The sequence below is a fragment of the Phaethon lepturus genome, unplaced genomic scaffold (assembly GCF_000687285.1).
Source record: "Phaethon lepturus isolate BGI_N335 unplaced genomic scaffold, ASM68728v1 scaffold5615, whole genome shotgun sequence".
NCBI classification, from domain to species: Eukaryota; Metazoa; Chordata; class Aves; order Phaethontiformes; family Phaethontidae; genus Phaethon; species Phaethon lepturus.
This window is the reverse complement of record NW_010538268.1, coordinates 20,627-164,805: the sequence shown is the minus strand read 5'-3', so window position 1 is coordinate 164,805 and position 144,179 is coordinate 20,627. Positions and strand designations below refer to the sequence as shown.

Sequence of the window (144,179 nt, the reverse complement as noted above, 5' to 3'; positions counted from 1 at the left end):
TCCAAATACCTGCCTATGCTACACTGTAATAGTCACATATCATTATAAACTGGCTGCACTGATGAAAGGGTAATTTTACTTTGCTAATTCAGTCATTTATTGTGCTCCTTCAAGTGTTAATTTTTATAGCACTCAGAAATGTGCTAGATACTTCACAGAGATATATGGGATTAAGTGATAATATAGATAACCCAAAGCACTTGCGTATAAAAAATTATGCTATGTAAGCACAAAGTTCACAAGAACAGTTTCTACAGCTAACAGAAAATGAGAAAAACAAAGAGTTTTTTATCTTGCAGTGCTTCATTTTGGGCAATTTGTAAAGTTCAGATTATTTTTTCTGGGGAAAGTAGCTGAAATTGATGATTTTTGCTACAAAAGTGCGACATTTCGTATTTTCTGTTCATTACTCGTTACTGTAACGAATTGACTTGAATTTAACAAAAAATGAGTTGATACTATTAAATACAGAAGTGTAAAAAATATAGGAACTGCATAAAATGCAGTAAAATAAAAGCTGCTGTATTTCAGAGGCAACATAGTACATTGATAGGCTGTTGGAGCATGAGACTTTTGTACCCCTTAAAAATTTACGGTTTGGGTGAAGTCTTTTAGAATCATATGGGCTAACATAAAGAGGAAAAGTGCAGTATGACCTTTGCAGGAGGATACATAAATTTGTTGCTTATATATCTTGTATTACTCATGGAGACGTGGTGCTTACTGATGGGCATCACTAAGCCTGAAAGTCAAGATGGGGCATCAGAAAAAGATCTTGCACTAGTTGTGCTGTGACCTTTACTCGGAATACAGCAAAATAAGGCCCAGACTCCTTTTTTTTTTTTTTTTGTTTATGCAGTATGTAAAAAGTTATGTTTGGAAATAAATAGACTTTGTAATAAAAAATTACTGCTTTAAATGGAAATAATTCCATCAAGAATTATGAGAGCGTCCATTTTTCCCTCCTAAATGGGCCAATAACCATTTATTCCCTTTGTTAGAGAAATAATGTGATTTAAATACCTCTCAGGTGAGTTAGAGACCCAGACTAGATTTCCTCTTTGTCTGTAAGGGTTTTAGCCACTCAACTAATGAATAAGAAGGCACAAATCATCAAAACTTTCTAAAATAAAGTTAGTCCTAGAATCCTGAAGAAAAGCATGGTTTATTGCACCAAAATGCCTTCTCAGCTTTTCTTCATAGCTATCTGAAGTCACCTGCCTCAGCCTGGTAGCTGTAGTGACCTAGTAGATGACACCGTTGTTCTCTTCACTGTTACGCATGAAAATCAGGAGTATCCCGTGAATGTTACAAATGCCACCACTAGCAAGGCCCTGCTAGCAAACCACGCCAAAGAACAACGCCCTGCGATACCTCTATCTCCCATGAAGCCGTCTGTGTAACCTTAAGTTCCAACTTACGTAGACAGAAGGTTTAAATGCTTCTGTGAAACTGTGTTCATATAGCTTGAGAAACAGATTGTTCATCAGTTCCGCTAAACAGGGTTCTGCTAAGCAGAATTAAAGAATTCCATATGCCTAGTTTTCCCTATGTTTCTTTGTTCTACACAGGAACAAAAAAATAGCTACTCATTTCCGACTGAGCTGACAAGTGACGTGACGCTTTCTTTCAGTCAGTATATATTTTGTTTTTTCTGTGAGAAGTTAAGTATTAGGCAAGATTTTTCTCTGTTACACTATCTAACTTCAGAGTTACTTAAACTTAACATGACAGCATCATTTTGTCCTCAGCTCAGTGCACTCTTGCTTTGTTTCTATGTTGAAGACACCCAATTTTCTTTTCTAGGAATACTAGTGTGTCTTTTGGTATTAACAAGGTTATAGTGTTTGGCATCATTAATTGAGCTGCATCACTGCTCGTCACCGGTATCAATTGTATGTATCTGTGATAATGTATTATTGGTAGGACCCATTAATTAAGTATGCTAATTTGTTTATAATTAACTGAAGAAATTTAGAAGAACTATTCCAGTAGCTAATATAAACACATTCAGTAATGATAGCAATGCCAAGTTTTAAGTACTTCCAAGAAGAATTACTGGTATTAAGACCACAGTGATCACTACTCATGTTTGGCAGCACTATGTACATGTGGCAATTACTAGTTTTATGCTCTAACTTTTCAGTCTACTTTAAATATCAACTTGCACACTATTAGTATCTTTTCAAAAACATTGAAGAAAATCATTCCAAGGCTATAAAACTTTGTATCACAAAATATAGACATTGTATGCTGCATAATAAAGAAAACTTCTGAAATCTCGCCACACTCAAATCACCTGGATTTATCTTGCCTGTGCATGTTCTGAAATTATTATGCATGTAAAGATAAGGTGAGTAATTGTGCTTGTGAAATAACTTATCCTATTAAATGCTAAATACAAGAAAAAAAAGATATCTTGGTTTAAAAAGTGTGAAAAATGGCTCTTGCATTTGAACGTATAGGTTGGATTTTTTTCTTTATAATTTGCTCATTAGGCAAGTATTTCTGTTTTATCTCAAAGCTAGCAAGAAAGTGATCTTTCACTGTGCAGCTGCAAAAAAGCAGAAATTTCAGAAAAGAGAATTACTGCTTTGCCTATGTCTTAACAATACTAGAAATATTTTCCCCACCTTAATCTCAATTTACTAATAACCTTAGGTTTGTTGCATCACCTCAAGAATTTCAAGCTATTCTGTCATGATTAGTACTTTTTAATTGTCTTTTGCAAGGACCACTGTCTAGTTGATGATTTAAACTTTACAGTTCACAGTGATGATAACTGTTAAATGTTAATGTAAAATAGTTAAAAAATTAAATAAATTATAGAATACAAATTTTCCTGAATTCTAGAAATACTGGGACTGAGAGGAAAAAAAATCAGCATATAAATTAGCAAGATATCTGTTCTGTTGGTCTTCATAGGTGGGAGAATGCATGATGTAACAATACAAAGATGAATGTGGATTTACTGCTGTCTTGAAATACATTTGGTTACTGGTAGCTAGTTTGCAGGCAGATTGCAGAGTTTACACACTTGGTTAATTTTGGCCTGAATTTCTCAAAGGTGTAAGTGCTGCTAATCCTACTGATTTCGAAGGGATGTGTTCATAATCGGTTTTGAATGTAAAGTCATTTAAATCACAGTTAACACAGCCTACAGAAAAGGCTGATATTTTCTTTTTTTTTGTGACCAGGCATTTGGAGCTTTTTAGTGTTATGAACTAGAACAGGCAGTGTTGGACATAGGTTTTTAAACAGAATCTTTTTTTTTGGGGAAAAAAACAGGTATAAATGGATATGAACAAGATGGGAGAGATTTCCTTTCCAGTGAATCAGTACTAAATAGAAAGCAGATGTCTGAGCTTCGAGAATGTATTTCTGTTTCTATAATTGCATGGATAAGACTAATTATGCCTGTTATACTGAGACAAATATGCTGTCTATGTGCAACTTCAGTGCTTCAGCGTCTAGCTTGGAATTCTGTTCACACAAAATGAGAAAGGTAATTTCAAAGGCTTGCCTAAAAATATGTCAACAATTAAATGTGCAGTTCTCAAGGTTAAGTAATATCTCTTTCTCTCTCTGCTATGTGTAGAGACAGTGATGAAAAAGGGAATCTTCTCAGTGTTTCTAATACAGGCTGATTTGGCTGTGACATTTTTTTCTGGATTATAAAATGAAACCCATGTGGAGTTCACTGCCTGGAAAAGGAAAAGTGGTTATTGGATGCAGTAGTGACAGTGCTCAAGAGCAAAAAAAGCCATTGCCTGTTTTTCCATTCCCTAACAGCAATAATAGTTTCTTAGAGGGACTTGTTAAAGTTAACACAGCAAAGCAGAAAAATGGTAAAAGAAAAAAAAAATTTATGCATGAGACTCATGTAAAAATGCATTCAATTGTTGTGAACTGGAAAAACAAATTATGTAAATTACAAACTTATATTTACATTATTTTTATTTCCTCATTTATTCCATAGTTACAGGAGATTATTAACAGTTGTCCAGTTGAAGAAGGAAGCATTTGTTGTATTTTTAGTCCTTGGCCACGCTATCTTCCCTTGCCACATGAAAGGAAAGCTGTTGAAAAAAAAATTACCAGAAAATTCCTGTTTCACAAGATATTTCTCATCTGCCTTGCCAAAATGTGTATGCAGTTGGAACCCAGGAATCAGATTTAACTCACTGGAGAGAAGTTCATGGGAAATGTCTGATTAAACTACAGTGAATCACAGAGGTGAAGGCATCTCTGTTCCTAGGCCTGGGCATACTTGGACTGTAAACCTTCACAGACATGTCACAAGAAATTAAAAAATGGAAAAGAACTGTGCTGCACCTCACTTAGACCAAGGAAGCCTTCAATTCTGATGGTTCATATCCTTTGTATTCCCCTAAGTACTCAGTTTTCTTACTCAGAACTCTGTTAAGGACTGTGACTGCTGTTGGATGTCCCCAGCTGAAGTTTTAGTCTTTCAAGACATTCAGAAGCCAGCTACACTTAGTTGCTCTTGGAGAATGGTCTCACACTTTGTAGCCTCACACTCATGATGGAGCAGAGGAGAGGTTTTAGTCTATGTTTTCTACCTTCTTTTCCATCTGTCTTCAGTGTCTCACTTTACCTGAGAGGACTTCTCTGATGTAATTTTCCAGCCTCTTTGCAGTGATTCAGCAGCTCACAGCAACCTGAAGAAAATCTAAGGGTGTGTCACACATCATCTTCCAGGGTCATACCTTAAATAACAACTTGAAGGTACACTGCCTCTATGATCAGAACATCCTATTGTGTCCCTATGCTGATGGGGAGGCTGCTTTGTATCTTTACCTCTGTTTAGATTTTTGCTGTGTGGAGAAGGCAACAGGCAGAAAGAGAAAGTAATTTTATTCTCTGGAGTGCAATTAGTGAATATACTGTGATCAAAGACCTTGCAAAGCTGAACAGAAGGCTTAAGAAGAAATTCCGTTTATGCATCCACAATCCAATAACCCATACAGAGGGCATTTTCAGTATTCTGCTGTGGACAAGAGTCACACCATCTTGCTATGTCCCTCAATATCTTAAAGACTAAATCTGGTAGAAGCAAAATCCTGTGCCCTTTCTTCTGAAAGTTAGTTAAAAGGGAAGGAGATGTATATCCAGTAAGAGAGCAAAAATAGGAAGATACACTCTGGAACCACTATACAGCTGTACACAAACTTATGTGACATCTCACATTGCTTCTTCCCCAGATGTCTGATAGTAAGATCTTGTTTGCTTTGATTTCTGAAGTAAGAAATTTCATCAGATGTTAAGAATTTCTGCTCTCCTACTCTCCTATCCTACTGTTACTCCAGGGACTGAGTGTTGATACAGCGAACTGTCCTCTGGTTCTTAAGCACAAAGATCAACCAATCTACAATTAAAACCACAAACAACACCATGATAGATAATGGCCAGTATTTAATTTAGTTCAGTATATCAATTCTGAGATATTATATATTTTAATATTCATTTACAAGTAATACATAGTGCAACGCATAGACATAACTTGCTAAGCAGGTTATTTCAAGCTCAAGTTACTTCTTACCTGTGGAGCTCATTGTCATTGCTGCTATCTTTAAGCAAAGCCTAATATGTGACATCACTTACCATACCTAAATAAACAAATCATGAAGCAAGTTCAAGGGGGAACATCAGAGTCATAGAGAAGCTGAACATATGCTGGAGCAGTAATACATGATTCTTATTTATACCACACTGCGAGTGGAGATAAGCGAGTTCTGACTATATCTTATGCATAACAGTTACAGATGTTTTATTGCTGCAATCACAGGATATTGACATACAACTACTGAAAAAGATTCTGTCAGTAGAAATGAAATTAATCAACTAATTAGCATCAACTTAACTTTGCCAAATTGGTACTGAATTACTTTTATAATGAAGTTATATAAGTAGGATCATAGAATCATCTAGGCTGGAAAATACCCTTAAGATCATTGAGTCCAACTATAAACCTAACACTGCCAAATCCACCCCGAAAGCATGTCCCCAAGTGCCACGTCTGCATGTCTTTTAAATAATCTCCAGGGATGTGACTCAACCACTTCCCTGGGCAGCCTGTTCCAGTGCTTGACAACCCTGTCGGTGAAGAAATTTTTCCTAATATGCAATCTAAACCTCCCCTGGTGCGACCTGAGGCCATTTCCTCTCATCCTATCACTTGTTACTTGGGGAAAAGGAGCCAACACCTGCCTCACTACAACCTCCTTTTGGGTAGTTGGAGAGAGTCATTAAACTCATAGGTCCACTTTCTTTCTTCAGCCAAGTACTTCTAACTTAGAATCCTAAACCTACAGTCTTGGAAACATATGCATAACACTGATTGCTTTAGAAAGCTTCTGTGCATGTTAGTGGGATATCCTTGTTAAGTGAGTAAACTTGCTTAGTAGCCCTTTACAACTCAGTCTGAAAATTGCCTTCTATAGAGATAGAAGGTGAAAGCTGGGTTAAATGACTTTTTAAAAGGTAATCCTTTTGGTCTCTGCTTATCTCTAAGTAGTCTGTGACCAAATTGTGAAATTTGCCAGGTGCATTTTCCATAAGCTTTTTAAGAAATAGTTGCAATGTGAACATTGGGTAGTTGAGAAGACTTTTAATACATAGGATATGAACACAGTCCCATATCAATTTCGTTTCATAGGTCAAGGTAACTAGTAAGCTAGGTGTTGGCAAATGATGCATACATTGGCTACCATTTCCTGACTATGTTTCCTAAAGAAGTAGCATAATGTTCTTTTGAAGATGCAGTCAGAGCAGTATTATGTTCATAGTTAGGCTTTGTGTATCTATGCATAATCAAGCAAAATGGTAATTTGGATATAGTATCCATAGTAGTATTTTTTTACGAAGTGAGCGAGACACATTAACCAGCATTAAAATTTCCAAAGAAAATCATAGTTGAGAATGTGTAAAACTAGACACCTAGCTGTTGGAGGAAAACATCCTGATTTCCCTTTGAAACTGGATAAAATATGTAAAAACTGCATCAACCAAAAAAAAAAAAAAAAAAAGGAAAAAAATTTATGCTTGTGGCTATTACTGTACAAATACTAGAATGCTGAGGAGTCCAGTTAATTTCAGAGTAAAATTAGCTACAGAGGTTATCAAGCAGCTACCATTAACATTCAGGTTTGAAATAGTAACATGTTTATAATACTTTGCCATAAATTGCTTATACAAATACTGTTTTTGATAACATAGCACAATCTTAAAGTTCCTTGCAATTTCATAGATTTTTAATGGCATTTTATAGCCATACACTTCCCAAATTTACTGAAAGGGGACTGAAGTTAAAGAGCTAATACATTGTCATCTGTGTGTTGTCCACATAACTGAATATAATAGAATATGAAAAAAAAAATCTTAATGATGAAAGTTGGGGAACTAATACCATGGTATTTGCAACATATCAAATTATGTATCTTAATTCATTGGATAAAAATTGCATCATGCTTCACATACAAAGGATGCCCTGAAAACTTTAAAGTTTTATCTCTGAGAAAGCAAGTCAGTGTAGCCACAAAGACTGAATGATCACACGCAAGAATATTCACATAGTTAAAAATAAGATGCCACCATCTAAAGAGACACATTTTGCACTCCCAAGTAAGTGTTTTGCATGTAGTATAGGGATATTTATATTTTTATGTTCCTTATATACAAATTATAAGCTCACATTTTTGGCCTGTATACCCATAGCTCTCCATTCTATGCATGCAGAAGTTCAAGAAACAGTTAGCTCATTTTAACCAAAATAGCTGCAGGTCCCATGTATGCCTGAATGAAATCCAGCAGCTGTGCTCAAGTTTCTTTTGCTTAAGTCCCCTGCAGGGTCTGCTGTAGTATAGATTCTCAGAGCAGACCACAGCATCAGGTTCTTCACAGGCTGTTGTGTTTGGGTTTTTGTTTTTGGGTTTTTTTTCTTTTAAAAGAAGTTTCCAGAAGGGACTAACAGCCAGATTGTTCGAATCTTTTTGCAAGATGTGTAACATCTTGTACTCGCTCCTAGTGAATGTGCTTTCTTGCTCGATATTGACTGTGCTCATTGTGAACACAACTGAAGAAAAAAAGAAAGAAAAAGAAGAAGAAAAAAGCACTCAACTTCAAATTAAAGCTGCTTCAGGCCTGGAAAAGAATAGTGATCTTAGAGTCTAAATAAATTTTAGTTGGAATGTGTTTTCTGTGTTTGAAATTCATTTGCTCTAAGCATTTAAAGGAAGTCATTCTACTGCTCTGTATTATAGTTAGCTTGAAAACCCATATAAATGCTGCAAAGCATTTAATTTGTCAGAACATACAGGAAAAAGATGACATCATGGCAACGAAATGTCAAAACACTATAAAACATTAAGTTTTTGTTGCAGCCTGAGAATGCTAGTGATACTGAGTTTATTACCAAAATTGTCATCATATTCCCCACCCTTAGTTCCTCCTGCTTCAATGATTCCTTGTGGTGTATTCAGTCTTGAAAGCAAATAAAAAACCAGTACAGGCCTGATGATTTTATATCAGCAGCAAAGCTTATCTAAACTAGTATTTACTGTAGTCAAAGGCAATCACGGGGTACTTTTTTGCTTGTGGACAACTTTATTTCGTGGAAAATGGCCTGAGGAAGAAAATGGTTCATTGTAAACATCTTATTACAAGAGAAAAGAAACAACATATACATCTCTCTGTATATAAAGATCTAAATATAGTATACAAACAACTTTCCCAAAGCCAGCAGCATTGTCTAACAAGTCAGTGTAACATCTCTGTGATTGTTCTGAGACATTTAAAAAAGCATAACAGTAAATAAACTAAAAAAATTAAAAGGACCTGTAGTTAGCCGCCTTAGAAAGCAATTTTCTGCTGATGAACATGGTGAAGAACTGTTAGGTAGCAAGCTTCGCACTTGAGTAATTTCAGTAGTATCAACAGAATTTTATTTGCTTATAACTGGGTTGATTTTGGCCCTCTAGTTTGTAATATACACAGATTAACTGCCAATGGAGAACTTGCTGTATTAGACACAAAAATAAAGTGACTCAGGAGCTTACATTCAGCAAAAGAATTCACAGTGGATAGTGAAGCTCTTCAGCTTCTACAGTGAATGAAGAGAAGTTATGCTAAAATCAACATATCCAGCACCCTCTTAATTTCTTCTGAAGAGATTAGTCACAAAGTACTGAATGTCTTTTTTTTCCTTTGTTTCTTACCAAGCTAATATTTTTTTGTAAATGCAGTCTAGCAGGAGGACTGACACTGGATTCTACCTGCAAAACAGAGAACACATCTTGCATATGGACATAACAAACACTTCTATTATTACAAGCAACAGACATAATGGTTTTCCCAAAATACTGGAAGACCACAAATATAAAACAGTAATGAAAAAAAAACAAACTGAGCTCTAGTTTTTGCTCTTCTGTATTGTTCATCCCTCTTTCTCAGGGAGTCTTACAGTTTAATAACGGTGTTCGACCCACTGTCTGCCCTCTCAGTGAGCATTTATATTCTGTTAATGTTGGTTTTCCAGGTAATGTTTTATGCGACTTACAATGCACATTCCCTCCTTGACTTGCTTTTCATGCATCTGTTGAACTAGGAAATATATGCACATAAACTGAGGTGGTCATACAGAAGCTTTAGCCCCTACATTAATTTATTGTTGTGTCATCAAAATGAACAATGAGAAAATACATTACTCAATCAGGAAATTATGTCATTAGTGCTAATACATCTCTTCAAGTTTGTTGTATGAATAGATTTAACAGTTAATCTTTGTATTCCCTTATTCTTAGATATTTTTCAAAGTTTCTGTCCAACTAAGATTAAAATACACATGTACGGAAACTTTCATCCTCTTTCCAGTCCACATGTAATTGCCTTTCATCTTTTGAACTTCTTGAAACTCTGATAAAAACATATGACAGGTATAGAATGTTTTCATTTTGAAAATCATTGATCAGTCTTACAGTGACAAACAGCATATGTCTGGCTAAATACTGTTACACATTAATCTTGCCTTAACCTTACATTCCACTAAGCCTTTGTTGGCCTGCACACTGAATTCACACCAATAGATCATCATTTGGTCATTTTGTCAGCCAAACACTGCTTTGTCTCTTTACTCCCTTGTCAGCCTGAATGTTAATTACACTATTGTAGTGTGTTGTCACATTTTCGGTATTTGTGCCTCATAAAAATTTAGAGGCAAAAGCAAAGCAGCAGTTTCTGTTCTGAAAGAAGAGACTTCACACGTTTAACCATGCTCAAGTCTGTTTAATTCTATGAGAATCCTGACACAAGTAACACCTGTAACCAGTGCAAGTACCTGAACAAATACAGCTAAAATGTCACATATAAGTCGGTGCCTCCTCCTGATTTTTTTTTAACTGTGGATATCAGAAATACTTAAATAATCTTGAAAAAAATATTTTCCCAGGAAATTCATCATCTATAGACTGACAAAGAAAAAAGGCTCTGTTCAACAGTATTTTATAGTCAGCTTTGCCATTATCTTTTGACTGCAGTCTGAAATTATTTTTTTAATGTAGAGATTTCAGTCTTCTATGATTTTTTTGAAGGTTTCAGGGAAAGCAATAGTAATTAACTTTAAACACCAAAACAATTCTATCCATGTACAACACATTCTTGCTTTACATCCCCTTGTAGCTTTAGACTGTAATGAGTCTGACCTTCATACTTATATTTTTTCTTTTCAGTAAAGTCTAACAAAAGCAAACTTAAATCACTAATGGGCTTCTTGTACTGACCTACCCACTTAAATTCAGAAGTCATGAGATTCCATAAAAGCAGCGAGCTCTTTGTTATAGCAGACACATAAAAAAGTTTTCAGTCCTAAGTCTCCCCAAAGAACGAGTTTTGTAAGGTATCTCACACTCCTGTGTCTGAACACAGGAAACTTGCCCTCTACAAGGGAACAATACAGATCAACAACATGGATTGCAAATTGCAGAGACCTCCAAAAGTAAGTTATGAAGCAGGGGGCAAGGAGGAGTGTTGAGAGTGCCCCAGGTGTAAGGAGTTGGACATGATGGCACACAGCTGCAGGAGGCAGGGTGCTGTCAGGGCAGCTGGAGAACAGTGCTGGTGTGGTGGATCTTTAAAGGAAAGGGTGTAGTATGAGAAGGAAAAATGAGGTATGGACCAATATTTGTTGAAGGATTTGTCATTATCCCTACTGCTGTGACATAGTAGCAAGTGTCTTCTAGTCTTGTGTTATTCTCAATCCTAGCTGTTCTGGAAAGGAGATAGGGGATTGAGTGACTCTGCACTGGTGCTCGTGACTACAGCTAAGCTCTCCTGCTCTCCTGGGAACCAGGCAGCAGAATTGGCTTAATCATAAATGCTCTCCAGTTCAGCCTGCTCCTGCACTGAGACATGTATAAAAGGTAAGTGTTAGTAGGGTGATGGACTAGTTACTACTTAGGAGTCCTTGTCTTAAGTTTCTTATGACTATGTGTACTCTTCCTCTTCTGTTTGTAGTAATTTTCTTTCTTATTCTCCTTGGTCTAGCCTTTAAAAGTGGTATTTTTGTTAAGTACTGAGTGATGACCATTTTGGTTTTAGGAGCTGTTGGTTGCATTGGGGTTTTTGCCATTCTTGCAAGTTGAGAGCCTGCTAAGTAACTGAGAAGGCATCACTTTGTGAGGAGATTGGAGAGAGATAATAAGGTTAGTGATTTTGATCAATATCTATTTTTTGCCTGTGTTTGACTGTGTTTTTCAGGCACTGCTTGTGTAATTCTAGGAGTTTCAGAGTGCACAATGACTGAAGTTTGTTTCTTAAGTAATGTCACAACTGATATTATCTAAAAACATGCTGAGGTAATGTTGGAAAACCTATGAGTATGCGATAAAGTAGCTATTATATCAGCCTTTAAAAAACTTGTCTGTTATGGGCACAAAAAGACCAAAAAATTATCACAAGTTTTCATTTTGGTTTTTTTTTTTTTTAATTCGTGGTCCTTTACACCTGGTAAACTTCTGAAACTCTAATCTACTGAATTGCTGCCCTGACAGCAAGCTGTACAGACCTGTGCTGCAGACTTTAATAGGGTGATGACCCACTTATTTGTGGTTCTAGTTGTCTCATCCTAGGTAGGAGAAATAGGAGATGTTGGCCCACAGCCATTCAGACTTTTTCCTGAGTTTCTGATGAATACAGAAGTACCAGATGAATTTAAGTATTGAAGTACTTGAAGATAAATAAGTACATCCAATCTGCTACCTTATTGTGGGAGAGGACCTTATCATTTCCTGCCTTTTTTTTTTCCCCAGAAGGCTTTTTTTTTTTCTCTCTTTTTTTTAAGCTCTCTGAAGTTGTTGTATTTGTCTTCAAAGTCTGTGGTTATGACTACTTCCAAGGAAAAGGCTGAAGGAGGGTAAAGATTCTTTAATCTTTGCAGGTGCACCGCTGCTTTTCACTAGTGGGCTTGTCGTGTTATTTTGTATTTGTCATGAAAGCTTAGTTTAGGATCTGTGACTTCCTGGTTGGACAATTAATTTAGAAGTAACGAAATACTGCTGCAGTACAACATGCTGTGTAAAATGTAATATGTATATAAAACTATGACACAATTCTATACTGCTGCTTTGGCATTGGTGCTTTTATGATCTAATAAATTGTGAAAACAGCTGTTATTCAGGTGAAATAAATCAGATAGGAACCTTTTTTTGAGATAATGGTTTAGTACTGCTGCTACATGTTAAATTAACCACTTACTAAGTTGCCCATGGGTGTCTGCTTCAGGTTTTCAAGTGACAAAAAGAAAGTGGAGGTTACCTCAAGCTGTGTTTTAATGGCCATGTACATGACTTAATCAGATGAATCAAAATGTAGAAGAAGGTCAAACATGTCACTACCATATTTTTGTGTTTTTAACCTACTTCACGTAACACCTGTTCGTGACATGCTCTAACTCCTTTACTCTGTGTTTTATCTCCACTGAATAACAGTCATGTACATGGCCATGAAAAGGTGTAAGAAGGAAAAATTTTTTTTTAGGTTGCTCTGGAGATGGGTTAAGAAATCACAGTAATAATTTTGCTGAAATAGGATTAAAAAACTCCAAACTTATTAGTCTGACTTATTAGCCCAATGAGAGAAGCCTAAAAAGTTATTATTGTTTCAGTTTACGATAATTAGTATATGGGAACTATACAGCAGTTACTTGTTTGAAATCTATATTTTTGTGAAAGCCAAGAGGTATTATAAACATAGTGTCTCTTTGAAATAACCCAGCATTGATATCTGGACAAAACAAGCATAGAAAATTTTCAAAACTTCTGGCCTTGGTAAAGCCATGGTGTTACAGTATGGTGGGATGGTTCTGATACCAAAGGTACAGAGATAGCGATGCAAACAGGCATGATTTGGCCCATGTCTTATGCCACGGTCTCCTAATGTCACAGCTCATGAAGCTGTTCCTTGGCTTCTCATTGACCCTGGTCATGTATGAAGGTGCTGGTTTCAGTAGTAATTTTTTTCTAATCGGGCAGTCATTGCTTTCTGGAGACAAAGACTGTGAATTTGGCAGCCTCTCTCTAGGTGGCTGTTATGATTCGCTATTTATTGGTGGTTTCAGGATGTCTCTTTTATCTACTTCTTTCTCTTCTCTCACAGGCTTCCCTTGTCTTTTGTGCACTAAACTATATACGCTTTTTTGTATTTTCTGGGTGATATAATATGTAGGTGTGTGATGAAATGAATTGATATTCAGTTGTGTGAGAATTTTCATTTCATTCTTGAGTACTGCTTTCACATGAACCTAAAAGCTTACTTGCTGTAAGAATTAAAACATGAAGTTATAGTAAAACATCCTGGGTGTTGAGTTAGGGTCTCTAATCTTCTGTGTATCAGAGTTAAATAATGTACAACACTTACCTAGATATCTAGGTTTCCCCAAGACAGAGTTAAAGTATCAAATAATATGTAACAACCTTCTTGCAGTAATAAATTCAATGACCAGCTTCAGCAATTCAGGGATTATTTGAGGAGTACTGTGAGGCTCATTAAGACTGAGTCCTTTACATAGCTTTTTGTAGCAGATTGCAGTCCTCATATAGAGAACTGTTTACATTCTACAGATGCTAGCTAAGGCAGAAGGTGATAATGGACCCAGAGAATTGGCATGCACAGACACTCATGTATAGTCTGGCCTGTGAAACTAAGGAGTTTTGAGTCCTATGAGAGCAAATCTAATATATGCACACAGAGTTACTGTTGAACAAGGGATGATACCTTTGTAATTTTCTGACCCTTGAATAGTTTGCATCCTAAACTACCCTTTCATATAACTTCGGCATAGAAAACTATCTTTTTAATGTATCTAGTAAAAAAAAAAAAAAATCTTTTTTCACATACAAAAGTTGACACATGAATCCTGTAATGTGAAATGATTCATGCGATGACAGCGGTATTCCACACTTGGAGTAGTACTTGAATTCTGAGAGAGAGATGCCCTTGCATTATTTCAGGCACAAATCCGTTTCTTAAATATAACGCTGAACAGCTGTGAGACACACTTGTTGGTCTGCCAGTTTCTGGGGAGAAGTTTTGCCTGACCAAGTAATGCAGGACTCAGCCTAGAATTGCTGCCAAAATAGAGTATAGAATACAAACAACAGATGTAAAATTCCAGTCTTGGTGGTCTTATACTGCCTTGTCAGCCTCAAGAAAAAACTTATTAATAAGTGCGTTGAATTTTTCTATTGCCTCTTGTTTTGGTTACAGATTTTTGAGTGCAAAACTGTTAAATCTACTTTTTGTCACCCAGCTTTTAGAATGACAAAGAAAGGTTCATGTGCTCCAGTTTGGAAAACTACTTTGTGACTTAATGTATCTTTTCCCCTTTCTCAGTCAGAAACTGTATTATATTTTGACAATGAATGTGTTTATTTTTTAAAAAATTCAATATTAACTCATATTAAATGGTAACACTTAAACTCTGAGTAAAATCATTAAATGAATCAAACATATGAACTGTGAGCGCTCTTCCAGATTCACATATCCTTTAGCTTAATTTTAAAAGAAAACAACACTCTTCCAATGTCGGACAATACTGGTGTCCTTTTTAATTCATCGTTATCTCAGTAAAGTCTTTCAAAGCCTCACTGAGATAGACTTCATAAGGGATCTCACTTCAAGTTTAAAAAAACTACATAAATTACAAATTTTTCTGCCCAGAAATTATCCTTGTGAATGCAAAACATTTCTACTAAACCTGTAATGTATTTTCTAAAACAAAAATATGGCTAATCACTGGGGTGGCTTTCACTGTTGGAATACTACAGTTTATGCAGTACTTAAAAGATGTTGCAAAACTCACTTTATTCGATGTAAGTTACAGTTCTCTCGGTAATTGCAAGAAAACTTCCGTACTTATATCTCATGTGGCTTCAGTTCTCCTTCCCTGGATATTTGGGAAGGACATATCTGGGATTTTTGTTTGGGATATGCACAAGGGACTTCCTTTAGGGGATTTCTCATTATCCTTGTATCTGAAAGTAAGTAGTTACATAAATCTGCAGACCAGAGTTCAAGCAGACCGCTTGGAAAATATGCTGACTCAGTTTCTTTTAAATTCTTGATTTGTCTTTTTATGTGCCTGGGAAAATAATTCGGATGCAAAATTTGTTTCCCATGAGGGATGTATTTTTTGCTTGGTTTTCAAGTGAAGTGGGTGAAGTAGGAAGCCAGAAAGTGACTGTTGTGTGCTCATGCAAGTCAGTAACTCATTGCAGATTGGCATTGTGTTTTTTCTTAAGCATTAAGAAAACAAAATTTTCTGGAAGACATGCTTTTGTTTGCCTGGAAGTTATGGATTGGATATCATCTGGAGAAACTCTGTAGTCTACATCCTGTTTAGCAGAACAGCTACTTAGGCACTTTCTGGCATCAAAGTCTTAATTTGTGTTGCTGTAAAGAGGATTAAATCTTTCAATGGGGAAAACAAAACCTCAAAAGAAATTTTCATAGATGAATTTAAAGTAACTTCTAGCTCTATATAGTAGAAGATAAAGAATGTCATTACTCACGGTATGTAACTGCAAAGGGAAGGAGTTCTGCGATAGCACAGTAGAAGTAATCAAAATTAATGTGGATGAGGAAATGAGATTAGTCCTCCTAGAAGAGTAAAAGAAAAAAAAAAAGGATCAATTTGAAGCTAGGAAGGGAATATAGAAAAGTTCTGTGTTTCACCTGATGTGGTATTCCTGGAGAAAGTGAAAAATCTCTCAGAAGAAGTGTATTTTTTACTTAATAGTTAGACCTCTGTCTTACAGGATTGAGGCACTCTCATTCTTATATAGCTCAGCAAATCTCTGTTCCTGTATGCTGTTAGTATCAGTAAGTGGCAGTGAAAGAGCCACCCAAGAACTATATCAAAAAAGTGTATCTTTTAACTGAATTAAGCTCTGGATCTAAATTTGGAGGATGGCGTACTTGTTTCAATGGAGAAATGAGCATTTAGTGCCAAATTCACTTGAACTTCAGGGAAGTTCAGTTCTTTCTCTCCTTTAAGTTGTGTAGTTGTAAAATGTTATGAGTAATAATATAAGAAGGATGAATAGTATAAGAGTGTGGAGCTTACAAGAATGATAAAAGATACTATTCTTGCTTCTTAGAGTCTGCAGTCCAAATTAAACTGGCACAAATCATTGATAATACCTCCAGTCTAGGTTTGCGCACAGAAGTGGTTGGTGGAGGTGTGTGTGTTTGTTGGTTTGGGGTTTTATTTGTTTTGGTTTTGTGATCTTTGTTGTTGATGTTTTGTTTTTAAATAGCTGGGGGGAAAGTGAAGGTAAAAACGGTGAAGGGAAAAACACTCTAGGCTCATTGATTTAGTAAGTGCTTCAGATGATAAGCCCACCCCTGGGTATTTTGACAGGCTGACTTCTATGTACTTCCCTTTCTATTTTTAATGCTCATGCTGCAAAGAAGCTTCATTATCATGATGTAGATGCCATCATAATCCTAGAAGGTCCTGTCAGTGCTAGTGAATTGTTAGCTTAGAGTGGAAAGACTGAAATATCTTTAGCGGCTATTGCTTCAGCTACTTCTCCTTCCACTGCACTATGGCTCTAAGCTAAAGTTCTCTATTGGTGAATAAATTTGATGTCTGTTGTACTGCTGAAATTACAAAGCTCTCTATAACATCTCCTTTGATGACTACTCTTACTCTGTCACAACAGCTGTATGGTACACTTGACAGAAGAATTGCAACTGTGCATCCTTGTAATGGTCCTCCAGTGGCTGTGGAGCGGATGGCTAATTGCCACCTTACTTTCCTGGGTTTTAGCAAGGCAGAGCCTGAGCATTCCACTTTCTTCCTAGTGTTCCACATAGCAAATAAAAAAGCTCCAATGGCCTGTATTTCTGGGTTTTGGAGGACAATAATTCCTCTTTTGGTGTTACTATACTTGACCTTTGAACTAAAAACTCAGTATTTCCTCTCTCCCTCTTTTTTCTTTTTTTTTTGGGGGGGGGGGAGTGGTGGTGGTGGGGAAAGCTGTGATCTTTTTGGGAAGGAAAAAAGTGAGGAGCAGAAGTATTAGGAAAAAGAAGATTGTTGGCTTATCACAGGGAAAAATATAAGTGCTTGGGAAATAGTTGAAAATACAACATCTGTACTTCAGCTTCTTAGAAAAATGAACATCTTCATAAAAAAATTTCTTGTGGGGGGAAGTAATTCAGACTTGCGCTGCACATCTTTGCAGCTCAGCTCTAACTGTCTAGCATTAATTATGATTAGAATATCTCTAACGTTTGGAGGGATGATTATAGACAGACTTGAAATTAAAATCTTAGGTGGAGTATTTTCGGTGCTAAAATCAATAACTGACCATTTGTAGTTCTCTCATTCTTTCCAGAACTGCAGCAGGTTATTGAAGTAATTCTCTATTAGAAGTATGTAAAATGTCTGAGAATAAGGGTAGGTATTACTGTGCAGTGAAGGCAGGCAGATGGAAGACTGACAAAGCAAGTGTTGAGAACAGGCTGGTTGCTCTCTCTGAAAGAAAAACTTAAATACTTTGAGGTAGTGCTGACTATCTCCCTAAATCAAATAGGTCCACAGATTAAGTGGCACACATTTCCCTAGAATACTTAAAAACTCAATTGAGTAACAGAAGTGACATGGTTACAGTAATGATGACAAGAATTACAGCTCTGTACAGCCAGTCAAATAAATGAAATATTTCATAGTGAAAAGTATCGGTAACAGTAGTTGATCTGTGCATAAAGAACTGCAGTTGTCTAGTGCAAATGTTTGAGAAGGACTCTATTTCTATACATTTTCTGCTTGCAAAATTTGACATCTGTATAACTTTTTTTCTCATGTATGCCCTTGTGTTTTGTATTGCTAGGGAATCTGTGTAAAAGGAAAACCTGGATTTCTGAATCAATGTCTTCCTTTTTCTGTTGAAATCCTTATTCTTTTGTTATAGAACAATTTGAAGTGATTAAAACAAAATATTTTGGATGGAAATGTAACAGCCCAATGACTGAATGCTATCTCTTTCTTTTAATTCAGTGAGTCAGACTCTTCATCCTGCAGAACAGCATCTCAGATTATTTCTGAAAGAACGTATCCTTGGTAGGCCGCTGTTTAGAGCATAGCTTAAAATGTTTTAGTTAATGTGTGCAGATACCATACTAAGTCTTATAAAGACAAGACATACTGCTTTAATTTTGTACTCATATTCTTGTTTTAAAGACTAATGAGGAGCTTGTATTTTTCCTTTCCTTTTAATTTTGTATTAGAAGCTTTTACAGCGGAAATGGTGGCAAGACTCTATGCTTCTCTTAGCTGTTTCATAAATATGAACTTTCACAATTGTAATATGCTTAGTAATGGTCAAATAGTTCTTTCTCTTGGGTAAACTAGTTGTCAGGTTGACTCTTGACTATTGAAGAGTCTATTGACTCTTCCAACAGTAATGCTTGTGTCTAGTTGCAAACACAGTAGAGCTAAAATAATCCTGGAAGCAATTACATTGCTTTTCTTCACCCAACTGTTTCATTGCTTAGGTGATTTAGTCTCAGTTGTTTCAGTTTTAGGAAGTTTGTTTGTCACTGCTTTTATTGACAGTAGTATCTCGTATCTGAGGGGTTTTTTTAAAAAACTTTAAGTGAATATGCTTTCATTTTTAAAAAGAATGCTCTGCTTTTCCGAGCTTTACTAGACGTGTTTTTCAGCTTCTGTGTCAAGAGCTGAGGATTGTGAGGCCATTAGTATAAGCCAGCCCAGTTGAACCCTCATGAGAATGTGCAAAGAGTAATTAAGCACAACGAGTAGGTTAAGAGAATCATCTTTCCTTTCGGTTTGATTGACAGTGCAGATACTGGGACCTGACTTTTCTTAGTTTCCCTTTGAGACATCATCAGAAAACTCTGAAAAAGCGACAGCGGCAGGGGTTTTGCTCCAAGCAGCTGAGAGATTGGCATTGTCTGATGTGAGAACATAAAAAGGAAGGGGGGGTGGGGAGGGAAACCTGAAAGCTGCTTCATCTCTCCACGTTCTCTTTGCTTTCATTAGTTTCTAAATAATGCTTATAGTATAGTCTCTCAGTCACTTAAAAAAGGTGCAGACTGAATTTTGCTGGAAGTGAATGAAAGCTCCGGCTTAGTAGTTTCCCAATGACATCTAGATGTGACTGATATAGTCCATAGGTTTTAGTGCTGTCACAGGGATTTTCATTTTTTTATGTTGGCTATGGCCAATTTGGCTGGTCTGTTGCAGTTCTGAATTTGACAGTATATTCAGGGAAGCAAATGATGCTCCCACTATCAGCAGTAACAGGAGTTTTTAAGTGAATAAAACCAAAAACTGCTAGAGACAGCATTAAACTTGAGGCTTTTCTCCTTGGAACCTCTTTCCGCAATGATGTAAGCCAACAAATAGATCTAAATCGCTAAGCAAGGCTCAGGTGAGGCAGCCTGGAATATGGCATATCTATTTCATTAACTATTTGAAGGTGCCTTCGAACAAAACCAAGACTTTCAGAATTCTGTGTCAAACAACATTGACTCTTCATAGATAACTGGTTCTTTGATCTCATTTTGTCTAGAAATGCTATGCTAAAGCTGAAATACTTTGTGTATACTATTTTTCTTTAAATCAGAGCTTCTAGAAACACTAAGGTTCTTCTGAAGCAATATTATTTGGGTGTGTCTTTTTGCGGGGTAGGAAGCTAGTGAGAATGTCTGTGAATGCCTTTGAGCAGCTGTTGATCAACCCCTGTAAACTACTTATCACAGAGTCCTTAACGCCCTGACTAGGAAGAACTAGTCTGTCGAATCTACAGCTCTCCTGATATACAGAAAGAAGAGGAAATAAATATATTGAATGAATAGACTGTTCTTTTCTCCATTGTCAAGAAGGTAACAGGAAATTAGCAATTGTGACTACTTTATAACCTGTCTAAAACCACACATCTTTTAGAATCTAAGTATAAGCAATTTTGTTTTTTTGGTTATTTTCTGAGATCAGTTAAGTGTATGTTGGTATTTGCAAAGACAATATAAATCTTCGTCTCTTAACCCTTTGCAGCGTCATGCACTTAAATAAAATCCTGTTCAGTCATGATCTTTCAGGGGTGCCAGCAAGAGATGAGACGGCATCAGGCACTGCTGTTTATATGGCTGGTGCTTTGGGTCCAGTTTGAAGAGTTAGAAGAAAGGGGAAGGAGGTGGATTCTCAAGAGTTCCAACTCTGTTTTGTCTACCAAAACTTACCTTTTGTGTCAAGGTTTTCTGTTTGCCATTTAACTTAAAGGAGTTAAATTTTCAACCTCTTGTAAACTCTGCATGCAGTCCCACTGACTTGCTGACACATGTAGTTGTAGCTAGGAAAGAAGCTACCTGAGATGAACCTACAACACACAAAGTTTTTTATAACACAGGGCCCTCTCTGATAGGGAGAAAAGTCTTTTGTAATTTCTTTACACACAAACAGTCTGAATTAGTATTTTCTGGCTGGAGCACTTCCTAAATTTTTTGTTCTTGATTTGGAATATTATTCTTGCTTTAGTAGTGTTGGGTTTTTTTGCTGGTTTTGTTAATGATTAGATAGAATTTTGTAAGTCCAATTCAGTGTATGTAGTCAAAGACAGTAGAAGCTGATGGAGTGAGCTCTGAGAAAACAGATGCTCAGCCTGTAGGTTAAAGTCGAAAAATTGAAGATTAGATTAGTTTTGGGGCTTGTTTTACGGGTTATTTTGGGGTTTTGTTTGGTTTTGGTTTGTGTGTGTGTGTGTTTGTTTTTTTTTATTAAATGCAAGACATTCAGAATGCATGAAAGTGTAACTAGGAGACCGACTGACTTGGACTTTCAAAAGCCTTTACAATTTTTTTTTCCCTCCTAATGCTTATTTTAAAAGAATGTCAAGAATGTATCATATAGTCATACTGTACTTACTAAAGATGGCACCTGTTATCAAAGTAGCAGGATAGTAGTCAGGTCAGAACGAGGAAATGAAATATATAAAAATGTGGGGCAAAAACACATGGATCAAAAAGCTTGTTACAGTCTTTTCTCTCCCTTCCAACCATGATCTCTCTCTGTTCTAGCTTCAGTAACGACATGTAACTCAGTGATTATTATTGATAACTTTAGAGAGATAGGTTGTTGGTAGGTGCATTTTCAAAAGCACAGATGCAATCTATCTCTTCTTTCTTAATTTCATCTTTTTGTAAGTCTAGCAAGAAAGCATAATTAAATATGAATCATGATACCAATCAGAGCTAAGAAAAATGAATTGTAAATACTAAGGGAAGAGTTTGGGGTCTGGTTGCTTTTGGGTTTTTTCTTTTTTTTTTAAATCTGAACCACAGAGTTGGTGTGGTCCAGTAAACTGCAAAAGTCAGAGTGAGATGATGATGGTAGTTCTAGGGGAGGAAGGATATGGGCTCATGCATTGGTATGTGCTCACTAATTTGGGCCGTGTCACAGGAGCTGCTAGGAGTTAATATACTGCTTATGTCAGACATGCTCAGGTCCTTGGGTGTAAAACTATGGAGTATATGCGAAGGTGTGCTGAGTTGAGCTCTGTTTTCTCTGCTATTGGTTGTACCATTTGTGTGATAGCTTTCTCAGTCTCTGATATGAGCATAGTTGTTACCCTTGTGAAACGTTATTTAGATTAATTTCGTAAAGTCTTAAAATAAGTGCTAAATACTATTAATTTTTAGTTTTCTTGTTTTAGTATGCTGAATGTAGGCTGATATTCCCCAAGTTTGTCAGTATCGTTTCTCTGACTACCCTGCATGGCATTTCCAAACAGATTACTATTCTACCTATTTAACAACAACCAAAAAATACTGGAATGACTTTACTGCACTCAAATGGAAATAAACTGCTGCTATATAGCACTTGGAATATTCTAGAAGAGCATTTGATACCTAGATTTTGAAGCTTCATCGGAAGTAATATGCACTTAAAATCAAACATAGTATGAATTCAAATGAATGAAGGCAACAGTTGAATACGATATGTAGCTCAACATGAGCATGTTCTTCTCTAACTTGAAAGTGTTTTAATAGAAATACTAGGAGAGCAAAATCCTGTATTGGATATGAAATATTTCTTCATTATGATTCAGTTCTGCTAAAGAAAGTTGTCAGCATCATGAAAAAAACATAGTTCCACTACATATATGTAAGTGTGTGTATATATAATATAGCATGAGCTTGTTGGAGTAGTTCATTTATGTTGAGGAAGAGCATGCCTTTTAAAAAAAAAAGTCCCCAAAATGGAATTTTTGTCTCCTGTGTCTGTTTAGTACCAGAGTGCATACATCCCAGTCTGTTCCTTATTTACTGTGGGCTTGTAGGCTCTTGCCAAAAGCTCAGTTTGTGATTTGCTCTGTGGAGATCTTCACCCTCTGTACAATACAGAGAAGTACATACCCAAATGCAGCGAGAACATCTTTTTGTTGATAAGATCTTAATCTCCAGTGGGAAATAGCTGACTGGACAGAGATGTAGTTGAGGAGTAAAGATTTGCATGTAGGTCAGCTTACTCTGGGGTGCTTCAGAACTGCAAGGGAAAGCAGGGTCAACTGGACACACGTAAGTCCTGAGGGAGCCAAGAAAATGCTGTTGCTGTATAGACAACCTTTCATTCTGATGTGCCCTGAATTTGGAGGATCTACAGTGTCAGCATTTTTGTGCTTAACAAATAGAATTATTTAAAAAAAAAAAAGAAAAAGAAACAAACACTCCTAAAATGTCACATGAGTTCAAATAAATTTTTGAGCTGTGGTGGCAAACTTTAGGCTAGCTATATTGATCTCTGCATTGAGAATTGAGTTATCTTCTCTTTAGATTGTCACATAACTGGAATTAGACTCTCTTTTCTACTCCAACAGTGTCTTTTGCCCCAGGGCCCCATACCTATAAGTGCAAAGTTGTTGGGCCCAGCTGTCACAGTGATGGATCAGTATGTGGAACTGATTTCTCAGAACCCTTGTCTATTCAGCTTTTATGAGAAATTGAGTTAATGATACATCAGCACTACAGAACTGAGGGCCTGTATAAGCCACTGACAAGAGAAGAAAATTAAACTGTCAATGAAACTGAGATACATTACTTGTTTATTTTTTATAGTGAAACTCTGGACAGATGATATCGTTTTTTATATCTGGTCTTTTCTTGTACTATGCAGAGTTGAAAAGCTATTCTTGAGCTATGGACTACTGCAAGCTCCTTGTCAATGGTGTTCGTTGGTTCACGTGTAGTCACTTAACTAGTTTTCTTGACTCCCTTGCTGTATGTATTTCCTCTCTATTGACAGGAAAGGGTAGTTTGTTTCACTCTAAGGTGTGTTTCTAACATAAAGCAGATGGGTTCCCTTCTAGAAGTGCATGTAGAAAGCTAAGTGAGATTATTAATGTCCTGTTTATAAATTGTTAAAATACACATTGTTTTCACCTCGGCCAGTCAACATTTTCTACTTGTCAAACACAGCTGTCAAGAGCAGTGTTTTGTTTTTCTTCAGTAGAAGCATTACCAACTCAATAGAAGTGTCCAGATCGCAACTGCTTTTAGTGAATTTTGGCTCAACTCCTACCTGAGTAGCAAGTCTTTTAGATTCCTTAAAGACGTTCAGTAATATCCAGTGAGAAAGTTTGAACGTGGCATGTTCGTAGTGTTATTCCTGCATCTAATCCTCTGCTGTAATAGCATTTGGCACTTACTGTATTACTAGTGAAGTAGTCTACAACCGACAAATGGGAAGCAATGTTCTTCCTGTAGTCGTCAATGGCCAGTTTTGGCAATGAACCTGTTCGCTTTCTGTGAACTTTAGGCACTTCTAGGGATTTCATTTACACATCTTTATTTTTCTTATTCTTGTTTAAATAAATAACAGATTTTAGCACTCTTGTGGGTGATATTCTTAGTATAGCAGCATACAAGACAACTGCAGTGTTGCAGCAGCTTGGCTTATTAAGCTAACTGGTTAGCAAGATGGGGTCCTGGTTTTATTTGACTCTTGCAGTAAGCCTATGAGTAACAATTCCTGAACCATTACAAAAAAAAAAAATCAAACCCCAGCCAATTGATCAAAAAATACACACACACCCTGCCCCCAACTAAAACAACACACTTCTGTGTGAAGATATTAGTATTCCAAGCTACTTCAGAAGGAAATTGCTCTTTTCCTTCTGTGATCTTCATGGTGTAAGGCACATCCAGTGGCAGAAGCACCACAGGTCTCTCCTGAAGTCTCCAGCTTTGTGATGTGGAGTTATATTGCTGATGGCAAAGATTAAACAACTTCTGTGGGTTGTCATGTTCCAGTAGAACACAGCCTCCTGCCAAGCTGGCTTTCAGTTACAGCTTGGGAAAACAGCTTGGTGCCTGTTCTATTTTTACAGCTTTGAAATTTTGTCTTGGTTTACATGGCAGTGTATGCTTAGAGGTTTTTTTTTTGTTTTGTGTTGTTTTATTTTTTTTACAAAAAGTTGTGATGAGACACAAGAAAATATTCTGGAGATGCTTTTAGTTTGACTCCCTATCCTAATGGAACCTCTAGTTTTAATGTGAAAAAGCACTGCTTAGATACCCTGTGATGATATCTTAAAACTGTGTCATTGCCTAAATACTTAACAAATTAAAAAGACAGAAACGGTTATGGTGGGAAGTATCAGAGGAGAAATGTGAATTACATATATGGCAGAGGGCTGTTTTTTCTGAAGCACAGAATCAATTTCAATAAATACACTGAAACAGGATTTACACCTTGATATGGCACAAGTGATATTGTGCCATTTTGTGACTTAATAGAATATAAGAAACTGGTTTTGTAAAACATGAACCGTGTATGTTGGATTTATTAAAGCAGGTACTCCTCTACATCCCCATATCCATGCTGACAGTGACCATTTACACATTTTGGAAAAGACGTTATTCTAGGAGTATTGTTGAGTTTTCTGAGCAGGTTGATTCCAAGCAACCTTAGAGTTTGAGTCCAGAGATTTGTACTCAAGTGAATAGTTTGGTTTATATTCAAGGCTTTTACTTACTAATTTTAATGGAGTAATAGATTTCGTATCTAACAAGGCTAAAAATGATGTCAAACAACAGAAAAAAAAATTTGAGCTAGGTGCAAGCTTGGCACAGGGGTATTCAGAATACAGTCTATGGATTCTGCAGTCTGACTTTCTGCAGCCAGCTATTCTAGACTGATGTAATGCTCCCTGTATCTATCAAATACCTTATCTAACAAATACATTCTTAAACCAAGAAGATTCCTTAACAGAAAAACAACAGCAATGCGTTCTTCCCTACTACTGTAGTGTCAAAATCTGTTGTAAGCTGTAGCTTATGTTTTAAGGTTAAGAGTAACTGTTATGATTTATTGCAGGAGCAGATGTGCCCAGCTCTCTCCAAGTAATTGTGTTGTATACTGAGGTCCCTGTAGGCTGTGGTCAAAACGTTTACCTAAACAAACTTAGGTATTTCATTTTCAGTTCTTGGAAAGCTTTTATTAGACACTACATATTTCTGGGCAAATAGCATCTCAATGAAACCTTGAAAAAGATTTTAAAGGGTATCTTAGATGTAGGTTTATATTCTGCTGTGATAAATCGGAGGATTTGTATTTGGAGATTACAGACTGTTCCTCTGTGAGCTGGCTGATGCTGAAGTCTTGCAGTCATAAGCAGCTAGACTCTTGCCTACTCTTCAACTCTGGCTCTTCTACAAGGAGCTGACTCTGTACTTTAACTTACTGTGTGTTTTATTTGTTTGGTTTGGTTATTTTGGTTTGCTTGTTTGTGGTCATTTTTGGGGGTTGGGGGGGTGTCTTTGGTTTTTTTTTGTTATTGTTGTTGGTTGGTTTTTTGGGGGGTTTTTTTGTTTGTTGTTTTTTAACCTGAAAGACGGTCTGTCCAGGCATGAATAAGGAAGAGTCCTAGCAGTGTAATTTGTCACATGGAAACTTTGCATTATATTTTCATTGCGAATATCTACTTTTTTTGTCAGTGTTTTCCAGTCATTCAGTGAGATAGAAGGGATCCCACAGAACCCCCATGTCCTGGATCTCTCTGACATTTCTTAGTTGTGATGCAAAACAATTAGATTTTCACTGTAGTGATTATGTGTGAACAAGGCACAAGAATAAAAAATGTTGGCATGTGGTAGAATTAAGTTCACTCTTTCTAAAACATAACAGTGGGCACTGATTTGTCTAATTTCCTCAATCAGTGTAACACTGATTGTCCTATTATTTGATGGCTATGTCATGGAAATTGGAGCTAGATGACTTTTTATAATGCTTCAGGGTAAAATAAAGCAACTTAAGAATGGTGTCATTATTCTCTCTCATGCTGCTGAAGCTCTAGTAAGACTATAACAACTGAACCTTGATTGAAGATTTTGACAGGCCCATCATCTGTAAGAGGAAAATGGACACACTTTAAATTCTGATAGTATAATAAAACTGCCAACTTAAGTAATGAAGAGGGTCAAGCTTTGTCAATGTTGCAATAGCGTTCATATTCTGTGGCAGTTGACTCAGTGTCTATGGTAGTTTAGATACAGTTTTCTTATGGAGCTATGGGGTTTTGGTATTTAATTTTATGATACCTCAAGGGAAATGAGGCAGGTAAGAAGGTCTTTCTGTATATAAGAAGTGGAGATTGTCTTACCTTGATTTTTCTTGGGCCAATGCCTACTGTCCCAGAAACTGCTCTGAGGTGAAGAGCACAAATAATCTATAACCTACTTATCTGCTTGTACATATAGCTGGGAAGAAAATGGTCTTCCCTTTTCAGGACAGACAAATGAAACTTTTTTTTCCTTCCCCCTCTTTTAAACAGTGACAAAAATGCTGGAAGCTTGAAAATTCACAGCTGGATCCATAGTATTTCTTACCAAAATTGAAAGGCTTTTTTTGTTAATAATTTGTCTGACACTAAAAGCTGTACTGAGCTCAGCAACAACAGACAGAAGCAACTGTAGTTCACATCTGTTTTGTCGCTCCTTATCTCTGAACACCAGTAGAATAAATGAGCAGATTCTTGTTCTGATTGTTAAAACTGGACTTTTTGTACTACTGTTATTCAGAAAAGGGCAACCACAAAAAACTGTCCATATCTGATCTTTGAGGCAAGGGTATCCACAGTTGATGCCTTTAACTGGGAAAAGTTTTAGGAAATGAGAAATTTCTCTCAGCCCCTTGCCTCTGAAATGCACTTAATTCCATAGTTTCTCATTTTCTTTGTCTAAGGAACTAGTAGTATTATAAAATAAGAAAACCAAAGAAAATCCCTGGAGCGTTACAGAGGGAGCTGTTTCCGTTATGTGTAATACAGAGGGTTATGCTATGAAGTCGCAATGACTGCCTTTGGCTGTACACTTCATACGCTTTCTGTGTTCTGTATATTTTGGTTTTGATTGCAATATTGATTGCCATCTGATCAGCCACACTGTTAATTAACCCCATCACCACTGAAACAGTAAATTAAACAGAAAATCTGCCAACGGCTTACAAAAGCCTTTTACCACTCTTGTTAAGAAGTGTAGCTAAATGTGCAGCTAAATTTACCTGTTTATAGTGCGTATTGAATTTGCTTATCTCGTTTGCTACATACTATTCAGTCTATTCAAAGATGAGTGGGTGTGAGGATGTGTTTTTTAGTTTAATCTTTATGGAGTGTGGTTCGGCTTTTTTGTAAGAAGGAAGGGACTGTCAGGAAAATTTGGTGACAGGGTCTATTTGATAAAAGATGAAAATGGGGAGGAGGAAAGAGTAACTGGCATGGCTGATCAAAGTGTATAGATTCATAAATAAGGAATGTAGCAGGTTCTGAAGATTTGAGCTTGTAGCTCGAAGCCCTGGGAAGACTGGGCTTCAATGATTGGCAGAACATCTCAGATAACAAGCTGGCATGGTAAAGACCCTGTTTTATAACAAATTAAATACTCCGTACTACCTTGTAGCAGAATTAACTTCTGTATTTTTGGGACTTCATTTCAAAAGATGCATTATACGTCATTTGTCTCTGCCTATGAGCTCTCTGACATATATTTAAGTTATCATTGTTTTCTCCCCTTCTAATACAGGAAGATAGATTTGGAAGAAAATTCTGTACTGAATCACAGAATCATTAAGGTTGGAAAAGACCTTTAAGATCGTCAAGTCCAACTGTTAACCCAACACCATCATGTCCCCTAAACCATGTCCTGAAGTGCCACATCCACATGTTTTTTGAACACTTCTAGTGATGGTGATTCCACCATCTCCCTGGGCAGCCTGATCCAATGCTTGACCACTCTCTCAGCAAAGAAATTTTTCCTAATATCCAGTCTAAACCTCCGCTGGCACAACTTAAGGCCATTTCCTCTTATCCTATTGCTGGTTACTTGGGAGATTAGACCAACACCCACCTCTCCACAACCCCCTTTCAGGCAGTTGTAGAGAGCGATAAGGTCTCCCCTCAGCCTCCTCTTCTCCAGACTAAAAAACCCCAGTTCCCTCAGCCACTCCTCATAAGACTTGTGCTCCAGGCCCCTCACCAGCTTCGTTGCCCTTCTCTGGACACGCTCCAGCAACTCAGTGTCCTTCTTGTAGTGAGGGGCCCAAAACTGAACACAGTATTTGAGGTGCAGCCTCACCAGTGCCGAGTACAGGGGCACAATCACTTCCCTACTCCTGCTGGCCACACTATTTCTGATACAGGCCAGGATGCTGTTGGCCTTCCTGGCCACCTGGGCACACTGCCGGCTCATGTTCAGCCGGCTGTCAGCCAGCACCCCCAGGTCCTTTTCCACCGGGCAGCTCTCCAGCCACTCCTCCCCAAGCCTGTAGCGTTACATGGGCTTGTTGTGACCGAAGTGCAGGACCCGGCACTTGGCCTTATTAAACCTTATACAATTGACCTCAGCCCATCGATCCAGCCTGTCCAGACCCCTCTGCGGAGCTCATCACAGTGATGAACTGTAAGCTTTAGGTTGTGTTTTTGTGTGTGTGTGTTTTTTTTGTTGCTGTTAATACAACAGTAGAGATATTATGTTGAACTGTTAAGGCTATTGGGCAGCTACCAATATTCTTCCTAAAAACTACTGCATTGGAAAAATATGCTTTCCTGTCTTTCAGTGTTTGCATATCCCATTTCAATCTCCTCATTGTGGGAGCAGGGACACTGGAGGCAATCGTTTAATGAACCCAGGCTGTTGATCTGATGTCCCTGTATTGTTCATAAAGACCTGTCACCCCACCTTGGTTTTATTTTCTGTGCTTTGGAGTTTTTTTTTCTAAGTGGTGTTGATAGGATTAATATAGTTTGCAACAGGAATGTTATAAAATTATCTCAGTAAGCATGGATTTTTAAAAAAATTATTCTCAGCATTTTTCCAGAGAAGCCTTTTATTTGCTTTAAGATCCACAGCAATAAAGAAGGAAATGGTGGTTAGCAGTTGTGGAGGCAAGGCTCTTAACAATTCTATACTTGTAATGTCTTCCTTGATTTTTAGAGTATAGCCATATTTTATTTCATTTTTCAACATGTTGAAGCATTTCAGTGCTGCAGTGGAACATAGAAACAGAGCTAGTTTTGAACAACATACCACAGGTATAAGAATAAGTCAAACTTGGGTTTGGGATGTCCTCGTAGAGTAAGCTAAACCTGGATGGCTGTCGTGTGCACTGTTTCTTTTAATGTAACTCAGACTCAAACGTCCTACCCGTTTTCCCCACTTCTTTCTGTAGCCATATTGTGTGTTAAAATTCTATCCTTGTCACCAGAATGTGTTCATAGGTTTTCCATTAGTCATTGAGCATGGGGATTCAGAATTGGGTGTGTTTGGTTTGGGTTGGTTTATTTTGTTTTGGTTTTGTGTGAAGTCACCATCACTGGAAGCGTTCAAAAAACGTGTGGACCTGGCACTTCAGGACATGGTTTAGTGGGCATGGTGGTGTTGGGTTGATAGTTGGACTTGATGATCTTAAAGGTCTTCTCCAACCTTAATGATTCTATGATTAATGGCTTGTGTTTTGTTCTTTCAAATAAAATATAAGCAGTGTATTACTTTTCGGGGCTTAATCTCTAAGAACAAAACGGTTGCTCTTCTTTGAATACTGGGAGAGTGATAAAATTAAGATGCTGAGCACAGAAAATAAGAGGTTTAACATAATACTGGTTCAGCTAGCCTATTTCAAGGACTTCAGGAGGTGAGGAGGAAGGATGAAGAGAAGGGATGCATCTTTTAGCATTTTAGGAAATTGTAATTGAGAGTCCTGCACGGGCCGTTTTATTTATTTGAAGGCTGTGGTTAAAATTTTCGGTAATTGCTAATGACTTAAGATCTTCTTTTGAAAATAGGTCACTTTGATTTCCAGGTTCAGGATAGGTTGTAAGTTCTGAAGTTTTAGGGAAAAACTACTCCTACCTGATTTGAGTATGTGGGGAAACTTGCAAGTATGGTCTGTAACAGCTTGGTGCAGACTGTCGTGCATTTTCTCTAAAACAGGTTAGTTTTCACCATTGGAGGTGGTATAGACAGTTACTAGTATTTCTCTTAGTTTTATAGTTCTTAAAATTAAGCAATTTCGGAGCCTTAACTTCACTTACATCAAGAAAGAACTACTGAAGAAAAGGCTTCCCCAGCCTGCAGTTCATCTGCCAGACTTTTGGAGCTGTTTAAAATTGTGCATAACTCCACCCAACAGCACTCTATAGATACCAATTAGTGCTTGCTGAAGCGGCACAGATTTCTTCAGGACTCTTAAAAAGTCAGTGTTAATTTAGAGCACAGAATCACCCTGAATAGTAGCTTTCCGTTAGGATGAGTTTTCTACCAATTTCTGTATGAAGTTCCAAAGTTCAAACTGTTCTTTTCTCATTTCCTATCAGACTATGCATGACTTACTTAAATCAGCTATAGAATTTTGCAGTTCATCAGAAAGAAGAGTTGAATTGCTTTCAACTGAAGATCAAACAAAAATTCTGCTTGAAAGATTGTGAGGTTTTTTCCTTTTTAGTAGTCTATAGAAAGTTCTTGTGTTCCACACTCAACATTGGAGATATTTGAGTGCCCTAATACTGATCTCATCTGTGTGCTTTTCAGAATCTTTATCATTTTCCGTGTAAAATATTTTTGCTTCTGAAGTTCTGATGTAGAAGTATGACTGTTAATACATTGACAAATGTAAACATCAACAAGGCAGGCTGGCCTGTAGCATGTAGAGTATCGTGACTATTATTTGACAAGGAAAACTATTAATAGGCAGATTCCTCGAATATGCATTATAAAAGTTTGCTTAGTATGTACCCACTGCTATGAAATCAGAGTCTTGAGGATAACAGGCTCTTTTCAGGGTCTAAGAATAAAAGAGGACAAATGAGTCTTATGTGTCAGTATGAAAAACAATTCCTGTAAGATACAAGTTTTCTAAAACATGTGTCAGTAACTTTGCATTCTTCACACTTCATAGACTGATGCACAATCCCAAATGTAATTATCAAACAAAAGTCTTATAATGCTCAGTACTTTCTAGGCTCTGTGTTTAGTAGGTGGGAAAGAAAGATTTCTGGGGGTTTTTCTTCTTCGGGTACTTGTTCATTCAGAGCTGGAAGAGATTGGCTGCTGTGCCATGCATCTATATCCCAACTTAGACAGACATGTCATTGATCAGGGGCTCACAGAAAGATGATGAGTATTTTAATTTGCTATCCAGGCAACGTGCAGTGCTGAACAGGGACCAATTATTGGTTGGATTCTGAAATAGATGGGAAAACAATAGGTTTCAAAGGTATTTCTAAATCTGAACTCTAAAGTTTGCACCTTGTGTATTTTGCATCCACTATATTGAGCCACCTGGAATTGCTCAAAATGGTGGTCTCCCATCTGTGCCATGTGGCAAACAGCAGCACTAACTTCACAAACAGATTATTAAAGGTTAAGGAGGAGAGGAAGTTTTGTGGCTGGCTGGAGTTCAAACTGAATCTGATTTTTGTTATCGTTACAGACCCGATGACTTTAGGCAAGTTATTTCCCCAATACGTGCTTTGTTGTTTTGGGTGGTTTTTTGTGGGTTTTTTGGTTGTGTGTTTGTCAAGTTGATAATTGTCAGCCTGACAGGTATATTGGAGATTAGGTCACTGTAGTTTGTAGAGGAAAGTGAAATTTTCCAGTTGAAGGCATCACAGGAGCACAGAACTAGATCCTCAAATTAAATGCTGCAGGACAGGGACCCTGGGTTTTAATCATCATTACTTGAGGGTGTTTTTCTGAGGGCCTGGTAGTCAGAGCAGTAAACAGAGTATAAGTAACTTTTCTCAACTGGGAGTCATGCACTGTTAATCTTCTCCACTTCCTAGAAGGTGCTTCTCTCCTGTCTTTTATAAATTATCAAAAAGAAAATGAAATGACTAGCCAGAAGAAACAGAAATGCTAAAAAAAGCAATGTGTTTACTCTGTGGATCAAACTGTTTCTTATCACAGGTAGACTCAGTGCTGTCTGTATAACTGTCTGTACCCATCAAAAGTCAAGTTCTCTTGCAGCGAGCGCTGGCAGATAACAAATGGCTTGCTTTTGCTGCTGTAAAGAATACTCTTTCCACAGATCATGTTGGATGCCAAAAAGCTTCATAGCTGAAGGAGGAACTAGTGTTTTGCAGCTGCTCAAGGGTGCATGAGATTCTCAAGACTTGTAGTTTAGAAGTCATGATCCTTGTACAGTTTGCATTATTGTTATTAAATTGTCTCCCAAGAGTATAATATAATGCATTTCCCTTGATGCCATTCCAGCACGTTTATTTGTTTAACTTTATGCTCCTTGGATGAAGAAAGCTTTTCCCACAGTTTCGTTGGGGTTTTTTTTCCCATTTTTTTCCTTCCTTCTTTAAACGTACAGTCTCCACCCATGTGGCTCAGAATTCATTTTTAAAATTCATAGAATCATAGAATGGTTTGTGTTGGAAGGGACCTTAAAGACATCTAGTTTGAACCCCCTGCCATGGGCAGGGACACCTTCCACTAGGTCAGACTGCTCAAAGCTCCATCCAACTGGGGACCACTTGCAGGCATGGGGCATCCACAACTTCTGTGGGCAACCTGTTCCAGTGCCTCACCACCCTCATACTGAAAAATTCCTTACATCTAATCTTAAGTCTACCCTCTTTCAGTTTAAGGCCATTACCCCTTGTCCTATCACTACATGCCCTTGGAAAAAGTCCTTCTCCATCTCTCTTGTAGGCCCCCTTCAGGTACTGGAAGGTTGCTATAAGGTCTCCTTCCTCTCTTCTGTAGGCTGAACAACCCCAGTTCTCTCAGCTGTCTTCATAGGAGAGATGCTCCAACCCTGAGCCCTCTGATCATCTTCATGGCCCTCCTCTGGACTCGCTCCAAGAGGTCCATGTCTTTCTTACATTTGGGGCCTCAGAGCTGAACGCAGTAGTCCCGGTGGGGTCTCATGAGAGCAGAGCAGAGGGGGAGAATCACCTCCCTTGACCTGCTGGTCACACTTCTTTTGATGCAGCCCATGATACTGTTGGGATTGCTCCGACCCATGTGCAGGACCTTGCACTTGGCCTTGTTGATCTTCATGAGGTTCACAGAGGCCCACCTCTCAAGCCTGTCAAGGTCCTTCTGGATGGCATCCTTTCCCACCAGCATGTTGACCACAAAATACAGCTTGGTGTCATCAGCAAACTTGCTGAGGGTCCACTGACTTCCAGTGTCCATGTCACTGACAAAGATGTTAAACACTGCCAGTCCCAGTACAGACCCCTGAGGAACGCTAGTCATCACTGAGATGGACATTGAGCCATTGACTGCAACTCTTTGAGTGTGACCATCCAGCCAATTCCTTATCCGCTGAGTGGTCCATCCATCAAATCCATGTCTTTTCAATTTAGAGACAAGGATGTCATGCAGGACCGTGTCAAATGTTTTGCACGAGTCCAGGTAGAATTTTCAAATTCTTTTGTTGTAACTGTACCATTCTTAAATTCTTTAAGAACACTTCTTGGAATAAATTGTGAAAATATGCATCAGGAACACAGAGGAAGAAAGCTGATGCCTTCAGAACTTAGAGTGTTATATGGAGGGTGATTGTCTTCAACTGTTTTTTGTTTGTCTTTTTCCTTTTTGGACTCCTGTCAGCCTCCCTTCTGAGTGTTTCTCGCTAAGAATAGTAAAGTTGTATTTACATCTTGCTTTAATACCAAAGGCAAGTAAAATCCTGCATTTCTAGCCTGTCCTGTTCAGATCCTATTAATTTAGGGAATGAATTGCATAGGAAATCCATCATAAACTTCCAGGTATGAACACAGTGGTTTAAAAAGGGGGGACGACACACACTATTTATGAAGAGAGTAAATTGGAGGGGAATAGGCTATTTATTTTGTTCCATGTCTCAGATGAAAATAATTGGCTCATTAATCACATATCAGCTTGGTCATTTTAGGAAGGTCAGGCTGAAGAATGAATATAAACAAGGCACATCATTTTAAAATTTAAAAGGCAGGCATTAAGGGTGTCAGTGAAAGAAACTTCGGTAAAAAGCCCTTGACATCTTGTTACTTTACATAAGCAAAGTTTTAGGATTAAGTGTATTTCATGCTCCCTGTCCCCCAACTCATTTGGAAGTATACACTGAAAACATAGATGTATGGATATATACACACATATACATTGAGAAAATTAATACTGATTTCTTACCTTAAAGTTTTTCTGGATGAGTAAATGTTCTTTTGGCTTTGCTACCTTTCCATGCATCCACTATTTCTTTCCCAAGCTATCTTCTATTACCTTTGAATGCAAGTAGCTGTTGCTAAAGTATGGAGAAGACAGAACAGAAACTCTGAAAACTTTCCACTCTGTAGGTTTCCCTTAATGCTTCAGATGACATAATTTCCTGTGGTGAGGAAACTTTCATAAGAATATTGTCTTATTTATTATTTTTATATTGTTACTAAATAAAAAAATAAAGTACTTTGGAAAATCTCATCTGAATATATAGAAGCCAGAGAATTTACACAAGGGAGTAGCTTTTCATATAATGTTTAAACCTAATATTGTGATTTAGAAAGCTTTCAGGTGGAGATGGTAGTATTGTCTGTCTATGTCTCCTTTACTGGGTCTAATTTCTCTGTGTTTTCTGTTGGCATCTACACCACAGTATTATTCTCTGATACCATAGTCTCCAGAGCAACGTAAATCCAGGAGCTGCAGCACCACACATTTCTAACTCTGTGTGGTTACTCATTTCTGCTTACTGCTTTTTGGGTAAGCTCAATACCTCTCTATTCAGTGGCATTTAATTTCAAAGGATGATATAGACATACACAATACACTAGCATGCAATAAGCCACCATGATGGATGCCAAGGTGATATCCTAGTTCTGCTATAGCCAGTAGGATTTTCGGCAGACAGAATTTTCCAGTTGATCAGTACACAGTGGAAGAGGTATTTTCCTTTTGTAATAACTTAATAGACAGTCTGGAAACACTTGTGCCATAACCAAATATTGTCTTGAGGTATAGACAGCAAAGAGGTTTTCTTTTAAATTACTGCATATGTACAATTATCTGTTGTGAGAACAGATACTTGTCATTAGAAACCTAAAATTTTGGTATTCATTGGATTATGAGCACTTCTGAAAGGTTCTGGAACTCCCTCAATTAACTCTGGTTAAGTCAATCATCTGTTTCTTCTTAAGCCATGTGTAGCTTCATAAATCAAGTCCCAACCCTTAGTTTTATCTGCATAAAAGATTATTAACTAATGTTTTAAGGCTAGGTAAGTCTCAGTTCCCAGTGGATGCATGCTTAAATATATGATGTAACCTTCAGTGAGGTACACCAGAGTGTGTGGTTAAATCTAATGCATACTGATATATTCACAACTTTTAACTTGACTGGGAACAAGCACAACCTAAACTGGCAATTTTTTATAGAGATTCCCTGAAAGAAAGGCCTGGTATTTCAAAGGTGGAGTGAGGAGTTGTATTCTGTTTATAAAGCAGCAGTACCTATACACCACTGTAAAAATACCGTGTTCCTTAAGATTCCCCCAGCAAAATCTCAATGAAGTCCAAGGCTGTCCTATTTGATACATTCCTCTTAAATTGGTCATTTATAGGAAAAACTACCAAAAAGCTATGTATGCTCTATATGAAATAGGATTGTTATTGATGATTCCTGTCAAATTAGTTTATGGCACTATCAGTGCTATACTTTATCTGAAAACTAAAGAGAAAACAATTGATAACCTATTTTTTTTAATATAGAAATAATAACATTTTATTATTTCTATATAAATATAGAATAATTGTTTACTCTGTATTTGAAATTAGTGAGTCCAGTCATGGATGAAAGTGGCTAATTGCTGCCATATTTATACTAACTGAGGAGCTAAGAAAGTGTTATGGTATAGCAGAAGAGAGGTACGAGACCTTCCTATGGTTGATCCATTGATTTTAACGGTCATTAGTCTAGCTGCAGGGTTTTGAACATGGTAAAATAGCAAGTTGAAAATTAGGCGGATGTGGGAAAGGCCTACTTCTGTACTAAGGGCACAGAACATCAATGCACGAATCGGGATCTTCGTATTCTGAGGCGTCAAACAGCTTTGCAGGTGAGCCATATTTTGCAAAAGATAAAAGGCCGTTTTTAGTATCTGATTTATAGGTGAATTGAGAGAGAATCATGGAGTTAGATGAAAAGAAGTGAGAATTTTGCAAACAATAGTAATAATGATGTTAGAATTCCTGGGTGAAGTGGAAGATAACCTATAGAGCCTGTGATGAAGAGTTCTGCTTTAAGCTCTGCTATATTGCAAGAGAAAAACGTTCACCTTTTGGTATTCTCTTTTCTCTGAGAGGAAGGGAAATACCTAAAGTAGGACATATGGCATGATTTACCCTCTCCCTGCAAGTGTGGGTACCGAATCCTCCTTTGAGAAAGGACAAGAAACGGGCTGATTCTCTATCAGCTGCTGAAAGCAGCTCTAGCAATGAGCTAACTTCTCTGCTGTGTAACACTTTTCTCCCTTCCTCCACCCATGTCCAGGTGGAGGACTCGCATCTCGTGATGTGAGAATTGCTCTGCTCTTCACCGGTTGGAATGTCAGACTTCATCTTTTTGTTAATGAACCAAGCTTAATATGTGATAGGGTGAATCAGCCAGTAGTAATTTTTTCTACAGCTGCAAGGACTGTAACTTGGTTTCATTATTCCTCTCTTGCTTTCATTTTTGTTTTCATGTTTTCCACTTTTCTATTGTCTTCCTTTCAAACATATCTCAAACCTGGTGAGGGTTTTGTGTATCCGAAAGTTCATCTGCTCTTGCCTATGGTATCATTTAGTCAAGAAGACATCACCTTTTCCTTTACTAACCTTGCTTGAAATAAAGTCATTGAGACAAAACTATGTTTAACGGAACCTTTATTTTACTCAGAAAAATAAACCAAAACAAAAAGCAGACAGGAGATTGGGGACTATATATCAGGGCCGTTTACCCTTTACTTGAGAAATCTAAGTTAGACGCCTGTTTTTGAAATTTCTGAGTATGTCTTGTCTCTCACCTGGCAATGCCTAGGACTTTAAATGCTGCCTGGACTTCCTGATATCAAGGAAGGTTTTCTGTCAAACTAATTTGACAGGAATCATCAATAACAATGCTATTTCATATAGAGCATACATAGCTTCTTTTGTAGTTTTTCCTATAAATGACCAATTTAAGAGGAACATATCAAATAGGTCAACCTTGGACTTAATTGATATTTTGCTAGGGGAATCTTAAGGAATACAATATTTTTAGAGTGGTGTATAGGTACTGCTGCTCCATAAACAGAAGGTTGGTTTGTTTTTTGAACACTTTTAGCTTATTCTGGTTACCTAACTTGGGACACTTCCAGCACATGGACCTCAATTAACCACTGTCATCTGGTCTTCAATTTAGAACCTACATAAGGACAAAATCTTGCATGATGGAGAAATACTGGTTTTGTTTTCCTCCTTTCTTCTCCTTTTAAAAGGAACTTGGAAGTCTGGAAATTTGAGGTATTTTGAGCACATGGATGAAGGCTAGGGACTTTTGACAATTCTCTTTGCAGGTCCCCTATCAGCACATCACTGTTGACAAGTTACTCCAAAATAAGACAAGTGTGCGTTTTATTTTATCCTCTGATTCACCACTGTACTGTAAATCTAAACTAAAGAATTCTTTCTTGAGAATTGACTCTAAGACATGTAAATAATAAATTGCTGCAAGTTACTTTAAAGCCTTTCCTATCACATTCCTCATGTCTGGTTGGAATATAAACCCATTGAAAAGTAAGTGTGTCTCAAATTAGCTCATTACAGTAAAGACTCTAGGGCACCTTTCAATTCTTTATTAATAATGTCTGTTACTTTTGGTGAAGGAAATCCTGTCTAATGACAGGAAGCTTCATATTAACCAACCAGCTGCTTTCTGATTATTTTTTTTTTAATTATTATTTCAAGATGACTGTAGAGGACAGGACTGTATTTAGCAGGAGACGTTTACGCACATAAAGCCTTCAAAGAAGCATCTGAAAATTTTCAGATCAAAGTGTTCCAGCAAAGGTTTAGCCAGTTTCCATGTAAACATCGTATTAGTGCATTTTGCCATTGCTCATTATAATGAAACGAAGAGGAGATTATTAGAGAAATACTTTACTGTTTCATATTCATTCTGAATTGTCACTTCTATTGATTGACTGAGCATTCAAAGGTGGGTCCTTAATACTGATTTCAAAGTAGCTTTTCTAAGTCTCTGATTTGACAACCTTTATCTGATTATTTCTTTGGTGAAGATCATGAGACTAATCTTTCCGTGCACCTAGTTTCTCAGGCACAAAAGTTTGAGTATTTAGAAAACTTCATGCTGAGAGGATTTACTTCAAGTTCTTTAGCAACTTGGCAGTTTTTCGGTAATAATATGGCTAACGTTATATGGATTCTCCTTAAAGCCACAAAGTTAATGTTTTTAGATTGGGATTTTGAAAGGACTTTGAATATGTCAGGTGTCCAGACAGCAGCCCCAAGTTTTATGTTACCTGGCTGTGCTCAGACTAGCTATGATTTTGAACTTAAAAATTTATTGTCAACTCATAGCTTGCCTGCATCAGTGTGTTATGTTGCTCACAATTTCCCTAACACAAGATAGCTAAGGTAACCTATAATATTTTCTCCTCAAACCAAGTTGCTGGTGTTTTATAATGAGGTTTGTTTTCCAAGTAGGTGTTGGAGTTGATTAGGTTTGCATTGTCCCACTTGTTATGATTTTGCTTGTTAGCAAAATTACCCAAAGAATACATATTAACGCTGAAAGCTATTTCTGAAGTGGAATGAGAAAGTTCACCATTTCATGCTACAGAGCTGTATTCTGCATTGTTCTACCGTCATTTTATCTCAAAGGGAAAAGAAATCTGATTATTTTCTTCCATGGAACTGGAATAGCTTTCAAAGAACTGTTAATGCTGCTGGGTTCATCAAGCATATCCAAATCTTTCCTATTTGAAACTTCACTTAAAGAAAAAACAACAAAAAAAGAAAAATCAGTCACTGGTATTTGTGTTTAAAAAGCACATGAAAGTGCTACTGGAGATTACACTCCAAGTGCACAGCTATAAATGGAGAAACTAGCTTTGAAGAGTGGTTTTCTGTAGTTGCTTCAAATAGAAGTGCTTTCTGAGATTATTACAGTGGGAACCCCAGAACTGACACCTACCTTTCATCCTGTACCTGCCTTTTCTCAGCTCTAGAAGATTCAAATGACTGCTTGTGAACTCTGCAATATGCATATGGAGTTCTACAGCATTTCTGGTTCGCAGCATTTAAAAATGTGTGAAGAAGGAGGCTTTCGCAAGAGGGCAAAAATAAGATGACGAAGTAAACCTGTATTTTTAAAGATTTTTCCCTAGCTGGTAACGTAAGCAAGACTGGCAGAGAGCCAATATAGATACAGAGCGTGGATCCCGTGCTTTTGTACTTAGGTGAATAATCTTGTAGACATCAGTCAGATGTGTCCTGCTCCTCTAGTCTTGATTACTTCTGAAATTCCAGAGATGTTCCTTGGCTGTAGTGTGACAGATTTTCCTGCATATAATAAATAAATACATTCTCAGAGGAACTGTTTTGATAGAACCCTTAGCAGGCGCAGTCATGGTAGGGCAGACAGACGACTTCCAGTTGCTTTGTATTGCAAGTAGCCGTTTATACCTACTATTTAACAGCAGTTGTGGATTCTATTTGTCCTCTTACCCCACTAGCATATGTCCCAGGTTTCACAAAAAACATAGCAACTCCTTGGAGGTAAAAGGTACATGTAAAAAAACTTGTATGTGCTGAGAAATAGTCTGAACAGAATAACCTAGTGCAGCACACTGGATGAATTTTGGGGTGCTTCAGCCTTGCTTCATCAAAATATGACAGCTGGCATTTACAGTACCTATTCCTAAATAGCTCTCGGCATTTTCATTCAGTTTTGGTTCCTGGTCTGTATTTGAAATTCAAGTTTTTTAATGAGGCAACTGTAAAATCTTTGTTCACATGAGCATTCTCTATCTGGAATTAAGTAAAGTAGGTAAAGTCTACCTGTGCCAAAAGTTTCTGAATCAACCCTCTTTCCTCAAAATATATAAATCTCTGTACTGTGACACAGTTGATGTATCCAATGGCACTTCAGTACTAGTAATTTTCTGGGGTTTAAGTGCTCCATTTCTCAGCCTTCATTCTGCCCTTTTTTTGCGTGGAACATTAAATCAGGTGTCCTTGGTTTATATCCTCAAAAGGTCTGACTACAAATAGGAAACTGTTGCTGAGGTAAACTATTGAGCATTCACTTTTAAGATTTTTTTTTTTTTTTTTGTATATGTGTTCTGTGTTGTTTTTGTGGGTTTGGTTTTTTTTCTTTAAATATGCAGTTTGTCAGGTACAGGCAAGCTTTATCCAAATTCATATGCATTGTCCATATACTGCACTGTAGTTCAGAGATGTTCATCTTTTGATCCTTTTTAGTCAGGGAGTTCGATGGCTAGTGTAGTCTCTTTAACTGTATTTGTTTTTATATAGCTCAGCAAGCCAAGACTTTAAGTATTGCTACTGAAAGTACATCTACAGGAGATATTACTTAAGCAAAACTTGCATTCTACTTTTCAAGTGTGTATTTATCTAAACAAGACTGTTGTATTTTTTTTTGTCAGAGTTATAGTTTGAGTGTGTATCTTCAGATTGTGTTCTGTCTCCCTTCATTCCTGCAATTACCATTCCTAAGCAAAACAAGATATGTCTAATGCCAAATTATTCACGATACGAAAGTTGAGAGGGGGAGCTTGCTCTCCCACCTTTATTTAATTCGGAATTCCTTTTAGCTGACCTCTGTTAGAGGGACAATTTCCATTTGTGCCCTACTGACAAGCTGATAGTTCTTCGTGAGCTATTTTAAGCTGGAGAAAGAAGCCAGATAGAGTTCTCAAAGTTGCAATTTATGTTGTGTTCCTTACTGTTACTTCTTCTTCTAGCTGGTGTATCTTTGAATGGACTTACTCTCTATTCTTTGTTTGGATTGCTTGCTTGTTTAGCATAGTGAACCACTGGAAATACTTAGGATTATTTACTCTGTTATGTTGTATTAGAGGTCAAATTGGAACGCTACTGTTCTGGGCATTCATAGCTTAACAAGACGTCGCAGATGGAGGAGGCATTTTGACAGCACATAGCAGTGGGGGTAGCAAGATGTTTAAGTGCTGGATGAAGTTGTTTATGACCAGTCTTAGATTAAACAAGACAATTCCCTCATATCACATCTGTAATTCATACTACTGTATTCTTTGGAGGTTTGTAATGGTTTACAGGTTTGTGTTGTCTGTTTTGTTGACACGTGTCCTAGTTAGGATTGCATTGAGTGACAAAAATTGAGTTTTTCAGGGGAGAAAAAAACCTGTGGCTTATCTTCTCAGTCCAGGGAGCTGTGAAAAGGTGCAGTTCACAGATCAATAGCTCTAATTATGAACGAGATTCCCGTTTCCCTCAACAGTGGAGGGCAGCAAGTGTAAATGATTTCTTTGCAAAAAGTTCCTTGCAAATCCAGACAGACCAACTTGGGTTTGAATAGACTGAGTCAGACTGACAAGTGCTGATAACGATGATTCTTTGAAGACTTTAGGTCTTGCAGATAGAGGGAATGTATATTTCTACGTGTAAAAAGAATACTTCGAAGAAGCCAGTAGTGGTGATAACTGGAAGATCATGCTACTTGGAAGATGGCACACACAGCAGAGAACAGAATTAGTTCCACAGGGAGATTGTCATCATCCCATAACAATAAAAAAACAAAATCAGACAGACAGTGTACATTCACTATCAATTTCTCTGTCCCTGCCTTATTAACATTCCTTTGCAGTTACTAGCCAGAATAAAGCATAAGAGCTGCAGTTTGTACTGATATATAGGGTTCGGTCATGGATTATGGATCTGTTAAAGAACCTAGCAATAGAAAATGTCCTTTAGTTCAGTCAGTAAAGTCTCATTCTGTTCTGAAGGTCCCCTGTTTAGTCCCTGGAGGTGTTCAAAATAGTGGTGATCAGTCATCCACTAACCCTATATGAATTTTAATGAATTAGTTTTCAAACACCATGAGGGAAATCTTTTTAATATCTCTTTTTAAGATGTGAGAACTGAGGGTAAGATAAGCCATGTACCTTGCTTAAGCTCACGTGTAGTCTTTGGCAAGAAATTTTGGCAGCATATTTTCTCCTGCTCTTGGCATAAGATGGCAACTGTGCTGCTGCTGTAGCAAAAAGGCACACTGGGCACGCTCTAGGGTTTGTTAGAGGCGGGGTATAAGCAATAACATGTTTTGGCAAAAGTCTATTAATGTTCTTGCCTATGTTATACTAGGCTGAGAAATGACTGAATTTTCTGTTTATTTCTCCATTCTGTCCCTTTAATCTTCAAATGATACCCATTTCTGATCCCAGAGGGCTTGGCAGACTTTTCCAGAAGAAAAAGCAATTGACTGACAGTACAGTTTTAATGTGGAATCCCTATCTTGTAGATGTTTTATGGCTGTGTGGAACAGCATAACAAATGAGAATGCACGGTACTTGTAAACCCTGCTTCTCTGCCTTCCTGGGGTAGGCAACAACAGAAAATATGAAAAAGAATATTGAAACCCATTTTAGCTTTGTATTTTCTAATTATTAGTGGTGGGATTCAACGTTTAGCTTATGGAAATTAAATTGCATGAAAGCTATGAAAGCTGGTGGTTTGGGGTTTTTTGTTTGTTTGTTTGTTTGTTTACAGAGTTCAGACTATGCACCCCACTCAGTGTTATTTGAAACAACTAAGCAAAAAAAATCCACCAGAAAAAAATCACTGTGGTGTTTGAACTAGTTCTCATTGGACTCCTAATGATACTGTATGATTTAAGGAAAATTGTAGTCGTACATTTTTACCTCAGCAGACATTCGATGGTGACGAGGACATTGTATTGTGCCATGCTACATTTATGTGTTGGAACGTGCTGTTGCTTAGTTGCACCTGATAAGCTCTGCATGTTTTATTATTTAGGATGATACTGCCTTCATGACACAATAAAAGTAGAACATTCAAGATCGTAGACCAGTAGGTTTTCAAATTCTGTATGCTTGGGTTTTTTTGATAGTGACTTACTAAGAAACCATGCGTATGGGGGAAAATAAAGGCGAGTGGAGCATGGCACTCTGGTTATGCTTTTGCTTCATTTTTTCCCTTCAATCCTATCATCTTTGTGTGTCGGTGACAGTGTACAGTCAAAAAAAATCAGTGAGATACTTCTTTTTGCTTGGGAAGCACCAAGTTATCCGTTCCACCTCTGAGAACGGTACAAAGTGGTGTAAACTAGATTTTGGACTATATTTTTCTAGTTAATTATTTTCTTATGAGCATTTTAAAGTCTTGTTTATTATGTTCCCTGTACACAGGACAGCCATTCTCTGCCTCAGAACCTTGTTCTTTTTCCTAGAAGTCAACACCCTCAGCTCTTTTCTTTCACTATCTTCTGTGTCTGATCCCTCACCTTGTCCTTCTCTTCCAGCTTTGGAACAAACAATCCATGTGTTCCTGTAGTGGCTCCAACTCTGCTCCCCTCTCTTTTCTTTAGATTTTTGTCTTTTTTTTTGTGCATTCTTGGCCAGCATTTTTAAAATCAGGGGTTCTTCAGCTCATTTGTGAGACCAGTACCAGTGCAAGTAGATGAATTGGGGCCAGAGGCACAGAATTGTGGTAGTCTTGGTGCAAGTTTGGGATTTTCATATATAAAGGAACTTGATGGCCGGTATTTAACCAGGGGGAAATCAGAATCTTTTGTTTTTAGAACCATTTGCCTCTCATCAGTAGTCTGTGGGGTTTTTTGTGGTGGTGTTTTTTTTTTCTTTTAACTAACAAAACCTCAAAAAATAACAATCAACAACAAAAACAGTCTGGAACTAATGAATTTTTTCTTTCTCTGTCTTTCAACTTTTTATTCCCCTGTCTTTCTCCTGTGCCCCTAGACACCAGAGAACTTTTTATCTAAGTTCTCTTTCACCTCATTCTCTGTCCTGTCCTGCTATTTCAACAGATACAAATAACCTTCTCTTCGAAGGGCTTGCCCTGAGCAAAAGCATTTCCTCTCGATCATGCAGATGCCTGAATTGCTCATCCTGGTTTAATGCTGGGTAGTGTCTTTGTATCTGGGCGTAGGTTTCTGAGAGTAAAGGCTCATGCATTACAAATACTTCTAGACTCTGTCAGACTGGTGCTGTCGGCTTTTTCTGCAGCAAGTCCTGCTTGCATTCAGTAGCACCACTGCTCTTTGCTTTTTGACAGAGATCTTGGCAGGCTACTACAGTCATCATTCGCTTTCTTTTGAACCTGAAGCGTCTTCCCAAAGGTTCATATGCCATTTCTGTCTTTGCTACCATCTTGGCTGGATATACCTTTCTGTTTTTATTTCATTGCCCAAGTGATAACACTTAGAAATGTAAGTGCGGGGGTGGTCTGTGCCTGCGTATGTGTATGCCGGCCTGCATGCAAGGAACACCTGAGACTGCACGTACCAGCCAGCGCCCTTCATTACTTGCGCATGTGGTATTCTTTCCCTCTGATGTTATCAGTCCTTCAAACTGTGAATTCTTCACCGCAAGGATGGTGACTCCTTATGTGTTTGTAGAGCAGCGGGCATTCTGTAAGTGCTATTGCAGTAATACGTATTAGAAGCATTCCTCCTCAGATTGAGCGCCCTGAGAGGAAGGCAGGCAATGAAAAACGCACTATTTGTCATCCCTGGAAGGTACCAGAACTCTCCAGTTTTGGATTTCTTGCTGAAATACTACTGGCAGCCCTTTCCCAGCAGGCCTGTGCAGTCCATTGTGTGCAGCTGCTCTGTGACAAAGCAGCGCGTGCTTGTAGTGCCGTAAACGCACCGGGTGAGGTACGAGCGTCGCAGGCTTCGAGCTGTCTGCAGTAATAACCCAGTACAAGTTTCCGTAGACTTCTTAGGTAATCGTAAGAGCTTCAATCTATGATGTTAGCTCTAGGAGAGGGGAAAAAAGATGATCACAAGCGCCATACAAGAAACAGATTATCATGTAACTTTTGTATCTTTTTCTTTCTAATCCCTCACTCCTAGGCCCGCCCCCTCCAAACAAATTGGTGTAAAATTGCAGCTGTCTGCTGATGTGTCAGGGGTGAGAAACTAGTGCTTTTTTCCCCGGGGTTTATTTTCAAAGTCACAAGTTTAGGGTACATATTTCTATGTTCTCGAGGAGGAAGTTGACAAGTTTTAGTGCTGTACACCTGTCTGACTCTAATTTCCATTAATAGTGAAGTATAAAATCATTCTGTACTGCTTCACTTTTTTTTTTCCACCAGTGAAATATATTTGGATGAGCTTGTCTGTCTCTTATCCTAGCAAAGTGTAATTTTACTTATGTTTCTATCTGCATAATACAGCATGCATGTATTTCATTACTCAGATGCATTATCTGACAAGTTTTTTCTTAAAATTCTGTTTCACTGCTTGTAGATGAAACTCAGCATCTATCTATTTGGAGGGAATATTAAAATATAAGAATAGGGTCTGTATGGTGATGTAAACTGAACGTACACTTCAAAAATCACAGTCTACTCATTTCTTACTCTGGATTAGTTCATAGATTGCTGAATGGTCTGGACAAAGTACTTAACTTCTCTATGCCTCATTTTAACTTGTTGTACAGTAGAGATAAATTAGTTACCTATTTCATGGGGATGTTATAAAGACTAATAAATTATTTAGGCAGCACTTTCAAGCACTAGTATAAGTAGGTGATGAGTATTAATGGTGAAGATATTCAGGTGCACAAATGGCATTTGGACACTTAACAGCCATTTCTGCCTCTGAAAAATTTCCCCTGGCTGTTGGTGGTAGTGATTTGCTATAGCATGTGACCTGGGGGAAGCTACTTAACTTCTCTGCCAACTGGGAAGACTAATGATGTACCTTAAAGGCATTTAATCTGCAAAGAGCTTTGAAATACTCAGATGAGAAGGGGCATTATCAGTGAGCTTATTAGAGTTGTCGTAAGTCATCTGAGATTTTTTGGAAAATGTTTCAGCCTGTGCTTCATCTTGCATGAGAAGGATGCTTTCTATTCCAAATATCAGGTTTATTAATTAATTAACATATCCTATGCTATACTGTGAAGTTACTTGGCAGAAAACTGGACGTGAGCTGAGGATCTGATCCACACTTGCCCTAGAAGTGACATTGGTTTATTCTTCATCACCTTCTTATGTGACAGATACCTACTGTAATGGTAAAGAAACTGCAAAGTCAAACATTCTGGTACTATTGTTTCAGGATGTTCAGATGAGAAAACCAAGCCAAACATCTTGCTGGAATGGGAGGGGAAAAAGAATTTATTAAATGCTCATTTAACATGCATCTTGTACACAACATAGTAGCCACTTGAATGTTGACTGGCTGCCAATCATGACTAAAGTTAAATACGATGGTTGACAAACACTGTAACGTCAGTTGTTCAAAATGTCTTAGAAGATGTCCAGATGATCAGAATTGAAAAGACTTGGAGTCAGTAGAAAGGGGCCAAATTAGCAGCGTGTAACTAAGAGGAGAACTTTCCTCAGTGTGGATTTTTGTTTTTCTGGCTAAAACTATACTTTGAAAAAAGGTGGAAAGTTCTCTGATCATATCTCTAGCACAGTGCTCCACCTGCTGGCTCCACAGCCTCTATTAGCTAGCAGTGTTATTCAGAGAATATCAATAATGTTGATGAACAGATGTTTGGGCATGGTAACAATAGGAACCTGCTGCCAGTATTCTTAAAAAGTAGGTCCCCTGAAACTTCTGGCTTGTGATAAAGTGCTGCACCAAACATCTGTGAGTTAGCAGAGATGGTGGCAGCAGTAGCTTTAATTTTTCTTCATGAAGTATGGTTCTACTGCAATAACTTGGAAACAGCATGATAGAGTACACTGAAGAGGAGAAAACCCTTGTAAGATTGCTTTATAAAATGTGGTGTTAGGAAAGTCACTCCCCTGAAAATTGGGGAAAATGGACTTTTGTTCCTCCGGAAAGTAGGCTTTTTAATATAGCTGCCACTTTAGCATGAATGATCTTAACTGCTGATAAAAAGGGAAAACAGGTGCACCTTCTTGTCCTCCTGTGACTTTTGAGTAGTGACTATACCTTTACGAGGGTTCAGAGAACATACCCAGTCGTGTGTTCAGCAATTACATCCCATAGTCCCGTACATTGAGAAAGGAAGGAGCTGCAGCAGAGCATTTTTCTTTCGAAGAAGATGGGCATGTACTAAGCAAAACCTGGGTCGGGGCAGGATTCAGTGTTTAATCATCTCTTTACTGAAACTAAGTGCTTTATCTCTTTTGAACTAGTCCAGAAATGTTCCTTTCCTAATGTTTTAACATAAATTTTCACTGAGTTTTTCTTTACAAATTTCCCCTAAAGTCCTTGTAGACTGACAATTTCTTCATACCAAAACCTGCAGGTGTTCAAAGTCGGGTTTCACAGGAAGTCTGCAAAGCAAAGTTGGCCAATAGACAACAGTGACTACAATCTCAATGAGAAAATATTTTGCTCAGGCTTGACCAGCTGTATGTGTTAAGGTCTTAGAAGCAATTCAGAATAATGAAGTTTGACACTCAGATGTACTTTGACTGTGTTTTTTTATTTTTTTTTTTAAATTGTGAGGCCTGTTTAGTACTCTCCAGAAATATTTTAAACCATGTAATGTCATATAATACTGCTGATTATCACCAACCTAAATTTCAGAAAAAAAGACAAAAAGCTTTTCGTATTTTCTTTTTTTCCTGACTAATTATATCGGGTCTCTTGACTTCAAGGTTGAAACATTGCTATGTGTCCTTTTATTCTTCAACCTATGGTAAGCGTAAATACTTCATTATAATAATAAAAACTTAAGTTCAGTATTTCTGTGGAATTGCTGCTGTACCAAAAAGGTCAACAATTACAAAGTATCATGTCTGAAAAGGTAAATGATCGCAAAGTTCAAATAGGTATAGTGCTTAGTCTTCTAATTATGTAACATCATTAGAGACGTAATGATAAGACATTGTTAGAGACTGAATTGTCATGTCTGTCCTGGGTTCTTGCCAGGACAGTCTTTAGGAAAACTCTGAATAACTATTTGTGTATTGCTTATTTGCAAAAATGTGGTGTTCTGTAACTAATTCTAAGTAACTGGAATTAGGTGTGTTGACTTAACTGGTCTGAATGCGTCACTACAGAAGAGTGTTTAGCAGCAGATAATTTTGCATGTTTAGTAGATACAGCTCACAGAAGAGCATTTATGAAGTGCTCTTGATGTAGAAGGCAGTAGTATACGTAATTTGGCCTGTCAGTGTGCAATGGGCAGCATACAGGGTAAATACAGACAAGCTAAGGAACCTTTTATTAGATTATCAGTGTCCATTGGCTACTGGGAAAAGGGGATTGTAGGAAACAATAGTCTATGCGTATTGTATTGCTGTCTCTTCAAATGCATTTGCAAATGCTTCCCTCTAGACAGCAGTTGCTAATTGCTATATGTAAATATCTGTAGTGATGAGAAATAAAATAGCCCAAAAAACAATTCCTTGGGATAATTTGGTGGGGAGTTTCTCCCAGAGGAAGTCATACGTGAATGCATAGGCTGTGTTAAATTACCAGTTTGCAGAACACATTAAAAAACTAAAGTATTCTGTTCGGTTGCGTAAGACGTGACAGTACTGTTGTGAAGTTGTCCGAGTACCTGCAGGAGTGAGGAACGCAGCGCTGGCCCTGAATTACCGAGTTGTCAGAATGGTTATTTGCAGAACTGTGATGTTAGCTACTTCCAGTACCAGCTATAAAAACCACCTAGATCCCCACTGTACAGCTAGTGGCTGTGGTGCTTGCAGTTTTCTGAAGGACGTGGCATTATGTGTTAGAATTCTAAGGTGCTACAAGTAGAGTGCAGCACTAAAAAGAATCTGCAAGATTTACAGGAAACTGCCTTTGGGCCTTTAAGCAAAGCAATAAATAACCAGAAGGCTGTGCTAGCTAGTTTTCTCTGTGACCAGCTATTAAACATGTTATTCTTCCAACATTTTGCAAAAATCTGTGTGCAGTGCCTCTCTCTACCATACACATGCCCGCATACTGGAAGTTTTTCAGCCACCTTAAAGTGGGCTTTGTCTCTTACACACTTTGCATCCGCTGCTTACACCTAACGCTTCGTCCTCGGCACCCTGTCTTACGTGCGGCAGAGCCTCTGTTAGGCAAGAGGTAAGGCTGAACAATTTGAGAATCCCTCCTACCATCAAGAACTCTGAATCCTTCTGTATTTTGTGATCTATGAAGCTGTCACTCCCATGTTCCTCCTGCAAGATGATGTACTTCTGACGACAGATTTGTTACCCGTCTGTCTTGCACCCTTTGCCAACAAACCTGCTTCTCTTCTCAGTGCCCCCCCCGCCCCCGACCCTTTCCAAGGAGTGGGTGCCGCCAGAACCGCACGTCCTTCTCTCTTCCTGGTCTGTAGCAACTGTCTCGGGCCAAACCAGCTGCTGCGGTAGCATTCCCGGTTCGTGTTGAGTGGATTGGGAACGAATGAATCTCTGCGAAGTGCAGTCTTCAAAAATGACAAAGTAAAAGCAAAATTCAGCCCCTGCTCCATTTTTATAGTCTGTTGGATTAAAGAGATAAAGGGAAGTATTTTGAGCTCTGTGATGGTCAGTGTTGCCTTGTGCTCTTGCTGATCGGTGGAACTTAGGTAGACGACAAAAATGGACTCAAGCTACCTGTGAAGTACAAGCAGTGTTTTCTTACTAACAAGCTGATGGATGTTATCTCTGTTTAATTTAATTTGATGAAAATTTATTTTAATTTAATGAAAATTAAATTTGATGAAAAATTCCTGTGTTTTATGTATCTATGTGGGCTGGAAGTTGGAGAACTATATACCATGACAGAAGGTATTATTAGTAAAATTGTTATTTTTCTGAACAGCAAAAGGCACCCCTGTTTTAATCTTGCAGATTTAAAATACATGCTCGAGAGTAACAGAAGAATTCAGCTCTTTACAAAGGTCTACTTTTCAATAATAAAGATATCGTTTGTCTGTGGACAAAAAAGAAATTGTATTCCTTACTACAATTACAAGTTAAAAGCAGTTGTTATGGCAACTATTCCAGTATCTTTATCGGTATTTCTACTGTACTGGTTGGGAGAGCCACAATCTCTTTTGCTGAACTGCATGTGACTGATGGAATGGGAGACAGAGATGCTCCTTGTTGCCAAGGAGTGAGACGAGGATTCTGGTAATGTATTTTAAGTTAACCTCCCCCTTCCCTAGAGGATAGGGAAGCAAGGGCTGCCCATAAATGCAGACAGATTGCACACAGATAGACGTAGGATCACAACGCTATTTCCAAAGCTCTCGGTACCCAGAAGGCTGGGCTGAAAGTACAGCTGGGCTGAAAGTACAGCCAGACTGTTTCGCATGTCAAACTTGGTAGCCAGATCTCTGTGCTGCTCCCAGGGAGGTGTGATGTGTGTCTTTTATTAAGTGGCTGGAGGTCCTAGCCAAATAGCTGACAAGAGTCAGACAGAAACTGTTGCCTGTGTGCTTAATGAGTATTTAAGAGTACTCTGCAGCAATGTTTGTATTACCTCTGTGGACAGTCCCTCAAGTGCAGTACCTCCCGGTTGGGAAATCTGGTTTGCATTTGGACATTTGTCTGCAATTTACCTGCAAACTTGCATGTGCTTGTTCGGCTTCAAGCTTTGACTTGGACTAATTTTTTTTCACCAGTTGTTTTTTTTCAGTTGGTTGTTTCCTTTTATAGTTTTCAACTTTTGTTTTAAACTATTTTTGTAGTGGTTATTACTGTAACAGTAGAGCACCTGGAGAGGTCAGGAAGGTGGTTATACGTTGTTCTTTCACAGGCAACTGTTGGCACATACCATGCCAGAGGGGTTTCTACTCAGTTTTTAAAAGCAAAGGTAATGCAGATGCTCTCTGACTTAAGCACAGGACACCTGTAAGGTGCAATGTGGAAAATCAGCTAGGGTCAGCATCTGCTTTGTGGTGGATTTCTACCTTTAGCATCAGGAGTTCAGCACTTGATGACTGGAGGAAGGATGAAAAATGCCTGTGTTGCAGAGGTTCTACAGCGATACGACTATCAGCACATGCCTGTCTCACCATACATGGCTTTGTGCTGTCTTCTGTGTCAGGAAATAAACTAGCTTTAGGCAAGTGAAGCTGTCTGATCAGCCTCTTGTTTCTCTTCTTTCCCATGTTGTTCTTCTGCACCTTCATTCTAACTGGGTAACTGCCTTTCTGCTAGGGTAAATACTAAGTCATCAATATCTACAATTGTGCTTTGCTTCTTCAGCTGTGAGCTCCCAGAGACATCTGTGATAGCAGAAGAAAGTAATTCTTGTTTGCTCTCTGACTTCCAAGCCTTATATTCTGTCTTTAAATACATGAGAAGTTGTAGACCACTTTGAAGACACATCCATTCATGTTAGGACCACTTTTATAAAGATGATAAAACATTGACCGTGTGTTTCTTTTGCCGTATGCTGTGTACTATTCGAAGTCTTCTGTTGGATCAAAGTACTAGGGAGCGGTCTCGGATAATATACGTTAGTTTAGGAGCCAAATGCAAAGTTTTTTCACAAATTGGCACTCATTAAACCCATTTTCTTGAATGTTTTAGAAGGCAAAAGTGAGCTCCGGACTGCAAGCAAACCTCCATGTTCATTCCCTGGTAAAAACATCTCTTTGATGAAAAGGAGAAAAGCTATGGCCAGATGCAGAACCCATAAGTAACGTACTGAAGAAGCTGGAGAACTTAGACAAGTCAGTCACGTATGTGAATGGCTTCTGGGGCATAGTGGGGAGGAGGGGGAAGCAAAGTGCGTCCTGAACTGTAAAGTTTGGCATTGTGAGTAGCCTATAATTTTGAGCAGACTTTAATTCTGTTGTTCTTCAGTGTTTGAATAAAAATAACTGTTAAGCACAAACTGATGTTCCTTTAACACAAGAGGCAGGACACAATTAACGAATTAAGGCTAGTATGCTCCTACTTTGATCTGGAAAGATCAATTGATAAAGAAAATTAGAGAGCAAAATGTGCAGCATTATGTAAATGCACGAGGAGGGAGCTGTAGTTCCATCCAGGGATTCCTAGGAGTTGCACCGTGGAGCAACCCGAGTCTGTGTCCCCATACCCTGTCCTGTGCCCTCTTCGTGCAGTCCCAGCCATGCCTGGATACAGAGGGAATTGCTGGCAGGTTACACTCCTGCAGCTTCCTTCCAGCAGTCTCCCTATCAGAAAGGCAAATTAGCAGCTGATAATTTTTAAAAATCTTCACTAATACATATGTGTCATGAAGTGCTCTGTGGGGAAGTGTGAGGTGTGACTTGTCAGCAAATCTGCTGGAAAATTCAATTTTCCTGTACCTCTGACTCATGTAGTAATCTTTAACAGTCTGTTGATTCTACAGTGCTCTTAACAGTGCCAGACATTGTATTGAGGTAAAAGAAAGGTATGGATCAATAGGCCATAATTCAATTACTAATCAAGAGTCAGGTTTTAATAACCATGTTGCTGCTGGAAAGCACGTGACTCTTCATGTGATCCTACAGAAGCTGACACACAGGAAAAGATGACAGCTGTCTAGCTAATTGATTATCTGACAATAATTCATCTTTCATGAGAGGGCACGAGAATGTTTTCCATAAGGTAAATGATAGCTTCTGCAGACAATCTAAAGTCTAAGTGAATAAACAGGCTTCTGAAACTACATCAGTAAACCTTGACTTGTGTGAGCTTAGATATGATACACGATGTTGTTTTCAGATCTTTTCAGATTATGAAAGCTCCATGTGATTTAATCTCTCCCAGGAAACTTCAGTCAAGGATTTAATACCTGAAAGCATCACTTTCAAGAAGCAGAATTATTTAAATTTGCCATTCTTGACAGAAGTTATTGATTGTGAGACCAAGTAGACGAAGTCATGCTGTGGAACAATACAGTGGTTTAAAATGAACTATTGTAAGTCTGAAGTGTCATCTTCAATATTTCTGTGTCTGCTGTCAAATTTGAGAGTAGAGAGGCTTTTTCTTTAGCTTTTTTGACTACTAAATACACAGAAATCATAAAAGTAAGATGCCTAAGCACAATAGACACAGCTTGGAAAAATGGAGGAGGCATGCATTGCATTCAGCTGAAGGCAGAAGGGTTAGGTATGTAGTATGTAGCTAGCCAAGGTGGCTTCAAAGTAATTCAGTTTAAGTTTGGACTCTACTTTTTTAGAATAGGAAAGGAAGATCACTTCGAAAAGGGATACCTGCTAGAAATTTAAAGTTACAACTGATACTGTTTTTGTGGTTTGGTATTTCTTCTTTTGTGATGTGCACCTAGGTAAAATGTGCTCAATAGTAAAGCATGTGAGGAACAATAAAAATCAAGGTGATTTACTTATCTTGCATGATGATGATGTTTCTTCATCTCTTAATAAAAGAAGCTCTCTCCAAATGGCTGCCAAATCTGACTAGATCTGTTCAGCATAAACACTTACAGCACAGAATCTGTTTTGGAAAGTTGCTGTGCATAGGATGACTTTTAATTCTTGTCTTTGCAGTGCTTGTGTTGTACTTTAACTGTTTAAAAATGTATTCTCAGCATCTGATTTGGCTGGTAAGATATTTTTTTGTATAGGTTTACAGTGCATGCATGAGTTCTGAACACCACTTACCCGCATGTATAAATGGAGGTCACTTGTGGAATTCAGCGTGAGTCTTGCTTGAGGCGTACTCTGGGAATCCAAGCCAATTCCTCACAATACAGAATTGATGCTGTTCCCCAAAGTCAATGTATGTGTGCTGACTTACATAGGTGAGGATTCATGCCTGTTACTAGCAGGTATTGGCTCAGCAGGTTGCACAGCATTTCAGTATTTTCATGCTAATGTTTGGCTCTGGATTTGAGTAAGTCTGAAGATCACCGAGCAGTTCTGTGGGAAGTGGCAGGAGCTTGCAGTCTGTGATTTGTCACTGGTTATTCAAGGTGATCTGTAGACACGCTTGGGGCAGAAGTTTGGGAGAATTTCCAGAGCATTTGGAACTTGAGTGATAAAAGACCTACTTTTCACTATATAGCTGAATAGTATCTAGGAGAATATAGAAAATCATAAAATAATGGTAAATAACAAAAAAGCAATGCATAGAAAACCCTTATTAACAGAGGCTGAAGATAAGAATGTATCCTTTGGTGGTTTGTTCTGAATTGAAATGAGTGCTCTTTTGTCAATGTCATCTTCAGCAAAATGTTTACAACTGGTATAAGAATCAGTGTCACATATGGGCACTTGAAATACAGGTATATTCATTTCCTATCTGTGTTTTCAGAAAATGAACAGATCTTCCCCAGGTTAACTGCTAGTATGTCAGTTCTAGGGCAAGTGTTAAAGATGGGGAAATAAAACACCAAGATACAAGAGGTTTTAACAATGAGAGAAGTTAAAGGAACTTTATCGGCCAAAATGCAAGCCGAGGCTTATGGTATTCTTTGTGTGTGCTAACAAGAGCTTTCCCTTCATTCTGTGGCCTAGCTGAGAGGTGGCAAACCTCTGCAGCCAGTGCGCTCTGTGCTGTGCTTGATGTTTGAGGACTGGATTCACTCTACTACAGACTTACCAAGTTGCTGCCTTTGGCCAAGGAGGTGCATTTTTCTGTTCCCAAAAGCTGAGGGGTGAGAAGGGCCCTGGATTTAGCTGGACAATCTGACTTTGTGGATAAATGAATGAGCAAGAGATTGCTGGGAAGCCATGGACTTGGGTTATGGGACATGCAAGTTTAGCTTCTAGAAGAGGTAGAATTTTGTAGAGCTTTCCCATAGTAAGAAAGCATCAGTATTTTAAAAACTTTGTATGCTATTGTTCTTAAAAAATCCATAGTACCCACACAGGACCGCTGATCAGGACAGCAGCAGAATTTAATGGATGGACTTAACCTCTTTAATAGTTTTTTAGATCTGAGCACTCTTACCTTCTAAACTGTGGTTCAGAGTTTCCTCTAGAATTCCATTTAAAAGCCAAGTGAAAATTGTATTTACCTCTGGCCTTTTTTAAGTAATATGTATTTGTTGTTTTCATATCATAAGATGGAAATATATATATTCTTTGAATTGGAAAATTCTGTCCTATCGTATATACACTTCAAATGAGGCTACTTCACTGGAAATATTATGATGACAAGTATATTTCTGTGGTGTTACAAGAAGTTTTCAGATGGTTTATCACAAATGTCCCCTTCTGAGACTATGCCTAACGAAACGGAATTCAGGTAAAATAGTCACTTCTACCTGACAATGCAAAGCTAATATTAGTCAATAAACAAAAATACATTGCTTTGCTGTTTCAGAATATAGCTGTGAGTGACATTGCTGAGCATCATGTTCTGCACTTTTAAGTACCTTCATTATAAAAGCAAGGGGTGTGTGGGGGACTGTAATGGAAGAAATACTACAGCAAATCAGAAGAGAACACACTGTTATTAAAAAAACGTAATGATTGCCTCCTGAGCCTCTGTATTAGCACAACTGTTTTGTATTCTGGTTTTGGGAAGTTATTCTGGCTTAACCCTGTGGAAAACCATTAACGCTTATTAGACCAAAAGTTGAAATATGATGATGATGATGTGTTCTGCTTTTTTGTCAGTGTTAAAAACAGAAGTAGTGCTGAAGGTATTCTGGGTAGCACAGTGATAAAATTGTGATCCAGACCTTTCATTTTCTTGTCCTGTTTCCATGTCTTTAAGACTGTGGTTAGATGAAGTGCACTTTAATGTGATTGGGGTTTTTTTTCTTTTTTTGCTAGTAAACAGTCAGTATATGAGTGTGTACATGCACACTTACGTTTTTTTATATAGATATTTGGTGCTGTAGATATATACCGCACACACAAATATATGTAATTTGGGGTATAAACAAATCTGTGGTGCATTCTATTAATGTGTGACCTTGAAATCTCAGTGTTACCCTTTCTCTCTATCTCCAGCTAAGTATTCAGTGCTACCCAGTATAGAATGACATGTGACACCTACTTGCTTAATTATCGCTTTTGCAACTGCCTCTTGATCAACATCTATGAAAAGGCTCAGTGATGGGTCTTAACTGATTAACTTCTTTTCAGCAAAGACACAGAAGGTCGTACAACTAAGGCCTCATGTTGGTGGATTAAATTTTGGTCTTTCAAAAAGATGAAATAGATCTTTCTGGTCATCTTCATCTCTGACCATGAACTCTGACCTCACTCGGGTGAGGAGGTGTATGACTTTTGGAATGGTGTTTTTACCCTTAAGTGCTAGCTTTCCCTCTTTAAAGCATTTTTTTAAAAACTGTCATGGATTTGGGAATGTTTTTGATCATTTGAGGTGACTGATTGAAGTTTATTGAATTGACTGATTGACTGATGGAATATTATTCTATAATTTTCCAGAAAGTAAAGATGAGTTTTATTCTTCACTTTAGTATGGTGATTATTTGTCTCTTACAGTGTGAGGCACTGATGCTAGATCTATGCAATTCCTGTGTATCTGAAAAGCAAAGTGGTGAGGCAATTCATGACAAGAGTGAGCGCGTGTCTAGCAAAAGATGGCTATGTCCTTCCATCCTGCTCGTTCCGCTCTGTTTTTCTCTCTCTTCCAAGAGAGGAGGCATGCCAAAGAAAATCTGTTCTGAGACCCTAGGTCTCAAAAAGTGCACAATAATGGTGCTGCTTATGTACGTTCACAATTTCTACAATGCTATTTTAGTAGGCTTAGTCACAGATTTAAACCTCTCTCCCTTTTTCTATAAGTTATCACATAAGTTTACTCTATGATGCAAAACAAAGGCAAAAGCATATTATAATGCATGTATTTTACATCTAGCTGAGTTGTTGTAGCATAAAGTAATGTTTCAAGTCTGAATTTGTTTGTTTTGTTTTGTTTTTTAGCCCAATGTGTATTTTGGTAATTCCACTGTAGTTACTAGAATTGCTGTGCGCTCAAATTTAAACCCACAGTTGCCACTGCAGGATTCCCAGTAATGTTGTGCTGTTGTAGAGAAGCTGAAGAAAACTGTTCCTCAGTGCAGGCCCCGAGGGAATTGAGGGCGGCAGCAGCCTTGGAACTGGTGCGTGGCAGGGAGAAATGGCTGGAGAGCACCAAACGTGGCTTGGTGAGACTACATGGCTCCCTTAAGCAGTTGTTTGTGGTTTTTTCCCCACTTAATAGTGAACATCACTGCTGCAATGTAATCAGGAATACCTACAGTTTTCTTTGGGCAAATGCTAGACATACAATATTCATTTTGGTATGAAATAAAACAGTTCAGAGCTCAGCTCCTTCCTTTCAGTTTTGTCAAGTCTTTGCTAGTTGCCTCCTCCTAGTGCTCATAAAAAAACCAAAACAAACCCCCCAAAAAACCCAAACCCCCAAACCTAAGCAAAAAAAACCCCAGAAAGTGACAACTCAGCACGCAGTAGTCCTGCAAGAATCAGGAGGAGACTGGTTTGGTCCATGCTACTTGTTTTTTTCCTTATGGCTGCATATCCATGCACTGAAGTCTTGGTGTCTTTGCTGAAAGGTAGTTAATCTCCTGCTACTCTGTATGAGCTCTTTGGGGTTTGTTTTTTTTTTTCCCCCTCTGTCTGAACGTGCTGTTCCCTCCTCGTTCATCTGGAATGCCTGTGAAAAATAAATCCAGTTGGTCAGCGGTGGAACTTGGGAATGCTCAGAATGGCTCTGCGTGCCGTGTACTGAGCCTTCTCCCATAGAGACATTGCTCATGCTCCGGTGTGCAGGAGGCTTGGCTCGCTTGGGTAGCAACCTCCCCTTTCCTCTACAGGGTGAAATTAAAGCTGCTCTATCTTGTCTAGCTGTGGTACCCTGACACTCTATTGATGCTCTTTCAGGGTTCTAATTTTAATGGATGTTTTCACTCAGAGGGGCCTGAGGGACCTCTGAAGTGGGTCAAAGTACAGGTGTTAAGCCCATCTTTAATGGCTGTTGCTGTTTTCCTGTTGTTGGCTCAGCGTTTTCTTCTCTGGGAAGCAGATCTATGGTAACTATATATAGCAGAAGGTTGAACACATATAATTAACATGACACATGATTATTAAACGATCATAAGACACAAAACTGCTGGCAGGTCCTGAATGTGAAGCCAGTATGTAAAAGACAGTTTGGCACATAACCAGCTCCGAAAGAGGTTATGACTGTTACTTCAGGTAACAAATACCAGAATAAAAAGAACAAATAGGGCAAAAGAGAGGGAATTTACATACAAATAAAAGCAGCTGGAAATAGAGAGGCCAGTAATCGTAGTGTTCTGGTTTATCTCATCAGACTATTTCTTCCTCTCCTGGTCCCAGTCTTAGCTGAGACGAAGTGATACAGTGTTGCATTCACACCCCCTTAAAGGTAGGGAGAAAGGCAGAGTGAATTCATGCTTTTTGCTGTTGCTTTTGGATGGAACCATTTTTATCTAAATCTGTGGTAGCCAGGGAATAATGCATTTAAAACAAGAAAAAAGAAGTTGTAAGAACTAGGAACAATTGGAAGGAAAGTGCAGTCATTGAAATGGAGGCCAACCTACTAAGAAATGTCAGAGTCTTCTGCATTTTTCTTCCTGTAGCTGCTGCTCTTCTCTTGTAGCTTTTTTTTTTTTTTTAAATTAATTCTCTTCCCAGCCTCACTTGAGCCCTGGGGTTCTCTCTTTGTTTTTATTTAGTAGTACTGGTGAGGAAAAGTACATGGATGCATATACACCTATACACCTCCAGACACCACTAGTCGCTACAGTGACCGAGCCCGGCCTCCCTAGAGGGAGAACGGAGAAAATCCTCCCTCGCTGTAGCTGCCAGTGTGCAGGTAGGACTTTTTACCCCGAGTCTGGAGAACACTGGTACTTGGCAACAACTTGCTGAAACCAGGCTTGGGTTAATGAAAACAACGGAACTGCCACTTAACTTCCAAATGGATTGTCATAGAGACAGCTAGACAGTAATAGTGTTTAGACTTTTTTATTCAATAAAAGTTTGAGTTATAAATATTTTCCATTTGTTTCCTATTTACAGTTGTAAAATATTTTAGGATAGTCTACCCATCACCTGTCAGTCAACATCTCTATAAATGCCAAGAAAACATCATTGTGAAATAAAAACGTCTTATTTTCAGCCCACAAACCCAATTTCCACACACTCAGAAAATAAAGAGACAAAAAAAGAGGAGAGAAGGAACCAGGGGTGTGGGGGCAAGAGGAATACAGTACAGCAGGCAACAATGCAATATTTGCTACACAGTAGCAAAAGAAACAGGTAAAAAAATTTAGTCTGCTATGATGACAAGCTTTTCAGGACATTTGTTATAGACCAGCGTTGTCCAGTGCACTTCTGAAGGACGAGCTGAAATCCAAATTCATTTTCATTGTTTTCCTGCAATTCCAGGCAACGCTTGGATTTTCGGTTCTGGATTGGACCTCCCTTTAAAAATAGCGAGGGAAGAAGTATTTGGATTAAACATTGTGAACTTCTTGTGTTGCTACTGTGTGATAGTATAGATTAGAGAACATTCCAATGTCCATCTACTGAAGTCCACTGCTACTGTGAAAAATATTTCAGTTGGAGACAAGATAAGCACTAGGTCAGATTTGGAGTGACCGTTCCCTTTGGCACCGGCCGGTTTAATCTCCGATGCAGTTTAGAATAGCCTCAATTGCCCGGCTACCGTTTCAGCAAATAGGCTTTCTAGAATTGAGCTGTGTTTCTGGCCATGCTTTTTAACCATGAGCCAAAAGCTCCCCTGTTCGCTTCAGTTAGCTAGCTTAGTGGCTCCGCTGCCCTTCTGACACATCAAAAAAAAGGCAAAAGAGAACCACTGCCTTGGCCAGGGGTGTCCTGTATTGTAGGATAATATGCAAAAAATTGTTTATTCTTTGAATTCTGAAATGAACTGTCTTTTATAATCTTTTTATAATGTTGCTAATCCTCAATATTGACTCCGTTAATGTGGCAGTATTAAGCTGAGAATTTAAAGCTCTGCCTTCACTGTTGAGTTGCAGCAAATCTTAAATCACTGGGGCTATCACACAGTTAACTATAGACCTAAATTACAATTAAATCATCATGTAAGTGACACAAATTACATTTTTTCCCCCCTTTAATTCTGGTTTTAGTTGGTTCTTTCACCCTCTCTCCTGTCTAATAAAGATAATTGATAGCTTGTACACATTAGTGTCTGGGAAGCTTCTTCCAAGATACATAATGTAATTTGCACGGAAGTCGGAAAGTCTGATTTTTCTCTAGAGTATCTTGGACTTGTGTAGTAAAGAATTACTGGCTTAATCTGCAAATCAAAGAATGGAATGTAAATCTGTACAGATTAGTACATCTGAAGTATGGAAAGAGCAGACACATTTAAATTACTTATTTGTACAATGGGGAAAAAATAGTTGCTATTAAAAAAAAAAAGCACAAAACACAACCACCCATCCCATCAGTTTTGCGCAAGTCTGTGTTATACCTTGTATTAGAAACTGGTAACTGTGATAGAAATCTATTATAATCACAAGGATATTGGCATAAATCCCATAGAAATGCTAAGCTGACTTTTTCAGAGAAGGCTGTTCCTCAGACAAGGGTAGCTCGTGCCATTCAGTACAGGTTCTGTCTCGTTCAGACAGGTGACTGGGGGTCACTCCAATCCTGCCAGTAATATTTCGTAAGTACTTTCTCTGAGAAGTGACTTCTAAAAAACATTTTTTTGAACCTGGCTAATGAAATACAGAGTTAGGGTTGAAAGCTCTAAGTTTTAAATATGGCTTTGGGTAAGCGACAGACCATTTCTAGAATAATCCACAAAATTCAAAACATGAGTCTCCCATAAATCTTCCTTGGTAGGCCGACGTGCAGTCTAGATACAGTTTTCACTGGTTACTTTACTCGACAGACAGGCATACAGAGCCTTTTGATATACCTCCACAAGAAGTGCTGAGTGAACTGTTTTCCCACTGCTGCGTAACTATTACTGACATTCATATTAATAATGGTAGTTTATTTGGGTGTCTGGTGGGAGCATAAACTCTCAGCTATCTATAAGCAATAAAACTGCTTGACATGGAAGAAATTTGAAGAAACTAGGATGGGAAATTAGTCAGCGCTTTATTAATGTGATTTGTTCCCTTATCCTAAACACATACGCTACCATCCCAAGTTACTTTGGCCTTCTAAAGCTCACTGTGGTGAGATTTCCCCCCCCGCAATGAATTCAATGAGCTTTGAATTAGGTCCTTCAGATATAAAACTCTAAGGTAACGGATATTTTCTCATTGCCAAAAGAAACAGTTTGTGTAGTTTTTTGGGTTTTTTTTCTAACAAAACATAGTGTTTCCATTCTTAATGAAAGCTGCTCATTATGTTTTTTCTCTGCATAGACTCAGCATTGCATAGCACCCAGGGTCACCTCCCTGGGTTTAAAATTGGGAATTACAGTTTACCGCGTTTCCGCCTAAACCCCAAATTCAGATCAACTTCCTTGTGCTTCCAGCTGAGGTGCTTGTGTTGCTGTCATTTAAGTTAACTAGTTCTGTAGCTTTCATTTATCAGTTAGTCCTTGTCTCAGTTTTGGTGTCCAAGACATCCTCAGCTCAGATCCTGCACTGACAAAGCAGAAGAAAGAAGTTGTTCAACTTTCTGTCTTGTCAGAAAATGAACCAGTTACGGGAGACTAGTTCAGCTCTACTAATTGCCTGATTTTTTGGACCTGGGGTATGAATCTGGATACGGGACTTCTAGACCTCTCCTGTCATTGCTAACTTATTAGCGTAAGTGAAGGAGCAGAAGTAATCCTCTCCATTTTATGCAAAGCATGACAGCTAAAACCCAAGTGTTCCCCTGGTACAACTCTTCTTGCCCAGACTCCGTGAAGTGAACTCTGTGGTGTCCATCTTGAGAAGCGCTTTTTGCTTGCGAAGAGGAATGAGGTAGGAGGCTGAGGCCTAGCTGGCTTCAGCAGCAGGGCTGCAGCAAACACCTGCTTTGTTGGCTGCGCTTTGCGAATCCCGTTCTCTGGCGCCTGTTTTTTCTCCCAAGGACTGTGTACGTGGCCTAGTCGCCTAGCTTAGAGCTCTGTTAGGTAGAGGAAACCACAGCACTAAGGCTTAACTACTGCCATGCTGAATGGGAGCTTCTGCTGAACTCCCGTTTGTTTCGGTGGTCGATGGTTTCCTTCACTTGAATGGGCCCAAATGCCTTCTATTCACACTGAGGCTTTTGGGGTAGAGGAAGCAGGATGTTCACAGTGGAGGCAATGTTTTTCCTCTATTCTAAATCATATAGAGCACACAGGTGTTACAGCAAATGTATTGATGCAAAATAATTTAATACTGGCAGCTACATAAACGAAGTGTAAACCACACCTAAAGAAAAACAAAACAAGCGAGCAACCAAAAAATGATGCAAAGAGCCCACCCCCTTCCTTCCCTCCTCCTGATGTGCCCTCACATGAAATCCAGCTTCTATGTAACAGAAACAAGTGACTCTGAGATAAAAAGCCAAGGAAGCTCTTTTTGATGTGCCGCAAAGCTCTCTGCAGTGGCTACTGAAAATCACCCTGCTGTGTACATTGGAGCCGCTGTATGGAACATAAAAGAGACAGCAAAGTAAAGTAATGGCTAATATGTGTGAACGGAGTATTGTAGAGAGCGCGGATGCTTTTAGCAGGATGATTCCCGCCCCCCCCGGGGAGAAACGTAAAGGCTCAAGTCCTGTTAGAACAACTAGGAGATGTGAGGTCTGTGCAGAACCAAGGCTTAATCCCTCAGAGAGGATGCAGTCTACACAGCTTTGGTTACGTTCGGTAAGCATATAAATGAAAAGAATTGCTGTGAGTACAGGGAGAAGGGTTTGTATAGTGCTTACATAAAAGTTCCTGTTGTTAAGTCTACTTAATTGCGTTCCTTTTTTTACCTCCTTCACATGCCTAACGCAAGCCTGCGACAGCGGTATCGGTCTGTCACCTCTAGGGCGATGGCAGTGCACCACTGTGTGTTGCGAGGCCTGAAGTAGCGAGCTGGTTAATCATTAAAGCACACAAACTGAGTAACTCCACTGAAGGGCACGAGCAAGCAGGACTGACGCTCTGAAAGCTAACGCTACCTTTTGCTACTCTGACTGGCTTGGCCTCCGAAGTGCAGTGTCCCTGAACGGTTTCTGCGGTCTGTCGTCATCGTTAGCATTGGGAACCCTAAAGCGAAATGCGGACAAAGGTGTCCTTTTAGTTCATTCTTCTTTTACAACTATATAGTAAAACTTGTATAAAACTCTCTCACAGTCACTTTTACTGCTTGCTCGGCAAAATGGTTTATTGTAATACTACACTTCAGGCTAAGTGAAAGGCAGCTGATCTCGTTCACTTTTCCCATCCTAGGTAAGAACTCTACTTTCCAATTTAAAGGCAAAAAATTGGTAGCCTAGGGTAACATCTTAAATCATGATACATAAAAGATAATTCTATAGGCTGAAACAAGTTAAAGAGGAATTCTGCCTAATTGAACAGAATTAGGATTAAGATCATGGATGATAAGAGGCAGCTCAATGGCAGTAGAACTCTCCAGAGGATAAATAAATATCCAGGTCAACTATTTTGTAAAAATAGACTGAATGTGACAGCACTAACAAATTTGACTGAAAACTTAATGGGTTTTGCAGTGCAAACTGAAGCAATTGCTGTGAGAAGCACAAACGCTCTCAGCTCCTGCTGGTAGTCTTAGACACATAAAAACCTGATCAAGTGCTTCATAAGCGTTCTTTTAATGTAGACACTATCTCAAATCAAGCATCTTATTCTGACCGATAGCTATTGGAATGTGACATAACACACACAGCGGAAAGCAATACTTCTGACTTCCTTTAGAATTATTGTACCTTTTGCATATTTGCCATATATAAGTAAGAGATTTCCTTTCAAGTCTTTCACTAAAGTAAAATTTATCCAATAATACAGCATCTAAGAATACAATTTGAGTGCTGGCAAACCACTGCAGTACAAGGATGGTGCAGCATGCTTCTGCACCACCACAGTAGGCAGCCTCACGCGAGTCTGTCACACATAAAAACCAACTTGCTTTTAGAAAGAGCAGCACGTTGCAAGGATATACTTACATATTCTGGGTTAGAGCTGGAGTGCTAAGAAGCTGTGCAAGGTAATTAGACAGTCTTTGCGGAACTCTTCTATGGTTTTTGTTTTGGTTTATTGGGAGGTGGTGGACGCACAGTTCCTAAACCTCCCCCTTCCCGTATTTGTTCTGCAGGGCAGTGGAGTGGGATGGGTCCTCTCTGGAATATTGATCCTTAGAGAACCAGGCTCAGCTGAAAGCTGTCAAGTTTTTCCCTCTTGTCTAGAGGGCCTCTTATCCAGAGGGCTGCAAATGGGACAGAGCATTGGTACAGCTTTCTTTGCAAATGCCAGAGATGTTGAATAAAATTGTTTTGTAAAGAAATATACAGTGTACACACACCATGTAACCGGGAACTCCTGCCTCTCCATACTGTTGCTACTGCAGAACTGGGGTTATATTCCATGTTATACTCCTCAGATAAACTCCCTTCAAAACAAAGCGTGTTCTGACTTCATGACAAAAGGTGCATTAAGTTTCTGTAAGCATACACCTAGCCAAAAAGTTCTAAACAGCTCATGCGTTTTCTTGACAAAAATCTCACCTTATGGTTACTCATCTCTTCAGCATACCTGCAGATGACATTTTACTGGTCACAGTGTAAAATCTTTTTTATTTCTGGCTGTATTTAATAGAAATTTACCATTGTATTTACTCTCTAATTTTCTTCAGTAAGAATTCTCTTCTGCAAGAACCAAGTAATTTTCTGTTCTTTGTTACTCCCAAGTCACATTGCCAAGGTTGCCTTTTGATAGATGAACAAAAAAAGCACTGTGCAGGAGAACAACAGAGGTCCTACTTCACATAGTTTAGGTATTTTTAAAGGAAGGATTTGAATGTGGATATGTGGCATCACTGAAGCTGAATAAATAATTCGTAACATCTAATTGACTTGGTCAGTTAAGTCCTGTTTGTACATGGCACATCTGCTAGATGTGATCCATGACATTCCAGTTGTTTAGGTAGGTGTGGTGGGTTCTGTGAGCTGCAGGCTGTTGTACTAGGTTTCCAAATTTCCCAGAGAAAGCAATGTAGGACAGGAAACTGGGGAAGTGAGGTAATTTCTCAGGCTGAACCTGGGCTTCATAAGCTAGTAAAAGCTGTTGGGCCTGAAACTTAAGAACAGGGTTTGATCACTTGTGAAAATGAGGGATATTAAATGAATGCTGGAAGTTCTGAAAATCAGTAATGAAAATCAGAGTGATAGCTCTTCTTAACGAGTTACGATAAAGCGCACGCTTCTGTTACAGAGTTTAAACCTACTTTTTGCTCATCACATTAAAGCTCATGTTAGTCTACTGAAAAGAGAAAAAAAGTGCTCTTAGCAGCTTGCCCTAACCATGGCTATTTCAGAAAAAGGTCTTACCAGGTTAGTAAGTGTATCCAATCTCATATCACATGTGCTATATAGATCGTTGCATTCACTAGTCTACAATTTTCTATTTGTACCTCAGTCAGTAGTCTCAAACATTTACATGTTTGTTCTGCCTTTGAGGCAGAAACTCTAACCTTCACTATTGCTTTGATACATTTGAATCAAAGAATTATGCTCAGGCATGTATCATATAGATAAAAACCACTCCAAACAGAATGCATGATCTTCTCATTCACTTCCCCAGAATACTGGGGTAAATTTTCAGTCACTGGTAGTACATCAAATTTAGTCCTGAAAAAAATGACTCTATTTTTACAAGTAATTTTGTCTTCTGTGTGGTCACTACTGTGTGGATGTTGCTGCAGTGAGAAAGTGTTCATAGGACAAAGTGAATAATTTATCCCATATGGTAATTCATGTATTTTCAGTATTGCCCATTGCATGGAAATACTGGATGACATTATTGAGTTCAGAATTTCTGCTTTATAGTTGTATAAAGGATATAGGTATATATAATGGTGTATATAGGTAATTGATTAATTCCTTCTCATATCTAAAGCAGTATGACAGATTTTGCAACTCTTTGGAGAACAGGTGCTCCGTAACTAAAGCAGACTCTATAACATATTTCTTGTTGTTAAAATCTTTCAAAAAATAATTTTAACTATTTAAATTGAAATATTCCTCAGTGAAATATATTGTTAGCTGTTGCTCTTCTTCAAAGGCACGTGATTCCTAATACATGTGGTATGACTCCAGTGAAAATAAGGTGCATTTAACTGCTATTACGTGTATGAAATATTATATGCAGCAGTGTTATATATTAAAAAAGGGTTGTCTGTCAGCTATTTGGATCACTATTTAAATAGGCAAATGGGAATCTTTACCAGGCACTTGTTAAAATGTGAATTTGTTTTTCTAATACTAACCAAAACTAACTGCTGTGTACAACATAAACTTAGGTGGAGTTATAATAGGGATCAGCCAAACCATTTCTTAAGGAAAAAAAAAAATATATATTTTTTTCTCCTCCTGCACTCAGGTTCTGTTGTCAGGCTGCCTCTGAGCACTGGTCTTGCTGGTACTCAGTGAGTAAATACTATGAAACATCCTCTGACAATGGAGTTAGATGCATCATTTTTAACGGCTACAGCAATTTTATGTCTACATCACACTTTGTCTCATTCTACTCATTCCGCTACTGAGACTTCTGAGTTCAGATTTTACATAATCTTTATATTGCTGCAACAAATTTTTAATACTGCAGCTGTGACAAATGAAATGATGCAGCCTTATCTCTATGTCCAAATGAGGTTTTTGAAACCAGTGGACTGTGCAATCATTTTCTGTTTTGTTTAACTGAGATGAGCTACATGAATGTAGAGCAGTCGAGGTTCCAAGCACAGCCCTCCAGAAGTGTAGTAGCAAAATCTTCAGGAGGTGGAAATACACGATACGGTTAAAGTATTTAAATAAAAGCAATTAAAACTGGCAAAAGGAAATGCAGTTTCATACTGAGAATATAATTGGAATAGAAAACTACTTACAGAGAAACAGCGTAAAAATTAGAAATGGAATGTATGGATTTATACCTATCAGTAATGTTTTCCACGTATATATATATAGAATTTTATCACAGATTTGTAACAAATTACAAAGGCCCATTGTTAATAGCAAGATTAAGAAAATAGTACCTCACAAAGTAGTAAATTCAAGCGTTCACTGAAATACAAAGAAGCTCTTCAGGATATGACAGCTGAAAATGCATTTTACTATAGAACATAACGTGGTGATAAAATGAAAAAAATTGAAGCAGGCTTTGGAGTAGAATACATTAGCCAGACTGGAAAGATCATGAGGGATTTTTCAGCAAGTAAACACAAATGGTAACTGTATCAGCAGTGGCCAGGAAATCTTTCTGACATATTATTAAAAAAACATCCACAGAAACAAAGATTCTAGGTATACAATATGATTTTAAAAATTAATTATTAAACACCGTTCGGGGCGGGGAGAGAGTAGTTTAAAAAGGGACTCTTATCCATACATAGCCCTGATAATCATGGCTAAATGCAGAATTTACAGCTGAAGTTATTGTTTGGTTTTGTTTTGGCAACAAACCCAGATGATGACGTATTATGTTGATCTTCTGAGAGCTAGGATTACCTAAGAAGTCCTTTGCAGAAAAGGAAAAATGAGCTTTATGCTATGCAGCTTGATACTGATGCACATGGCTTTGCTGACTGCAGCTGCTGGCCTGAGTAACAAGTTAACAGGACAACTCATTTAGAAATAAATTGAATGGCCTTGTGAGAACTGACAGTCATAAAAAAGTAAGCTCCAGAAATGGGGAGAGACAACTCACAGGTTGGCATGTTCTGAATTTTTTGCCTCACTATTAAAGGGGGGACTATTTGTACGTGTCTCTCCTGCATCCTCCTTTCGCCATACAGTGCCTACTGTCCTACTTGGCAGCGTTCAGAAAACTGTAAATGCAGAACCCACGATACTGAGTGGTCGCTGGCTACTTACTGCTCTAACTGCAATACTCTAAAGTTCTGAATTAGAACTTACTATGTGTTTCTACACTCTATACATTAATAACAACAAGAAATACTACACTTTAACACCTCTGCTAGTAGGAGGAGGTATAGAAACACAGGATTTACCTATATCTAAACATCTCTGGAGTCTTGAGTGAGCCCTGGCCTATAGAAAAGAAGCCAAAGTTAATGCTCTGCACCAGTGTTTTCTGCAGGGTAATTTTGCTCTAACTGAAAATTTGAAATTTTTTTCTTATGCAGTCTTTCTTTTCACAGATTGTGCCATACAGTAGCTGCCTGTGTAGAGAAACAATATTATGATATGACTAGGAAAAAGATGGCAGTGGTGGATACCTTGGCTCTATTTGCATGTTTTACAAATACATTTTGTGAAAAGCTTAGAAGTTACCTTTTTCTCTTTCATTCTGAGATTACATATAAATGACTTCTGCAAACACGTTGGGCTTGATTTTATCTGCCTTGATGTAGGCTTGCTTCAAGATGTCTAAAGTAGATGACAGAGAAAGGCAACAGAGATGCTTTAAAGTGTGATGGAATATTCAGATGGTGGGGAATTACAAAATATACTAAAATGAAATAAAAATAGGACTTTGCTTAGGATGTAAATGAAAACTAGTGGGATCTGACTTCAGTGATCTGACTTCTGTGAATAGCAGTGTGAAACTGGTAAATGAACTTTGTAAGGAAAAAAGGATAGTTAGAGTTAGAAATTTGCAACTACTCCTTTATGTGGGTATAGGAAACCTGTTGAATTCATTGTCGCAGACATCGATGTTCAGTGACTAGATGTTTTTAGTAGGCTGGTTAATTTTAAGAGTGCTGATAAAACAACTTCTTACAGGCATGCTGAGGTGATCATTCAGACAAATCAAATCTCGCTCTTCATGAGCACATGAGGGTGACCTCACGCTAACGGGGAATCCTGCTCCTGGTGTTACAGTGAACTGCTGGCTCAGGATAGAGCTCAGTTCTCTGAAACAGCAAGCATCGACCATTGCCGGAGGTAGTTTTCTAGATGAGGTAATTGATGTAATTTTCTGATCTGTGATGTGGCAAATGGTATATTCCTAGGTTTTGCCTTTTTGTTTGGTATTGAAGCAATCATCACTTCTGTATATGTTGCTTTCTAAGGCTCGTTCTGCATTGCCTGTCTGTGCAAGACTCCTGCTAACGGGCCTTCCCTCCCCACTTCTGCGCGTGCCCAAGATGCAGCGTTAGTTAGCTGTTGAATGTCCATTCCCAGCATGCGCCTGAAGATCATACCTATGAGCACCTTACTGCCTTATTCTTTCCCTTTTTCTCCTTAGGGATGCAAGTATTGTTCTAACCTAGCGTACCTAGAAAACTGATGTAAAGAAGAAAAGGTCACATTATTATTTACCAACCTTAGCATAGGGGATACCTAGTTATTCATCTTCAGACAGACAAATAAGAAACTCCTTTCAGCACAATTAGAAAACCTAAGATTTTTATGTTTTCTCTAGGAAAGATGAGACGTTTTCACTAGACATCTTAACAGATTCCCAAAGATTTACGGGTTTTAGATGAGAGAAAATACACATTTCTATTTTTGTGAGACATCACTCTTACTAAAAATGTAACTCATTCGGAAAACAAAAATACTGAATGACAATTTTATTTCTTTTGTGTGTGTGTGTGGTGTGTTCAGTTAGTCTAGGTTTTCTAACCTGAGTGCTCAGTAGGAAGGCTTTCTAACTCATTTTAACACAGAAACTGAACTGCTTGCATTGTCATTATATGCTTATGATTAAACCAGTCTCTAGAGACCAAGATACAAATTGAGTGCCAACTGAAGAAAATTAAGAAATGAATTTGCACTAGTATTTCAATCGATCTGCAAATTCTAATATGGGAATTTAGGTTGGGCTCTTCGGGACTTTGGTCACAGTATCTAGTTATTGAAAATGGCTTTCTCCCTACTAAGCACACAAATCTGTTCGCTGATTATAATTGATATTGGGAAAGGAATGTCCTTGCAGCTGCAGCACAAACCTTGTACAGTTTACTCAGACAATAATGGAAATAATCTATTTTTTGTCTGTCATACTGTGTATCATCACTGTCAGGTTCAGGATACCAAACGTGATGGCCTGATCATCTCACTAAATAACAAATCCTCTTTTCTTGTCATGTAGCTCATTATTGCATCCTGGTTTAACTGCCTTCCAAGTGAACTTCCATTTTTCTCCAGTATTTGCATCTTGGATTGTAGGGTATTACTTGGTACCCAAACCTTGCTTACATAAGCCTTGTTCTTGTCTCTGTTGGAATTAGAGGCAGCTTCTACTGACCTGATCTGGACAGAGTTTTGATTTCATTTGGGAAGTTAGAAATAATAAAAGGTGTATGCTAACAATAAAAATACTGCCATCTGTCTTGCAGCTGAGGCATGCAGAACCCAAGAAGCGATTGCTCCATGATCCCTCCAAAGGAGGGACCATGAACAGAGCTCAGATCTCCTGAAACCCCGGCACTTCATTGGGTAAGTGTTGGTTATTGGTCAAGTTGTAGAAAACATTCTGGATTTGGCCATTCTTTTGCATGTCTGTCATTGTAATGCCGTGCAGTACCTTGTCAGCAGCAGCTGTCATCTGTGATTTTTGGATGGAGCCTATCTGGACATCTGAAATTAGGAAAAATCAGGTGGAACTAGAACAAGTAATTTCTTTGTAAATAAATGGGGTGTTTAAAATTATATGCTAAAATATGCAAATAGGGTATCTGTTTTGAAGGAAAAACATGGGTATGTGTTAACTTCCTTTTAAATTAATTCAGCACAAGTGTCTTCGGAGTTTAAATGTAGTCCTCAGGAGACTAAATACTGCATAATGTGATATGCTGGAAAAGACTTGAAATGCACCCACTAAAAGCTCATTTTACTGCTGTATTCACACACAAACTTTCTAGCTGGCAAATTCTACGCCTAATTTGCAAAGATGAAATCTTGCCACTAGAAAATTACTCCAAACAGAAGACTAAACTTCTACAAGGAAATCTTGGTTACCACTAACTACAACAATAACTGTAAGCAAATTTAACAGTTGTTAAAACACAATATGATATAGTAATATTTGTATTTAATATGCTTTCTGCATATGTTTTGCATATACATTTTCATATTTAAGTTGAAGTCAGGTGTTAAAAATGGAGAAAGACTGAATGCTTTCAGATTTTTGTATTTCTAAAGAATTCCATTCTGCATAAATGGGACTAAAGAGTTTCTAGGCTTAGAGTAAGACATAGTTCAAGGAGTATAAGAACCAAATACTCTAATATAACCATTTTTAAGAAGTGCTTAATATGACAAGAATATTGGTTAAGTTGCACATGAATTGGGAAAATTTTAGTAGAGCAAGAAGAAAATTAAAACATTAACTATCAGTTTCTCCTGTCTAAGCAGAACAATGGTTCAGGTTCCTTGTCCTCCAGCTCTAACACCATGTGCAGTTATTCAGTTACTTAAAACATTAGGTACAGGCAAGCCAGGGTAATACTTGCTCAAAGATGGGCAAAGAGTAGCTACATGTAGAGAAAAGTGCTGCTGATGTACTGGACCCATATACCAACACTGCACTGGGGCCCCGGGCTTGTGGAAGTGCTCTTTTGTGGTTGAGCTTTAACACTAGTTACTTAAAAATCAGATAGCCTCCCTAACAATGCAGGTTTCAGCCTAGTCTGTTGGCTCAATTAATTGAATAATTAGGTTCTGGTTTTCTTTGTATTTCTCCTGCAGGATCAAAATCTGTATTTCTTTTAACAGGATCATAGTGACTTTCTGTTCTGAGCTGCCAGGCAGATAGCCCTGCATAATGGCACAGCTGTATAGCACTACAGCATGTCTTACACTGCAAATACGTATTGAGTGTATTTGCATCCTTCGGGGTTAGAAGTACAGCATAAATCCAAATTCTTGCTAATAATGATGCTGGTTTTCTACACCATAGCTCTCAAAATGGAAGAATCTGAAGAAGTTCCTAGGGACAATTGTTCCCTTAGACACACGGCTCTACTGAAATTACTCCTGCTTGTACACCCATGTCCTTGGCTAATCTATGGGTTGAAAACTGGGAGTGGACATTAGAAGGAAACTGTCTGCTGTTTGATGGCATTAGCCTCCACTTCTGCACTATGTATGCTTAGCGAGGGGGCATATGAAATTGGTAGAGAGACTCTCTGCTTGCTTCACAGGCTCCCAGTTTAACCCTGTCACGCAGTGTGCGCTCTGCATTCCCTTCCTTGCTTGGGATGTGGCTGTGGGTAACGTTTCTAGCCAGCGGTAGCATTGCACAGCCTTTAATTTTGTAAGATAAAGGCAGGTAAGAATAATTCAGACTGACTGGCAAAGGCCAACATCTGTAGGAGGAACGAGATGTAAATGCTTTCAGTACTGTTAAGGTCTATGCTTTCTTTATGTAGCTACACAGAATTATCTATTTAATCTATTATCTAATACCGTTATACATGATGATTCCAATCTCATTTAAATCTGTGGAATACTGTAACAACTAATTAATTCGCTCTTGTCTGTCTTCCCTTTTCCTTCCAAAGCAATTCCTACTATGAAATTTGGGAAATGATACATACGGTAACTACAGTTGTCAGCAACAACTTTTATTTACAGCGTCTCAGGATGGCATAAACCACCTCCTCTGAACGCTTCTCAACCGGAAGATTTCCCATGGAAACCTCCGGTGCTGACTAGAATCACAATTCTCCGTTAACAGGCAAAAGCCACGTTAGCATAGCCAGGAGATGGGGATGCTGGTGGATATGGGTACACGACAGTGCTGAGCATAGGCTCTGCACAGCCACTCCCTCCCATGAGGTCTGCTATGAGTGTCCACCCCTATAGATGCATACTCTTCTTACCTTCCTATGGCAACCGCACTGGAGGTTGATTTAACTAAATTAACAGAGCTTACTGAACTGAAAAGAATGCAACACGGAACAGCCTTAAAAGGATTAATCGCTTAGGTTTTTAGCTCTGCCTTGTGTCCTTATACCTCTTTTTATATGTCATGTTTCTCACAACAGCAATAGTGACAGTGTAGCTAGTCTGGTTAGAGGCATGAGAAACAGCCACATCCCTATCCAACTAAAGATAAACATGAAGACACTGCAAGATAAAAAGTAATTTCAGAAACACTTCCTCCTTTTGCCTTTGTTATGCTGATGGAGAGTCCTAACATGCTGTAAGCATACCTTCTAGATGACCTGCTGTCACCCAGGTGCTGTATGTAGAGATGAATTTCACTCACAGGACAGGCGTTACGTCACAGCTGCCTATCAGCAATAAACCTGAGAAATCAGACTGAGACATTTCTTAAAAAAAACCCCAAACTTATACACCCCATCCAAAAGACCTGACTGCAGCATTTAGAATGTACTATTTCTTAGTACATAGAACAAACTTATTGGAAGAGCATGGCTTTGGCCATAAGCAGTTTCTACTGAAAGACAGACGTCCCAAGGAGGTACCTGTCCAGGTGCACTAGCCTCTCTCTCCTAGAGCCCAGAGCCCCTTCGCCATCACACAAAGCCCCGTAACGCAATCACTGTGGCAGCCCCAAGGACAGCAGCTTTACTGAGCATGGGGACAGTGACTGTCCTGCACGTGCGCTGCTGAACTGATGCTTCTCGCGAGCAGTGGGTTACACGGGGGAGCAGGCTGCTCCGCCAGCTCGCTGAACGTGCGCTGCTCCTTGCCAGAGAGTGTGAGCATGATTAATTAATTGTTTAGTACTAAGTAAGGGGCACACAGTGGCAACTGAGGTTAGTTTTTGCTTTCCTAATGGGGTTCATGATGCCAGAGCAGCTTCCTTGATATCATGTTTAAATTAATATTTTACTAAAATTCTGACCATTTTACTACCCTGTAATTCTTGCAACTCTCTCCTCTCTGCCTTGTGTAATTTCTGGTCATCACTTACTAGTTTGCTGTACGGTCTAGTTTTGTTCTGATTAAATAAAAAAGTGACTAGACAGAACTAGGTGAACTGTCAAACAAACACCTGTAAGACTTTTCAGCATAAAAGTACTCCTAAAATAAGCATTTCCCTAAGACTTGACAAACAACCCAAACAATAAAATGCTTGAACGCTACCCAGTTGATGGGAGTCTTTTCAGGGCTAATTTACATAATTTGACATAATTACAGTTATAAACACTCGAAGAAGCCTTGGAAGGAAGAATGTCACTGAAGCCTACATTTTATTGGATCTCATTGCATTTGGCAGCTGTATGAAACTGTGGAGCATGGAAATTTGCTCAGCTGGATCCTGGTTATACGATCACCCAATGCAAGCTCTGAATGCTCAACGCAAGTTTGTCCTGTACTGAAAGATACCACAGGATCCCCCAAGGCCTCTGTCTGGTCAGCCAGCATGATGTATAATGAAACCAGATTGAGGTACTGGTGGTGGTTCCCTCCATATGAATGCCCATTAAACCACTGTTTTTGGCCACAAGATAGCAGCCAACAGGTGAGGCTCTGCCCCCAGCTGCCTACAATTGGAGGAAGCTACATAACTTAAAGGAAAAAAAAAATCAACTTTGAGATATGTATATACACACACATTTCTAATCAAAGATGCAAATTAAGAATTATTTAATTCTGTAATAGATCTACAGAACCAAGGAGACCACTAGCTGAGGATGACTCCTCCACTTTTGTCATAAGGATTTCTCTCGTCATTACATTTTAACAATGCAAAGGAGGAGGAAAATGTTGTCTGAAGAACACTTTTTCCAAAAATCTGTACAGTCTTCTATCAATCAACCAAGCTGAAGTCCATGTCCCACCACAGACTGGCATGGTACCTCTCAGAATACAGTGTATTTTGCAGGAAAAAATGAGAAAGTTTCCTCATGCAAAGTTTAAGATACATGTCTCAAATGCAGGGCAAATACTGATTTTAGTGCTCGTCTGGGAAATCTAGTTCAAATTTTTTTTCTTGCTCTGGTTGGAAAGTCTTGTTCCCTTTACCCTTCTGAGACAATTCTCTACTTGCACTGCTATGTTTTTAATTATCTGTATCATCAGACATTCTTGTTGAATGGCTAGAGATGCCAGAGAAGGATTGCAGCCAAAGGAAGGCGCTATAAAAAGCTATGGGCCAGCATTTACGTTTTCATTAATATTTCACAAACTTCAAGACTCCATAAGCATCAATACTTACGGTCCTGCTTATTTTCAGTAGTTCTGCTCACTGCATAATATGGAAAAGAAATACCAGACCTTTAAAAACGTAATAAAAAAGACTCTCTTCAGATAGACAGCTTCCAGTGTATTCACAGAAACACATCCTTTCACCAAACTAAATGGGAGCATTTCAGATGGACCTCATCAGTTGATCTTGGCAAGCCTTACTTGCCAAGTACTCTCATTAGCTTTCTTCTAGCTTAGAGAATGTACAAGGGGCTATGTACCATGCTGTATGTTGAGAAATAATGGCATTTTAATTGCATGGGGTATTAACAAAATCCTTTTTGAAGAGCAAGCTTTTAATTATTTCATTTGTCTCTTTAATTTATCATAAGGAAACAACTAATTAGCTTTCACTTGTCCTGGGCAGAAGTTTCTTTGTAGAAGACTTAAGTACAGTCCATAGAGTCTAGTTTAACAGTACTGCACCTTCACTGGGGGATTGTATTTGGAACATGGAATGGAAATACAGACAGAAAACAAACCTAACATTTTTGAAGCTTTTAAGACTTAAATTATCAATGCATTCTACTGCTGCACCCCAAATCAGATCTAACATAGGTTTTACAAAATAGCGGCAGTATTCTGGAGTAGAAACCATTAATTGTCACCCAAGGGTTGGGTTATACAGAGCAACCACTGAAGAGGTAGACAGTACTAAAAAGTTACTGAAATACTATCTAAATAAATATGTTAATTCTTTTTAAAAATAGTACCAAATATCCAGTGCAGAGATGGCCACAGAGAGCCCCCCCACCCCCGATGAGACTATTGTTACAACTTGAGAAAAGACATAATTAAAACTCTGCCCTTGAGGAGACTGAAGGTGAAAGCTGGGGTGTCTTTTCAGGTTAGGGATTTAAGGTCTGCTGCTTCAGAGCTACCCTTTAAAGACAAAGATCTGCATTACTTTCAAGTATAAACACAAATAATGTTAATAGTATGCTTTACTCATTACTGTCCAAATGCTCTCTGCACTAAGGTAGATGCTAGACTGTATTACCAATGTCCTAAAATACACTGATCGTGGCTGTTGAAGTCAAAGAAGAAAACAACTAATTAATCGGTAGAAAAGATACTTGCAAACCCACATAGATGATACAGAAAAATTAAATGCAGGAATAAAATTACCTTGAAGGTGCACCTCAGTCCATGGGCTGGAGTACACAACTAGATTTGTAGACTCAAAACTGCAGGGAAGCAACTGTCACCAGTCAAACTGGCACTAGCTATTAAATTTTTCACAGAAGCTTAATCAGGTACTTGTTTTAGAAAGTACCGTAATCTCATTTTACTTATCTTAAGCAACTGACATGTCTGTACCTGACATAGTAAACTTCCAATGTCTTAATTCTTACCTTAGGAAGATCTTACCTTCCTTTGAAAGACGAAATTTGACTGTCTTTAGCTTCCAACCATTGGAACCTGGCTTGTCTTCAGGACGACCTACGTCCCTCTGTAGGAACACTGATATGCTTTGAGTCACCTTGCCACTTCCTCTTAGCTAAACTGAACAGAGTGATCTCCATAAGGATTCTATGGCAGAGCATGTTTTCTAGCCCCAGAACTTTGGTGGCTTCTTTATAGTTGTCCCTTGTATTTCTAAGTCAGTTATGAAGTGTGGACGCCAGGCCTGGACTCAGTGGCCTATCAGCATTCTCATCACTGTGAAATCACTTAGCCTTTACTTACACTTCTTTTTATTTTTCTCACACTCACATACACATAAAAGCACTAGTCTTTTTAAGTAAGGAACTGCAAAAGTGGCTCATTATGAGGCTGTTATCATTAATGACCCAATATCCCCTTTTCTGAGTTGCTACTTCCACAAAAACAAACAACAAAGCTTTCTGTTTCTTGTTCCTAAATAGGTTACTTTGCATTTGATTCTACCAAAATCACTTTTTTTTAATTAATTCTGTAGCACTCACTCTGCCTTAGAAACAAGTAATTTATTGTGCAGTCAGAAAATGTAACGCAAGCTTTTATAACCTCCTGAGGTAGCTGACGTTGGGATCAAATGTAAACATAGCTTCTTGGCTCCATGCAAAGAAAGCAAGGATAAATCTGGTTCTGTTAGTAAGGAGATTACTCACACTTTGGATACAGAAACAAAGCTTTTGAACTTTCTGAATGAAATGTCTGCTGAGTAAGAATTACCTGAGTAAACTGCCAGTAAAGCTTCATTCTCTTGGCTTTGGCATAATTGCATTCAATGAGCCTGGGCCTGCTGTTCACATCCACCAGGCATCTGTTGTCATCATCGTCGATAGTGGGACTCAGAACACCCACATGGAGCTGCTGATTGCTTGTGTAATAAACATTCTGCAACAGGAAGCACAAACAAGATTTGTGGCCTCTAGACAGAAGCAGCACTTTTACCAAAAAGCTAATGGCAAAGATAAATATGCTGAATAGCAGTAGGCTGACCCCATAGTGGCTTTTAAATGATTTCCCTTCATGCAAGAGGCAACATTTTAAAAGTTGTTCTAAATTAACAACTAATTGTTAATTGTTACCAACAACTAACCATTGGCTAACTACTTAATAGGAAATACACAAACAAAAATGATTGTCTCATCGTGTGCCTTTCTACTTCTGTTTCCTATGGTCATGCACCGGGGGTCTTCAAAGAGCAAGATGTACACCCTCTGGCAGGAAGTGGGACTGGATGAGTATTGCCATCCACTCTGATTAGACTATTTCATCTGAGGATAATGACTGGAGAGGTAAGAAAGCGAACAGCAGCACAGCAGGAAGGATCGCAATCTTTTATATGACAGATAGAAAGATAAATGAAGGTTTTCTACAAACAAATGCCTAAAACCAAATTTGAGGCAGCTAACTGAAATCCAGTATATACAATAAAAAGTTATTAGCAGTTGGTGACAGTTGCATAGCAGTAGAGAAAACAGAATGGCCATGTTTCAGGCTATTTGTTCTCATTTTATTTTGTACACGTCAATACACACAGACACAAGAGACTGGAAAAAGGGATCAGACATTGGCTGCTCTGGATTTCTAGCAAAGGAGTGCTCCCGTAGGCCTCAGTGATTACACTTACGACAGTGAGACTATTCTATTACACAAATGCTTTCCACTCTGTTTGACTACAGATACGTGGGAGGTTTCTCTAGAAGAAAAAAAAAGAAGGGGAAGGAAGGTAAGCTTGCCAGACAGAGTGGATAGTGTGTCCTCTTGAAGACAACAGGTTACATATAAGCCCAGAAAGGTAACACAGGACTATGCTGGGATTGTCTGTTTGCTAATCACAAACAGAATTTATTTTGCTAAAATCAGACTTTTTCTTGAGAGGACCATGAGAAAGATGAAATGGTTGACATCATGCTTTAGCAGCCTAATTCGAGAAGGGTAGATGTAAGGCTTTGACAGCTCCAGTGGTATCGGGAGTCGCAACAGACAAGGACTGGACAGAAGCACCAGATTAATGTCCCTGTCACCTTACTGTAGCCTTTCTCCTCCCAGAAGGGGAGCTGGAAACTATGCTGAGTGTATTTGGGAATCTTTTCTCTTCTCAGAGGTTGATGGTACTTCCTCCTGGTATCTGTTCATTGTTGATGTTGTAGCTTGTTTTTTATATGCGTATTCTTATTTGTGAAAACTCTGATAAAATATTAATTGCAAATAGGAGAGAAAGCAGAGGAACACAACAAACCAGGACTGAGGAGAGATTTGGCAGCTTCATGTAAAAAAACAACTTTGAATGCTGAAATTGGTCAATGCAGAGATTAAATACAGATGAAAACAAATGGTGGTGTTTCTGTGCAAGACTACGTTCTCTGTTTACTCTTGTGGAACGCTGCTGGGGCAGATCCGCAGCAGATACAAGCTGACATAGTTGCGCAGAAGTTAATGAAGTTGCCATTAATGGTTTACACTAATCAAAGGTTTGACCCCCTTCATCAAGTTTCATTCTTTTCACCCCACAGAAATGATAACAGAAATCTGAGCTGGCTGAACTGAGGCGAGCCTAGGGTTTAAGACTCTGAGTAAAGTTGAATAGTTCAGTCATGCCTTCCAGGGAAGAGAAGGGTAAATAAAAGCACCTAGCAGAGCACATTTCCAAAATGATTGGTTATTACTGATTGAAGTAAACCATAAGAACTGTGGGAAGACTGACAAGAGCACACCCCAACCAACTCCATCCGTAAGTTAGATAATTAAACATTACTACAAACAAAACTGATGCTTTAGAAGGGCAATAAACATTTAGAATGCGCTTTCTAGACAGACCAACAGCAATTATTTTAGATACATTTAAGAACTATCCAGATGATTTTTTTGGAGAGGGATTGAGGTAATGCTATAGCAAGGCAGTAAGATGAAGATGATCTTTAAAGGGGATTGTTAGGACACAGTGACTCTGCAGATGAACATTTTGTTGCAGCTCATTTGTCTCTTACCTAAAATTACAACTAGAAAAATGGGAAGAAAACTGACAGTTATTTGCATTTTTTACTAGTAGGAAGTGATTTGTTAGTTCCATTTTTCAGCACATGGTCACCACAGAAAACATGGTAGAAGAAAACAAAGGCGCTTTGCGTTTTTTTCTTTCCTTTTCTTGAAGATACATGTCAGTCACTGAAAACAAATGAACAGGCTTGGCTGTAACTCTGAGAAGTAGACACTATAGATCAGGGCTGCTTGTGCAAAAAAAGTGGTGTACCTGCAACCCCTCAGGGCTGAGCTGGTTTTGTTAGCTCAGTCTCCTCAGCCTTTCACAGAGTGGCCTGAAGGCTCCAGGTAATCATTTTATCTTCCTGGATAAAGCAAGCCCAATTCATGCTGCAGCTCTACCAGCTTTTTTGATTTCAAATCAGCAGTGGTTCAGTCTGAACATCATTCTGGGCAGAAGCAGAATGATGGCTCTGGCTAGGGGAATTACCCAATTCTGTTTGTTGGCAAAACTGTTCAGAAATAGAACAATCAGATGCAATTATGCTTAATAGAGATAATTAGTAGGTTGTTGCTTACCTTTAGAGAGCTCATCCTACCTGCTAATACCACTTCATTTTTCATTGTGGACCAGTTTAGAAAAAGAGGTGTGAAATCTTGTGTTCTTGCCTAGTTTTGGGAAAGGCACCTTTCAGCTGCTAAGTGGCATGTAAAACTAAGCTCAAACTGAAACAGACCGTGGTAGAGTGGCAGTTAGTCCTTCTAACTAGGCTCCTTCAGGATGTTGCTTTGCTTACCCAGTAATATGGATAGTATTTAAGTATTCTATATATTAATTATTATAAATATTTTAGTATCTTATCCAGTAATACCATCTTATTTCAGAATTGAAAATATTGCACAACCTGGTAATTTGACTACTATATTTTTCTAGTGGAGAGATCACATCAAAGGCACATATCCTCTACAAATTCTACTTCAGCAGCATGCTAGCAAACAGCAAGGTATCAGTTTGTGTTCCACTTGGCCACAAAACTTTACTTAAAACCTATGGCTCCTTCCCAAAACCCGAGAATGAAAGAGTCCCCGCACTGAGAGCACATAATGGTAACTATGTCAGGATGAAGGGAGGACATCCTTTCAGTGAAACAGAACCAGCTCTTGACACCGCTGATTAATGCTCTTCTAGTCTGAAACCTAAAGCGGTTAAACATGAAGCCATGGTAAAGCCTCCCTTAAAATAATTTCCTATATTAAGAAAAATATTCTAATTGCTTTCACACTGTATCTCTTCTATTTGATTATTTTCATTTTCAAAAATACTTCTAGGGTTTCTTTTTTTGTGTGTGGTTTAGTTTTGGGTTCCTTTTAGTTTAAAGATGGTACATAAATTACCTTTCTGGAGTAGGCAGTAGGAGATTAACTAGCTGAGTTACATGAACTGAATTACTATCTCATAATGTACTTGTTAGGTATGCACATACATGACTTTTTATTGATCATATTTTGAATTGACCTGCAGAGAAAATATGATCTTGCAGATTAAAACCATGCTCACGTTTTATCATCTTATGTGTAGCCATACAAAAACCAGTTTATACTTGTGATTTAAGTAAGTTGTTAAATAGATAAATGCCTCAGCAGTACTTTTTCAGAAGGATGCTTTTAAATAGCATCAACAAGTACACTAGCTGTTTTGCAGTCCACTTCAGCACAAAATGGACAACTGAGGCACTTCTGTTTAAAACACTTCAGAAGATACAGCAAACAACATTTTACCAGCACATCTGTTCCTACAGTATTTTGCAACATCACCATCAACTAACACAACAGGATAGAAATCTTGCAGTAATTTAGAAAAGTGATTTTTGAACAATCACTCCAGTACTTTCTTGGAAGTCCAGATGACTGAGTATTGAATATGGACTATTAAGCCATTATGGCAACTTTGAAAATTTTACTCAGAGGTTGGAACTTTCATTTCTGTACAACAGCAAATGTCACAGCAGTCCTCATTCAAGGGATTGGAGACTCAATAGCCAAAATTTTGCTTAGTTCCACTGAAGTTGCAGCCTCAGCAAAACACAACCACACATTTTCACATTACCATCACATACATACTCCCTAAGGAGCTACTGAATTCCCACAGAAAGAATCTTGCTTGGATGTTGGTACCAAAGCACATGATTAAAAAAAGCAAACAACAAACCAACTCCCCTATTCTGTAACAAAATAAGCCTCCTTACATTTTGTTAGTCTGTTCGAGCCCACAGCACTTTACCTTCTATTTCTTTCACTGTAACAGTACTGATGTACAGCTGCATCTCCTGGGCAACTGGAAGGGAGCACCTTTGCTCAGGAAAGCAGTTAAGTTCAGCAAAAGGCACTTACCTTCTCAAAAAGTGAAGCTACAAGGGATCAACATTACTGTCAGCTAGAAACTCTGTAAAAATGTCTGCCAAGTGTCAGAGTCAACATGGGCCTGAGCCTTAGGCACTTCCACATCTCCTTCAACCACACTCCCACCAGGTGCTTTTCAAGGGTGGATGAGTGCCGTTCACACGCTGACAGCTGGCTCTGGAGGCTGCTGCTCGCTGCCTGCTTTCCCTGCCCTCACTACAGGTCCAGCTGCAGTCAGTGTCCTCAAGAAACTTCCTTTGGAAAACTGGGGCTCGCAGCACATTTAAGTGGTGCAAAAACAGTTGTTCAAAACAAAACCGGGTGTTATTAACCTAAGGATTGGCAGGAAGCAAATGATTTAAGTAAGTAACAAAAGCTTCATACCTGGGTCTGAAGAAAAGTGTGTTGGTTGCCTTCAAAGCTCAACATAGGTCTCTGCCACAACGCTTCCGTTTCAGTCTCTCTTGTGATCTCGAAGAACAGCCTGATAATTAATTACCTTCATAACTAATCTTCCTCTGGACTGTAAAAGGTGGGGCTTTTTGTAAACTGTTTCTCTTTTTATATCTGTTGAGAAACTTGGCATGCAAATAGCCTTGTACCTGTAAAATGGCATCTTCCAACTGCAGGACCAATTATTCCCTAGCTTGCTTGAATTTATTTTCCTATAGAAGTGTCCTATCGAAGGCCATTGCTTCATTTCCTGTTTGATCCACCTAATAATCTCTCTGGTTATTCACATTAAGACGAAATATAAGACAAGCAAACTGATATTGCTGTCACATTAACAAAACTAATAAAATGGTTCCCAAAATCTTCATAAGGTGAAAGAGTGAGATTTAGTCAAGACATACGTGTTATTTTTTCTAAACGGTTATTTTTTTTTTAAGAACAAAATTTATTTGTCCTAAAAAGACAGCTAAAAGACGGAAACATGAATGAGTGGTAGTTGAAAGCTGCACAGCCCAGGATACTCAAGAAATCTTCATAATGGCTAGGGTCTATTAGAGGAAAGTTGGTGTCCTAAATGTTTTCCCCACCTGCATTTCAGGTGAACTAATTTGCTGTATGTTATTTTTTATATTCAGTATTCTAAGCCTAACTTTTTCTGAAAATTTGCTTGAATATTAGAAAAACTTACAATAAAATAATGCAACGAAAACAAAAGTTGTATACAGTACTGCCACTCAGACCAATTCCAGAATTAAGGAGAAGCAGCTTCACCCTTTATTTGCCATGGGACCAAGCCATAGCCTTGCTTGTTTTTGAGGAATGCAGGGACTCCCTCCTCCTTCTTGACGCAATCTCACATAGCAAATCAGCATGGAAGAGAAAAAGGAGAGTTCGTGCTCAGAGCCACAGTCTCCCCTAAATCTCAAATGGTCCTTCTGCTCTTCTATTCTACCTGTCTCCTCCGAGGCAAATTCTGCTTTCAGTTGTGATCTTGAAATATCACTTGCACAGCCAGCCACCTAACTGCCAAAGAGTTCATCCTCTGCTAAGCTAAGTGCTCACTGGCAAAAACATGTGCACAGCCCATGAAGTGAGCATAGCAAAAAGCAGACCTGCGTAAGAATGCTCCAAATAGGAAAAAAATGAGTTTGTGATTTATGAAAGTGTAGAGTTGAGATAACGCATACTGAATCTAGCATCTACATGAAGCAGATACTCTGTTCCTGGTGTTGGAGCTCATCAGGCTAGATTTGGCTGCCTTTGTTTACGTGGGGGGACTCATGCTAAGCACAATTTGCAGAATCCCCAATTAGTACTTCAGTTCCTTCATGATGGCAGTGAGGCTCAGCCGAGGCAGACGGAGCGGACCAAAAGCTTGGGACAGACTTCACAGGTACAGATCAGCCAGTCGGTCAGGGCCTGGCAAACTGAAAGGTGTTGCTGTTCTTTCTAGAAAATTACCAACTGCATTGCTGTGGCAGGTTTCCTGTAGGGCTAGAACGGTAATTTTGGTGGGATACTCACATCTTACATGCTGTTTTGCAGTGGTGCAGTACAGAACATACCCTAAATCTGCCATGAAAGCAATGAAGGCCCAGGTAATTCAGCCAACTTTTTTGCCCAGTGAAAATATTTCAAACACCTCCACAAAATAAAATCTGCACAAAAAAACACGATGCTGTAGAGTACAGGGGAAGGTAACTCTGTGCATTTTGACACAAATGCGTGGCTTTGTCCTCGTGATGATGTGGTGTAGAGTTTCTATTCATGAGAAGTTTGCCCTAAAAGGTCAAATTGTGATGCTCGTTGCAGTTATTGCTGAAATTTATATATTGACTTCAAGTGCCATGAGATTTTGGCTCCAAGTTTATTATTAAACTTTGAAAAGCCACCAGAGCTGATAAAGACTTCAGAGCTGAAGTAGGTTGCCAGTTGCAGTAAATTATTCATAGGAGCTGGTTTATCATGTAGCAAAAAGTTACAGTAAGATGTTCAACTTAACACAAGATGATTATCTGAAGGATAAATTTCCAACTCCCCACTGGAAGTTTAAAGCAATACACACCAATTTTCAGGCTGAAAGCCATTTGTAATCCTTATGGCAATGTTCCCAGATGAAATCACGCTGGAGACTGGTACATGACTCTGCATTTATAATGAGCAAATTTAATGCTCACGGCCAGCAGTATTTATTTGCTACCCTGCTTTTGGCATAGTAACTGCAAGGGATAAGAAGCCTGATTCACCACTACTTTATTCCATCTTTGAACCGTATTTTTCTTCAAATGAATCCATGAAGTCATTTATTGTCAGGAGTAATATATTAACATACTAGGTCCAAAGTCTCAAAACCAGATTCATCCTTGACTACAGCTTCAGCTAAACAGCAGTCTGGTGGATTCCAGTAAATCCAGATTTAGCTAACATTGCTGTTACTTGACTCTTTATATTGTTCTTGACTTTTATTCCAGTGCTTCTTGTTACATAAACACATCTCCAACCCTGATAAGAAAACTCTCGACAGAATCCAAGTTCATTCTGAGTAACACAAATAAACATATTGCTACGATAAAAATCAAGTGTTTCCCCACTTACTATTCATGTAGGAAGTGACAGGAGAGAGAGGCTGTGCTGTCCTGAAGCCACAATCAGCAGCATTGCTACGTCTTGTGCTGCCCTAAAAAACATCGCTGAAGTACAAGCATAAAGACACGGGCTGAGAATTACAGAAAGTTACCCCTAAGCCATAGGTCAACCTTTAGAAGATTCGTGTTATTTTTCTGAGGTAGGTTTTCAGCTGGTGCAGCCTGATGATAGAACTTTAAAACAATTCTAATCACAGCCATGTTGAGGATCGATTCACTATGAAACTTGTCTTACTGATGACCTGGCAAACAGCTAGTGTACCAAGCACAGCAACACCACAATTCAAACTTAAACTGTAAAGCGTGTAAGAAGGAAACTACTCACCATTTCACTGCAGTGTTTAGATTTGTATCTACTGAATTAACCCATCAGCATACTGATTATCTGACCTACCTGCTCTTCTTCATGCCTGCACACTAATTAACTTCTGAACTCTAAGCAGCAGTCAATATTTGATAGCAATAAAGCCATGGTGCTCAGAAACTTTAAATAATATAGTGTGATACTATAAATACAGGCTTAAAGACACAAAAATGTTAACATACTATTTTAATAGAAAACAGACAGGAACTCAATGCCAGGCTTTTTCATTTAAATTAATGAACTTATATTGCAGTGGAATACCTCATTCTGCTGGTGCCTGCTTTGGTATTCTCTTTGGCTTTATTTAAAGAAAGCAAACAAAAATCCTCTGACTTAAACTTCATTTTTTAAATTGAACAGAACTGTCAATCATTGTTTTTATACATGCTTTCAGTATGTACTTCCATAGTTTTCCTAATGCTGGTAACTACAATCCCCAGGATTACCAAATACAAGACCAGGATAAATGAAAATTTTACTTGATTTACTTCCTAAAGATTATCTTGGTTTTGTTTTTCTCTCTGCACAAGATCTCTACAACTCTTCCACCGGGGGGGGCGGGGAGGCAGTAAAAAAAAAAAAAAAATTGGAACCATTCTAGCAGAGATAACTGTGTCCTTTTTAAAAAAAGTACACTGTCTTTCAGTTCCTGTGACTTCGTCCTATCTGAATTTTCCTTTTCTCTCTCCCACCAATCCGTCTTCACCCTTCACAGTTTTCTTTGTGGATTCCTACAGCATCCCATGTCTCTCTTACCCTGTTTTCTTCTCTGACGACACATAGTCATCTGCAAACAAATTCAGCCATCGTCCCCATATGCTGATGCACTGGTCCATCCTTTACACCTGACGTGACTCCTTCTGGCCAAATTAAAATCTGAGCTAGTTCATTGCCATCTATGTATAAGCATTTGGTAGCTCAGCATCAAAAAGTTTAAAAGCAGATTTTTTACCTCTTCACAGCTAGACCCAAGTGCTTCAGATTACTATGGACATAGTCACATCCAGGTAATCATGCATTTATATAACACACATCTTCATCTTGAACCTCTTCCAGAGTCACCAAATGTTGTCATACAGCCTTTTTTTCCTGCAAAACATCTCTAAAATACAGTTTTTACAGTCAAAGTTGACCCTTGCTGGCTTCCTTACTGAAGTCAACACTCATGCCCCTTTCAAATCCATCCTGAATGCTTCTGAAAACCTGGTTTTCAGGTTGCCGTTCAGGCAGGCAGTATCCTTCCACTTGTTCTGTTTTCCATGTTGCATAAACTGCTTGTCTTTTTCAAAGCCCTTCTCTACCCCTCCTCTTTTTACTTACCAGCCTAGCAAGTATCAATAGGTTATCTTCCAACTCCTAATTAGATCAGGATGCTAGCCGTAATGGGTCAAGCAAACATTTTTCAAGCAAATATTCCTGGAAGCTAGAAGAAGTAATGCTGGCATCTTCCAAGGAACTTATCTTCCTCAGCACATTCCACAGAATTTCCCCGTTGCTCAGATGTCTCAAAAAAACCCCACAAACACAACTACTCAAATAATAATTTTGCTGATGTCCCAAAAGCTTTAACCCAATGCTATGTCAGTACCTCATAGCATTCCCTTCTCCTCTGCCACAACCTCCTGTTCTGAATATTCTACTTGTAGACTTTAGTTCTTCAAGTCAAGGGTGTACTTTTTATTATGAGGTTGTAGAGCGCTTAATAGAACAGGTTTCTGGGTCATTATTGGGATGCCTAGAACTACAATAATAAGCATAACAATTAAAAAAAATGTAGTGCCAGGGATGAGTCAGGTAGCTTACCGCTTCTCAGAAAAAATGTATGTGTTTTTCCTAGTGGTATAACCTTCTGAATGTTTGTTAAAATAAATTGTATTATTTCCACTACTATTACCTTTTACCAAACCGAATTTGATAAAATTTTGTGTCTGCAACTGATACGTCAGGCAAATTACAAACAAGTGCCACACTTTCTTAGTTAAGATACTCTACTAACATCTTGATCTCGAGGGTTTGGGGGTTCTTTTTGTTTGGTTAATTTTTAATCCAGCCCTTTCGTCTTTAATCCTTTATGGTAGTGAGCAATGACTATGGATACAGAGGTCCAGAAGTCCTTTAATTCCTCTTGGCTTCCACAAGTGCTATGAACTTTTGGCATTTTGTGAAGGGGACAAAGTAAGGTATTTACACGTACAACTTCGAGAAGAATTCCCCGCTCCCTACTTAACCCCTATGCCTACTGGCTCTCCTGGCTCCACTGAAAGCGATCATAAATCTGTTGCTACTTTCAGATGAGCCATATCTCACCCGTTCTTCTTGGGATCATGCATGCATTTGATTTAAGGTTTCCAGAGGTACCACATTGACATCAACATACACAAATACAAGAAAAATTATCTAAGTACTTATTTTGGTGCTGAAGACAATAAAATACAGACATTAAAATGCCTACGTGAAAGCGAGGCATTATGCACAGAAAAGGAAAACTAAAAGATAGGCAGCACATTTCAACGTAAGCTGGTTAGTGAAAGTCTGGTATCTTTGTTTAAGCTACGAGAAGGGACATACTTATTTTTCCCCACAAAACAAAACACCCACAAGAGTTCATCAGTCAAACCTAAGTTTATAAAGTGACTTTGTTGCAAGCACTGTTGAGAGGAGAACAAACTGAAATGCAAAAGCAACTGCTCTTAATGTCTTTTTAAGTCTCAGCAAACACAGTCAGTTTTAAATCTACTTCTACAACATGCAAAGGAGTAAATTCCATAGCAAGAAGAATGGGGCTTGGTTCATTCACAGCAACCTAAAATAAGTCTGATGTAATTCCACTGAAATCAAATGAACTGTCAGGATCCAAGAGGGTCTTTCCTCCTTTTCTTTGCATGTGATCAAGTTTATAGATGATACATAACAAGCAGCATCAATACACTGACCTAAATGGAAACACATGCTGATTTTACTCTACAAAGGCTGCAGTCCAAACACAAGCGGAACATCTTGTTGAGACTGAGGTGAAGCTGGAATCTAAAGATCCTGTAGGACTCACAGAATGTAAAACAGTGAAAGATGCTTCATTCTGAGATTTTTAAAATCACCCTACATTTTATGGGAAGGTGGGTTATCTGTCATTCCATCTAGTCTAGGCTAGCAGAGTAGCTGACGCCAAGCTATAAAGAACAAAGTTAGAAACTTAAGTTGCAGTGGACTGAATACACTGAAATTAATGTGCATATTAAAGTTGAAGTAGTAGCCTAGGACATCCCACAGTCTGTCATGGCTCTCTGGCACCACTAACAACAGGGAAGCTCTGAAGATTTCACCTAGTCCTGTTAGCAGTGTTTCCTTCAGCAGCAGTTTTAACCTCCCACTTAACCTCCTAACCTCTCAGTGCTGGGTGTTAAGTAATTATACTGTAAAAGTCTTATTATGGATATTATTAAACTCGTGAATTAGTTAGGAATGCAATATGGTGACCCATGAGATGAGCAGCACTAGCTATCTGGAGTACTATCAATGTTCTAACTCTAGTTAGCAGAACCTCTGCAGTGCAGCAGCAGACCTCCAAACTAAACACCAAAACAAGGAAAAGAATTTTACTTTGTTTAAACACAGAAGTGCAAGAGAAACTCGGCACAGATGCATAGACCATTTTCTTCAGTTTTTAGCGTCTGGCATGGCTTCAGGAATTGTACGGCTGCGATTGTGACATATTGCCATCTGGGAACTCCATCTTGAATTGAAAGCTTATTACTTGCAGGTATATTGTGCATTTCCATATACAGAACATTTAGTGCTGCAGTGTCAGTGGTAAGAGGTTCTCTTACCAAGCTCTGCCACTTGAGCTGTTCAGTGGATACTTCTGTAGTCTTTCCCCAGGTTAGAACTCAGACACTATTAAAGTTTGCAGTGGTTTTTGCCTCACATTTTCATGTCATATACAGCGTATAATTACAGAACAGGCCAATACTATACATGGCTTCCTTTCATGCTCTGTATCATTATTTTTAATAAACTAATTATCACAAATGAAATCTCTGCCAGATTTAGTAGCCGTACATTTAGTATTTAAAAGCACCAGTGGCACTTTGTCATAATAGGAATAAAATTTCAGACATCTGATGCTTATGCTGTGATTTCCTTTTCTTCAAATGGCTTATGTGACTGAGGCAGCATCACAACAGTACATTCATGGAGGATGAGTTAGTTTGAGTACCGACAATGTAGACAGGACTGATAGCCACCAAAGAAAACAAAGAACAGAGTGTACCTGTACCATTTTTTGTTGGTTAAATTTCTGTCATCAGCAGTTGAGCTTTTATCTTTTTATAAAAGATCAAGGTGTCATTTACATTTCATTTCAAGTTCGTACTAATTGCTTTAACAGATGAGGACTTTTGGCATGGTTATTCAGTGGACAGGGGTGCAGATCAGTGCAGCTCTCGGTCCAGTGGAGAGCAAAGGAAAGTTACTTGGTGTTCCTGCCTGGCATGTTCCGTAGTATTTCCCCTCTTAAACCAAGCAAGCCCATTAAGCTGAAAAAAGAATTTCTGATATTTTAAATGGAGACCATCAAAATCAAAGCAAATCCTTAAATAGACTAGCCTACAAAAAGTAAAAACATTATTCCCTAACTGTAGAGGATGTATTTCGAGCAATAAAATCTATCACTTAAACTGATTTGTTTCAATCTTTATTGTTGGGTGTCTCTGTAGAGACTGACAGAAGCTCATGAAATCGTATCCAACCTACCTGTATCCCAAAATAAAATTTTGTTCCTGAAACATTTTTCAGCCCTCCAAGGCAAATGGAGAAATATATGTACCTTAATAGAAATGGCACTTTTCCTGCCCACCAAATGTCTTGAAGTAGTGGCTCTACTGTTTGCAGGGTGACAGCCAATGACACTCGGAGAAAGAAGTCAGCATCTAGAATTTAAATGAAGAGTCTGTATACTATGACCTCATGCAAAAACTGTAGCTTTGATCCTGCCTGTGTTCATGAATAAATTGCAAAGTTCACAACACTCTGCAAATAAAATTGAGACGTATCTCAAGGTGGAATACTGTGGTCACATCCCAGAGATGCCTACTTTCTTCTGCTCTTCTGGTCCCCAAGAAAAGGGCAAAGAAAAGCATCACCTGACACATTTTCATCACTGAGCGTACTTTTAGTGCTAATGACTTTTTTTAAAGGAAAGATGGAAATGAGGAAGGATATTAGAAGTAACCATACAGCAAGATTTCTTACCCTGAGTACTTGAGTCTTAAAAAAACTTTCTAGACTAAGAACAAATAAATAAATAAAGCTGTTTAAAATGCAGAAAATTGCTTTCACGTCAAGCAAGACATTAATGCCAATCCAACTGTCCTAGCTCTGTGGAAGTCTTGCTGTGCTTGGCAGACAGAGCTTCATTTCTCCTATGACTAAGAACACTGCCACCTTCGTATTGTGCCCCTCGCACAAATCAGGCTGTAAACCGTGGCAAGAAATTAAATAGTAAATACTGTGATATGCAAAGGCACATTACTTAATTGTGCAAATAGTACGATACCTCCCCCCCTGTTTTCGTTCATTAGGGCTTGGTTTCTGGGGCCTTCAATCATACTGTGACGGCTCGCATATAAGCTTAGGCCTTACGGGTACTTAGAGGCCAAGGAGAAGAGGTTCAGCTTTTCTGAGTGACAGCTTATCAGATGGATGAGGCAGCAAAATAAAACCAACAACTTTAAAGAGGTTGTTTAAATGACCTTCAGATACGAGACTGAATAGCTAAAAAAGCTATGCTAAGCTTCAGGCTGCCAAGGTATCACTAGGCTTTGAAGCTAAGCTGCCTTCATCATGAAAGGCAGATTATGTCACAGTTTTTCCCCTGCATTTTCTGCCCTAGGAGCCTTTATTTTATTATCTGAAGTAGATTATCCTATAATGGTATCTGCAGGACACAGACCTAGAGAAGAGAAAAAACCCTCTGTCTTGCTGTTTAGAATTAATATGAAAACTAGGCATATCAGTCACTCTGAATTAGAAGTCACTGATGATTCACAATATAAATAATACAGTTCGAGGACTCTTTTCAGTAAATTCATTTTACAACGTCCTTTTGATTGTTTTAAAACAACAATTACTACTGTTATCGGCTTCCTAATTTGCATATGAATAAAATAACTAAGAATGCTACAACGGTCTGTTGTACAATAAACTATTTAGTGCATTGTACTCTTCTGCACAGCTGATTCTCCTCAAAGCACAAACCTGTGGGCCCTCTAGGACCAGATCCTCCCCAGGGGTACAGAGGTGGCAGGGGCATGCACGAGGAACAGGGGTTTGGGAATTTCCCTGCTCCTTCTCTCCTTCCCCGGGGACAGGGCCCATGCCCACGACAGAGGAAGTGCCATGCTACGACACAGCCAAGGGGAGACACACCGCTGCAGTCCTGACCCACGCCCCCACGCCAAACTGTCGGGAAGGAGGGGAGTGACCCCCCCAATTCCTAGACACTTGGCTCCAAGTCCCAGGTAGCCTGTGCAGAAGCTTATGAAAGAGACAATTCAATACTCGTATCCTGTCCTTTCCATAACTGGGTTGTGATGTGAGTTAAGTGTAGCAAAACCTCAAAAGAGCATTTGCAGAGCTAAATTTAACTCAAAGCCACACTAATTGTACTTAGCTTTTCCCCCAAACAAAAACAGACTGGAGTAAACTGTCAGATTTTCAGTCAACCAACTGCTGATCCAGATCCTTCCTTGGCATGCATCTGAAGGACAGAACTACAACTAACTACAAGTTACTTCCTTTGGCATGCTCCTTTCAAAACCACTGTTGTTATCCTCATAAGCAGAATCACAGGGGAACAATCTGGCAGAGAATCTCCAGCACAGCTCACTCCGTGACTTAGACTTGTCAGATTCACAGTAGGAAGGAAACTTGGGAGAGTTAAAAATCATACTACCAATTTCTTGGAAATTCCAGATGAAATCTCATGGGCTGCTTTAAGCCAACAGAACCCTTTCCTCGTGTACTAGACTGTATTGGCCCTAAAAGCAGGTACAAGAAGATTCTATTCCTGTAACATTTGAAGAACAACTTGGGACATGATTGGGAAAAATGAGGTAACAGGCTACATCCTCACCAGAGATGCTGAATCAGACTAATGTACCTGATCTCAATATGGTGTTGAGCACAGTGTGACCTATTAAGATCTGACTGTAAAGATTTATTATAGTTTTGTGCTTGTAGTCATTGAACAGAAGAAACGTTTTGAATACAGGGCAGAAAAAAAAAATCTGAGTCCATGTGGACTCATCTGTTTTTGCATCAAAGGGAAGTTCACAAAGCAACATATTCTCATCATTGATACAGTTTTCCAGCTTTTAGTTTACAAACGTGTTGAAAAAGTTACTCCATTTTGTAAGCCTGGAACTTCATGCATGCACAACTGTTCCTAAGCAGTCTTTTCATGTACATTACTGTCGGTTTTTCACTTAGTTGTTCTACCTTTGAGTAGGAGAGGTCAAGTTCTGATGTCTCTCCCTAAGCATCTCTTTATAAACACTCCTGAATCTTCTGCACAAAGCCTGGTTTTGCAAGAGAATCCTTTTAACTAATTAGCATCTATTTGCACTTGTGATACAAAATGTTTCCTATTCACAGGAGTACTGCTCTTTATTTACATCATTTTGATGCTTTCTTCCCTCAACAATCAACTTGATACTAATGAACTCAAACTTCCTAAGATTTCAGTATCTGAAAATATGTACATGAAGTGATCTGCCCTCTCTTAATAAAACTGTTACTGACCTTACATTCTCTGCAGCACATGAGGAACCAGATTTGGTCTCCTGGTTGCACAAAGCATCTGCCTTTAAAGCCCAATTCACGTTTCACAGGTTTTAGCCAGATAGCGTTTCATTAGGCATTGACTAAAATCCTTGGGCCAACTTTACTGAAATTAAAGCTTTAGTCTTTGTCCAGTTAGCCTGAAGTACTCAAAGTCTGTCCTTCACTATCAGCCTGAAGGCTTCATCCCAACAGTTGTATACACTACTGAATCACAGCCGCTACAGTTTTGTACTGCAGATGAAACAGTTTTACGGCTTATTCCATTTGGTTAAAGTTACCTTATATCCTTAATGCTTGGCTTGCCCACTTTAATGAGTTAAGATCAGGTGTCAGAAATACTAGTGTTTCTTTTGTATCCGTCTCAATTTTTGGGTAACTTTTAGCCTTTTAGGGCAGTGAAGCCATGGAACTTTTTTCCTGATAGGAGCTATTCTTCAGCCCTGGCCAGACACAATCCTTGGCTTGGAGTTAGCAAATTTGGGAAGCGACAATTATTTCAATGACACTTGTATTTGCATGTACAGGGGACTCTTCACTTGCCCAAGATGAGCTGGGTTTCCTCTGCTTGATACAGATGGAAAAGGAAAAGAAAGTGTCGTGAGATGGCAATTTGCTCTAGCTGATCCTGCTTGACCAGAGGCGTTGGACTAGATGATGTCCAGAGGTGCCTTCCGACCTCAACCATTCTGTGATTCTGTGAAATAGTCTCCCACAAGCACAAGACTGCAAGCAGTTGGAGAGCAACAAAATTGGTGGGACAGGAAGACTCTTAAGAGGCAATGTTTGTCTGACTAACAAAAAAGTTAAACAGCATGGATTTTTAGAAGTTTGAAGCACGCCAAGGAAGTCAAAGAGAAATAAAGATCAAACCTGCCATGTGTAGGTGTTGTTTTTTTCCTCTTAGTGACCTGCAGAGTTGTCATCTCGGGTAGTATTTCTCAGATTAAAATATTCCTTAAAATTATTTATGTGCAGTTATGAATGGAGTCGACTGGGCAGCTTTAACTTTGTTTGAAAACAATCTACATAGGGTATTAAAAATGTATTCGGAAGCCAGAAATAGGCATTCTGCAGCAAACAGTTAATCCATAATTATTGAGCTTGGCTCCCATTGAAAGTGGGAAATTAGGTACTTTAGAGTATCAGCCATGTACATCGTACATCTGGCAGAGTAATATTTAGCTCACTTGACAGTTCATATTTAAATTTGCCTTGAGTGTTCAAAAAGGCCCCAATTCTCACAGTCCATCGTTATACAAACACTTACAATTACTCCTGCTGCTTATTATATTGGATTAAAAAATGCAACCTGGGAAAAAAAGCAACCTGATTGCTCCAGAAATTCTTTAAAAACCCAAATTCATAGTTACTAACAAGAAAGAGGTTAAACTTGATGAGATGTTTAAATCCATCCAATAGATGAAAGGACATAGTGTTGTGACTACATTGGACACAAATAAATAAAAACATGGTCAGTCATTGTCATAATTCCATCTAGCAACACTACGTAATTATATGATGCTTATATAATGCTGACATCGCACAACATTTTGAAGTCAGTTGGTAGCCACTATATGCCCATATTGTGAAAACACGTTATATAATGTGCAGGTGCATTGTAACAAGGGAAACCTTTTTATCACATTATGCTACACTAAAGCAATGGTATTTAATAATTTCTATTTGAACAATGAGAGATTTCCTCATTTGAACACATTTGGAATGAAAAATTTAAGTATTTGGCTTCTGTCTTAATATAAAATAGAAGATCTGACTTACACCCCAAGCCAACCTGAAATTCACAGCTCTGATTTACCATCATTGGCATGATCTCTTTCTTCCATGCTGAGTTCTGTCCCTGCCCTTTGGTCACAGACCTCCATACTAAATACAAAGCAGCATGATCTATAAAAGTTCCAGTGGCAACCCATCTCAGTTTTCGCCAGTTTTTTATTTAAACTTCATGTTATTTTATCAGAACTTGAAAGTTCATAAGCTGCACTGCTATATATTCCTTCCCAAACTGATGTATTAGTGAGTCAGTCAATGCAGACCTCACAGTTTTAAGGCTAATTTCAGAAGCACTAAAAATAAATGCTGAAATGGAATATGCATGCTGAATAAATCACTACATCTTTAACATCACAAGAGCAACAAAGCTCCTATGTTCGCAATCAGTGCAGTTCCGTGCTAAACAAATACTAAGTTAATATTGTAGTAACATCTGAATGACTTAAATGCATTCATCAGCTTTTTCACTTGATTGCTCTAAGCCTTTATGGACAGCCAGCTGAGCAGATAGTCTTGGCACAACAGAGCTAAGGCAAATGATTCAAGAAATTTAGCAACTATTTTTAAAGCTATAAGATTTTTTACCTTACAAAAACACATTCAAAAAATACGAATTTTTATAAAGGCATACCATCATTCTTCTACTGTAACAGTCAGTATTATTTCTGTATGTTCTAAATTAAATGGAAATTCAAAGTCGTCCTAGCTGTGATTGGCACTTAGTTGACATGTTAGTAGATTTAAGACCCAAAGAGAACCATTAGTTTTTTTACTTTGATCTTCTATATGCCACAGGCTATATAATTCCACCTGCTTACCTCTAAGTCCAGTAACTTGTATCGCATGAATGTGTAGTTTCCAGAATTGTAGCAGCTTTGGTGACTTCAGCAGTTACTGTCACTGATTCTTATGATGGCTAGTCATCTGCTCTGATACGAATATGCACCTTGTTCCTAATATGTATCCAACAGGCTTTAATTTCTAGCCACTGGTTCTTGAAACAATGCTAAAGTCAAGTCTCTAGTATCCCATATCTTCTTTTGGGGAAAATACTTCTGCTCTATAAATATAACCAGGTTCAGATTGAACTCAACTCTTGCTAAGAGCTAGTTTGATTGCTGATTTCAAATAAATTATCTGACAAACAGCTCTTTTCTTGGCTTACAAATCAATGCAGGTTTTTTTTCCAGTTATTCATAAATAGTCAATCAAGATTTTATGTGAACAAATAATTTCTGATATTCTCTCTGCTTCCTGATTGGACAAATGATGGCTAATGAACAGGAGAAAAAAAATCCCTTTTTCACAGAAACACACTGTGGATACAATCATTCCATAAACATCTCTGAAAAAAACTCTACTCTGCAAGTGGTGAACAATACTAGAGAGAAACTAAGCTGAAACTGAATTGCTGATCAGAATTTGAATGAATGCCATGAAAGTAATATGGCTTGTGTAATTACAGAGGGAGTTAAATATGCTTTCATGGGGACTGAATTTGGTTCATGAATTCTAAATGAGCCAGTGGATGACTTCAATTAATGGAATGACATAATAAAATTATCAATAAAACTAAAGAAATTATAAAGTGAATCTTCCATCTACTGTATTAACTACCTTCTACTAACAGTTTATCACATACTGTCAAGAATTTGAGAAACAAAAATCTTGACCTTCAGAGCTTTAACTCTGATGAAGTAACAAATGAGATAGTATAACATCAATCAAAAGAATGTTTAAATTGACAACCATCCGACAATGACTACAACATCAATCTCCAAGTGCTATACATGCGTTCCAATAACTGTGTTGGTTTTACGCTGGATTTATATTGTAAGCGACCATTGGGTTTAAAAACTGCTGATTGAAATGCCAATTTGCAATGAGAAGAGACATCTTTCAAATATGGGTAACTCTAGTAATTGCTACATAATATGCAACTCTGATCTATTTCAAATTAATGCACTTACAAAATGGGAAATGCTCAAATAGTATTAGATTATGGGACAATGCAGGTACCCAACACAGCTGTTTTATTTCTCCAAAAGCATTAATTAAAAACATTTTCAACTTAGCAATGGAAAGCCCTGTCCTGTTTTGATTGTACTATGTATTTTTTACATTAAAATCAGCTTAAGTATGGAAATAAATTTTTACACCTATTCCGCCTGGCAGAGAAACACCGTTAATAGAAAATGGGAAGCTAACTTCACTTGAAAAAAAATATTTCAACTTAACAAGTAGTGTATACGATATCAGGGCACTGTGAGTATGTGGCCTCAGGATAGTATTAAGAGATACGTTGTTGTTAAGAAGAAAAAAGTACACGGACACTTGTGAAATACCACTGAAATTATTAAGTTATAACCAAATAAGATGGAGCACACTTTTCACAAGTCACATCACGTCCAAGGCCAGAGAGAGCTACCGCTTTCACGTGTGGACAGGAGGTATGGCTTCTAGCAGTTCTCAGCTGCTTTGCTGTTGACCACAATGCTGTAGTACAAACAAGACCTAAGAGGAGGTGTTCTCTCCAGACATGAAGAGCATACCTCTAGGTGGAGTGAAGCCGGCTCCACCCTGGGGAAGGCAGAGCGTGCTGTCCCTACGGTGCGTGAGCAGGCTCCCGGCAGCGGGGTTTTCTGCAGGGCCCCAGCACCACGCAGCGCAGCACGGGTGTGCTGTCCTGGGGTCTGCGCTTCTCCGCTGAAGAGATCGTGAGGTGTTTACAGCCTTGGTAGCAACATGGCTGATGGCCTCAAGCCAGCGAATACTACTGCAGTGGTGCTGAGCTACAAGTCGTGCTCTTTTCTGAAGATATTTGGTCCCCCTGCGGCAGCCCTTTAGGACGTTCAGTGGGTCTAGTACCCATGGTGAGGCAATGCCACTCATCACGCCATACAAGTAGTGCTCATTTGCAAAGTACCGGAGTGAGATCTCAGAGTGGGCCAACTTTAGGCACCAAGATCAGGGTATTAGCCAACCATTGCAAAAGTCAGCAGCAGCTTCAAAAACACAACAGCCTGTATATTTTGTGGGTGTTAGCTCGAAAGTGCTTTGGTACCAGCTCACTGGGTGTACATAATAGGAGATTGTAAGCCTATACCCCTGAACTGAACCGAATATGAAAGGCAGTGTTACTGTTAATCAGCTTAGTGTTCAATGTGAAAAGCACAGAATCTGAATCCAAAATCCAGTGCCAGGCTGGATCAAGAAGCTCAGCGATATTTCACATTTTCAAATATTTGGGTGTTTTAACTTGTTGTAATCCTTTTGGCCAAAACTTTCCATACAAAAAATTACATACTTTAACACAAGAAAAAAACAATTGCCTGAAAATGTATGTGCATTTTTATTTCCCAGATGAGAACAGTTTTGAACTATTGTATAATATTCAGGCTAACAACTCTAATCTCTTCTAAATTTTAAAACACTGCATGAGAGCTTGAAATGCTGTGATAATTTTAGATTGTTAGGCACTGCACTTGCTTACAATAGTTTGTTTCAATTACCTTTTCAATGCATTTTTTTTACTACAGATATTCCAGGCAAATTGCCTGAAAAATGTGAACTAGGGAAAGTCCTACAGTGACCATCACAAGCTCAGTAACCATGATTTGAATCTTATAAAATGCAAAGAAATCAAAAGAAGAGGTTAACTTTAAATAGCCTGAAAACCAACTCCTCTGATACTCCACTTACCCTCTTTTCCTGCATCAGCATCACCTATTTAACAACATGCTGAATAAACAGTCTGCAGTCAAATTATAGAGACAGCAGATATATGTCCCCCTCTGCCTATATCAATAACAGACATATCAACAGGGGACAAGATAACCAAGAAAGATGATAATGATGCTAAAGTAGGATTTAGTCATATAGAGAGGCAACAGAATTCAAGATGAAGAGGATAACCCAAGGGCTGAGAAGTACAAAAATTAAAGCAATGCAGGAAACATGCAAGGTAATGATAGCACGATACACAAAACAAAGTGGAAATACTTCATAAATTATTTTAAAAAATTCTGGGAAGAACCTTCTGTAATATACAGCAATATCAACTAACATCAACTAACCACTTTTCTTTAACAAACACCACCACCAAAACCCCCAACAAACTGAAAAAACCCCCCATATCTGTGAGCTGTATGGTACAACAGAGAAGAGAGATCTTAATTTATTAGTCCTGTTGTTTCTGTGCACGAGCATTCTTTGTAGTCCCCAGTGTACTTCCCTCTGCACTCCACAAGTTTGCTTACTACTATTTTTTGCTCACATGATGCATTATTCTTTTCTGCAGTAATGTGAGGAAGGTTAAGTCTATCAAGTCTAGGTAAACTACATCAGAATTTTTGCCAGTTGAAGTGTCTATTATCTCTACAGAAATCCTTCTTTACTAGGCAAAAGAAGCTTGCTAACTGAACATCTTTGACAGCACTTTCTGAGTACCCTTCGGACATTACTTCTGATCAGCGTTTGAAATCTTTCCTCCCATTACAGGTCAGCATATGCTTCTGTATCTTCTCAGCACGTCTTGTAATGTACATAAAAGTGCACCTACTGTAAAATATTAAATAGTACAGCTATCTTAAAAGAACACTTATCCATTCTCCGAGATGAGCATTTCCCTTTTATTTAGAAGAATGGATGATTGAACAGATACAGCATATTACAGACATACAAAGCATACAGCTGCTTTTATCCCTGTTACATTTTGTGGTTTGAGGTTTTATTTGCTTTTTCAAACACACATCATCTGTGGCACTGGCCAAGTTACCTTTGACTCTTCTGCTGCATCTACCCATAAAACAAGTAGTCATTTCTCAGTCAGAAAAATGCTTATCAACTAGTCAATATTAATTAAAAAATACCTTTGTTGTCTTAGAGCCTTCTTGGCTCTAAGTTTTCAAGTAATTCAAGTTCTTAATGTTCCTCTTTCTGGTCCTAAATATTCATAGCGCTGAGAGGAACTGAATTACTTTTTGAGTTCTTGCTTTTTAACTTCAACTCAGGTCCTGGAGCCTGAATGTCAGGATTCCTGCTTTAGTCAGATCACTGTTTTCAGCTTATAGTTCTACAGTAGTATTTTCCTTTCTCATTATTCATGCTGACCTTCAGCAGTGATCCTGTACGCTACGCAAGAATATAGATTTCAAAAGCATCTAAGACATTTATAATTCTTTTAATTCTAGGCCACCCTATAGAAACAAAGAGAAAATTACTTCAAACCCATTTCGCCAAGAGTACATGAATGCTATACGCTCCCAAAAGAGAAAATCAATGTTACTCTTAGGAAAAAAAAAAAAAGATTGCTTTTCAACTATTCCATTTCACTATAGTTGGAGTTTCAATTCTAAGTGATGAGTTCCCTCAGTTCTCACAGGCATACACAATGTTTTTACACTACATAATTTCAAACACAAAAACAAATAAGAAGTGGTATCTATTCAGTTATTTCCAAATTGAGGGATGTAGAAGATATTTCCTGTGATCCAGACTAATGCAGTTCTACAGCTTCTTTTGTTTGCTTTTGAACACAGAAAAGACCTGCTCTATCCTACGTCTGAAACCTGAAGGAGGCCCCTTGTACTCATTCTTTTGAATTCAAGTGCCTTTTACCCTGAGAACGAAGAGTGACGTTCAGTACGTGTGATACTTTCATAAAATGAAGAGACAGGTTAGTCTCTGGTCCTACTATCATGAAGACCTATGGTCAGTTGCAAAATACAGTCTACAAATGACTCACAAGTCACTGATCTTCACCTGTGAATGAACAATTCTCTTCAGTTTAAGAGAATCTCTCCCACCAGGCAATAGATAGTGAATTTGAATAGGTAAGCAATACAGAAGACTGGGTAACACGTCGTATTATCTGTATCAACAGAAAGCCTCTTGAAGCAAACTACAGCAAGAATAGAAATAATTTACTCCTGGCAAATGGTTCAGTACAAAATTTACTACAAAACTAGAAATCAGATTAACAGATTCTCTCTCTGAAACTTTGCACTGAAGTAAATAATGAGAATTTAGCTGGAGTAAAACTTAAGGAAAAAGATAAAAAGAAGAAAGTAATACACAATGTGAAATGATGTATTACGGTCTTCATCCACAACACGTCCCCAGGAAGCAAGTGTTGTACTGTCTGTGCTAGGCCAAGGAAGGACTGGGTGGTTTTGGAAACCTTTGAAACATCTCTGTAGCTCCCTGATGTACCTGTCTCTGGAGGCTGCAGCTTTGAAAAAGTATTTTCTGGCTTTAGCTTCTCAGACGTACATCAGAAAAACTCTCTATTTTAAAAGGGATTGCAAAAAACTAGCAGCAGATTTTGCTTCCATTCCAAATAAGGTCACAGTTTCTATTAACTTTACTAAGATCAAAATCAGGATATATGCACTGAAAGAAATGAACAGAAATATAAATAGCCTCAATTGCAGGAATGTCTCATATAAGACGCTAATTGTCATAGCAAGCAGGCCTTCTACAGAATACGCTTAAAATACAAATTAGAATCCATTAATGCTTATAACCAACCTTGCTAGGCAGTTTCACTGACTCTGTAACTTTGCACCTTTACTGAATTGAGCAACCTGGATTGAAGAAAAATAGCTATTCTAGTTCCAGAAGCATTTACATGGAAATACCCTCGTTCCCAGAAAGCATGTTGTATGTACATAAAGTTAGCGTTAGGCCCAGTGCTTAGATCATTCCACAAGACTTAAGTGAAAAAGGCAAAGGAAGCCAGCGGGCCTGACACTGTGCCCTGTCAGACACAGCCCCCGCAGAATGCGAAGAGGAGCACAGACCCCTCTGCAGGGACACTTGATCGGCAGCATCTGCAGGGAGGCTGGGAGGAAAAAAGCTGCACCGCTGACAGAATCTCAGGCAGCCGCACTACAAACCGTACAGGGCTTAATGCAGCACCCAGCACGGCCTGAACTGCTCGCCAAAGCCAGCGACTGACTGATGTCTGCTCTCCTGTAGGAATCAGGCCGACCGGCTAAGCTGCCACTCCTGATGCAGCTGCTTCACTTTGTATGAACTACGACATACTTCGGCTGTACGAAGAGAGGAATACTACTGTCTGTACTGTACAGTGTGACTTTTCACTGCAAAGTATCTGGACCAAGACATAATTGGATGTTTTGTACAGTTCAGTTTCTGTATAGCACTCATCTGCATACCTAAAATAATTATCATAAAGCAGGAAATTGCTAATTGCTAAAACTTCAGACCAATGCGCTAGCAGGTCCGTTAGAAAGAAACGGTATTACACAGAGCAGATGTCAGATCAGACTGTCTTAAACACAGACCTTGAATGTGCCTAACATTCACCTTGAAGACAAAACAAGCATCAACCCTGAGTTTCCATGTGACTGACAGCTGTTAAAACAGCTGCTGTGTTTCTTTTTATTGCATCAAAAAGACTCCCTCAAAGTGTTTAGTGTAGACATCTCATCTTCAGGGCAGCGATTTTTCAAGTTTGAAGGGTCAATCATTGATCCACATCAACAGGTTTTGTTCTGTTCTTCCATATTCTCTGACAACCACCAAAATGTGCTAGTATCAGCGGCTGCTAGATGTGGGGCCTTCTGTTTAACTATTTTCGTGCACAGAGCCTCAGTTCGCAATACTTACGTGTTTTACACACAAACTTAAGAACAGGGTCCTACTTCTAAATAACAAAAGAAGTTTTCCTCTTGTTTTTGGAAACGTGTATTCACAGTAGTTTCTCAGAATGCTGTACTTTTGGCCTAGGATAATTATGATTTCACTAAAAGTTTAATTTTCAGCTGTAAGAGAAAAAGAATATGTATTCATCCACAAGCCAGCTCAGGATCCGAGTCATCACAGCTATATGCTGTTCTTAAACTTCAGAAACTCCTTTATCTAAAACTTTCCAGGACAGCAATACTGTGGTGCTCTGTCAGCAGCAGTGTTAAGACTGTCAAGGAGAAGCAGCTACAGTATTCAGTATTTTTATCATTATTTTCTTTTAAAGCAAATGGAAGGGTGTCATGGAAAGCCTGACCTGTAGCAAATGATATAATCACATTTTATCTATTAATTTCTCCTTATAAAATGGTATATAATGCTTCTTGGTCAGCATACTTCACATACAGAGAAAGCTACTCCTAGGAGGGCTACTGTTTCTGCTTCCAAACTCATTCTGCCAAAGCACATGGTTGTTCTCCCAGCTTTCCTGGCATTGATGATTGTCCAATACAATGTGAATTTCATTAGGCACAGGAATCCAAAGAGAATTTTTAATATTGCAAAGAGAATTTTTAATATTGCGACAGACTTACTAAAATTAAGACTCTATTAAAACTCGATTTTGAGATGTTTATAAGTAAGCAAGATGTTTATATTTGTCATGTCTCAATAACCTGAAGATCACACTAAACTTTGTTCTAGACATGTTTAAATTATTCATTTAAAATAAACTGAGATTTCTTCTCTCCCCTCACTCAAATTATTTGCAAAGCAATTTTAATTCTTTTGATAATTATTTGCTGAACATCTATGAATTGCTCCTTCCCCTGGGTTTTACAGATTGGACTAATAACTATACGGTGTTTAACCCTATACTTTTTTACTGGAATGCAAATGCCTTCAGTAATACCCATTTTTAGTCATATGTATTCTTGTTTACAAATTAACAAATATCTGTGTCTGAACAACCACCATGCTAAGAAGTTTCATTGAAGAAAAAATAGGTTTTACAAAAATATGTATGAATAACATTTAAAAAGGAGTGCTCAGGAGTCATACAAAGAGTTTTTAGAAGTTCTTGGGAGTTCTTGTAACTGCTGTTTCCACTACTTCACACACCGTACTTAGAATACAAGATTAAATTTTCAGGTCAGAGTCTCATACAGTATCAACTGGCATAGCTCTACTTGTTGGCATGGCTTCCTTTTATTGCCTTCAGCAGAGATGCAGTAATTTGTACCAGACTGGGCTATAGTCACTGGTTTCTAAGTGTCAGTTCTGCAATCTCTTGCAAGAATATGAAAGGATTTTAACAGGTGTCCCTTCTCACCTGCATTTCTTTTCTAGTAATTCTCCCAATCTAGTCTTCTGACCCTGCTCCTCAACTTGAATTCCTCAAAATCTAACTGGTTTGTATTGACTTCCACATCCCTGGATGAGCTTTGTGGTTTAACTGCTTATAAATTGAGAAATACATGAGCCAGAAGCTATTGAACAAGGGAACACAGAACTGCCCATTATCCTGTCAATCACAAGCACTTTTCAAGGTAAATCTGTACTTAAAATATCACTTCATTGACTGATGATACTTGTTTAAATAAATAGTTATAAAGTCTCTAATAATGTGGTGTTTCATTCTTAGCAAAGAATTCCCCAAACTGCGAAGAGAGTGCAGTCAGGCTGGGGAGTATGTACTTACTGCAACTACAAGCAACCATCTTTTCCCCTGAAAACAAGGGCACTGCTGGAAATGGACCTTTTAAGGCCTAAACGTATGACTGAATTGTAGCTTTGCATCAACAAGTTCAAGAATTAAAACAGTACCTTTTCTGCATGAACCACTTAAAAAAAAAAAAAAAAAACAGCAAAAAACCATACAACCTCACATGAACTTTATGTTTTGCACTATTTTGCCACTACTGTTCTTCCATCTTTCCTTCTTTCCTTTACATTTCTCTCCTCTTACCTTCTCCCTTACTGCCAGCCCACCTCATCTCCCAATTTTCTTGTATCCCTCTATCACACTGAAGGGGGTCTGCCTTCTCACACCCCCAGCTGTCTCCAGTGTAGTCTCTTTGGCCAAGAACAACTGCAGGCTGTTGTGCTTTACATCTGACCTGTTCCCATGCAACTAAAGCAACAGGAGTTCTACCACCACTGAACGGTGTAGTATGAACCTATGTTAATTACTGTTGTTAACTGTTTTACTACGTTGCATTTATTAGTGAGCTATTTGAATAGTTGCAGGAGTCAGTTTTGTTCAACTGTTCTAAAGCCGCAGCAGCAGCACTGCACGGCTGAAGAGGCTTGATACGACTAAGACATACACTAAAAGCCCCTTCCAAACAGTTGACCACCAGCACACCGAAGGTACCAAAACCACCTTACGGCTTTCCTTCGTGCACATCTAATAGCTGCCCGGTACCCATGGTGGCCACAAGATGTAATAGCAGATGCTCAGGTGTGATAGTGATGTTCTTGCTGACGAGTCTGGGGAGTTATGCCAACATGCTGTATGTTGCTGTACAAATGGGAGTACTAATGACAGCGTTGATTTTGGACAGATCGTGACTAAAGGCAGAAATGGAAGAATGTGATGCTTAGGAAGCAGTACACTCCGGCAGCAGAATCGGGGGAGGATGAGCAACTTAGAAAGTTATGCTGCTCAGATGCTACTGCTTAGAAAGACAAAGTAGTTCTCAACAGAATCTATAATTATCTGTGCAACATTTTGTAATGAAATCATTCTTACTAAAGAGAAAGTAATAGCAATTCTTCCCTTAAATTAATGAGAATGCACTGCAGGATGGCCACCCATTTTGGTTTTTTTTCACTGGTTGAACATGCACGTTGCTCTATTCAGTGGATGGTATCATAACTCTTGGAAGTGTCCAGGCTCCTGGGGACCAGGACAAAATACAGCTACCCTGGGAAGCACTCTCTGAAGATGGAAGGAGGGCACAAAACATACCTAATCCCCAGTTTTTCAAGTGCCCTCTGTCTTTTCAGGCCAAGACAAAAACCCTGCTGTGAGAAATTCTTTCTCTTTAGTAGTATCCGAGGACTAAGGAAGCGGACAGATTACGTTCTGCTTTTCCATTCCACCCTACTACTTAACCATGTGTAATATTTGCATCAGTTTCTCTATTTGTAGAGCAGTACTACAAATAAACACAGTTATAAAGCACTCTAAAATACTTGGCAGGAATGAACTATGAATAAGCTAATGTTAGTTACAGTAGACATATGGAGTGGAATGCTGAAAGGTTGGGGAATCTGAATCACAGAAGTCTTACCATCACTAATTCTAATGTCTATTTAAAGTGAAACTGAAGCACCACAGGGAAAATTATATCTGATCATTTCATTGCAATATTTGAGGATATTTCCTTGCCATTTTCTGCTGCTTTTAATTATGAAGCTACACATGATGTTCTTGATATTGTCTGCAGAAAATGGAGCATGGATTTTTAATGTCAGGTAGGCAGTTCCCTTTCTGTTGACTTCAATGATTTCTTTCTTGTATAAAGCGTGCTAAAAGGAAACGGTAGCTGTACGTACAATTCCAAATCTATCACTTGATGTCAAACACCTCATCTAAGCCATTTCCCATGCAAAAAAGATGAAAATCCAAAAACATCTGAAAGAGGTTAGTGGAAAAAAAAAAAAGGAAGTTACTGATTTAGAAGAGAGGCTATAGCAGTAACTAGGATCAGCAGCTTAAACTGCGTATGAGGGAATGGTTCCTGGCAGCCAGATACATTAACGCACATCTAGATGCAATTGTGCAAAACCCCCCATGGTGGCAGGTCTAAAACTGTAAATGGTATAGCTGCAACAGTAAAGCTTTGCACCAGAGCTAAGAATGGCATCACCAAAACCTTCAGTCGTACAAGCAGTCCTGATTCAGGGGACTAATCTTTCTGACTAATCTGTTTTGATAAGGACTGCCACATGGGCAGAACACCCCCCTTTATATAGCATTTCACCACTACTAGAATAAAATTAGCATCTCACCAATATCTTCTCTGGTTACTGGCAAGTTCACTAAAATTCAAAGGAATATTTATTCAAATAGTTTCCAATATACTAGAGGAAATGTAAACGGCTGCAGCTCTGCTTAAGCAAGAGATGCATTATGTGCAATGAAAATCTCGTAGAAGTATGCTGAATAATGTTTGTTAGTACTTTCCCTGTTAATACCATAATCCCTAACAAAGAGAAAGTCTACTATTTTAAAGAAAGTTCTCACACATTACTGGGATTCTTGCTCATATATGAGCCTTTTGGAGGGTTGTTTTTAACATCATTAGTTCCAAAATTAAATACATAGTCATGGGAAGGAGACACAACATTGTAGTTATGAAAGAAGCAGAATTTTGTCAAGAAAAGTTTCCCTTGCCTCTTTTCCCTCTGTCATTTATTTGCTGCTATCTCATTTCTACAGAGCTTCAGCTGACATTCAAAGCTAGTTCTTGATCTGGTGAATACTGAACTGTGCTAATTGAAGTGACTTTTGTTCTTGTTGTTATTGTTTGTCTCTTAGCTGTAATTAATATTTCTAATTGGAATTTACAACGGTGCCTGTGGTGTGTTGTTACCACAGATGATATGCCAGAAGAGAGTTCTGGTGCCCTCCCAGAAGATGAAGAATAATGGCTCTGGCTCATGGGTGAATTGCACAGTTCCTTAGCGAACGCTGAGTACTAGCTTAAAAACCTCCTGGAGGCAAACAGTGGTTACCACATAATTATGTGACAGATAAGCCACAGCCCATGCAGTGAGCAAGTCTGATGGATGGGATTTTCAGATATTTTTGTCTTCATCATTCATAATTTACTCAAGAGTGATGCCACTAGTGATCAATAGTAAAGGCCCTCAGCAAAGGAAGCCAGCATAGAACACAGCTGCACCATGTGTAACTTGGCAAGGAAGTACGGAATCAAATCTGCATTTCACCAAACTCGTGTTTCCACCTTACTGTAAGATCCAGGTACAGAGTACAAGACTACCTTGTTGTTCTGTATTTATTTCTGAGATATTAGGAGGATTCATTTGCTGTATCATCAAATCATGTAACTGACCATTCCATGGGTAAAACCACATTCCGTAACTTAAGTGGAGCATAATAGGGTCCTTTTGAGAGAGCAAATATAAAAGGTAGTCAGAGAAGAAAATGATACAAACTAGAGGGATTTTTCAGTTTCTCCAATCACTCCCATAAATACATCCATTTCCTTTATGCCATTTTTGCTTATGTTACTTTTCAGAGTTAGATAATTTGCACATCTGTCTTTGACAAGCATCTTCTAGACCATGTAACATCATTTTTACTGTCAAGATTTCCTTAGGAACACTTCCACCTATGCCCATATACTTAGCCACTTGAGGAGATACAATGTCTTAATCCTCTTGTTGCCAATTAATAAGTCCAGCTGTTGTGTAAGAAAATGGAAACGTTTTGGTAATTTGAGTCTTTCATATATACTAGAGTAACAGGACAACAGCAGAGAAAGAAAAAAAGTCGCTTTAGAAGAAGGGCTTTCACAAGAACAGGGTTTGGAATTTGACACAGCTGTATGGTGTGCAGAAGGTGGCTGCACATTTCAGATTTGTGAAAATGAGACAGTAAATATATCAAGTAAAAAAGATGTTGCTTCAGATAATGTATAAAGAAACTGTGAGTATACATATGTATGTAAAATGTTTTAAAATGCATTGTTTCGTTCATATGATACACACAGTTAAAGATCAGAAATGAAAGCTTTTATCAACATATCTGGGTCAGTGCTGACTTGTATTCCTTAAATTCTTTCAAAATGAATAAACACACTTCATTGTCAAAGCACTAATATACTAGTGATTCTCCATTTATGGCAGAAATAATGTTCTAGCTTTCTATAAAAGAGCTACTAAACAGCATACAGAGGTAATTGTTGCAGGAAAACAATGACAGGTACAAGATGGTTCCTCCTACACAGTCTACTAAGAGCAGCAGCAATAGCAGAGATCATTAGGCAAACTAACCTGTGGTGTCATTCCATGGCAGATATACATGATTGGGATATTCTCAGTGTCTGGCCCTTGATCAAGGCACAAATCACTTTTCAGGGAATTCTGCAGCTAAAATAAACAGAAAGAAAAAGAAATCAACCAAGTCTTACATGAGAAAAAGATGGTGAGACTACTTTCTTTTCTTTGCAAAAACACTGTATGTACTTGAGCAAGGAAATACGCAAAATGAAAAATGTTGCTGCAGTGATGATTTTTGATATACATTTTTAAAGTATTAAGTCTAATGCATTTCTGGTACACATTATACACAACTGTCAATTTTTTTACCAGTGCAGCTAGCTGAGCAGCATGGATGGAGTTTCAAACATAGGAGAAAGCCCGGTAATTAAACAGTTTTTCAGAATCACTCAGGAGAGTCTTCTGATTTCTGGAAATTATTCAAAAAAATCCTTTCTGCTGACACTTAGAGACTTCTGGCCAATTGGTATGCAGTAACTCTTCTTTGCATTATTCCAGGCTAACTCACGCACAGCAATCTATCTATGAACAGACTGCAAAAGCACTTGGCCCTGTTCATCACAAAGCCCTATATATTACCTGTGCAACACAGACAGAATTTTCTGAAAGTGAGGTGCTAAATTAATGAGCACAGATAGCTGGAAGGTCTTTTTAGACTATGAGGCCAAAGATGTGCATTGCATACCCATGGGCATGTATAAAGGTGTTCAGTGGTATCAGATCAGTTCAGAGAACATGAGAGAATTGTCTGATGGAGTGAGAGAATTGTCTGATGGAGTGAGAGAAGAGGTGATGTGCTTTGCAAGCATCTGTGATTATTAACTGAGCAGTCCTGTCAGCTGTGTACAGGGCCCTCCTTTGAGGAAAACCGTGACATGCTTAGAAAGGAAGTCTAGAAGTGCACTTGTACGTAAGAAGTGTGGACAAGCCAGAGACTGAAGTCGGGCAGTGAATAAAATCAAAACCATGAACTCATCGCTGCAAGATTTCCAACTCCAAACCTAACTCTAAATTCAATAATAGACAGGACAAATCTTAACATTAAAGAGAAAATATATATTAGGTGTCAACACTGGCCTTATTCTTAGCTGCAAGCCTCAATAATTAAAGTTTCCTCTCTCAAAGCTTTGTATTTCTTAGCCATAAATGTGACCACAACCATGACTCTAATCATAACCAGCTGTTAGGCACCACTCTCTATCCAAAACAATGATAAATACCAGCCTTATTAATTCATGCCTGGATCCATCACTACCTTTGGCTTTTCAAAACCTCTTCCACAAACTCAAACTCTAATGCTTGTCCTAGCCCTAATGTTATAACCTTTTCCACAACAATCCCCATAATAAAGGAAGCAAAAAAAATCTGCCTTGACCAACGTCAGCATGCAATTTAGCTGAGAGCGCTGACCCAGCAGTGAAACAGGTGCAGAGACCTTACAGTCCCAAGGTCCAAAAAGAAACGTGTCCTTAACCCTAAGAGCTGCCCAGTGATCAGGCGCTACAGAAGGAGAGACAAAATGCTCTATTCCTTTTAACACCAGTGCTCTTCTTATGAACCTTGAACACAAAAAAATAAAATGAGCTCTTCAGATTTAATTTCTCAAACTCTCACCCAACCACAACTCTACAATTAACTTAGAATATCTGTAGAGTAATGATCCTTACAGAAAACAGAAAAACAAAATAGCCACTGCCCTGTTAACCAATAATGCTGTTTCAAAATCTGAGGCCCAGACTCTTAGGAACCATCCCTTTCCAGAATCTAGTGGCTTTGTGGCAACCAACAATTAACTTGGGTAATGCAGTTTTAGACCACCAAAACTTAATCTTAATTACAACGCAAAATATAACTAGGTTGCCAATCCCTATGCTGAAAACCAGAAATAATCAGTCAGTACTGCCGTTTGCTCCCTTTCGAACTTAAAGCCTTACAGAATATAGAGATAAACTAGAACACTGACATTTTGAATTTCCAAAATTATCTCAAACATGAAGCTGAAATCAGGGAGCCAGTCCCTACACTGAATACATCAGCTTTTGGCCCACTGACACCACTTTCTCCTAACTCTTCAGGCTACTGCAGAATTCAGACAGAAATTTGGTTCCCAAACCTTTACACTGCCACCAACCCTAACCCTAGCTATATGCCACAGCATAAACTAGACATGAATGATACAACTATTTTCCTGACTCTCACAGAACAGGAGGAAATTCAGGATTCAGGAAATAAATATGGGTGTTGACACTGTAGATGCTTATATCCTAACCCTCGCCCCATTCAAATAGCTTCTGTAATTACTCAGGGCTTTTTTTCAAATTAATGATAATGCTGTAGTAGTAATATCTCTATTTTCTACAAAAAATTAAGACAGTTGATGAATGGAAGCACTAAGAGAATCAGCAAGCAGCTGACTTGCTTTGAAATATTACACTTTTCTCCATTAATAAGACATGCAAGCAAACAGGAAAGCAGATGCGAAGAAAGACTAGAGATGCAAGCAATTCTTTTACTAAAAAGGTTGGGGCACTTTATCTTTTTGTTTCATACAACAGTATTTCATAAAACAGTAAGCTGTATTTCATAAAACACTCCCCTTTCACCTGTACAGATACGTTGCCATAGCTGGCCACTACTTCTTTTGTGGTAGTAGGTGATGAGGCTACTCTCATACTGCAGACAAAAGACTGCATCATGTGCTTTATTATGCAGTGCCTAAATACATATTCATGTTCTGCTGACTAGCGAGTTCAGTACTTCTGTAACAAACTTCTGATTCTTTTTGGTTTGTATATTGCCAGCAAGGAACCTTCAAAGGCTGATGAGAAAGTCTCAGCAGAATATGAAATCATACGGTGCCGGTTCACTGATTTTAATTTTGAATTACATGATGTGGAATTAATCCTCAGACTACGCAACAAGTACCTTAGCTATTCCACTGGTCTTGTTTTTTTATCTAGTATCACTTCTACCTGCAATCAGTGATTCTTTAGCCAGAGGCACCTACAAGCAGAATCATGCACCTATTAGCTGCTATGCCTCCTTCTCTGCAAGAAACTCTGCACCTGATGAGATCATGGCATCACTGAGGGCAATTCCACAAGTATATGGAAGAGGCTCCTTGCACACACCTAGGTGTGATTTTGGCATTGTTCTGATCTGGTTTGGAAAGTTATCATTATCTCACGCATTTAACAACGACCTAAACCTGTGTTGGAAGTGTTTTTTCTTTGGATTGTATGAAAAGCCTGCACCATAATTTGAATTGATCAAAAGGGTCATGGAACTCTGTGGGGCACACAACCATTTCATTTGCTAAAACAGAGCAGCTGCTCTGTGGCACCCTCAAGGGTCTTAGAGCCATACTGGCAAACTGCACAACTCGGACTTCTTTTTGAGGAGGAATGTGTCAAACGAAATCTTTCACTTCTATGACCTGCTCTTACTAGTTATGTTTCCCAATTGGGATTTGCATGCAAAAAGGCAACTTTATTTCACAGGAATCAATTTTTGGGACTGTGACACTGGATACAGAATGTGAAAAGGACGTTCTAGCTCTACTAGCTTATTATGGGCCCACACTAACTTGCTATGCTCATCTTCCATGTCATGCACACCTGCCCTCTCTGTTTAGATTGCCAGTTTTCTAGGGGCAAGAATTGGCTCTGCTTTAATTAGCACGGTACAACTCGAGCATGATTTCAACACAGACAAGGGTACTACTATCACACAAGTAATGACGATGGTGATCCCAACATACAGGCATTTAAGGCTCTAAATTAAGGTCTGCCTACAATAATAAGAAGCTTGCAGTCGAAATACTTGGCCTGTTTTGTTAATTCACCTGCTGACTGCAAACCTTCCAACTGACAGCTACAACATGTCTAAGAAATCATGCCTTGAGTATCTCTGAGTGGAATGCAAGCCATGAAACAAACAAAAGAATCAGGGAGGAAGATAACTTTCATAATACCTCAGCATAAACTGCATCAGAGCAGCTGTCTCTGTCAACTAACCAGTCTAACAAATTATTTAACTAGTGACTTCCCATTTATCTGATTACTTTACTCAGAGCCAGGCATTGCCTTCATGAATTACTTCCACTATTACACCTTTCCCCCCCATCTTTTTAGAACGCCAAATGTAAACAAGATACTTACCACCCCATACGCGACAGTATCTGAATACATTCTCATTTCTGGATACACAGTGACAAGATACCACCTAAAGGTCTTGCACTGGAGCTTCTTCCTCAAGGCCTTCCTCTCAGAAATATCACCAATATCAATTCCGGAGTCCTGCACACAAAACAAAGGATAGAAAAAGCAGAAAAAATGATTATGACCTATGATAATTATCAGCTTTGGGTTGCAGAGTGACTGTTACCCACACGTGCTCTACAAGTGCCCCAATTAAACAGGATACAGGTCACTATGGCAGGGTCTCTTTCAAAGTCTGCTTTGGTCAATGAAAACACTCCTATTGACTTCAGTGGGCTTTAGATCTAGCTTCCAATGAATATCACGGTTGTTCTCTAATTCCCTGGCACCTTCCAAATCCAGAAGTAATTGGCAGGAAGTAGCAAGTTGCCCTAGAAACAACCTTAATGCTGGCATCCTGCTGTGGCCTAATCGTTAATATATGACACTTTCTGGCCATTTCTGAAGTCTGGGTTTACTGCTTCATTGCAAAGAGCCGAAGCTCTGCTCACCTTTCTGAAATACCACTTATTAAATTTCTTCTGTACTGTAAAAAGAGAAGTTGCTATTTTTGTTAAAAGCAATTGCAGAATATTCTCTCTCCTAATTTTTACTATCCTTTACATTTCTGGCTAACCTAATTTCTACTTATCGTAAGAGCAGATCATAAAGCCTGAGTTTCATAAAGTCCCTGTATATAAAAATCAATAATTTATCCCATTGCAATTATACAGCGGAAATTTTTAGAGAGGGATCTAAGTAGAAATCCATGGCTGCTACTTGACAGGAAGTAAAATGAGACATTTGCGCTACCAATTCTGCCTCAGAACAAAATGCAGGAAAAATAAATCTTCATAGGGAAATCCTATAATCTGCCTACTTAAACTACTGGGCCGTAAGTGTCCCAAAGATTCTGTCAGCCACCCGATATGATTATAAATAACGTTGGGAGCACTGAATTTTCTTAGCTACACATCAAAAAGGTATCTTTATAAATATCTAGATTTCTGAGCTGCCAAAACGACTGCTTTTTATATCCCAAAGCACTGAATTAATGTTAGTCTGGAACAAGTATATTTTATTATGGAAGCACTTTCTAACTAAAATAAAATTGACTCCCACATTAGCAAAGTATACCAAAAAGTAGGAAACTGAGGTCTAGCGTAAACAGGCATATCTCACGCTAATGCTTAAAAATGATGACTCCTCTCCTCTCAAGCCCTACATAATTCATAAAACTTTATGTGGAGCTACTCCTTGAGCAATCATTTTTTCCTGACTTTTCTCACAAGTGACTAGATAAAGGAACATGCTGCAGGGTGCTGTAAGATAACCATGGACAAATCCCACTCATGCACTGCTCTGGCTGCACTTGGACTTGCCAGCATTATCAGCCACTTGTGTGAAGGAAAAGGGGATGCCAGCACACAGACGTTCAACTTCCAGCACTACCAAGGCTTCCTGGGATCAGGTACTAAACTGGTCCAGCGCATCCCAACTCCTTTCTCACGCAACCCTGCAGGCACCAATGCTTGTTTCCTCACAGTTTATTGTACGAGGTAAGAGCGTCTGGGGCCTCGGTAATCACATCCTCCCATGTAGCTGGAGAAGGAAAATAGCTCACATGTAGCACACTGGCTTTATCACCAGCAACAGCTCAGTGTGTTCCCCAAAGCTGAGAATACGATGGGAGGAAAACAAAACAAAACAAAACAAAATTATAGAGGAGTACACATGGAGAGCACAGGTCTTCCTTCTGGGACGTGAAAAATCTTTCCTTTGGGTTTTAAATGCTTTTCTGAATCTATATAACTAAGCAGTTACAATGCAGAAATCACTATGGTATCCGAGATCCCCATTTGAAGCCCTCAATACTTCAGAGCCACCCTCAGAGATCCCAAGAGGGCAGTCACAGCACACTGCCAAATGAGTCTAAGTCTTTTTTATTATTATTAGTTCTCAAAGACTAAAACCTTTGGAAACATCTGACTATGGGGCTTCTCACAGATCTGGGAATTCTTCCACGGAAAAAAGAGGTCCTGTGGTTAACATTCTGGAGTAACATATTTCATGGAAAGTCATGACTGTTATACCTAAATACATTTCTATTACTTACACAGTCCATTACCAGTGCACTATTTCATCAGCTTCCAGATAGCAAATTACTCCTGTAGTTACCCATTTGTGTAACAGTATTTGTCCATGCTGTCTGTCCTCTCTGCCTGTCTCTCACAATGATGTCTTGACATCTTTTTGCCCAAGCTGAAGCTAGGTCTGATTTAAAAATTGTCCCTCTTTGGTACGTCACTTTAAATTTAATCTTGAGGTAAGCAAAGATGAAACAAATACCGCCATCCAGGCTGATACCCAAATTTGACCTAATCCATCCCCAGCCTTTCTCATCCACCATCTCTTTGCATGCTGCCTACTGGAAGTGTGTATTATAAGTGTCCCATGAGCTTTAAGTTATTTTTTAGGTTGCTGCTTTACACTGAATACTCCCTCTTTCTCCTGATGTTTCTATATCCAAGAGACTGCATTGCTCCTAGCCTTTTGATGTATAAAAGACAACTCACACTAATAATGTAGGTTTTCGTTATATTGACTGATTGAATTACAGTGCTTGGGAATGTAATTTTGTTCCGTATTCTCGTCTTTCCCTTAGAAGGCCAGAAGCTTTCCTTAAACATGTACTTGTCTCCTACTGCTCTAGAATCAGTTCAGTACTTGCAAAGTTTAGCATGGGAAAGGAAAAGGAAGTCCCAGGTCTTCGGAGCTCTTCCCCTGATTCTTGGCACCAGGCCTCACACACCGAACACAAAGATGGTTAAAACAACTTCAGATTACCCAACTGATTTGGGATACCTGAGCACATGTCAGGCTGTTAGAACAAAACAGAGCCCCAACATTCTGCTAAAGCCTTCCCTATTTTCCACACGCCAAAAGATGCAAGCTGCGTGAACAACACTTGAATGTACCCAGGTCTAAGACACAGACACCACTGGACAAGAAAACCTTCTGATAGTCATAGAGGTCCCATACTGTCTCTGAACATCCTGTAGCAATTACGAGGCAACGTGTAGATTCAGGCTTTATAGGCCTGTTCCAACTGTGAGAACTAAGCTGTTTCCCAGTGTATTTTAAATAAGTATGTGGGCATGAGTGTATTCATTTGGTTTCCTACAGTGGTGAGAAATACAAATGAAGGTTTCTTGTGCTACAGGTTCCGTACATACACATAGGAATAGATTTCTCCTTACAAGAGAGGCATGTCATTCCACTGCAGAAGAGGCTACCACTGATTTAGCGCGTGCCATTTCCAGCTCTTAAGTCTGCGCTATGGTTTGACAGCAGTAGTCTTTGTGAAGATGAAGAAAGAATATAATCTGCATTGCAATTTATTCAAGCAGTTCAGTGCAATGATTAGTACATTTCTGGTGGGAAAATGACTCAATATTGAAATAGTAAGAAAACTTGTTATTCCTCTTCAAAACTATGAACAAAATCAGTTTTGGCAGTACAAGATCTACCATGCAAACACCTTGATGCACTTTATGACCTGAAGAAATTAGTTCAATCTACACATTGCATTTATTTTTCCTTTAATACAATATATTTATTTCCTTTGTTTAATAAATGAGTTTTAAAATTTATTATAACAGGCTTTTTTTTCTGATCTGTCAGCACAGTCAAGACTGTGTTATTACTTGTTAAATTCCCATTTAAAAAGTAATAACAACAATAATAACTTACCTTTGTATTCTTTATTAATTTGATTTCCAAATTGTTTTCAAATCTTAGCTTTGCACAAAATTAAGATGAATATTATGCAAATACATGTATAATACTGTATATCCTGGTTAGGAATAAGGAATTTCTAAGTTTTGAGTTAGTGCTATGTTTGCAAGTCAAAAAATTGAAACTTGATCAATCAATGAAGATCAACGAATCTTCAGGAAAATAACAATAAAAAACATAAAATGAAATTTAAACCTATCAGGTTAATCACAAGTAAAATTAATTTGACATTGTTTTGATGTAAAATAAGTAACCCCATCTTCCAGAAATATCTTTATTCTTGTATGCGCTGCTGTGCAACTACTCGAAACAGGGACACTTAAAGGGTAGCTTGGATTCTGTGAACATGGGACTAACTTCCAGAAAGGTCCTTTCCCTATACCAGATGAGGCAGGATTTTTTTCCCTAATGCTTTCATGGTATATTATAAGGCTAATTCTGCAACCTGAAAATAGGACAATGACTTCTCCACTTTCCTAAAATTATCTAGTTTTAACCATGAGAGAGGAAGAAAACTATTGAAAGCAGCTGAATCAACACCAGCATTCATATATCTAGCTGGTTTTTGGTTTCTAACCTTTTTTCCTTATTAAACTAAAGTAGTACAGCATTTTATTTCTTGAATCGGAAACCACAGTAAAACTAGTTTCTCTGAACAGCTGCAAAATCAGAGAGATTTTACAGAGATTTTATGAAAGAAAAAATAAACTGCCCAAGTTAATTTATTAAGTCTAGAATACATGCTTTCGCTGTAATAACTGCACACTCTTAAGTCAAACCTCAAATTCAACTACAGCCGTGGTTTCCAACCTCTAGGTGGAAACAACCTATTCTGCATGGATCCCGAATATTTTCCAGAATACGTACGGTGAGCTTTCTCAGAGCCCTGTAGCTCTTAACAGTTCATAGATGAAATACATTGACTACAGAAATGAAGAACTAAAATCTGATGTCAAACTGAACTCTCAGGTTAGCTATCCGACATCATCTTTTCAATACAATGGACCAATCATTGCTCATCTACGTAAAAGAAATGTGGACAAGCAGACCAAAAAGGAGTTGCAGCTAGATTCTGCAATATGTCATGACATCCATGAGCCATCTGTACTCTGATGTGAAGTTACTCGAGAGTGATATCCGCACACTTGAATCGATAGACGTTAATGCCCCTTGCCCCTTGGCAGAACTGCCGTCACAAATCTGGCAGAATTATAGCTCTCTGCAATGGCAAATAAGAGACTCAAATTCAAAATAAGATGTGTAATATAGATTTGATGCTTTTTTTTACCACATTTCTGCAGCTACTACACTAAAATCTCCATGAGGATGATGAACTTGAGAAGAAATTAATTTTTAAGGAACCTGAAGACAAAGGAATTATTCTAGAATAAGACACAACTAAATATATATTTTAATATATAAGTGTGTATGTATAGGCGTATCTTATTCCAATATGTAAGACATACATACGTGTATACAAATAACAAAAACCTAGCAGAAAAATAAAAATTTAGAGTAGGAATCAAACGCAAAAGGAGCTAAAGCCAAAGCTTGCAAACACCGGTCTTTGTGACTCACCTCCTGGGGTATGTTCCACGCCATATAGACATGGCTCTTAAATTCATCCATCCAGACTTCAGCCACTCTTAGTGCATTTCTCCGGACGTGAGCAGTTAGATCTTCTGTGTATGGTTTATGTGCTCTTTCAATGTGGGCAATCCTGGAGCAAGGTAGAACCTCAACGCTTCCTCCACACTGCCATACCTAGGACAAAAAAAAGACATTCTGCTAGCAAGACCTCCCTGCACCACTGCTATCCTTTAGTAAATACACCAAAATTGTTTTATTTCTATGCTTGTCATCGTTACAAAAGAGAATAACTACTCAAGACTTATTTGAGTATACAAAGAGGTTTTTTAACCAGTTCTGAGAGGGGAGAGTTATTACCCTGCCTTACCATGAATTATTACTACTACTTAACCTTACTAAAAAATTATATTTCCAGTAGCCTCTCATCACAATCTTCCTGGGTCAATTTAGCTATTCTCATTATTAACAAAATTATTTATAGGGCATTCAAAACAATAGCATCTGGGTTCAAGTTTTAATGCCTTGCATGCATTTCTCTACGATTGCGCACAGTCCGTCTCAACACGTACACGCACTATTCAGAATCTGGAACTAGGCAGCTTTACATTGAAGGGAAACTGAGCCGATCAACTTTTTAAGATCACTAAAGTTTCAGGTTCTAGGAAGACCAGGGATATAAATGCATCTATGCTTTGCTTTAAACATAGCTCAGAAAGGATCAGGTTTATTTCTTTTGAGGAGTGACAAAGACCAAGACCACCTAGTGAAAATGTTCTATGAACAATTTCAACACACACTACTCTTATAAATTATGTTATAATGTAGGTTACTGTACCTGCTCAAGTGTGTTTTAGTTTTGCCCACTACCGCAGCTGAGTTAATGTCCATAATGTTAATCATGAGTATTGCATTAATTTCTGATTTTCAATTAAAAAAAAAACCCAACACTTTGGCAGCCTTAACAGTCAGTGAAGTACTTGAATTTTTTTACACAGAACCTCTTTTTCCTGTATATCTTTTATTATGTAAATTTCCTAACAAGGTGAAGGCAGCCCATTGATGATGGTTGAGTGGATGCCGCTCAGGTGAAAACCTAGATGTACTCAAACTGTTTGATGCTGCTGAACAAGTACCTCAGTGTCCCAGAGGCAGGTGTACTCACTGAGAAGTGACAGAGTTTGCCTTACAATACTTCTAGCAGAGATTCCTGAAGCTTGGTATCTAAATACCAAGAGGGTGAAAAATGGGAGTCAGAGTGCTCCTTCCTCTTACAGCTCATCCAGGAGAAAGTATATTCTGGTCTCCCTCCCAGTGGCCAGGGATGTGGGCTGGCAGAACATCATGTTCTGAAGCTGATCTCAGACCGCTCAGGTCTGTCCATCCTATAGGCATATGCTCTACTAAGGAGGCATTTTGTTCAGTCATTCATTTTATATATTTAGACATCTGGCTTGAATACAGCATTTAGGCATTTGGCAGCTCCTGAGACCAGAAAATGTGGCATGAATTCAGAATGTTTACAAAGCCTTTTCTGAACGGATGCCTAATTGCATTCAGCAATGCTGGGAGAAGAGATAGAGCCTTAGTTTTCAGAGCTCTCTGGAAGAAGAGCTATCCCATGAACCTACTGTACAGTCAAGAAGGGAGCTGAAAAGACTTCAGCATGTCTCTGTGTCCAGAACTTGGAAAACCATGAGTAAATAAACATAACCATTACCAACGTCAAGGCAAAACTGAGATGATCATAAATTTTTAAAAAATAAATGGGCAATTTACCTGGCACAAAAATAAATAATCTGGAAATGGCATTTGGATCTTGTCTTTCTAAATATCATATAAAGCGGGCAATCCAGTTTAACGATCTAACAAAAATAATAGTTTGTCAAACGTTTAATTCTAAATGGTTCAGCTACAATTTTCCAATAGAGATTAAATGTGAAGTATCATCAGGCTTTGCTCACACAATCCCTGCTTTAAATCCGAGCCATTTCTCAGTACGACATTGACATCCAACTAAAAATTGTTTCAGAGTTACTCACTGTACACTGTTTAAATTAGTATCATGGAAGACAAGGAAGATGTAGAGATGGTCATAACTTAGCCTAGGATAAGACAATTCACATACCGCATGCGCTGCCTCCTCTGCCTAGCCTTTGCTCATTTTAACTAGGCATGGCCTCGATCCAAGTCCAACATATGAGCACCAAATCTTTTGTGGGATTTTTAGAGTTCGGTCTGAATGCCATCTTGACAACAAGCTGAGCCAAAAATTCACAGTCTATAACAAGCTGAATTTCCAAGTAAATTTCTAGGATCTGAAAATTTGAAGAGCGGACTCATTGATAATTTTAGTACTGATTCAGTAATCAGTAAAATCTAATTTGACTTTATAATGAAGTCATATGTGTTTTCAACAAACATCCTGAGATGACAAAGTCTTTAATGTAGTTTGTAAATAACAATTACTCACCACCTGAATAAATACCAGTTAATCAAATCTTGCGGTCACTCCTTTCTCTGACACTGTCAGTCTTTGTTATATTTCCAAAGACTGATTAGTTATTCTGCAAGAACCATGGATTCACTTAAAAACTTAATACCAAGAGGGAGCTGCCAATACAGATGCTACAGAACAGGCAGGTTGTATTAAACAGCTTCAAAACCAAATCCTATTCTTTCCAAGCAAAAATCTCCTGCAATCCATGAAAATGTTATTGGCACGCACCAAAACTGGACTAGAGATATATGCTAATAGTTTTCATATATAAAGGTGAATAAAAGTCCTTTAATTAATGACTTTTTAAAGAGGAAGAGATGAGAAACACATGCAACATGAAGATACGGGAATCATAAGTTAGGGTGTATGCAGAGCTTGCAGTTACAGCAATAAACAAGTAGCACAAGTAGCACTGCCGTAGATGCAGTCTACAAAGCCTTGCAGAGCACTCGCAAAGTGAAAGCAGATGCAATACTTTATAGGGACAGAAAGCACAACACTCATTTGCTCAGATGGTCACATCTACAACAAATGTGATGTAGTACCTTTCTCTCCCACAAGAGTTCTTTGTCCATGGAATTACAGTATGGTGAGAAAGCTCTTCTCTCCAAACATTTAGTTGCACTTAGGGAGAGGCCAGTTCCTTAGACCAGCTGTCCACTTGAACTGACTGCTCCTAGCTCCCTCATCTCCTTTACTCGTGTAAACAAACCCATGGTACTCCAACCCCTGTGTTGGAGCCATTGTGCGTGGTTGGATAGTTTTTCAAGACATCTTGAAAAGGTCTCAGTCCCACATCAGAAGTGCATAGGAGAGACTCATTAATTGCTCTGAACCAACACCTTTTGGTCAAAGACATTTTAAGGGTTTTTTTGAATTAATATTTTCATACTAAGAAATATATTTTCTTAAAGACTCAACTCAGAGGGAAGTTGCGAAGCCTTTTAGAGTGGTCTGTCCTTCATCTAATGAAATTCCTGTAGACAAGAAACTGTCTTTATAGTTAAGAAATAGTAATAGCAATTGAGGGGTCAATTTCTCACACCTCCATACATTTCCCAGTGAATTTTGCAGGTATTTTTTTGCTGTCATTCGTAATCTTTATTCAGGCTTCACCCATACTGAATAGCACCTTTCTAGTTCTTCAGCACTGTTATTTTATGTGATGGCTATAAATAAATACAAAGGCTTAAAAATCAGTGAAGCTTTTCCAAATTATCACCCATGACTTTAGTAGGAAGTCTAAAGATAAAAGAACTTCAAAGACTTTTTTTAACCACATGGAACGGTTTGAAGCAAAATGTTACATCTCTGAGCATACTGTTGCTGCAATCAGTAATACTTAACGACAAACCCATTTGTACAAATCACAAGGAAAAAAGTTGATGAATTTCCCAAACTGTGGTTAAAAGGAAATGCAGCACCTTTTCCTGTTGCCCATGAAGGTGTTTTATCTACGGTAGCAAGAGATGAAAATCGCTAGCGATAGTCTCAATTTCCTGCCAAATACCTAAACATACATATAGCCTTGTTTAAAATAACATATGCTTCCATCAATGTGATACAATAAATAGCAATTCAGATTTCATTCTGTAAATGTATCAATTGCAAAACTGTACCATTGGGTCTCAGGCTTTGCCTTAAGGCAAACACCTTAGGAAGTTTTCAAGTGTGAAGGACTGTGTACCTTTGGCAGTACTTACTACAATTGCTGGAGCCCCAGCAATGCAGAAAGTTAGCTTTTCTTTGGAGGAATCTCTTGAGGTCCTGCTGTTTCACTTTGCAACAACAGTCTTTTAGAAAATGAACACACCAACTGGAGTTTCTCTTCCAAAGAGCTCTCAGAATCGACTTCAGTGTGTTTTCACAGTGATCCCTTCCAAGACTACCTTAGAAAGGGCTCTCTATTCTTGAATTTCCTGAGGAGGTTCATATATTTGGTACAGCCCAAAGAAGGGCTTAGAGAGCTCCCTCCTCTTGAAAGGGTTCCTTCATCTCTAGGAAAAGGTAGTAAAATTCCATTTAAAAATTCAAGCTGTAGAGACAGTAGTAGTGCCAGTGCGACTTCGAACATTTACGAAGCTGAAAGACTAAGCAAAGCCTATGACCTAAACTAAGCAAAGCAAGTGGGACATAATGGGAACATTAAATGAATATGGAGAATTTTTGGGGGAAAAAAAGGCAGGTGGGGATGGGCAATCTTTATCCCTTTTAAATCTTCAGTTGTTATGATTTATGTGGAGAATTTGTCCAAGCTCTAAGGACTTCTTACTGTTAATTTACTGAAGGTACATTTACAAGTAAGTTATAACTGTGTCCCTACATCTGTGTGAATTTGTGTTCACCAAGATTACAGTAGCCCCACAGAGCAAATAAAAGACATGTTCTTTGCATTGGAAGAGCCAGGAAAGCAGAGGACACATAAAACTGCAGAGACAATACAGGTGGTGGCACAACAGATCAGCTGCAACTTCCACTGTTAAACAAGCAAAGGACCCAAGTACTGGGCAGTCCAGTGGGATGGCACAAGTGGCGCAGCTACAGAATCAATAACACACCAAATGGTTTCCTTAAGCATTTTGCAGAGGCGTAAGCCCTGATACTGCTATGCTAGCATTCCTCACTCGTTCCTACCAAAATGAGGGCAGTAGTGACAGCATTTGCACAGCCTTCAGTGTGCAGCAGAGACAGGTGACTCACACATCCTTAGAAATGTCTACATCAACCTGGTCATAACTTTTTTAAAGTAAATTCAATTCACACCTGGAAAATCTTTTTCACTAGACAAAGGGTGTCCGTTTCTATTTAGTTTTATTTTTAAATCCACATCTTTTGGTAAATCCTTTTCAATTGCATTTAAACATATTTGAATTTGCATATTTAATCAAAGCAATTACAATTCTAAAGCTGATACTTCTCTCAAAATATTTAATTTATACTTCATTATAAAATGATATAACACTTCTTCATTTAAAGTGTTTCTTTCTATCTCTTTAATCACTGAGTGTTCTTTTCATGTTGTGGAAGCTTAATCTAATAAAAAAATAAACCCTACATGATGCATTCATTACATTTACACAGATCATGCCGTTTCTGCAAGAACTGATGTGACCTTGTTTGAAACCATCATTTCATTTGGACTGCAAATGACACTTTTTAATAATTAAGTGATTTCTCAAAAAACTGAAGGCATTTCTAGCTTCTGTGAAGTCTGCAAATGACAAAATTAGAAGAATTCATTAAAGATGCCCTGAAGATTAAAAAAAAATAGTGTGAATTAATTACTACTGTGGATACAAACAAACAGTCACCAATATCTTTAAAATATATTTTGGGGAACAATTTAACGCAAAAATATTTGTGAATCTTGCTAACCTTTGTCATTGCTAATAATCAGTTACTGATAACCCATGATGAGCTTGATGCTTTACAGGCAAGTATGAATAAACTATATTTATTCAAGACAATGAGCTAAGTCTGTGATCATTTTGGGTCTGCCTTTTTATTTTGTTATCTTGACAGGTGACTGCAGAAAGGACAGGGAGAATGGTCAGATACAAAGATCACCGAAATCAACGTTCATGCTTCCAGTAGCAATCAGTGGGTTTTGCATCACACCCTGGAAGTTTCTGGATTGTCACGTACATTTGGGTGTCCGTCTCTGTAAACCTACAAACTATACTCACTGGATGAAATACGTTAGTCTTTATTTAGGTCACATGTCCACTGAAGATAGATAATCTTCACTAAATAATTGCAGTAGCGACAATAAGTACTGATGGATTTGGCTAACTTTCCCCAAATTAATTAAGAAACCATGCACAGCTTTGCTTATTCCACTGGTCTCAAACAGCTTCCTCCCACTGAAGAAGTCTGCCCAAACAATAGAATTAAACACAGAATCCTGGCCTGAATCACATAAACTCAGGATCAGAAAAATCAGAATCCAGGTGGACAGGAAAAGAAAGAAAATACACTGCTCACTGAAGCTATGATTCTGGGTTACTCCCTGCTTCTAGATGCTGAATGGTCTGGAAGAGAGAATCATGTCATTGGCATGTACCCTGCAGAGTAGGAAATTAGGGTGTAACTTAATTTCAAGAGATGACTGCCAATAGTCACAGCTCAGAACAGTATGCAGAGAGAAATCAGAGACTGACAAGAGAGATTTTTAAAATTACTTCATCTGCTTTACTGAAGCCCCGTGTGGTTTTTGAAGACTATTCTACATCTCATCATCATACAAGGCTGTCATACTTTCAGGTAAACTTACCTATTTGTGTGCAAGAATAGCTTTTTTCCATAACCAAGCTGACAATCTTAATACGAAACTGTAAGCAACCTATTAAAACATACCCCCACAATCTAAAAGACTTTTTAAAAGGAAATAAAAGGTTTTAACATAACTAGAGCTGCTCTCAGTTTTTAAAATGTAAACTCTCCCTTAAGTCATACTTTTGAAACCATCATTAATTGCCTCATAGGCCTCATTTTACATGAATTGTGCCTTTATGAAACTCTCTCATTGAAAAAGAAATGCATGTGAAGATTCTTCCCATATTGAATTGTCAGTAGTTTTCTTCCTCTTTTATCTAATTGCTTCATTATATACTTTTTAAAATGTTTTGTTCTGCAGGGATTAATTTTGCACATACCTTCATGAGCTGTGAAAGTTTTACAACGTATTGTTAAACTACGTACGTTGTGTTGCTGGTTTACAATTGCAGGAACTACTCTATGCCTTGTGTTACTAGGAGATAACATGCTTCAAGGGTCACTGAAGGCATACGGCTTCATTCATTTTTTTTCCAAATGTGTCTACCTCATTGCCAGGCACAGCAAATAATTGCCACATGAATCGCTTCATTGCCAAGTTTAAGGCGTGAAAAGGAAGTAAAAGAAATCACTTTTCATCTTAAAAGCCAAAAAAGCAGCAAACTGAATAACCAGATCGCCACTGCTTTAGTGTTCATGAAGCAACTTACTGCACTGCCTTTTATGTTTTTACCTCTCCCTCCCTCACCACAGCTGTACTTAGCTTGATCAGTCTTGTTAATCTTGCATTAATCCTAAAGACTTGATCAGTACCAGAGTACCAAGCATAGCATAGCATAAGCATAGCATAGCATATTTCCATTGGAAAGGTCCTACAACAATCATCTAGCTCAACTGCCTGACCAATTCAGGGCTGACTAGAAGTGAAAGCAGGTTAAGGACATTGTCCAAACACCTCTTAAACACTGACAGGCCTGGGCATTGACCACCTCTCTAGGAAGCCTGCTCTAGTGTTTGACCACCCTCTTGGTAAAGAAATGCTTCATAATGTCCAATCTAAACCTCTCCTGGTGCAGCTTTGAACCAGTCCCATGTGTGCTATCACTAGATACAAGGAGAAGCGATCAGCACCTCCATCTCCACCACCCCTCCTCAGGAGGCTGTAGGGAGCAATGAGGTCACCCCTCAGCCTCCTTTTCTCCAAACGAGACAAGCCCAAAGTCCTTAGCTGCTCCCCCTGGGACATTCCTTCCAGCCCTTTCCACCAGCTTTGTTGCCTTCCTCCTCTGGACACATTCGAGGACCTTCACGTCCATCTTAGATTGTGGGGCCCAGAACTGCGCACAGGACGCAAAGGTGAGGCTACACCAACGCTGAATACAGCGGGATAATCTCCTCTTTTGTGTTTGAGGCGCCCCAGGACGGTTTGCCCCCTTGGCTGCCAGGCACAGTGCTGCCTCGTACTGAGCCTGCTGTCACCCAGCGCCCCCAGGTCCCTTTCTGCAGGGCTGCTCTCCAGCCACTCCTCTCCCAATTGATACTTGTGCCTGGTGTTACTCCTTTCTTAGTTGTGGGATCCGGCATTTGGGCTTGCTAAATTTCATCCCATTAATCATTGCCCAATGTGTCAATCTATCTAGATCCCTCTGCAAGGCATCTTGCCCCTCAAGAAAGTCAACCTCAGCACCTCCCAGTTTGGTATCATCAGTAAACTCCAGCATCAAGATTGCTGATAAATATACTGAACAGAACTGGCCCTAGAATTGAACTCTGAGGAACTCCGCTGGTGACTGGTTGCCAGCCAGATGTAGCCCCATTCACTACAACCCTTTGAGCCCTGCCATTCAGCCAGCTCTTCACCCAGCGCACGGCGAACCTGTTCAGCCAACAGCTCGACAACTTGTCCAGAAGGATACTGTGAGGGACAGCATCAAAAGCCTTACTAAAATCCAGAAAAACTACATCCATCACCTTCCCTTCATCCACAAGGCGGGTGACCTTATCATAGAAGGATATCAAAATAGGTAAACAGGACTTTCCCTTTGTGAATCCATGTTGAGTGTGCCTGATGACTGCATTATTCTTTAAATGCCTTTCAATAGTACTCAGTATAATCTTCTCCATAATTTTTCCAGGAACTGAGGTTAGACTAACAGGTCTGTAGCTCCCTGGGTCTTCCCTCATGCCCTTCTTGTAGACTGGAATAACACTGGCTAGCTTCCAGTCAGCATGGACCTCCCCAGACTCCCCAGACCTTTGGTAGATGATTGAGAGGGGTTCTGCCATTACACCCGCTAGCTCCTTCAGTACTCTGGGATGAATCCCATCAGGCCCATTGGACTTGTGAACATTCAGCTGATACAGCTGGTCCCTTACAACTTCAGTGTCCACAAATGGAAAGTCAATGTTCCCATACTTGTGGTCCTCCAACTCAGGGAATCGGTCAGCCCAAGGTCTATCAGTATTATTAAAGGCTTAGGCAAAACCAGCATTGAATGCCTCAAATTTTTTTTCATCCCTATTGGTCAAATGACCATCCTCAATAAGTACCAGTCACAGAATCATAGCATCACAGAATAGTTTGGGTTGGAAGGGACCTTTAAAGGTCATCTAGTCCAACCCCCCTGCAGTAAGCAGGGACATCTTCAACTAGATCAGGTTGCTCAGAGCCCCGTCCAACATGACCTGAATTGCTTCCAGGGATGGAGCATCTACCACCTCTCTGGGCAACCTGTGCCAGTGTTTCACCACCCTCACTGTGAAAAATTTCTTCCTTATATCTAGCCTAAGTCTGGCCTCTTTTTCTTTAAAACCTTCGCCCCTTGTCCTATCACTACAGGCTAAAAAGTCTGTCCCCATCTTTCTTACAAGCCCCTTTAAATACTGAAAGGCTGCAACAAGGTCTCCCCAGAGATTACCTTTTTAATCTTTGTTAGATTATGAAATCAGGCTTGCAGTACTAAAAACTCTCCATGAAATTAAATTCTTGAGAGATCTCCCCTCAGTATCACATTAAAACAAATAAACGTATGGAATCTTCATAGATAGGCCATGAAGAATTGTAATACCAAAAGCTGTAACGGCATTGCACCATGCTGTGACTTAAAGTGCAGAAAGATATTAAACATGAGGCCTTCTTATAATAATGCACTAATTAATTTGCATCTCACCTGAGTCCACTGATTTGTAAGTGCATGTTGACTTAATCTGTTTTACTTCTTTCCATACCACTATGAACAACAATTTCCTCTCATAAAACATCAAGATGTCTACATTATTGCCTAGCTGGTAATGTGCAATCACACAGGTATAACCAGTGACAAAACATCTGTGGGAAATCTCCAAGTGCCTCTTCCTCCTTCCTTGTAGGGTATAGTGATGCCACGTGTTAGCTGCTGCTGTATCAATCATTTGCTTTCCAGTGAGAGCAGCTAATAAAATATTCTCTTCCCAGAAACAGTAAAAACACAAAAATGATTCACTGGTAATGTTTTCTGTATGTATAATCACACATGCTGTAGCTGCAGGTTACCTGCTGAGGCATTCACGGGCAAAACGGGGAAAAAACCCAATTATTCCACTGTAGGTTTGAACAAAACCAGAACATGCCACAGAAAAACAGTTTCTGTTGATGTCGTGACTGACACCTGTTGTGAGGCATTTTTACTTTATTCCTATTACAATTCCCTATTTTATTCTCAATCACAGAATCATGGAATAGTTTGGGTTGGAAGAGACTTCATTCAGAGACAGCGGGTATGGGGCAGCCATTCAACAACTATGCTGGCAGAGCCAAAGCACTGGTGTGCTGCAAGAGTGGGAACAAGAGGATGGCAAGGAGAAGAAGGGGAAGACGTAAACCAGTGTAGCTGTTTAAGCCTATGTGTTGTAAAACTACACCTTAAACTGTATACTGTGCAAAGGCTTTCCTTAATAAAAACATATATCAATTTACACGTAATATATTAATGAGTTCATATAATTCATAGCCTGTATTAGAAACACTGACAATTGCTGGAAACTTCTAGGGAAAGTTAAAGAGGAAAAAATCCAAAATGTTTTCAGATAAATATGGAGCTTTGGGGGCAAATGTAAATATCTGCTCTTGCTCATGATTATCAAAAAGAAGACTCTTGCAAGGGCATATTATAAGAAAGGGATCTCAGGTGAGAAACAATTGGGATACACAAACACTTTGGATTGGAAATAACTGGACATGTAATCCAGCAATAGGCTTCTATGTACCACATGAGAGAGACTAGGTTAACTAGTCAGAAACGAAGAATCATGATTCCAGAAGTTGAGGGAGGGCGAGGTTAAAAAAGAAGAAAAAAGATAGTTAGAGTCAAAAGCACCTTCAAAAAAGCCCCCAAAGAACACTGTGACTATTTTCTGGTCAAATAACTAATTTCTGCATCTCTGTTCATAAACTGCATTCCTCCAGTTCTCCACCATCAGAAAAAGCACCAGCTTCATGTAAGTGCTATAGACAAACTGCCAGACTAACAAGAAATGAAGCAGATATATTTATTACAACGTTATTTTATTGCAAAACCAACTGATTTCACTGTGGTAATATACTATATAAAAGTAGCGTGCCGTACTTAGTCTGAACCATAAATGCAATTTTCTTCCTGGGTCAGCTGATATAAAGCCTTGATATATCATTTTGTGGGAGCAAGATCCATTCCTTTTCCCTTAAAGAGCTATTACCTTATAATAAACTTTCCTCTTACCCATTTAACAGGGCCATTATATCCCTGTGCACATGAATTAATCTGCAAGCAGAAAGTCTTTGTGACATACATAATTACTCTAAGTCACAGCCGGGGCTTACATTCCCTTGACTCTGACGATGACTTAGTCTGTGACCTCAGGCCAATCACTGAGTATTTATTCAGGCATCCCTAAAAGTGGTACAAACAACTTTGTTGTAACAGATATTTGGAAGCTTTATGTAACATGTAGGCTGCTTTAAAAGACAAAAAGATTGCTAAAGGCTTGCTCTGAATAGAAAATCTTTTGCTGACTTCAGTAGGAATTGGAACAGGCCCTTAAGAAGCCTACTGAAAACTAGACTTGAACCATCTAATGCAGGGTATAATTGATTGCATCACATTGATTGCAATGGATTTGTAGGGGCTTCCATAACAAGTACTGCCTGTGCAAGCACAACCCAGAAGCAGAGCCCAAATAACGGTGAGAAACGCCAGCCTTACACTCACATTTTGTTTCTGCTCTAAGGCAGTTAACAACACAGTTCCTATTTCGTCTCTTGGATAAGCAATGTGGTTCTAGTTTGGCCACCAAATGCATTCTGAACCCTTAAAAGCACACTTAAGTCCATTCAACTGGGAATGATTGAACATAAACCAAAAAGAAACATTAGTCATCCTAACATGAATTTAAGTGGGGCACAGTAAATGAATCTTTCAAAAATCCCACAAAAAGTGACCGAGCTGCTCAAAAAGGATGCTGTCAAGTCTTGCATCAACCAGCCTGCCTTTATTTTCTTGTGGGGCAAATAAATAGCTTTGTGAGAAAATATTTGCTTGAGGAGAAAATACAGTGTTGCTGCTAAGATTCAAAATGTGTTCTTATTTTTAACTCATTTGTCAGCTTCTAGCTCAAGGCTACATAACTCTATTAATATTTATTTAATAATATATGTTTAATATTTTACAAATGTTATTACAAAGCCACAGACAGGGGTAAAATTCTTAGAAGTTAAAATAATACACCAAATTAGAGATGAATAGAGCTGAGTAGAGAAACTAATTCATCAGAGTCAAGAGGATAATCCTCCAATCAAAGACCTGTTTTATGTGGCTTGTTACGGTTTTACCAGCAATGGCTGCTTCAGATAGAGTTTCCAATAGTTGGGGGTTTTCTTGCACTCCTGTAACACAAATAACTAGATATTTGTGCAGATGATGAGGTAACACCACCACCTCCTGGGAGAGGATACTGGGATAAGTCTTCATTTTGTCAGGGTCTAATTCCTGTCCCTGCACAGTGAAAACCCCATCAAGTTCAGCTGAAAACAGACCATTTCAAGATTTTAGAAGACACAGTAGTGGTTTCTTGTTTATAATGAGAGGAAGTCCTAAATAGGTAGACTTTGCTTCTCAGAAGCATCTCAGCCAGGAGTTTAAATCTTATCTCACATCACTGAAGATGCAGCTGCTAAGAAAGCAAACAAAGAATAAGGCTTTGACTCTGTGCATAGGCACAGAGATAGCAATTTACCCACTCCTGTCACCACATGATGCTGCAGCTGGTCTGCATATGAGTTTTGCTCACAGTAGTTTTACATCCTCTGGAACAAAATTAGTAATATAAGGACACGGGACCATGTTCTACTTAGTGTGTTTAAGATAAAAAGGTAGCTCAAATCCTAACTCTTGCTGCCATTTCTGTAGTTGAAAATAACCGCTCCTGTTCCTGTAGTTGTTTGCTCTTACATGCCTATGCATAAAATTTCCCAATGAAAGAACTGACTTCCTAAATACGGCAAAGAATGGGAACACGCTGCATGAATTTGCTTAGAAACTCAAGCCATGAAAAAAATTAATGCCATTTCACTAGATATCAACTCCATCATATCAGAGTATGGGATACACAGCATCCTCCTTCTTGGCCTCCCTGGATACCAGGCCAGTTTGGGCACACGGTGTCTACTTAACCACCCCTACACAACAATGTGTATCACACAGCAGAATACTAGACGAAGCTAGATACTTCTTAAAAAAGGAAAATGGCAATCAAAGATGAAGCACAGTGAGCAATCTGTAGTCATGGATTGGAGTGCATAATTTTGAAATGGTAACATTATTTATTGCGCTGATACTGTAATTATAACGTAGTTTTTGCAGAGCAATTACAGTCTTTATTAAGTGATTCATCATAGGCCTCGCAGTTGAAAGTAAGACAAGTCACCTAGAGATGACTATTTGGTGCTGCAGAAGCGCAAATGTAGTTCAGCAGACCATCTGGCCTGAAATCTGTTTTCCACATACCTCTACGTAAAGGAACTGAAAGGCAGCCCATGGGAGCTGCACCTCTAGGGACAAGTGCTCAGGACGCAGCTGAATGACATGGCTGCTGACCATAATCTGAGAGCACATCTGAAGCAGCCACCTGCATTTTGCCAAGACATGGTGTATGGCCCCAAGTGTGCACCAGAGGCAGGTAGCTGAGGGAAGGAGCTTACTTTTCAAACTTAACTTTTGTAGAAATAATACTGTGCTTCCCAGAAGCTCTAATATTGCACTGTACATTTATATTCATCCTGGTATTATCTGGGATATGCTGAGAATTGTGAGGAGAACTGGTAATAAACAAAAAAAATTACAGCTCAGTAATTTGTTTTGATACAGCCAAGAACACAGATCCAAGTCAGGACAAAGTTAGATGAGGCAGTATACATTATGCTACCTTGCACGCTACAATCTGTTACACATGAAAGTATTTTATGTAGGTCAGGCACTGCTTCCCTGGAGACAGAGAAAAAGCCCTAAGGAAATCGAAATCAGAGCAGAGTTGGGCCTTATTCCAGTGATCCAGTGTACTCCGAAGTTTCAATTATGCAGAGATTTGTTTCTCTCTGGTCTTGTCTATCAAAGTACTCTTCCCAATCAACTTCCGCAAGGCTAAGTACAGCCGACTGGGCAGCATGCATCTCATGATGCAAAGCTAGATAAAACTCCTTGCACTCACAAGGAGTCAATAGCCTTGTCAGTTGGAAAAAAAGGAAAGAAAAATCGAAGTGACTAATTTTCAACTCATCGCAACACTGAGCTGCAAAATCAGGTTTTGGGAACAGAAGACAGCTCTCTAGCCCTCACAGTGAGGAGAATAGTGTTATTAAAAGAAGCAATCTTGCATTTCACTCTCTCGTTCCCTAAAACTGTGCTCTAGTGTAACTAAGAGGGACCTGTGCTGCAATCTTGCTGCAATAACACTTTCTCTCTGACAGCTGAGAGAAAAAGATACTCGGGAATCCAGAAGTAAAAATCAGTATTTTTTGTTATATCTCACAGTCTCAGCAGAGAATTCTATATTTTAAAAATAAATTCCTTTTTCTGCTACTGTGTAACAGTATGCTTTTTATTCTGGCAACTAAAAAGCACAAAATACAAGCTTCCACTAACATTTCGTAGCAGAGTTCAGAATTTAATTTTGTAAGACACATCATACCATTTTTCATTACCAGCTCTCTATCTAAGGATTTCTCTTGTATCAAAAATGTGAAAGATTCTCAAACAGAACAGCACTGTACTTTCAGAATGGTCTTTAGCTGTAAAGAAATATAGAAAGAAGTAAACAAATCACACACAATGCCACATGTTTTATATTGGATATTAGGAAAAATTTCTTCACCAGTAGAGTTGTCAAGAATTGGAACAGGCTTCCCAGGGAAGTGGTGGAGGTATTAAAAGATGTGTAGACGAGGCGCTTAGGGACATGGTTTAGTGGTGGACTTGGCAGTGTTAGGTTAACGGTTGGACTCGATGGTCTTAAAGGCCCTTTCCAACCTAAATGATTCTATGACAGTAAACAGATGAAGAGCATATGATGGAAGAAGAAAATATGTGCACTTATGAACTTCATGAATATCTTAATTCCCCTCCAGAGGGAGGGCATCGTAAATGCCTATACATTCCAGTTTGCTCCACAGTGATTTTCCCAATTTAAAAAAAACCCAAGTAATCTAGAAAGGCATTTCCCACTACAACTGTGAGAAACTATCCTCCTTACCAAGTCTGGGATCACAGGTAAGCAGGGAGTTTTAGGTATCATCTCTGCAGAATTCAAGCATTGTTACTTCAACGAAAGAATAATACCAAATTCTGTATTTCTATCCTTGTCCCAGATAACTTCTTTATAAAGACATAGGAGCTTTTGTTCTCCACGCTGCTCCCCCAGTACAACAATTTATACTACTACAGAGCTGTGGACCCCCTTTGCATGCCATCATCCATATATTTTTTTACTGTTTTTTTTTTCTCCTGCAATAAGAAGCAGCATTTCAAATGTAAATCACCAGTGTTAGTTATGTTCCTTACCCTGATTCCAAGCTCCACATTCTCTCCTCCATATACTTCCATGCCTTCATCCAGTAAGCCAATCTCTTGGAAATATTCTCTATCTACTATGAAGCATCCAATCAATGCAGGACTTCTGGAAGAATAAACCAGCAGCAAGCAAAATTAGCAAATAGAATATGAACAATTTTATTATTCAGAAATGAATTATAATTGCTGGGTCAAATGGTGCATCAAGACAGATTCTCAGAAGGGTGTTAATCTCAAAACAGATTTATTCAGCTTTGTCTTTTAATGTTCTTGATTCTATGGTGAAATAAGCACCACTGAAGGAAAGCAGACTCAAAATTATTGGACATACATATTCACTAGAACAGGTAGGATTTCAGTGTTAACAATACGAGACACCAGGAGCCCCAACTTTGTTTCTGAGGCACCAGCCATTCTAGCCTCTGTCCCTGCTACGCCCTCAGGTTTCTTGTTTGTGATGATTAACAAGAACACCCAAGGAGGCACAGTTTTGTGTGTTTAGCCAGAAGCTAGGTTCATTTGCAGCTAAGAAAACTTGTGTCTGTAAGCCTATGTAAAATAAATTATTTGTTAAATAGAAACATCCAGATAATGCTTTACAATACAGAATCAAGAGATGTCTGCCCTTAACAGCATACTGTAACACTGGTCCATTGTCCTGAGCCAAATTTAAACAAGTCACATATCTTTACCGAGTCAGTAAGCTGTATTTATGTCATGACCTGAATTAACCAACTTCTACTATGCAGGGCCAGAGAGTACGATTTTGCCATTATGAGATGCAGTGGAGGAGAATACAGAGTAATTTAGCCTTTTCATTTTTCTCCTACCTTATAATCCACAATGGCAAGAAATAAAAATGTCTTTTCTGATTTTTATCCTGGTATCAGAAACTCTTGTAACAACAGGATATTAATTAGCAGTACAGGGGAAATCATCCTGCATTTACTGGGAACATTCAAGCTGCAGTAAGTGTAGACATCTGCTTTCAAACAGATTATAAGATGTCCTAATCACAAATTGTACAATTCTACAGAAATCTACACATTTATGCCTTTAACTTGAAGTGCTAGTACACATTTAATAACAATGAAAGACTGTTTCTGATGTATTTATTAATGAAGAAAACATCACCTTAAAAATTATGCTTCTTTTATGACAAAGTACTCTTGCTTTTAGTGGTGTTTTTACAGTGTTTTTCAGAGTACCTTCTTCCCTTTGTTATAATTCTAGAAGCATATTGGAAGCATGATAGAAGCCACCCATCAATACATGTGGCTTTTTCTTTACTTTGTTTTAATTATCCATCACACATGCAGTGTACTGCACTAAATAAAAGACACCAGGAAAAGGGCTAGGTAACAAACCTAAACACCCAATATTCATAAAGGACCTTCGCTCCACAATTCTCTCATAGAACAGAGTTTTGGGATAAAATGGAAAAGTAGATTTGCTCTTTATTCTGAGTTTAAATACGTCTAATTTTAAAAGTCACCATAATTAATATAGAAGGTTTGCTTCTACAGGATTTAGCAGAATACTTCAAAGCATTTTCATAATGTTAACAGAGTTTATTAACACTGATAACCATTTTTAACGATGTGGAAATTACCACCCCCTTTTTTGTATGTCTGTGGCAACCCTGTGAATTTTTACCTCCTACCTTCCAATTCTGAGTCCTGTTCTAACGACCAGCATGTGGGTCAGTGCAGTTCAGAGTGTTTAAGCTGACAACTCCTGAAAAAAGCTGTCTACCTGAAAAGACAGAACTACTGAATGAAAGATACCCCTTACACTGACTGCATGGAAACTGATTGGTAGTGATGACCCCCTCATGCTGCCAGTGCTATTTAAGGTTCTGTTTTGCAGCTGGTGAAAACAGTCTTCGCACCTTCTGCAGAGAGCTAGAGTATAGGTAACAGTGACCTCCTTGGTATGAATGCATAGTCAGGACAAAGGCCTGGAATTTCAGCAGAGCTGCTGGGGGGATTCAGAGGCACCTACTCCCCTCCCCGAGGTAAGGGTACGGTTCTGTACCAGCCTAACAACACTCTAGCCATGATGAGAAAGCACAGAGCTAGCTTGTACCAAAGCAAGGATCTAATACAGTCTTTGCTCACACACTATAAGTGTGTGCAGCAAAGACAAGCGACCAGCTTGTCTACTTGTCTACTTGTCTACTTGTCCTACTCCTAGGACATAACACAGCTGTAAAGCTATGTGACAGTATTGTAAAGAATACAACTGGCAGGTCAGTTCTGTTTATATAATGCATTTGGAAAGACAATTCTGTTTCTGGCCCATTACCACTAAATTAGCAGACAAGACACTTGGAGAAAGCAGTGCTGCTGAGCATTCAAGTTTACCATTTCACTTCAGCTATGTGTTTTGCCCCACGCTAATAACAAGGAAACCAATTTTAAAAGATCTACTGAAAACAACAGTTTCCTTGATGACTGTGTAGGGGTCCAGGATGAAAGCTGAAGATGACAGCTCAAGGACATTGAACTAATTTAATATCTAATCTAACATTACAGTCAGTAAAACCTGTTACATAGCTGAGACCACTCACCATCTGTCATACTTAAATGAGCATTGCCAGTAACACACTAATCTAGGTCACAGTTGCACGTTACCTTATTGGAGCAGTTGTGTTCTCCAGTTTCCACCATGATTTAGGAGGGTTCAGATATCGGCACCACAGCTCCCAGTCAAACCCCTGTGCTGAGAGGGGATACTCCTCTATTTCAAAATTATCATACTTAATGTTATCAAATGATGGAGAAATTACTCTTTTTCTGTTTTCTTTTATCCTAGTGAGCACTGGTTCAGCCCTAAAAAAAGAAAAAAAAAAGTTACGACTACATCAGTAGAAGCATAGTACTGATGGAAATAACAGCTTATGCTGTATATTTCAGAAAGGGCAAAGTCTATACCTGTTACCCATTCAGAGCTCCTTTTGCTCTGAGATGGAGTTTTGACAGAGCCGGATCTGCCTCAAAATAACACACTGCAATATCTTATCTAGGATGCTGTATTATTAACCTTGATGCTAGCTGGTGAATGGAAGAAATGAGTATCTGCATATCTTAGATTTACATCCTTGCTACCAAATAACGGTAACTTCAGGCTCTCAGTATTATCAAGGACATCAAGAACAGAGCTAATAATAGATCTATCCTAGGGACAGAAGCTCCTGCCTTTTTACAACCTTTTTTACTGAAGAAGCAACAGAGATATTAAACCCAGACTGAACAAGTTAAAATAGATGGTTTTAGTTATGTGCTACTTTTTCTCAGAGCAGCAACCTCAGTGCCAAAATGACACTTATTTGTTTACACTGTAGAACATAAAAGAAACATATTTTTAATTAAAAGAAGATAAACTTGCCCCTATGGGCAAAGGGCTACATTATCAGAGGGGGGTTTTAACATGCAGTTTTCCAATACAGTTTAAATACATTATAATTAGACCAGCAGATAACTCACACTATAAAAATGGATCTAGATTATGTTACGCAGCACAAACACATTTCTCATGCTTGTGCCCATGATTGTGTCTGAATCGTCATTAAAAAGATCAGAATGCTAATTCACCCTCTATATCCAAAAGAAACGTCATTCAGCAATTTAGAAACAGCACTTGGAAAAGGTCCCCTAGTCAGAGAAATTCAAGGAGACACATACCATCCCACATTGAATTCCACATGGGCATCAAAGAGAGCAACTACTGGTGCTGTGGCTACTCTCCATCCACTAACGCGAGATCGAATCAGCCCCTCTTGTTTGCTGTGCCGAACAACCTTGATGAAACCAGGCTTACGGGCGTTCACTTCATCAACATACTTCTTTAGTTTCTCCTTGAGTTCTTCTGTGGAAAGGAAAGAATTAGATGTAAACAAGAAGTATCAGCTTGTCAAGATGTAAAAACCTGTTCTTTCAGAAAAACTGGAGTCTTTACACATGGAAATACTCCCTTTTGATTTAACTACTAAGAATTCTCAAATAGTCAAGTCTAAAAGGAGGCAAACAAAAAGTAGGACCATAAATTATATAGAAATAAAAAATTCCACATGTAGCTATTTAGCCTACATGACTGACATCAGAATCCTGCCACTGTTTAATATTAGCATGCCACAAAATAAAGCACTCAATCATAAAGTATCATAGCTACATAAGTGCATATCATGTTACTGTAGCAACAAACAAGGTAACTACCTTATATTTCCAGAAAAAAAAGCCCATGTATTGTCCATTTTCTTTCTTTCACAATATTTCAAGGAAAAAAGTAACAATAAAATCACAGAATCATTAAGGTTAAGATCTTAAGATCATCAAGTCCAACCGTCAACCCAACACCACCATGCCCACTAAACCATGTCCTGAAGTGCCACATCTACACATTTTTTTGAACATTTCCACTGAAGTGTATCCAATTCCAGGATATGGAGGAAAGCACAAGATCATCAAGTACAAAGACTCCTAAAATTTACCCCTCTTTGTAAAGACTCTGAGATAGCCACCAGGCATGATGGTCTTGCAGCTGGTTCCACTGGCATTGCAGGACTGTGCATGCCACATACCTTTGCATAAATGAACTCTGCATGGAGGCGAGAGAATACCAAAGAAAAATGCTGATACTTACAGTTTTTCATAAAGAACAAGAATTAAAAGAAATAATCTGATGACCATGTCCATCATAGTACTTAAACTGCAGCTATATTTTAGAAATTGACTCAATATACTCCTAGAATTTTCCACACTATATTGCCAATATTTATTCAAATTGTTTATCTATGACTGCATCTTCTTGAATAAAGAGTATGAGGCATTAACACACATAGCACAGAGCACTATTCTACTTTGTATTATATTTGCTGCATATGAATCAATATACCTTTTTTTCCTTTATAAAGTCAAAAAATCATATTCAGGTTTTCTATCATGCTTGTGCAAAGCCACATATTTTTATTGTTCATCCCCTAACACAGAGATCTGTAGAAAGCACAAAATTATCACACCAACCACTAGCTAACAGCACTTTAAATACAAAAGAAGACACTTATGTTACTGAAATTGTGCCCATCTAAAAATAGTGCAAAGCAGTTCTCTGTTCCCAAAATGTAGCATTGCAGAAGGTGAATATCAAAACATGAAGATCAAAGCTTTGTTCTCAGTGTAAGTGGCTGTTCACAGCTTGGCTATACCAAGAAGCTTTATTTGCCACAACAATACAGCACCACCATTGAGTATAAAATATATAAAAGGAAAGCAGGCTCTAATCAAGGAACTGAAAATCAGTACCTTTGATAGAGTCACTGTTCTCTCAATCACCTTCGTTTTTACCAAGTGGGCTATTCTTACTCCTGTCACATACTTTTCCTAATGTGAACTGACTTTATAAGTTTGAGTAAACACTAAATCTATTTCATAGCTAGGTGTAATATGGAAATAGGTGGAAATGGAACACAACCCAAATCTTGGCTTGCCACCAGCATGACTTCAGCTGTACATTATAGCTGTGACATTTACTAGGCCGTATGCACTTTTAAATTTCTGGTTACACTGCAGCTTTTTGCAAACGAAGTAGCCTGAAAGAGTCTCAGGGGAACCTTGCAGGCTTACTCATGGTCAGTCAGTATGGAGGAATCCTTCCCTAGACTTCAGTATCAGCCTCAGGAGGCAGAGGAAAGTGCTGCATTTTACCTACTCTTCAAAACTGGCCCACAAGCAGTGACTTACTCTGTAACATGTCCACAGTAGACGAAGCAGTATTTTGCAGTCAGGCATTTTCTGGCCTTTGCTATTTAAAACAGATTAGCCTTCCTATGCAAAGGCACAGTGCTGAGCAGAGCATGATGTGCACCCTTTGTCTTACAAAACCTATTGGGCAGATTCTCCCAGAAGAAAAGATAAGTCTACTAAAAAAAAATGTGTACTTTTCACTGAGCCACAGGAGACACAGCAGACGTGTAAACGAAGCTTAAAAAGTCACTGTTTTGGTAAGAACATTAAAGATGCCCTAGCAGGATACTTAAGTCAGGTTTTTTCATGCAGTCCACATTCTCCTGAGTTTTACATGAGAAATCTGAGTTCAATTGTCTTTTAAAGTTTTAGAGCACCCTGCACAACTGGACTGAATGATGGGACTCTCCCCCTAGAAGGGACTTTGTGATGGCACTGATGGTCTTCAGCAATATATTTTTAACCCATGCTCTGTTTTTTTTCCACTTCAAACACACTGCATGAATAATAAACAGTCTTTTACATTAATTATTGTGCTTCACTGCTTTATGCCACCATAGGGAGAAGAAAGGGAATGAGCAAATGTGTCATCTTCAATACACTGTTGATTCGGTTTCTAATTATGGAAACAAACAGCCTTATAAAGATAGATGTGTTTGCTTTTCAGCACAGAATCTCTCAAATAAGGACTCAATTTGACTAAGCTGAATGAGTATCTGCAATTGGAGAGAAAGAGCAGCCGTACATGGAATGGGAAAATGCTGCTGATCTGGCACTTGGAAATGTTGCACTGTACCACCTGCCTCTATATGGTACAGATGTCTGGAAAGCACAGCACAACTTTTCTCATAAATATAGAAAACATAATTAATGTGCCATAATTATGTTTAATATTAACATAAGTTCTAATACTTCTAAGAGGTTGGTTGTTCATTTTTACTAAATCCACAAATATTTTGTTTGTCAGGTTTCCCTATTCAGCGTGACAAAGCTGAAGAATTCAGGCAACTTCGCCTTCATAGGAAGGGGCAGAAGCAGGGCAGGATGGAGGCAGGGAGCATAAGGAGTCAAAAGATGTCAGCCATCCCGCAGCTACAGAGACTGTATGTGAAGGGATCATTTAGTTCATGAAAATCCCTCCACAAAGCCATCTTCCTTTCAGGATTATGGTATGAGAGAGTGGTGGGCTTGAGAGAGGTCCGGGCAATGCAACTGCTCTCCTTGCAATACTGCAGCTGGCTTGGCTTGGCCAGTCCTAGCTCAGAGGAGCACTCTGGACCACAGTCCTGCCCCCTCTTCAAATGCTGGGGGGTTGTGGCAGGGCGTACAATATGGAAAAGATTTCTCACATATGCCCCAGGGAGTTTCTCAGAAGGGAAACCATCTACAAACCATGCTTTTCACCCAGTCGCACGCAAGTAACCTACATTTTGTATGCCTCTACGCTCCCTGAATTGGGAAGTTATCAGGAAAGATGCTCAATGACGTAAGGTGCCTTAGTCCCATGGGACTCCAGTGTCCTACAGCAGCTGTGGATCTGTCCCCAGACTTCAAATTTTAAAGTTATCGATACAAACAGTGTTGTCATAAATAATAAATTACTGCCTCACATTCATAGAGAAGTAGCTTAAAGAACAATTAAGCCCCACTTTCAATAACTTTCATGCTTTAATGTACTCCCATTCAGAGTGCTTAAATAAGTCCTCACAGCTCTCAGAACAACTGCATTTGTAAAGACTGACATTCATGCTTTGCTGAGACAGATGCATTTTACTGACTTTTTAAAACTCTTCTCCTTAGCTGTAAGTTTGCCAAGAGAGATAAATAAATAAATAAATAATCGCTCCCCCATAACTCTATGCATTTTCTGAAGTCTAAAATCCCTGTTGACTTCAGTGCGACAGAACGCATGCTGGATGTTACTGCCATCTCTGCAAGCCTTGTGCTTTTACCTTTAGGGAAAAATTTATTTCCATGTCAAAGGCCCAGGAATTACCATGTCCCTCTTTAACCTTAGTACTTGGCACAAACATGGCTTCTTTTACTGTGAAGGGAAAGAAATCATTCTTCAATACAGAATGGGGCTTAACACAACAATTGTCCTCCCCTGTGCCAGAAATTGTGCACTGACACATTATATGAAAGGGGCAAATCCTGCCAATTGATTATTTTTATGCTCTAGCTTTGTGTGTTCATTGAGCTGCCTAGAAAGCACACTCTGGTCCCCAGGTAAAGAACCACGCTGGATATTTTCTTGGATCATAAAGGACACTTTTGAAGGCAAATCATTACAGCAGCTGCAGAAATACAGCAGAGCTACTGCCTATCTTGGAGCCAAGAGACCACTGGTCAGTTTGCTCCTGGCAAGGATCCCGGGGCCTTCCTGAACACCCTGTGCAGTAGGTCAGAATGGGATCCATGGCCTTGCACCAAGGCTAAACAGCCAACTGGCAGAGCACAAGCAGTCAGTACACCATGAGAGCTCCTGCCATACTAGGAGCATCTCATCAGGTACATCTCGCTTCTGCATGAAAGGCAAGTAAATAGGCAAAAAGACAGAACTTGCACAAACCAATTAATTGTAAACCAAGATTTTTCCATCTTATCTGATGATTTGTGCCCCAAAGTCTTAGGAACAGGAAGAGCTGCTTTTCCATTGTTCCAATAACGATTTCACAGCCTTTAGAAAAACAGAACGTATTAACACAGCTAACTTCTTTCTGGCAAATAAAGAAAGCCTGGTTATACCAGGTTTGCTGCACAAAAACCCCAATAAACAACTCTCTTCCCTGTCAGTCACTCTGTAGGCACACAACTGTATTCATGTAATAACTCGAATTCATGGCACCAGCTAAGCATGTGAAGAAAACCTGTTTGCTGCACTTCATCTAACAGGCTTGTGCA

At 38.7% G+C, this 144,179-nt stretch overlaps 1 protein-coding gene across 1 annotated transcript; it reads right to left on the bottom strand.

Annotated features, from left to right (window-relative positions):
- Window positions 1-60,111: 60,111 nt before the first annotated feature.
- Window positions 60,112-140,926, bottom strand: GALNT18 (polypeptide N-acetylgalactosaminyltransferase 18; the record flags this gene model as incomplete). The annotated part of the gene is made up of 9 exons (XM_010286735.1): window positions 60,112-60,586; window positions 78,602-78,766; window positions 110,090-110,185; window positions 114,256-114,393; window positions 119,671-119,856; window positions 135,523-135,637; window positions 138,168-138,365; window positions 139,218-139,398; window positions 140,865-140,926. Coding segments are annotated over 9 exons (1,288 nt in total), but the record flags the coding sequence as incomplete, so codon positions are not given.
- Between the last annotated feature and the right edge of the window lie 3,253 nt (window positions 140,927-144,179).